Consider the following 144,179-nt stretch of genomic DNA (forward strand, 5'->3'; position numbering starts at 1 on the left):
AATGGTTTGGTGCTATTGGGCTTTGCTATGACGCCGAGCATTTTGAGGCGACGCTTGAGTGTGGCTGGAGGTAATATATTGTACATTCTGATGGCTATGGCATCTTTGCCTCGGGGAATGCAGGCTTCGAAAACGGCATCAAGCTCGGTACGGAGGTCAAGGCACACACCAAGAGCAATATCGGACGTATTCGTTGCACATTGACCCCTATCCCGCAAGGCCGTAAGGAAGCCCAGACTGCCAGCCGAGGCAAGTCACTAGGTTTGCGGATGAAGCTATCCAAATTTCTATTACCATTACGAGGCCCATGCGTCCATACCATCGCAAAAGTAGAATCAGACATTCCTTGTCGTCATAACGAGGACGGTCCGTCTCGAGTTGTTAATCAAGCTGCCGCCGCGCAGTCACCCTCCGCCGATGGATCCGAAATCCACATATATTGATACTTAAAAATGTATCATGCGATGCAGATGACGTGACCTCATATTTCTGGGCTTGCAGTGGATATGGCGGAACGAAGACTAATCGTACGGCCAGTACTGTATTGAACTCCTCTTGATCTCTCCATCCTGGTTTCACCCCCTCACAGTCCTTACTCCTACCTATTTTGCCCCCTTTTGTAACACGGCCTAAATTCATGCCGACGCTTTCTCTCCAGCAGCATCGCTTTAACCAAAGTTTGACATCCACTATCCTTTCCTTGTCGCTTTCGACGGAGACTTGGCAATCTTTGTGCCCCGAGTATGACCTCGGCCCCTCGAGTTCTGAGCACTTGATTAAGAAAAAGATGCCGCATTACGGTGAGGCGAGGCTCCAGAAAGCTTCGTCCAAGAGCCTTGGACCTCGACAGATGGGCCGGCCGAGCTTTGTCTTTTAAGTCTTCGACGGCCTTTTGTTCAAATCTACATGGTGCTGGCCGTGTTAAGTACCTGAACATCATGGTCAACTCGTCTCACGTGGACCGAAACGTGTTGGCCATGCCTCATCGAGAATAAGCCTCCAGTAATTTATACCTCGTGGCCATGTCTGAGTCTGGTCTTGTAAATATGCAGCTGATGTAGGATAAGCCGGGACCCTTTTTGGATCAAGAATCTCGCCTCCTTTGCAACAGACCTCGCGATGGAAGGGAACTATCTCCATGAGATCCGCGCTGGAGTGGCGCAAAGTAATTGCAGAGTCTTCAGACATCGATGTTCCACCTCTTTCGGGCTCGATGCTGACCAAGGCGCTCGTGTAATGCCATTGAGGAATGGACGGTAGAGAGCCTTGAAGCGGGCTTCGTCACCTGGGACCTCCAATACCCAAAGAACAAAGTAGCCAATGTCGTACGTGTAAGAAGCCGTCATGGATCCAGTGCACCCTGGAGGTCGCGGATCTACCTTGATCAGAAAGACGCCGGGCTCTTTCAGGCGGCGAAAGTAGATACACAAGCTCGACCAAGCTACCTTTCAGCTGTGTGTAGTGCATGGAGGAGATTTACACGCGAGCTTCGACATGGAATACGCTAGAAAGGAAGACTATTCCTAAGATTGTATGATGTAGCGAGCTCCGAATAGCGACTTGCTCACGCGATGGGAGCTTGGACGGGAAGGCAAACATGGGTTTCCGAACGTCGTCCTTGATCGTGATGTTTGGCCTTTGGGCCGGGCTTGGAAAATAGTCGAAGATGTCGTCAAACAGCAGCACATCCTCACAATTGACGAGGCTCGTATGGATCTCGCGAAAGGCTCGATCAAGGCCTCGAGGACGATAGGAAGAGTGTCTTGATGTCCCATGACGATTTGGCCGTCCTTTTCGACAGCCGTACCGAGCTCGTCGACGTTGGAGACTTCGGAAACGCACATGATCCTGGTGCCAATGATGGGCTTGGCGATGAGAGGAAACTCAAATGGCGGCGCCGAGAGCCCAAGATGACGCTGAAGATTGTCTAGGCCAGAAACGCGCCGTTGCTCAGCTGCCTCTGGTCCAGGTGTCGGGAGACCCAAGTCACGGCACACCTCGGCCACCAAGTTGGCGTGGGGTTCACTATCGATCATGATCTCGTATGCCCCGGAGTCGATGACGGCTTGCTCGAGCCTGAGCTTGAACTTGGCATCTATGTCCATGTCCATGGTGGTGAAGAGCTTCCGCAGATGAGCGTATAGGCCGTGGTCATCCTCTGCTCATGAACCCTGACCGTCCATCGCAACCAGTTCGGTACCCGTGGCGATGAAGGCTTCAAACGACAAGTGGGCCAGCAGGGGCTTAGCAATGGCGATGCGCTTACGGGAGAGGGGGTTTGTCACAAACCAGGTAACGGAAAGCCTATTTGCCAGTTCATCCTCGAGCTTCTCGGCCGTTTCCAGTAGCCCCAATATCTATGTGATTGACGACTACGACTCCAATGACTGTTTCAAGAGCACGGCGAAGGGAGCAGGCAGGGTCTGCCGAACCATCGGCTTTGAACCTGTGCACTGCTTGCAGCGGCTCCACGACGCTTACCGCTAGATGGACCAGAGGACAGCCTTACAGGCGGAATTGGAGCAGGTCGGACCGGATACTGACGATGGCTTGCCGTTTAACAGTGGCTCGAGCCATAGTGGGCGTACTTGGCTCCTACGTCAGATTCGAATGATATGTGCACCGGGGTCGACATACGCTCTAGATTCTTCCTCTGGAAAACTTGGTCGATTATATCGAGTCTCAAGTCCAATGCATTCGCCGTGATGCACGTGTAGGAATGCAGTGAAGAGACGGCCCAAGGCTTCGATTGGCTCGGCGATGTCCCAAAAGGCCCCATGCGGTAAGGCCCTCCGGATGACTACAAGGTCTCAATGCGATCTAACATGCTCGAAGCGCGAAGGATTTGGCTGGTGTAAGACGGGCGTGAGCGGCGTCGATTCGGAGTCCGTTCGGCCGTCCGATATCTCAGAGCCTGGCCAGGGTATGGGCCTCCCCGGAGTTCCGCCCGGTTTCCTGAACTGATCTTCCATCTTGTTCATCGTACACCTGAAGCGTTTTTGCCAGGGTTCAACGCTGACGCCAGCTACATTTAAACGTCTTGTTACAGATTTCGACGCTCAACTGTCCACGGTTTCAACATGGCCATTACCAGTCGTGACCAAGTCTCATCAATGACAACAGCGCTGCCCGTCACTACCGCCGAGGTCGAGAGTCATCCCGTTCCGGTGTCAAGCAAAGCCGACGAGGCCGGTGCCGACAGGTCGCAGCATGGAACCTTGGTCGTTGCTTTCAACGAGCCCTTCGATGCCTCGAACCCAAAGCAATGGCCTCGAAGGCGCAAATGGGCCGTGACAAACGTCTTGTCGGCCTCGGGCTTCAACCGCATCCTCGTGTCGACTATTATGGCACCCGCGTTGCCCATTATCGCCTCGGAATTCGACATGAGCTCCGCCGAGGCGGCCATGGCACTGTCCATCTATGTGCTTGCCACCGCCTTCGGGCCTCTATTTATCGGCCCATTGACCGAGGTCTACGGCAGACAAGTTGTATTGCACGCTTCCAACATCTGGTTCCTGGTCTGGAATATCACTTGTGGCTTTGCGAATTCCAAGCGATTCTTGATAGCTGCTCGTTTCCTTGCTGGCTTCGGGGCAAGTTCCATTTATGCGCTCGCCGGGGGCGTTTTGGGGGACGTATGGGGGCCCGAGGAGCGTGGGCAATCTTTGGGCTGGTATTTGGCAATCCCCTTGATTGCTGTTGCTGCCGGGCCCATCCTTGGCGGCGTCATAACTGCTCATGCGAGTTGGCGATGGATGTTTTGGTCGACTTCAATCTTTCAGGCGGTTATGATAATCTTTTGCTTTACGACATTCCGCGAGACCTATGTACCAGTCATCCTCAAGCGACGGGCTGAGCACCTTCGTCGACAGGCAGGACGTCCGCATGAAGGGTATCAAACACTCGAAGAGCGTTTGCACCGCCAGAAATCACTCCCGGCGACCCTCTTCCGTGCCCTCTCTCGTCCGCTCCGCTTGCTGGCCACCCATCCGATCATTCAGGTCTGCGCCGTCATCGCTGCCTTTAACTACGGCATCCTCTACATCGTCCTGACCTCCTTTGCCCACCTTTGGGTATCGCAATACCGAATGTCTGTGGAACTGAGCGGCATGCACTATATTGCTTGTGCCCTCGGCGAGCTTGTAGGTGCGCAGATTGGTGGCCCCCTGATTGACTGGTCGTATCGTCGCAAGCTTGCCAGGTCTCCTGAGCATCTACCCGAGTTTCGTGTCCCGCTGATTTTCCCGGGAGCCATCATCTCTTGCCTTGGTCTGTTCGTGTACGGATGGGCCGCGCAATATCATGTCCATTGGCTCGCGGTCGATGTGGGCATCTTCATGTCAATGTTTGGCATGCAGCTCATGGGCTTGCCGCTGAAGGCCTACGTCATGGACTCATATCCCGATCATACCGGCAGTGCTCTCGCCGCCTCGCAATTTCTCGAGAGCTTAACGGCATTTCTCTTCCCGCTCTTTGCCCCAAGCATGTATGACGCTCTCGGATACGGCTGGGGCAACAGCACTCTCGCCTTTGCGGGGCTCGTGTTCGGGGTCCCGACTCCTCTGATCCTGTGGTTCTTTGGCGCCAGGCTGCGAAAGAGGGCCCAATCAAGCTACTAGACGGCCCCCGGTGAACTGGCGAAGCATTGTGCATCTCACCAACAGCATTCGGTGCTACCTGGTACGAAAAGGTTAGGTGGTGTTCACGACCCAGACTTGGGATTAACAGAATCGATTGCATAGTGAAAACATTCTATAGGAAAGATGTTGTTTCAATCACTCCTAGATCAACTCTCTGTATATCCGGTGGAATCACTAATTCTTACCCGAGGCACTTAAAGGGGATAACTATGATACAGAGCTCGTACGAAGCCGAAATCGAACTGGCCTAAATAGAGACGGCCCATCACATATCTCAATACATTCTACCGCAAATCTTTTGAGAGTCCCTATTTTTTCCAAATATCCGCACTTCTAAGCGAAAATGCCCAGGTTCTAGTTCTCTCAGCTCTAGTTTGCCAAGTCCACGTTCGCCCGGCATTGACTAACATCACTACGACTTTTTCTCGACCCCTTATAACGGCTAGATAGAAGGGAGTGTTGCCGCAGTAATCCCGCGCGTTGAACCTTGCGCCTTTTTCAGGCTAGTATTCTGCGATGTCCAGGTGGAAGAATCGTGATGAATCTAGGTAACAAAGGCTCTCCAGACTTTGCATGATCCTCTGGTGGCCGTGTGGGTATACAACTCCGCGGAATGCATAGCCAAGGTGAGCTGCAAGGAAGGTAGATGCCCCTAGAGACGCAAGAAATGACTATAGTCCTGGCCATGATTGTTTGTTTCCGTGTTTCTTTGCTTGTATCTGGTCTTACCGGCTGTCCCTACAGCCCTTGGTGACTCTCACGACAACGGCGTCGATTATGACATTTTTGCTGGCGATCTTGCGAAAGAGCATGCGTTTGCTAGTATATTGGTCGCTGATCTCGTGTCCCTTGTGTTGGCCGCGTTGGGTTTGGCTGTGAGGCGCTGACGCCGTGTCCAAGGCCGATTGAGGCCCAACAGCTTCACCCATGACATTCTAGTCATCTTCGTCACCAGTGTCCAGTGCCGGAACTGTTGAGGCGTCCTAGTGTTCCCTTTGATCCTGGCGTTGCTGTCCCGATCATCAGCGTCGTGTCTGCGGTTGACCCGATAGATGGCACTTGTGGTGGTTGCGAGGGTGCTATGGTCGTTGGTGGCCTGACTTATTATCACTGTTTCCCAGTATATCTTCCTCGCTGTCCGCCGTAACTCACAGGAAAAGGTTTGATATAGGCAAATACCATTTTTCGGAACAGGTGACATAGGAGAATATTGAACGTTTCTCCAAGCGTGCAAAAACAAACATGCTGGGAAACCTCAGATGGCTGAAATGGTTCACTCCAGCATGCAAGGTTAACAGGCGTTGTCGTGATGTTACCTTGATACTATCAAATAGAATAAGCCTCTTTCCAAGAAATTAACGATGAAAGCCTTCATTCTCTGCTCAACGCACATGCACAAGCACAAAGGGCACCTTGCGAAGGGATCCTGGGTTTCGAGACACATATCCCAGAAACGTAGACTTGGATTTCCCACCCCTTGATCTCGTAGAGAGCCTGACACTTTTCCTCAATCATCATCAATTGATCTCTCACTGGGCTGCGGCGAAAGTCCAACATCAGCCACCCTTTCGTGACCTTTCACGCCCGAGTACAGACACAACCCCCCCTCTAATCTCTACGCCGTGCATCTTGGGAATGGCAAAGCCGAGTGCAGCACGGAAATCACCTCTTTTCTCCTCACTCGGCCGACGCCCTAGCCAGCGCTTCATGCAAATGCGGCGGGAATCGGTAGCGCAGCTGGCTCGTGTACGTCGTCAGATCCAGCGTCATCTGCTTCAGCTGCTCCACCATCATCCTCCTCGTCCCCTCGTTGCCACTAAACTGCCCGTTTGTGAGCTGCTCCCTCTGCCGCACGCAGCATATGATGGTCCACATCAGCAGGTTCGGCACGTTGATGGACACAGGCTGCGACAGGCCCGAGAACTTGGACGCGTACGCCCGGATCGTGCTGGCGTCGCCGGCCGCGTCCAGGGGAAGGATTTCGAGGCCACGGATTTTCTGCAGCACTGTCAGCACTTCTCTTCCATACGCCTGGTCGATATTTGCGGGACACCCCCAAGGGAGGGAGAAACTTACATCCAGGCCCTGAGCCCATCGACTCATCTCCACCAGCTTTTTGATGCTGCTCATCTCCAGCAGCACCCGGCAGGCCACCTTGTTCTGGGGCTGGATCCTGCGGTAGAACATGGCGTCCCGCTCGTACATGGCCATCATAGTCCTGGCCAGCTCGACAGGGTCGTCAATAGCTGCCAGGCTGAGGCTACTTCCTTGCTGCACCTCCGCCTCCTGACCGCCCGCCCGCGGCTTAACCGGGACCAAGCGCATCGGGTCCTCGCCAATCTCGAGCGAGATGGCCTCGCTGAGAGCGCGGCTGACTATGGCTACGACTGTATCGTACTCCCCTGCCAAGTGATACAACAGTACTGAGTCGGTGGTCCGGCCGTTCTCGTCAGCGAAGCTGGCGGCCTGCAGCGTCACGGTGTTGACAAAGTCGTCCTCGTCGTCTAGGCCGATCAACGGGCCGCGTTCCTCGATGATGCCGCGGATGCCACGTCCGTCGGGCCGGATGTCTCCGATGAGCTTGCTGAACTCGCGAGTCTCCAGCACCAGGTCCCGCAGCGCCTCATGACACAGGCTGCCCTGGCGCTGCCCTGCCTCGCCACCAAGGTCTCGGTTCAGGCAGATCAGGGCCAGGTAGTCCACGGCAGACACCACGTCGGCTGCGCGAAAGTCCCTCGTGTAGTAGCCAATCATGCGGCCGAAGTTGATTTGTGGGAGGTTCTTGACGCTGTAGCAGCGAAGGTCGTTGGAGGCAGATAGCGGGTCGCTCGGTCGCAGGAGGCCGTAGTACTCGAGCGCCAGGCCGAAGTGGACGGCGTCCACGTATGAAAAGGGGTAGAGGTAGGCCACGGCGTCCTCGAACATGCCCGACAGGATCTGCAGGTAGAAGAACATGCCGAAGCTGCCGTTGCTGGTGTCCTCGGAGTTTGCCTTGGGGAAGTGCTTGAGACCGATTTCCCGGATGCTGGCCTGCAGCTCCGCCAGGCCGTACGACTCGCCGGCCATCTCGACCGTCTTGTCTCCCTCCCTGGCCAGATTGAACTGCAGCCAGATCCAGTCGTTGATGTCCGTGTTGAGACCTTCGAGGTTGCGGTTGCCCAGCTCGATTCGGCCAATGACCTTGTAGCACGCCATCCGGAAGGGGTCGATGGAGTGGTCGGGCGCGTTGCGAGAACGCTGGATGTACTCGTTGGTGCAGCGGTCGAGCAGCTTCCGGTTGGTGATGCGCCGGTCCTCGCTGGCCGCGTAGTTGTTGAGGTACGTCGCAAACGTGCGGTCGATGCCCCTGAACTGGCTGCTGTTGTCGTTGACGTACTGCGCCGCCTCATTGACGTGGCCGGACCGGAGAAGGTAAAAGACGACTGCCCACACGTATTCGCCTTGAATCTGCTGGAGCTCGGTGTTGTCAGGTACCAGATCCTTCCTGGCGGAGCGCAGGCGGATGTAGGCCTTGATCTTGCTCGTGATGTCTGGAAGGCCGCCGAGTTTGGCTTCGTGAGGGTGCTTAGCGATCAGCGATTCCACCTCGCGCAGGAACTGATTCTCCAGGAAGTGGTTGCTTCCGTGCAGAACTCGCTTCCTCATCTCGATAGACTGGGCAGAGTGAGGGTTCTCGTCCAGGTACATCTGGGCGAACTGCCGCTCCCCTGCCGTGGCATTGTTGAGCGACATCTCGGCATCCGGGTCCTCGCCGACAATCTGGATGGTGGCGCGGTAGGCCTCGACCACGTGGGGCGCGTGAGGCTCGTGAGATTTCTGCTCGACCTCTCCCAGCTCGGCCAAGATGGGGTATGGGCGCCTCATCAAGCGCGCCGCATTGAGGGCGCGCACCTTCTCCGCCAGTTTGGCCTGCCTCTCGCGGAGAGCCCGGTCCTCGGTCGCGCCACGGGTCTTGAGGGCGCCGGGCCCGTCGGCAGAGCGGTCGACGTCGGAGAACTCGGGTTGGTGGGCGCCGATGCGACTCGGGGCGCCAATAACGGAGCGCTGCATCATCGAGTTGCCGAGCATGCTGTTGCGGACAGCGCGAGAGGTAGCGCCCTGGCCCTTGCTGCGCCGCGAGCGGCCGAAGCCACTGGCCTGGGCGTCTCGGCCCGCCGCCGTCGAATCGTCTCGGGGTTTGATGCCAAAGTGCTGGTAGATGCGCTTCCGCTGGGCCTCCCATTCCATGGCCACGTTGTCCTCGAGAAAGCTGTCAAAGTCACGTATCGACCGCTCAAGGCCGTCGGCAATCATGCTCAGCGTCGTCTTGGTCTGCAGATTGGACAAGTATGTCTCGACGTCGATCTCGGTCGGGGCGTAGCCGTGGGCGCGCTCGGCCCGGGCGCCCTGTACATCCAGCATGCCCAGGTCTTTGGCAGCGGTGCTGGGGTCGACGCCCGAGGCGGCCAGCAGGTAATGCGCCTTGCCGTCGAGGGGCTTCTCGTTGGACTTGGACTGGAGCTTTCGCAGGCGGTGGCGGAGGTCGCCGAGGCCAAGCTCGAGGCTCGGGAGATCCTCCACGTTGGTCTTGGCGCCCCCTTCTCTCTGTGTCTTGGCGAAGAGGCTGTCAAAGTAGGCGCCAGCCGGCTGCTGCGACTGGGCTTGCTGGGACGGACCATTCTGAGCCGTGGCTCCTAGGAGACTGCCGCCGAGCAGGCTGGCGCCGAGCATCGTGCTGTTGCTTTGTTGCGACGGCGCGGTTGTATTGGTCGTAGCCGTGCTGAAAATGGACGGCCTGGCAGTCGAGGCGACGAGGGTCGATCCGCCGAAGAGGGAGGAGGGCTGTTGCTGTTGCTGTTGCTGTTGCTGTTGTTGTTGCTGTTGTTGCTGGTTCTGGGCTGTCTGTCCAAAGAGCCCGCCACCCATTGTCGTCGCCCCGCTCGGTTGGTTTTGCGCCGGCTGTCCAAATAGTCCGCTCCCAGCTGTCGCAGGTTGCTGAGCCTTGGCCGGCTGCCCAAACAGCCCTCCGCCCAAGGCGCTTTGCGGCGGCTGCTGCTGCTGGTTCTGAGTTGATTGTCCAAATAGTCCACTGCCCATATTTCCGCCCTCGGCCGGCCGCCCAAACACACCGGTGCCCGTGGTTGCGCCCTGCTGATTCTGCGCCGGCTGTCCAAACAGGCCGCCTGTCGCTGCCGGCTTGTTCTGCTGCTGGCCGAACGGCGACGTCCCGCCCGCGGTCGCCGACTGCCCAAAGAGAGACATGGTCGAAGGGGAGGAAGAGAACGAAAAGGTGTCGGCGAGCGAGCGGCTGGAGGAAAGGAGGGACTTTTGCCGCGGCGCGCGTGGGCAGTTTTGCGGTGATGGTGGTGAGATGCGCGTCTGCCCCCAAGAAATTTGGAGTCGACGAGGCTGGCGGTACAAAGCGGTAGCTGAGCTCGGTCGGGCCAATGAGCGCGCCGCGAGGCTGCCATCTGGGCCAACCAGAAGCTCCCAAAAGCATTCAGAAGACCCACATCCACACAGCATCATCACATCGCCAAAAGTCAATTCGCGGCAATTGAATTCACGGAGACTTAGCAGCATTGGGAGCCGCCAGCGCCTCTCTATCAAGCCTCCCGCGTCATCCCGGAGGTACCTAGATCCAATGTGCCTCCCGACGGCCCATTACAATTAGATGCTTGCTTGCGGGCTTATGCTCGTCATCTTAACCGATCTCGAGTCCTGCCTGATGCCTCGTTGAGTCCAGCTCAGAACATCGTCCTCAGCCGTCCGATGCCACCGTCTCCGACAGAGCCCTCACACGTCGCCGCCAAACTCGCCACTCCACTTCTCAACGGCCCTGTTCACCCTTTTGCGGTACGTCTGCTGCGAGCTGCACATCTCGAGGAAAACCTCGTACTTGGCATCCAGCAGCGCCTTCTCGCCCGGGTCGTCGTTGGGCTCAATCAGCCGCCCCCGCTTGCTCATGCGGTCCATGATGCTCCACAGCGTCTCGGGCTCCGCGTCCGGGTCCTCGGTGTTGTGGCTGGCCGCCTTGGCACCCAGCATGGCCGCGCCGTGGACGACGGCGGCGTGGACGTAGCGGGGAATCAGCACGGGCATGCTGCACGTCGTCGCCATCAGGCTCATGAGCACCGGGTTCTGGCACTGAGAGCCCGACATGAAAATAGACGAGAGCTCGTGGCCGGCCTTGTTCATCTGCTCGACAATCTGCCGCGTCTGCATGGCGATGAACTCCATGGTAGCATAGTACCACAGCGCCATGTTATCGGTGCTCTTGTCGCTGTCAATGCCAATCATGGCGCCCTTCATGCTGGGGTCGGCGATTGGGGACCGGTTGCCCCAGAGGTCGCCGTAGAAGAAGAGGTGGCGGGCGAGGTAGGGGATGCCGGGCGCGTGCTGCTTCTCCACCATGTACTGGAGGTGGGCGTTGAGGAAGTCGTAGATGTGCCTGTCTTCGGCCTTGGCCAGCGCGCACGTCTCGTTGTATGCCGGGTGGATATCGAGCATGTGTCGCAGGAGCTCGCCCGTGGCCGACTGGCCGCCCTCGGCAAGCCAGTAGTCGGGCAGCAAGACGTCTCGGTAGGGGCCCCAGACACCGGGTACGAAGACGGGGTCCTTGGACATGGCAAGGTGGCAGGTCGAGGTGCCGGCAACGGCGGCCAGGCGGGTAAAGGCCTGGGACAGGTCGTTGTGGGGGACGCTGTCGTTGAGCTCGTCGCTGCCGAGGTCGACCTTTGCGCCAACGGTGCCTATCCAGCCGGCGTAGGCATCGATAACACCGCTACCGACGGCGATGCCCATGGGGAGACCAAGCTGGTAGGCGGCTTGGCGGCTGAGGGTGCCGACACACTCGCCGGCGCTGTAGTAGGAGCCGTTCTGAAGAGGGGTCAGCACATCGGACAAGGTGGGAGACGAGGAGAGGAACGGAGGACCTACCAGGCCGTTGACGCCACCCATCCTCTCAAAGTTGTTCTTTGAGAGATCGGCAAGGCCAATCGACTCGAAAAAGTCTTGCTGCCAGCCCTTTTCGCTGCCGTCGACGCCAAGGGGCACGTATCCCTGCTTGCAGACGGTGCTGCAGAAGCTGCGCGTCTCGTTTCCCGTGGCCAGGTGAGTGAGGGCATCGGCCAAGTCGTAAAACTTGCAACGAGCAAAGAGGTCGGCGGGCATATTGTTCTTGAGCCAGAGGACCTTGGGGATCTCCATCTCGATGCTCATCTGGCCGCCGACGTACTTGAGCAGCTTGTGCTTGGTGCTGTTGATCTTTTCCGTCTCGGCGACGGGGCGGTGGTCGAGCCAGAGGATGACGTTGCGGTCGTGGCCGTCGTTGGCAAAGTCGGGGCCGGTGACGGGCATGGGCTCGTCGGTGTCGTCAGTGAAGACGGCGAGGGAGCAGGTGGCGTCGAAGCCGATGCCCTTGATCCTCGATGGGTCTACATTGGACTCGCTGACGACGCGGCGGACGCACTCGCAGATGCACTGCCAGATGTCCGTGGTTGATTGTTCCTGAGCTCGCCCGTCAGCTCCCGCTCGCCGGCACCGCCGTGGGGGTCGGCCCGTACATAGTAGCCCGTCTCGGGCTGCCACAGCTTGATGTTCTCCGAGGCCAATGCCTTGATGTCGCCCGTCTCGTCGATGATGCAGGCGCGAGCGGAGCCGGTCCCGACGTCGACTCCGATGTAGTAGTCCTGGGGGGGGCACGGGCGTCAGCTACGGCAGCTCTCCGACGCCTTGGTGACGCGTATCTAACGGAGCGCCGGCTCAGATTCGGGGACGCATTTACCAAGATGTTGGGCGGCCTGCTCGTGGGGGGCAATCCGTCAGTGATGGTTCTGGCGTCGAGAATCTCCATGGTGGGCGCGCGAGACAAGGAGAGACAGTGGATGGAGGAATGGGGGAGGGAGCGACTCACTGCATGGCCTTGATGGGCTTATTGTATGCATACATGACGGCTGACGGGGCCGCGGCTGCACACGCGCAGGGGTCGGGGTCTGGAAGCTTTGGGTGACGGGCCGGTAGCATGCACAGTAAGCTCGACGAAGATGCGTATCGCGGCGTTCCGTGATGGTGTCGACGTCGACCAGTTGGAAGCGAGAGCGGCAGGACGGGGAGGGGGCAAGGCGACGTCAGCAGCACCTTCAAGGCCGGCCGCGCTCTGCACATGCCACACGGTTACGCATATCCTGCCGAGTATTTGTACAAGCCCTTCGCTCCACTAGCCGTGCAATGGTGCCCATCTTTGGGCCGTTCACGGCCAAGCCGGACAGTCTATTGCCTGTTTCGGCGGCTGAGGGGCCGTCGGCCCGGGCGCCAGGGTACCGGTACATGCAGCGCCGGTCCGGTTGCCGCCGGCAGCACATGTCCTCGGCCGCAAGCATCCGCCGCTGTAGTTGGTTAACTAAGTGCCTATCAGGTATCAGGCCCTAAATCGTCACGGGGGGCAAGCCGGTGGCGGCCCCGTAGCAGCAAAGCACGGTGGGTAGCAGCGCTTGATCGGCCGTGAGTGCTATCTGCAATAATAAGATAAGGTAGGTAGCTGCTCTCCATCCCATAGGCCCCATAGGCCACGAGTGACCGGCTTGCTCCTTATTATTATGACTTGGAGGATGCTCCCTGGCCAGCCTAGCTTATAATTCAATACCGCGTGTTCTGCTACCACTTACTCTTAGTTGGTGGCCTTGGGCACGTAGGGAGGAGAAACATGTCTCGTTCTCGTCGCAGCGCCGTAGAGCTGCAGATGGGCACTGCCAACCGCACTCATGCTGTACTCGGGATGACGCAGGTAGGTGTTTTGATATACGAGTACTCCGGCTAAACCTGCCAACGCATCTATCCTGTTGAGCTCTGCTGGCAAATCAAAGAGCGTGGCGTCTGCCATGCCTTGCTCGATCCGCGTCAGTGTCACGCAAGGGGATGCCATAAGTGCCATTTATGTATGTACACGATCCCCGCTCGGCATCCAACTCTCGTCCTTCATCCTCTTTCCCAAGCCACTGGCTAGCAAAAGAAGCCCGCACCATGGGTTCGGGCTGGGAAACAGTAAAGCGAAAGCTTCAATGGTAGTGCCCCCTCGAACCATAGCCATGGTCTAGATGGTCAGCTACCCGAGTATACAGCCCCAAGGACGACGACGCCAGCTATGAAAACACCACGTGGTGCAACCGAGATCTGATCCCCATCCCCCCCGACCGGCGCACCTTTGGGGTATGGTCCTATCTTGGTACGTTGGGGCTTCCAGCCCGCCTCGACTGGCACGACGGCTCAACTGGCAGGCTACTGGACCGTCGCCGGATCGTGCCTCTCGGCATGGTCGACGGGCAGCACGCTTCTCGCCTTCGGCCTCAGCCCCCCACAGGCCATCGGCGCCGTGGTACGTGTCACGTACCGTTGTGTTCGTTGAGGGACGCGGCTGACAGGGCATGGAAACGTCGAGGTCGTTGGCGGCATCATCACTGGCCTGTTGGCCGTCGCTTGTGGGTGGATGGGGGAAAACCACCACATCGGCTTCACCGTATCCAGCCGGTTTTCCTGGGGCATGCGAGGCTCGTACTGTATGGCAGCCTCCTTTCCATCGTCTTGATGAGCCTCTGGTGACCCAGGCCCAAAAGTCCCCGTCATTCTCCGTATATTCACCGGCTCGATATGGTTCGGACTCCAGGCGCTCTGGGGTGGCCAGGCAACACGAGTGGCCATCGGGGCCATCTCTCCCAGTACGGTCTTCCCACCCGGTACCGCCAATGCGACTCTTTCTTTACTAACATAGAGTAGCCTTTGCGCATCTGCCGAACTACTTTAATCCAAGCACTCATCTGCAGACCAATGACTTCATTGGACTGATCGTCTGGTTATGTCTTTTCATACCGGGCGTCCTCATAAAACCAGAGAAATTACAATTCGCCTTTGTTGCCTGCTTCCTGCTCTTTTGCGGCTCTTGCTTCGGACTCCTTATATGGTAAGCCAAGCGTCATAAAGTGTCTATTTCCCCAGACTCTACGAGACGTTCTGCTTAGCCGCCTTTTTTCAACCTAGGAGCGTCTCCCGGGTGTATGGGCCAGGGGAGATGTTCTATCAGCCTGGTACAACAAAAAGTGTGGGTTGGGACTTTCTGTTTGGAATCACGGCCATTCTAGGCGCGTGGGGGGGCGGCACCATAGGACAGTCAGATTGGACGAGATATGCCAGCCGAAAGTACGCACCAACGATATCCCAGGTTCTCGCATCACCTGCTACGATTTCCGCAACCGCCATCATAGGCATCATCGTTACTAGCGCATCGCGAGACGTTCTCAAAGGCGGGATTCAGTGGAATCCAATCTATCTTCTGGCCGACATCCAGGACTACTATCAGTCAAGTCCGGGCTCTCGTGCTGGCGTCTTTTTCGCCAGCCTAGGCCTTATCGCCTCGCAGCTCTCGGTCAGAGACGTTTTCCGTGATGATTGAGTAGGATGACAATGCTAACGCCAAGTCTAGGTCTCGATTGTCATGATTTCTATAAGTACAGGCATGGATATTGCAGGTCTTTAGCCCAAGTATCTAAATATAAGACGCAGCGGATACATCATGGCTGTCGTCGGAATTGCAACACAGTCAGTTCAAATTCTTCTCGGCGAGCTAACTAAGCTAACAAATGCAGGCCATGGCAGATTCTAGCTACGGCTAACAAGTTCCTAGCGGTTATAAGTGGCTTCGGGGTCTTTTTGGCACCAGCAACGTAGGTTGCCTTATTTCCGTAATAGGCAGTTGTGGACTCACCAGACTTGAAACAGAGGGATAATGCTTGCCGACTACCACATTGTCCGAAGACGCCGGCTAAAGCTCAACGATCTATACGTCGGAAATGATACTTCCATATATTGGTTCAATGACGGATTCAACTGGCGAGCCCCTATGGCCTTCATCGCCGGCATGTGGCCACTTATCCGTACGTAATGAGTTTTCTCACAACATGAAGGAAGAATGCTAACTGCGTGACAGCTGGCTTGATTGGCACTGTCAACGGGTATACTTCCCCAAGCTTTACCCACTGGATCCGTCTCTATAACTTGACTTTCCTCGTCGGCCTAGCCATTGGCTGTTTCATCTTCTGGCTTCTCAACTACTTGTTCCCAGTTCCGGGAATAGGACAAGACACTCCATTTCTTGATGAGACCGTCAGTACAACTTCTGACGCTCCCAGCGCGCCAGAGCATCAGATCAAGGGGAGGCAGGGATCAGTAGTCAAGGCCATCTCAACGTCCCGATCCAAGGGTGAGCCGTAAAGCTCATTTGGTCATGCACTTCTATTTTAAAATACTCTTGGTTGCTTCGTACTAGCGTGGTGCAACTCAGAAACGTCGACAGTCCGAGACCGCCGCCAGCAGGAAAACAAGGCCAGACATAGATGACCTGTCCCAAGGCAAGGGAAATCTTGCCGCGGAGCAACCACTCCCATCTCCAGGCCTCACCCTTTCGCTTTGCATGATCTCGGTCACGCTAGAGCTCCAGCTTCATACATGTCCCCTATGCTATGTCTACCCTAAAAATAAGTGGCTGAGTAGCTCTCAAACAGACGTTAGAGAGCACAGTGGAATAGTATAGGGTAGGCACATACATGTAGGAAGAAATATCGCGCCGTCCCCAGCTAGAAAGAGGCGGCTATTAAGGCCTTGTAATGTATAAGTAAAAACAACACTCTTGGTGACTTGATGTGACCCCATTAACGAGCCTATGTACCTGTTGTATAGGTGTTAGAGATTCAATGGGGCTGATGCAGCTGACTCGTTGCGAAAGTTGAATCGAACGACACTAACTCCCGCCGATTCTGGTTGGGGCCGTGGGCAATCGAAGCAGTGTCCTGATATAGAAACCATTCATGATGGACGCCGAGTGCAGAAAGGCATACGAAGCGGTGTTCCGAGACAGTACTCATCGAGAATGCCTCGAGTCCGGGTGCGGAGTCTGTATCCAGACGGGCACCACGTCCATGTCCCGGGCCTGCTGCTGAGCTCGGCCGGGGATCGATATCTCATCGGGGGGGGATTTTAGCAACTCGCAAGTGCGTCTCGAAGCGGCGCCCGTTGCTGGCCGCCAGCAACAAGGTGATTCAGGAGCTGTCCAAGGAATGTCCGGGGCCGTGTCGATAACGGGCCTCGGCGTGGTACCACGGCATGGAGCCGGGGAGCAGCGGTCCGCTCGAAATGCCGCCGGAGTCAACGTGGACCTTTTAGACGGCTCAATTATCCTCGGCTTGACGGCGCTCTGCGACACGCGCGGCGTCCACTTGCCGACCCCATTCGCCCTCCTAGACTTGTACACCAGGAGCGTCACCACTTCTACTACTTCGGCCGGGAAGAGACATGGGCTTGCTGGCACCAATACTTAGCTGGTGCATGGAGAGCGAGCTACCATCGCAACTCGGCCAGCCCCCGCGGGACCTTGAGCCCATCGTTGGCGCCCCTGGCTGGCCCAGCCCTCGACAACGGTCTCTCCATGACGTCCCATTCAGACTAGCCAGTGCGCCGAACAAAGCTGAGTTCCATGGACACCCACGTGCGAGCGCGACTTGTCGACGGCTTCTGGCACGCCACTCCTGCGGCTGCCGCTGAATGGCATATTTCGCGCGACGAGGATGCCGTCGACTCAGTCTGCGCTTTTGACACATTCTCCCATCCACAGGCTCCCAAAGAGGACGCTCTATACGGCGCGAGCGACTACCACCGCTGCGCCGCTGATAAAGGGGACCTCCCGCTGCCCTCTCCTCTCGATTCCTGTTAGGAGAGCCTCTCGGCGGTGACTCCAGCTCAGGGGCGACGTCCGATATGCGGGCTCTCAGGTGCTTCTACGACGGCGTCCGGGCGTCCTCAGCTGCGGCTATCCTCGCTTCGCATTCGTTCTCAGCTCTGCTGCCATTCAAAATATGATTATTATTTCTTTACATAACGCAGAGGCTCGTCGTGAACTACTCAAGCGCGCTAGGATATGCATGATAGGTCTGAGGTGCAGTGTCGACACAGCGGCTCTTTGAAGATGCCCAATCGGATGGCTTCTTCATTGCCCGGGTAGTCACAGCGTCCCGAAAGGTCTTGATGCTATGGGTTTGTGCATTTCCCGTTCGCTTGAAGAGTGCAAGTTCTGTACCGATGGTCGAGTACCGCTGAAAGATTCAGGAGTGGCCTACCACTCTGCAGGTATCATATCAAACGCGTCTTTACAAGCTCGTGCGCCACAGAGTGAGCAGTATCGACGTGTCTGGCCTTTCTCTCCAGTTGACATCTTGTCCAGCCCCCTCCCCGGTATCGTCCGCCATCCGCCCGCGTCGAGGTATCCCCTCGCCCATCACCCGTCTTCCACATCCCGAAGCCGGTCGTCGACCAAGATGACAACCGTCAGCGTCGCGGAATATGCCTCTCTGATGGCACACGCCAAGCTAACCCAACGTCAGTTGAAGGAAAAGAAGAGACAAGGAGCAAGAGCACCTACCAGGTCCTGTCGACATCCGCCACCACGGCGCTCAGCCCCCAATGCGAGCACCACGCCCTCGCCAGCGCCTCATTGTCGCGGACGCCAAACGCCTCCACCACCAGCACCTCTTCGTCGTCCACGTCTTCGTCGTCGGCCGCGCGTGCGTTGCCGTTCGTCCATGGCCCCCGTCCTCCTCCGCGGCCCCAGTCCCGCACGCGCACAACCTCGTCTACGCGGACGGTGCGGAAGACGTAGTCGAAGAAGAGCGGGTGCGGCCCGTGGGAGCACGGCCAGGCCGCGACGAAGTCGACATCGTACATGAGCCGCAGCGGCCACGAGAGGCCGTCGATGGCGAACTGGATCGTGGCGTCGTACGCCGCCACTGCCGAGGATGCCGTTGCCGTCGTATCCATCGTCGTCGTGCTCGTAGTCCCCGTCGCCATCACGGGCTTGAACCCCAGCAGCTCCATGCGCACTGCGTCAACGACAAACCCGCTCTCCGTCTGCGGCTCCGCCAGCTCGTAGTCGCCCACGGGATACGCCTCGGCCTCCGGCCCCAGCGGATCCGACCGCTCCTCCATGCTCTCCACGTCGGCGGCGGCCATCCCCTTGCCCCGGTCCCGCGGCCGCCGGCTCCGGATGCGCACCGTCTGCGTCCGCCCGAGGTCCGCCGTCGGCCGGCCCGGCCCCACCCACCCGGCCACGCCGCGGCACGTCGGCGCCAGCACCTTGCCGACGATGCAGCCCGCCGACCAGTACGTGTGGCTGCTGCGGTACTGGAAGCCGCAGTGCTGGCTCGAAGTCGACGCTGTTGTCGCCGAAAGCCGCGCCAGGTCGTTTGTTGCCCGATCCGGGTCCATGTCGATGAGCGTGTTCATGATGAGAAAGGGGAATGTGGGCTGCAGATGGAGGCTCGAGTCAGCCAGCCATCCTCACTCTCGATCCAATGCATGTATAGACGGCCTACTTACACCAGGTAGCACAAGGCCGCTGAAAAACGCAAACGCATCGGCGCCGAGAGAATCGAGCCGCCCCTCTTCGTCCACCTGGGCGAGCCTGCCGAGCGTCGCACCCAGGTTGGGCCACTTGATCATCTGCGCGAACCGTCTCAGCATCTTGACCTGGCGTCGCTTGAGCTTGTATCTCAATCTGGCTACTCCCCCTCCCCTCTCGTCATTAGCGTTCAAGCAATAAACACAACGACAGAAGACATAGAAGGAAGAGGAACGCACTCTGCTTCGGCGTCGTGCCGTACGCCTCGACCCGCACGTGCTCCCGCCAGCGCCGGGCCAGCGCGAGCCCCCACTGGATCGTCGGCGGTATCTGCCGCAGCAGCTTCTCCTTGGCATAGTCGCCGTGCTGGGGCGCGTTGATGCGCAGCTCGAGCTCGAGGCTGAGGAGCAGCTGGTGCAGGAAGCGGCGGTACGTGCCCTCGTGGTCGGCGAGGAGGAAGCGCGTCGGCACCTGGTTCTCCGGGTCGGTAAAGTCGATCCAGCCGGGCCGCGACAGCACCAAGATCAGGTCCGTCATCTGCCGGTCCAGCGTCCGGTGTGGACTCACATAGCGGTCCGGGTCGCGCAGGATCCGCCGGTACAGGATACGGTAAAGCAAGTCCTCGTCGTCGTCCTCGAGCCCGGCCTCGAGCTCCTGGAGCCGGCCGAGGATACGCGCCAGGTCCATGGTCCGCGGCTCGACGCCCGGGTCGCGCAGCGTCAGCGCCGGCGGCAGCACGCTCGCCATCGACGCCCAGTGGTTCAGCGTCACGGTCCCCGGGCGCTCGCCAAAGTGGAAGCCGTAGCTTGGCTGTTCCAGCGTCTCCCACGGGTGCTCGGCCGGGCCTCGACCCGCCAGCCTCAGAGTCATGAGCTGCGTCATCGAGTCGTGCAGGCCGGCCGCGTCAGTGCCTCCGCCGGCGCAAGACGTCGTGGCGTAGAGGGCGTGGCAGTGGTCTGGTGCGTGCGCGACGGCTTGTCGGCGTCCCCTGTGCGTCGGCGCGCCGCGGCAGATGAGCTCCCGGGCGCGCTGCCGGGATAGATGGCCGTCGCTTGGCATGCCTCGGGGCGGCCACTCATTCCCCTTCCTCGTCAAGGCGGAAGCAGACCCGCCGGCATCGCCGTTGTCGCTTTCCTCAACCGCCTTGCCCTTGCCCTTGCCACTGCTCTTCCTCCCTGTCTTGTGGGCCGGCGACCCGGAACTCGGCCCCGATGCCAGCCCCGGCCCCGGCCCCGGCTCCGGGTGATCGGGGTGTCTGGCCCGGCGACGCGAGCGGGGACGGTCTTTTAGCGCGGGCCCATGCGGGCTTCTGCGCGGAGCGGTGGCGTCGTCGTCGTCGCCGTTTCTTGAACGTGTCCCCTTTGACGAGTCAGCACCATCGCGCGACGTGTCTTCATCGTCGACTGTGGCCCGGGACCCTCGTCGGATTGCCAGGCTGCGGTTGCGCAGCAGCCCTCCCAGGAACCCGCCGCTCTTCTTCTTCTTCCCTTCTTTCTCCTGCATCCTCTGCTTCCGAACGTCTGGCCCGGCGACTGAGGTTAAGAAAAAGTAAAAGTAGGGAAAACGCAAACGACGAGAGGGCGGGTGATTTTGGGCCCGCCAAACCCCCGACCAAGCGGTTTTTTTTTGGTGGCGGGCGTCTCCCCCCAAAACGGTTCCGAATGCTTTCGATGGACGTTGATGATGTATGCGCTCGCTTTCTTTCTCTTGCTGTGCGATGGAGGACAGCAGAGACCAGGATTGGGCGATGGACAAATAAAGAGACGGGACGCGTCGGCTGTGCGACAAAAAAGACCAGCGTAGCCGGGATCAGATGGAATAGTTTGCAAACCCCAATCACAGTGTATCTGTTTAGAGAATTGTCTCTGCTGTTCCGTCCGTGGGCTGGGCAAACAACTCTCCGCACGGCACGAGGGCACTGCATGTACTCGGGCCTGCAAGGAACCGCAGCTACCAACACTACGTGTTCCATCACAATTCAGTTCTTCTGCACCTTCTGTCGTGACAACTGGGGGCCTTACATGGTGATATTACTGTAAAACCCCAATAGTTTCCGACATGATGGCGCGAAAAGACAAGAGACGCGCTCCAACGTGACGAAGATTATAGTAGCAAGAGAAAAGGGGAGCATGGGAAAATCCATCCATCCCATCCAACAGTCCACAGCACGCTTCACCTATGTATAACTTACAATGCTCATGTCAACTCCTCTCCCTCGATGCATATCTCTTCCAACCCATCAAACCCCCCCGGCTCACCTTCATTACAGCTCATCCGACGTCATCAAGCCGCCTCCGTTCCCCTTGCCCGGCTTTGCAAACACCTTTTGGTACTGCCCGCCAGCCTGTTAGCATCAACCAGTTCCACGGTGCCAGTTCTTCTTCGTCGTCGTCACTCACCTGCAGGACAAAGTTGATGACCAGAGCCGCCATCAGCGTCACGCTCATGACAAGCGGCCCAAACATGTTGTCAAAGTGCTTGCCGCTCCGCTCCACAATCATGTTGCGCCGCATGTGCAGCATCAAGTATCCCCAGAGGCCCGCAAACGCCGCAATGGCAACGTACATGATGCCCATGACCTGCGCCGTCGTGTCGTCGCCCGCCGCCGTGTACAGCCCGACGGCCAGGCTCCCCTGCAGGATGCAAATATGCTGCCACTTGAGAAAGGTGCGCTCGTTGGCCAGCCACACCTTGGGCTCAATCTTGAGCTCCCCCATGTTCTTGATCCACTGCGTCGGCTCCACCACGCCCTCGGGCAGCTGCGCCTTTTGCGCCCGCTTGGCCCGCGCGTACTTGGAGAGAGAGAGGCCGGGAAGCACAGAGGACAGGGCGCCATAGCCTCGGCCGTCCGCCGGCTGCTGCTGCGGCTGCTGCTGCGGCTGCTGCTGTTGCCCGCCGCTCGGCTCGCCTTCCTCCTCGCCCGCGACGTGCCTGCTGATGGACCGCGACAGCGACGCTCTCGAGTCAGCCGCCATCCGCTCCGCCAGGTACGACTTGCCCAGTGGCGAGCTCTGGGCCGCCTTGTACGAGCTGGTGCGCGTGCCGCCTATCAGGCTGCCGACGGCATTGACATCGTCGGCCCGCTGGGCCCGCCGCTGCTCCTCCTCCTCAAAGGCCCTCTGCGGGTCCTTGCGGATGTCCGTCTCGAGGTCGCTGAGCCAAAAGGGCAGGTTGTTGACGTAGTCCTCGAACAGGGACGCAATCCCGTGGATAAACTTGGAGAACCGCGGCACTGGATGGACGAGATGCGACGCCATCAGGTCCTCCACCCACGAGGGGCGCTTGCGGATGCCGTCATCCTTGAGCTTAATCTCCAGCACGGCATGGGGGAACTTGGAGACCTCGCTCTGGTTGATGTTCTTGAAGGGGTATGTCATGCTGCTGCTGTCAATGTCTAACCGGTGCCAGTCGCCGGGATCGCGGCACGGCCGGTCGGCGTCGAGCGTGTCTTCGCGGATAAAGGCTAGGTCGGTGTCGATGGAGATGCGGACACGGTCGTCGGCCGGCTTCTGGAAGGCCGTGCGGACGTAGTTTGCCCTCAGAACCGGCGACAGTTTCTTCTGCCGCACGAAGTCCTGAATCCTGACCACGGTGGCCTTGTAGCTGTTGATGTGCTCGGCGGGTACGCCCTGGCGCGCCATCTTCTGCGTGTGCTTTTCCATGGCGCTCTCGCCGTCAAGAAAGGGCTTGATCCACTTGTCCTTGATGGGGAACTTGTGATCTTGGCTGTTGCCCTTGGCGTCGGCAGTCTTTTGCTCGAAAAAGATGTCGGGCCGGCTGCTCAGCTGGCCGTACCAGCGCAGACGGAGAGACGAGGCCTCGGACTGGCGATGGACCTTCTCCGAGTAGAGCTCAAACTTTTTGTTGTCAAAGTAGAGCGACGTGATGGCGGGCGAGTCTTTGCCGTCGAGCTCCTTGGCCGACTGCTCGCTGTAGATGAGGGTGGGGAGCCGGCGGAGGATGAGGGTCTTGACCTCGAGCAGGTTATCGAGATGCACCCAGACTGCGCGTCGCCGCCAATGCGGTCAGCCAAGGCAAGCGGAAAGGCACAGGCGACGGTGGCTTACACTTGTGGGCGGTATACCTCTCGCCATTGTGCGTCTCGCGCTGGCTCTCGAGGTCGAGGGGCACCTGGTCGCCGCCCTCGAGCTGCTGCCGGATGGCAAAGTACATGATGGACAGCTTGTTGAGGAGCGGCGAGTAGCCCTTCTCCGAGTTAAAGGGCCGCTGGGCCAGGCTCAGCTGCATCATGGGGCGGACCCGGTAGCGGTCGCCGCGCTTGCGGTCGTGCTTCTTGACAATCTTGAGGAAGCCCGTGTAGTTGATGCTGCTGTACTTTTTCAGCTCCTTGACCTCGTTTGTAATGTCGTCGAGCTCCTTTTCCAGCCGCCGCAGTCGCGAGTGGACCTGCTGCTGTTCGGCCGAGTCTGGCTTCAGCTTCTTATCGTCGGCCTCTGTCTCGGCCTCTGTCTCGGCGTCGTCGGCCGGGGCGAGCTCCTTGAGCTGATCAAAGGCGGAGTCGACACGCCGCCTCAGGGCGTCGACCCTCTCCTGCTGGAAGCGCGCCACCTTTTCGAGCTGGACATTGAAGATTTCGTCGCAGAAGCGGTTTTCATCGTCCTCGGTCCACGCAACGCCGCCTTCGTCGTCCACCTTGTCTTCGTGCAGCAGGTCCTTGAGCTTGCCGTAGTCGATGTACTGGTCCTTCCACGGCCCGTACACGGCCTCGCGCAGCGTCTTGCCGAAACGCATCTTGGGTCCGGGGGTTTCCGGGGCGGTGCTCGTGGGGAGAGGTCGAGGGCGAAGGCAACGGTGGTGATGAGCGGAGATGCCAGTCGGGAGAGGAAGCGGCCGACGCGCCTGTGTGTCGGTAGAATCAATCAAGTGCGCCTCATCGAGCAGCCAAAGCCAAGCATGTCCAAGGCATGACGGAGACGTTGGAGGGCGAGAGGGGAGAGAACCTCCACCCTCAATGCGACGCGGCCTTTCCACATTAAATCGTCCGGTCCGGCCTTGTGGTGCTTGATCCAACTCTCTCCGGATTGTGGCGTCTGTGGCTGAGCCAGGCCCGTGATTTTGATTTCCAGGCCTCTTCGCCACTCTTCTTTCCAGTGTACAGTGCCCTCCCTACCGTGGCTTGTAACTGGCGCTGCATAATACAGACAACACCAGTTTTTGCACCCGTCCCAAGTGCCTTGAATTTTAATTTTATTTTTCGGGGGGGTTCTTTTTTTTTTTTCAAATTTTCAGCTTCGTCACTTTCTGCAACATCGTCAACCCGAGTGAGTACTCTTCGTCCAGCCACCGCCAACTCAGGCTAGTTGTCCGGAAACGTCGCCGAAAGCCGGCCACCAAAAGACTGCTTGCACCAACATTCAACAAGCACATCTTCCATCCCCATCTCAGCAGACACTAACTTACCTCGTGTGGTGGACAATCACTTCACCGTCAGCGAGTGCCGTATTTAAACACACATCTTCAAAACTCATCTGGTCGTCTACGTAACAAGCCCCTTGCGTCATCACATCAACCATGTTCGTGTCCATCTCGTCTCGAAAAGCCGTCGGAAAATAAACCCCAAGGCGCACGCTGCAATGGTATTCCATTTTCCCGTCCTTCCCAACCTTAACCCCAAAGTCTTGCTTGGTATCTTGGCTGCCTGCCTCCTCTCATCCGCAGGCAAAAGGAAACGGAGGGAGCAAAGAAAAAAGCATCATCACCACCTGACAAAAACGCCTTGGCTTACGAGAGACATGACCTTAACCTACTGAGCCTCGGCGACTTGGCTCAAAATCTCTTGGGCCGTGCGCTTCACAATGCCCCCGGTCACCGGGAGGTTGGAGCATTTCTCCAGGTACAAGTCAACCTCTCGCGCTGCCATCCGTCCTTCGTTGATTCCCCTGAGTCATCGTTAGCAACCGTCGCCATCTATCATGCCCGCGCCAGGCAGTGTAGACTTACCAGACAATGAGAGACTGTCCACGGCGGGCATCACCCGCGGCAAACACGCCGTCCAGGTTGGTGCAGTACTTGCCCGCCGGCGTCTTGACGTTCTTGCGGGCATCCTTCTCAATGTCCTCGCCCAGCACACGCGACTCCGGCCCCAGGAACCCCATGGCCAAGAGGACGAGGTCGGCAGGGAAAAACTGCTGCGAGCCCTCCACCTTCTTCATGTCCCATCCGCCGCTCGGCGACTTGGTCCACTCCACGCGGATCGTGTTGATGCCCTTGACCTTGCCGCTGCCGTCGTCGACAAACTCCTCCGACATGATGCAGTACTCACGAGGGTCCTTGCCCGTGTGTTGTCGCACCTCGGTGTGCCCGTAGTCGACGCGGTAGATGCGGGGCCACTGCGGCCAGGGGTTGTCGCCGGCCCGCTCCGGCGGCGGCTGCGGCAGAAGCTCAAAGTTGGTCACCGACTTGGCGCCGTGGCGGACAGAGGTCCCGATGCAGTCGTTGCCGGTATCGCCGCCGCCAATGACGACAACGTGCTTTTCCTTGGCCGAGATGTACACATTATCCGCCAGCTCAGAGTCGAGCAGAGACTTGGTGTTCTTGTGGAGAAACTCCATGGCAAAGTGGACGCCGTCCAGCTCTCGGCCCTTGATGGGCAGATCACGAGCAACCGTGGCGCCAGTGGCAATCACCACGGCATCGTTGCTGCTCCTGAGATCCTTGAGGCTCTGCTGACCCTCCTCGCCAATCGTGACACCCGTCTTAAAGTTGACGCCCTCGGCCGCCATGAAGTCGGTGCGCCGCTTGACGATGCGCTTGTCCAGCTTCATGTTGGGGATACCGTACATGAGCAGTCCACCAAGACGATCGGCGCGCTCGTACACGGTCACGCTGTGGCCAGCCCGGTTGAGCTGGTCGGCGCAGGCTAGCCCTGCGGGGCCGGACCCGATGATGGCAATCTGCTTGCCCGTCCGGACCTTGGGCGGCTGGGGAACCATCCAGCCCATCTCGAAGCCGCGGTCGATGATGGCGCACTCAATCGACTTGATGCCGACCGGATCCTCGTTGATGCCGAGCACGCAGGCTCCCTCGCACGGGGCAGGACAGACGCGGCCAGTAAACTCGGGAAAGTTGTTCGTCATGAGGAGTCGGTTGAGTGCGTCTTTCCACTGGTTCTGAAAGACGAGCTCGTTCCACTTGGGAATGATGTTGGAGATGGGGCAGCCCGTCTCGGACTGGCAGAACGGCACGCCACAGTCCATGCAACGGGCAGATTGATACTTGAGCTCGTCCTCGTCCAGGCGGGAGCTGAGCTCGGCCCAGTCCTTGACTCTGGTGTTGACGCCGCGATACTTTTCGGAGCGTCGGGCGTACTTCATGAAGCCTCTCGTCTTGTCGAGCACCAGGGCTCGCTTCTTCTCGGCAGCCTTGTCACCGACAGCCTCTTCCATGTCCTGCAGCTTGGCCGCCTTTTCCTCGGTCTTGTGCTTGTGCTTGTTGGCGCCCGAGACAACCGGGAGGCTGTACTCGGCCCGCTTGGCAGCCGCCACCTTGGCAGCCTCCTCCTCCAAGACGCGCTTGTAGTCGACGGGAAGGACCTTGACAAAGCGGGGAAGAGCACGGTTGAAGTCTACCAGGATACGGGCAGCCAGTTCAGACCCGGTGTAGTGGTGGTGATCCTCGACCAGTCCACGGAGGTAGGCAATCTCGGCCGGATCCTCCACCGGTCCGGCCTCGACCATCTCGGTGTTGAGCTTGGAGTGAAAGTCGCGGTGGACGTCGAGCACGTATGCGATTCCACCAGACATACCGGCGGCAAAGTTCCGGCCCGTGTTGCCCAGAATGATGACACGACCACCAGTCATGTACTCGCAGCCGTGGTCGCCGACACCCTCCACGACGGCAGTCGCGCCGGAGTTGCGGACGGCGAAGCGCTCGGCTGCGACGCCGCGGAAGAAGCACGTTCCCTTTGTAGCGCCGTACAAGCAGACATTGCCGATGAGGATGTTCTCCTCGGCCTTAAAGACGGCAGAACGAGGCGGGTAGACAATGAGGCGACCACCAGACAGACCCTTGCCAACGTAGTCGTTGGCATCTCCCTCCAGTTCCAAGGTAACACCGGGGGCCAGGAAGGCACCGAACGATTGACCGGCCGATCCCTTGATATTGACATGGACCGTGTCCAGTGGAAGGCCAGCATCGCCGTACCTCTTTGAAATTTGGTAAGAAAGCGACGTGCCCATGGCTCGGTCCGTGTTGATGATGTCACACTCGATCCGAGACGGGAGACCCTTGTCCAGAGTCAACTCGGCCTCCGAAATCAGCTTGTTGTCAAGACGAATGTAAAGCTTGTGGTCCTGCTTGCGGACGTTGAACGTTGCCACGCCGGGACGCAGCTTGTGTGCAGGCGTGAGAAGCAGAGACAGGTCGATGTTGGCCGTCTTCTTGGTCCGCAGGTCGTCCCGGACCCTAAGGACCTCCACATGGCCAACCATCTCGTTGATGGTGCGGAAACCAAGCTGGGCCATGATTGCACGCAGTTCATTGGCGATGTAGTAGAAGAAATTGATGACGTGCTCGGGCGTTCCCTGGAATTTCTGTCGAAGCTCGGGGTCCTGGGTGGCGATCCCGACGGGACAGGAGTTCAAGTGGCACTTCCTCATGAAGATACAGCCCATGGCGATGAGGGGAGCTGTCGCAAAGCCCCATTCCTCGGCTCCTAGCAGACAGGCAATGGCAATGTCCCTCCCGGTCTTGAGCTGCCCGTCCGTCTGCACCACAACACGGCCACGCAAATCGTTCAAAACCAGCGTCTGGTGGGTCTCGGCAAGGCCCAACTCCCAGGGAAGACCGGCGTACTTGATTCCCGTCCATCGCGAGGCGCCGGTGCCGCCGTCGTGGCCTGAGATGAGGATGTGGTCGGCCTTGGCTTTTGCGACGCCCGAAGCAACGATGCCGACGCCCACCTCGGAGACGAGCTTGACCGAGACGCGCGAGCGAGGGCTGGAGCACTTTAGGTCGTAGATGAGCTGCTTCAGGTCCTCGATGGAGTAAATGTCGTGGTGCGGAGGGGGCGAGATGAGGCCGACACCCGGCGTCGAGTGCCGTGTGCGCGCAATCGACTTTGTCACCTTGTGGCCTGGCAGCTCGCCGCCCTCGCCGGGCTTGGCGCCCTGGGCCATCTTGATCTGCAGCTCGTCCGAGTCGGCGAGGTAGGCAGACGTGACGCCGAAGCGGCCCGACGCGACCTGCTTGATGGCGGAGCGCATCGTGTCGCCGTTGGGCATGCGCTCAGACCGCTCGGGATCCTCACCGCCCTCGCCCGTGTTGGACTTGCCGCCCAGCCGATTCATGGCCACGGCCAGAGTCGAGTGCGATTCCATGGAGATGGAGCCGTACGACATGGCTCCCGTGCAGAAGCGCCGCACGATCTCGGTCCACGGCTCCACCTGGTCGATGGGTACGGGCGTGCAGTCGTCAAACTTAAAGTCGAGGAGGCCGCGGAGGGTACAGTTCTTGATCTGCTCGTACTCGGACCGCGAGTACGCCTCATACGACTTGTCGTTCTTTGTACGCACGGCGTCTTGGATGTTGGCAATTGACGTCGGGTCGTTGACGTGCGCCTCGCCCCCGTCGCGCCAATGGTACTCGCCCGACTCGGGGAGGCCCTTGACGCTGACGGTGTACCGCGAGGGGAAGCCGCGCTCGTGGAAGCGGAACGCATCCTCGGCAATGAGATCAAAGGTGAGGCCCTGGATACGCGAGGCGGTGCCCTTGAAGCATCGATCGACAACGTCCTCGTCCAGGCCGAGGGCCTCGAAGATCTGGGCCCCCTTGTATGAGGCGAGGGTCGAGATTCCCATCTTGCTCATGACCTTGAGGATGCCGCCGTCGCAAGAGTGTTTGTAGTTGCGGATGAGAGCGTCGTCGGAGAGCTTCTTCTTGATCAAGTTCTCCCGGTTGAGCTTCAGAATGCACTCCATGGCGAGGTACGGGTTGACGGCATCGGCGCCGTAGCCGAGCAGCACGCACATGTGGTGGACCTCGCGGGCCTCGGCCGTCTCGACGACGAGGGCGGCCATGGATCGCCACTTGTTGCTGACGAGGTGGTGGTGGACCATGCCCGAGGCGAGCGCGGCGGAGACGGCGACGCGGTCGGCAGACGTCTTGCGGTCCGAGAGAACAATAATGCGGTCCCGGGCCTCGATGGCCGCCGTGGCCTCGTTGCAAATCTCGTCGAGATGGGCCAGGTAGCCCTCGACACCCTGGGATTTGGAAAACGTCAAGTCAATCGTCTTGACCGTCCAATCAGGGTAGACAGAAGCCATGTTGACAATAGCGTTGAACTCGGGGATAGACAGGATAGGACTGGGTAGCATCAGGCGGCCGCACTGAGACGAGTCCATCTCGAGCAGATTGCCCTGGGGGCCGACGTAGCACTCGAGGGACATGACGATGGACTCTCGAATCGGATCGATGGGCGGATTGGTGACCTGGGCAAAGAGCTGTCGAAAGTAGTCGTACAGGAGACGAGGCGCCGGCGTCAAGCACGCAAGAGGAGCGTCGTTGCCCATGGACCCCAAGGCCTCCTTTTCATCGGCAGCCATTGGGCCGAGCAGCAAGCTGACCTGCTCGTGGGTGTAGCCGAAAGAGAGAAGCAGCGGATCCTCCTGGAGAAGCGTGGAGTCGGGCTTGGCCTCAAGGTCCATGGAAGACTCAAGCGTCTCGAGTACCTTGGGCATGGTGATGAGCTCCCGGTCCAGCCAAGCGCGGAAGTCGTGGCGGCTCGACACGGCCTCCTTGAGCTCTTTGTCGTCGATGATGCGACCAGCCTCGGTATCGACCAAGAGCATGCGGCCAGGCTGGAGCCGGCCCTTTTGGACGACAGTCTCGGGCTCAACGGGGATGGTGCCCACCTCGGAGGCACAGATGATGCGATCGTCGTCCATGACGTAGAAGCGGCACGGACGCAGCCCGTTGCGGTCCAGGTTGGCGCCGCAGTAACGGCCGTCGGCAAAGGTGAAGAGAGCCGGGCCGTCCCAAGGCTCCATCTGGCAAGCAGCCCACTCGTAAAAGGCGGCCTTCTTGGGGTCCATGTGGTCGTTGCCCTGCCAAGCCTCGGGAACCATGAGCATGACGGCCTCGGGGAGGGACAGCACGCCGTTGATGGTCAAGAGCTCGAGCACGTTGTCAAAGGCGGCCGAGTCGGAGCCGCCGTCCTCGACAATGGGGTACATCATCTCGAGCTCGTCCTTGAAGATGTCGGAATGCATGACGCCCTCTCGCGCGCGCATCCAGTTCTTGTTGCCGCGCAGCGTGTTGATCTCTCCGTTGTGGGCGGCCCACCGCAGCGGCTGGGCACGATCCCACGAGGGGAACGTGTTGGTCGAAAAGCGGGAGTGGACCAGGGCAAAGTGCGCCTCGTAGTCGGCGTTGACCAGATCGTGGTAGTACGAGTAAACCTGGACGGGGGCGAGCTGGCCCTTGTAGACAATGTTCTTGTTGGAGAGCGAGCACAGGTAGAACCAGTTCTTGAGGCCGATGGTGTAGGTGGCACGCTTCCGCAAGACGTACAGCTGGCGCTCAAACAGCCGATCGTCAAACTTGCCGGCGTCGGTCATTTCCGGGGCGTTGCTGGGACCGTAGGTGGAGGCGAGGACGACAAAAGGCTGGGCAATGATGGGCTCGCGGGACTTTGCCGCCGGGCCCAGGAGGGTCGAGTCGACGGGGGGGCGGCGCCATCCCAAGACGCGCAAGCCCAGCGACTCGGCAACATCTTCCAGCTGCCTCTGGGACTCGATGAGCGTCTCCTCGTCGGGCTTGAAGAACAAGTTCCCCACGGCGTACTGGCCCGGAGGGGGTAGCTTGATGCCCTGCTCCCGCTCAAAGTTCTTGATGAAGAACCAGTGGGGGATGGACGTCATGACGCCGGCGCCGTCGCCGTCTCGGGCATCAGAGCCCACGGCGCCCCGATGGGTCATGTTGCAGAGGAGGTTGCGGGCATCGCTGACGATTTTGTGGCTCGGCTTGCCCTTGATGTGGCTGCGGGCGTCGGCGTCAGCAGCGATCTTGACGAGAAGGACGGATGATTGGCAGACTCACCAAGCAAAGCCCACGCCGCAGGCATCCTTCTCGTACGAGGGGTCATAGAGACCCTGCTTCACCGGCAGGGCTCCAGCCCACGAGCCATTGTTCTCCGTCTGGTACTCATAAGGCTTGTATTGGTGCTTTTCGGCTTCAAAAGAGATTTGTCGGTCGTCAAAATCCTCGAGCAGGCCCATGCTAGGCGAGGATCTCTTCAAGTACCTTGGAGGGCGTTGAGGACGGGCGCTGGGGGATCCGGGAAGAGCAGCGCCGGCGGGTGGTTGGATCGGGGCCGGGGTGAGAGCAGCGCCGGAGGCTGCTCTGGAATGGATCTGTCTGCGGCGAGGGAAAGTAAAGGTCAGCTCGAGAGTGCCAGGACGAGAAGAATGACGGCAGTGAGTGGTGGCGAGAGGAGAAGGGCGAGAAATTCAGAAAAGTCAAGATGAGAGTTTGCGGTGGAGGTGGAGGCAGCAGTCGAGCACAGTGAATGCCGCCCGCACTGTTCCGGGACCGTACGTATTAGGCGCCACGAGTGCCGCCACGAGTGCCGCCACGAGTCCCGATGCGTTCTGGACCCTGGCCGAACAGCGCTGTCGGTCCACTGAGAGCCCGGCGAGGTCCGCTGACCGCCGATGACCCGGCGCCGAGAGATGGATGGAATTTGGTCCCGCAATGCATTGCCCGCATCAACGTTGGCCTCTTCTTTTTTTTTTCCCGCTTCGAATGGGCTGAATTGATTTTTTTCTCGTCATCTTTTGGGGCTGACGGCGAGCGGGAGTCGGTTCCGGGACCGGCCGTGCATTGGCCCCCGTCGAATGGGAGCGGCGCCCTGTTCGCATCTGGCAGTTGGGCGACGCCACGGGCCTGCTGCAGGGCTCTGCGTCTAGGCCTCAGCCAATGGCTGCAGGCCCAAATGCCACCCTTGCTTCTTGCGGGGAGCAAGACGAGGCTCCAGGATCCGGTCTCCCCTTGAGACTTCATTGCGCGCCGACGAGCCGTGTTGCGCCTCGGATCCCCGCATGTGTCTCGCTCGCCTCATTTTGTTTTTCTGCCGAGAATCGCCAGCCATGGATCCCGCTAACCGCCTTTTCTCCTCGTCCCGCGCCTCCGTCCGTTAGGGAATGGCCACGGCCTCAGTCCGTTCACGTAGAAGAAATCGGTATCCGCGTCCAGTCGTCGACGCAGGGGCCTCAATTGTCCAGCACACACACATAGGCACAAAAAAAGACGCTTCCGTGTAGTGTATGTAACTTATGGGCGGGGCAGTTTCGTCGGCGACTTACCAGTGGGTGATGGGGTTGTTTGTTTGGTTCGACAGCACAGTGGGCGTTGGAGACGGCTCGCTATATGGACTCGAGAGCAAGAGAGCAGAGGGTCCAAAGGAGGGAAAGTCGCAGTCAAAAACCCAAGGGGGGAGGCGAGCAGTGTGGCCTTTTATGAACAAGTCCTCCTCCGGCTTCGCCCCATTATCGCGCACCAATCCACTCGTCCCGAATGCCACTCGAGTCAACAGAGATTGAGACCAGGTGGGGGTTGCAGCACCATTCATCATCTGTAACCACCCCTGCACGCCGCCACTGCAGCAGCCCCGGCCCCCTGCACCCTAGCATCCTAGCTCTCGTCCAGTTGGTCGTCGCCCGGGTAAAATAGAGCCCTGCAAAGCCCGGGCGGCACATGGCAATCCGCACGCACATGTCAGAGCACTGCACCTCGACATTTTGACACTTCTGCCACCCATCCATCCATCCATCCTTTCATCCATCCATCAAGTCTCAGCCCGCCGCCGATGCCGCAGCCGCCGCGACGAGCCAGCAATGCATTTGTCGTCGACGCTCTTCGACGTGCCCATCGCCCCTGCAAGCACTGCAAGCAGCCCAGCCCTCGAGGCCGCTGCTGATGGGAAGCTCCAAATCCCTGTGCGAGCTTGGGCAGAAGCTGCTCCGATCTCTCCCGGCCCAAAGATCTCGCCCAGCATCTGCAGGTCCGTGGGCGGCGGCGGTTGTCTCATGGCCTGCTGCATTGGCTTGAGAATCTGATTCCCATTACCCCCAGATTACCCCTACAAAACTCTGCCATTACCCCCACAAAACCCTCATTGGGCCTCCTCCCCCTCTCCTCCTCCCCCTCTCCTCCTCCTCCTCCTCCTCCTCCTCCTCACCGTCCACGGTTGTTAGGTACGACGACGCTGGCGGGTCCTCGACGGCTGTCATCTACGGATGATGCTTGAATCTGGCCTGGCCACGTCGCCATCTGTCCGGCCAGGGGTCGTTTTGCTGGTCGAACCCGCATCGGCTGCTGCGTCTCTTCAGGTCCCTAAAATCATCCGTTTCTGGGCCCAGAGAGAGAGCTATATTGGCCGCCAATATCGACGAGCAGGAGACAGAGAAGCCGAATCTGGGCAGCAGCAGCCACCCACACCGGGCTGCAAGGGTGTCGCCAGCCCGTGACGCCGTGCAACGCGCCAGTCAAAGACAAGGAAGGAAACGTTAAATAGGCCACGCACATGGAGGGCCTGCCGCGCCAATCAGCGCCCTCTGCTTTCCAAAGGCCTCTCTGTTGGCCCGCGTCTGCCTGGACCGTGTCATGGTGTTGCGATGATGTAGCCCGTTTGGCCGAGCTTGTCGGATCTACAGTACGAGCGTCGACCGTTGTCAATCTCCTCGCCTTGTTCCAGCAGCGAGCCGTCCGACTTCCACATCCCCGGTGCAGCCGAGCAGCACGCCTCGTCTTGCTGCCTGACCCGGTGGCTCGAGGTGCTACTCGTGAAACGCCATGTTTGGCCTTGACCGCCCCAGTGTCATGCGCACCAACGCCAGCCATGGCACGAGTCGTGCTCTTCGCGCATGCGTGTATGCATCTACCTGCCTACACACATGCAACCGTGCACCTCACTCCTCTCTGTGCTGTGCAAGGCCGGCCTGCAGCGTAGAGTAAGCCCGGGGCCCGCCGACGAGCCAGGCCGTCGCCGCCGCCCAGCAGAGGAGGACGAGGGAAACTGGCCACACTCTGGGCCAATGGCACGGGCGACAGTCGGCACGAGTCGCCAACGCAACCTCTGATGTCGTCAGGCAGATTATGGCCAAGCCCGCATGTCCGGCCCACGGCATTGCTCCTTGTCAAATCATGGACACGAGAAAACTGACGGGGCTGGCCAATCACCAGGCTGGCCGTGACTTTTAGATGCTTATCTGGCTGGGTGCCGCGCACGCAGGCAAGCAAGATGACGGCCGGCCCGTTTGCTGGATCTCGACGCCGAAAAAGCAACCTTGCTACTACGCTACCGCAGGACCTGCCCTGTTGGAGCCAAATTGCATGCCCACACTGGACTGGCCGCTCACGGATTGCCTACAATCTGCGTACACGATGAGCGGCGGCACGTCGTTGCATGTCATCTCATCCGTGGAGCCGGTAACCCGTGAACCGTCCTTGAGTGCTCGGACGGGAGATTTCCCCAATGCGAAACAGTGGCCCTCCGGAGTCGGCCCCGACTCACCTACACACTCACACAATATTGGTTCTGCCGTCTGGTTTGACGAGTGAGCTGATGGATGTCAGTTCACGTTGCATCCAACGTTCTGACTGTAACCGACGTCTGCCATGGCCATGTCTTGGTCGTGCATTCAACCTGACCATCTTTGGGCGGCGCCTCGGGCGCATCTCCTGGGATCCCCTCCCTCCGGTGATGGATGGTCTCGGTCGACCGCTGACTGATAGGCAACACCAGCAGTCCCCAATGACAATTTCCGAGTCGGTTGGTGTGTGGGCTGATGGAGTCGCGCGCAGCAAATGGAGAGGATTGGATTATCAATTTCTGGGCCTTCGTTTTTTCCCCTGAAGTGCGCCGACACAGACGGTTCGTTGGTCCGGTCGGAGGGGAAACGGACGGGCCAAGGGTTGGCCGAGGTCGGCGCCCAAGAAGCGGAGTTGAAACATCCAAGGGGGTGCAGAAAAGCCGCCGTTCTGTCCTTTCTTTTCCCTTCGGAACATGGCGGCGGCATGAGCAAAACAAGCCCTGGCGGCGCAGAAACGGGCCCAGCAGGCCATGGCAGCACAGATGTCCGTTCATGCATACATGAGGGGAATACGTCGTCGACGAGGGGCTGAAGAGGCCATCATGGTGCGTCCTGTTTCTTGCGGGCCGTGTACGAATAGCCACCACACCCAACAAACTACTTATAGAAAACTCGGACCACGTATACTACGTCATGCTGTCAGTACTCGTTGTGCTTGTTTTTTACATAAGTGTTTGCTCATCGTTCGTCGTCTGCCTTCCAGGGGGAAAATGCTCCCAGTCGCCGAAAAGCCCTCGTGGCAAGGGTGTCGTCCCGGGATATTCCGAAAGGAGACTTGACCATGCATGCTTGGCACGCCGCCCAGCACGTACCAACGTGGAAAGTCTCTGTGCTGTTCTCGGATTGGGCAGTGTAGAGCTTTATAGGCGAGTTGCATTTTGCACATAGAGCCGAACCATGGCTTTATCCCGCGCTTACTGTACGTACAAGGAACCATAGAACTGGTTGAGTTAGACTACGTTGGCCTGGTCACATATGCCGGCGGCAAGTAATAAACAATCAAGGTACAATACAGAGATATTGTCCGCCTGCAGCAAAAGCTATGATCAACCCATGACATAATGGCGCTCGTGTCCTCCACTCACAGCGGAGCACAAAGCTGCACGCCTGTTCACAACGCGCGTTTGATTTGTTGGATCATCACTTCCGTCACCCACCTTGAGATTTTAGAAAGAGGGGTTCGACGGGGCTACAGGGTAGGAGACAGCGTCTGGAAGGGTCTACGCCCAACGCTACCAAACGGGCGCAGATGCGCGACTATTATACAAGCGCATTTAAGTAGAGTATTGCTATTTACACAACAGCATATTAGTATATAGTATATGGCGCGTAATGTCTACGTTTAATTTGGCCGGAGCCGAGAGCCCGAGAAAGGTCCCTAAATCCCATAAAACCCTACCGTACCTACGAGGCTGAGGCGCTTCCTTCGCGGCTATTAGGCGCCGCCGCGCGGCAAGCGTGTGCGCAGGCGCGACCGCCCGGAGGTTCGTTCGTCCTGTTTGGATGAAATGAATGGAGTAGGCGTCGGGTACTGTAGATGTAGTCTGTAAGGTCCCCCAAGACTACTAAATGCTCTTTGCGTTAGCTTTCTTCGCCTCTACAAAGGGCAAATATGTGCCACTGTTAGTGCAGGCTATGCTTGTAGCTCTAATGCCTAGCCAATGCCTAGCTAATGCCTAGCTAACAGGAGGTTTAGCGACGAAAAGAGGCTATCAAAGAAGACGTAATATGCCTGTTCTGGCAGTTGTCTTGGCAGGGCAGCAACTGTGCTTTGTGTCGGGTTGCGTAAAATGCAATCCTGTCAAGCTGGTAAAATACCGCTACACTATGCAAAATGAGGGCACCCCCAATAGAGGCGTTACTAACGCGTATTATAGGCCCTTTCTTGTCCTGACAAATCCTTTGTAGAGTCCCTTTTCCTCTCCCCCCCGGCAGGGCGAAGGGCATTAGAAGGTATGACTATGTGCCAAAGCCACTACAGGATATAGCCGGCTTGGGCCACAGCCTACACTTTGAAGCCTCTGGGTGTTAGCTTCTTCGGCATAGTTACACTCTCTCGAGATCTCACTGTATAGCAGACAAAACACGCATCTACAGAGACAAGTGCCTAGATCGCAGATTGCATTATTCAGCCTCGAAGCCCCTTGTCTGGGCAATTTAACGGCGTCCAAAGTATTTCATACTGAACCATGTCCCATCTCGACTGGACTTGATTGCTTATGAGATGAAATTATTGCGAATAACTTCATTTGCGTATGTAAAAACCTCTACTACTAACAAATGTGGCGTTATCGCTCCGGGGCCATGTTTCCAGGGCTCTCCAATCATTCACTCACTCATCAGTCGCCCTCCAAACTGCTTGACCAATCTGATAGTTTCCTACTATTTTAGGGCGGCAGAGGCATTCCCTCCAACACAACCGTGCCCGTTCAGTCCGACAACATCAGCTGAGCTCACTGGCCGGATGGTACTGCAATTGGGGCACAATGTGTGCTGGCCGAGATATCTGACTCGATACTAGAAGCGCCTGCAGTCGGAGGGTGGGGAAATCAAGAATATCCTGCAGCGTCATGTTGAATCCCGCTTTCACGCATAGACCTTCCAATTCCGTGGCCAAGAGAGAATCCCCCCCTAAATCAAAGAATGATTCATCCGGGCCGATGGAGTGCAGTATTCCAAGCAAGCCCTTCCAAAAAGTTTCAATCTGCGTTAATACCGATTGCCCGGCGTACGCAATTTCAGGCAAGGTGCACGTGGAAGCCCGTTGTTCTGGCGCCAGGCGAGATGGCGATGGGTTGTTTGCTGGGGGCATTACCGAGGCCACGGTGTGTTGAGGCCCATCGTTGATAGCACGCAGAAGGCTTAGATATAGTGCCACAATCGACTCGGCTGCGGCCGGCGAGAGGGTTTGAGGACTGAAGGTGAAGCGAAATGATGAATGTCCGTCCCTGGTCGGCCACGCCAACAACCAACATGCTCCGGCCTGTAAAAGACCGCCACCATATACGGCGCCGCCCTTGATCGTCCAGGCCGTGCCGGCCTCAACAGGATGCTCCTGAGGATCAGGAATATTCTGATACTGGAAGACTGTCCCGAGGCTGGTTGAGGATGCCGGCCACTCGGCCTGCTGGATGATACGGTTGGTTGGGGTAGCTTCTAACGGGATGCATGCAACGTGCTGCTCGTGTATGCCACGAAGAAGCTCCGAGACAGGCTCATTGGGGTCGAAACGCACCCGCACAGGTACAAAGTTAATGCAGGGCCCAACCACGGCTTGTGCTCCTTCGAAGGGGGCGAATCTTCCCGAAACAAGATTCCAAAATGCCACGTCCGTAGACTGGGAGATGGCAGACAGGGCGAGAGCCCATGCAGCCTTCAGAAGAGTGCCGTAATTTGTCGGGCCAGACTTTTTGAATTGGAAAGGGATGGTCCGCATGAAACTTTGGCTCATTACAGGTTGTTGAACCGAGGGCATGTCGGAAACAATAGTCAAGGTAGAGTCCCGTAGCAATTCTCGCCAGAAAGCATCAGTCTTCTCATTCGATAGCTCGAGAGCATGCTGGATGAAGCGATGATAGCCTCGCGATTCTGTGGGCTCGGCAAGGACCCCGAGGTAGGCCGACCGAAGATCGTTCCAAATTGTGGCCAAGGAGAATCCGTCATATTGAGCATGGGATAGCCCCATGGCGAGTGTCCGGATGCCACTTTCAGGATCTATCATCAGCCGGAATCGGGTCAGGACCTGGTCGAATCGAACTGGACGGCCAGTGTCCTGGTCGAGAACCGAACACATCCGATCTGGGAGGTTGTGGCAAAGCATGACTTTGAAGTCAAGCCTGGAGGTGCGCACCGCCTGGAAGCATTGGCCATGTATGAAATGGAAGCTGGTCCTCAGGATGGCATGACGGTCGACGAGGGCACGGCAGGCCTTTTGCACTCGGTCAGCCGCGACACGGTCGTCCAACTCAAAGAAGGTCCACAAGTAATAGGAGCGTGGCCATTTCTGGGCCTCGACAAGGAAGGCCAGCTGGGTGTATGACGCCGGGTAGATTTCTTCAACCTCGGTCGTTCCAACACAGGCTGGGAACCGGTCAACATGCGAGTTCGAGGTCTCATGTGCTTTCCTCAGTCCGTGAAACTGAGCGCAGGCAGCCATGTCGACAAGAGTGGGATGCGTATAAATATCCACAGTGCTTAATAGCAGTTGCTTGCCTCCCCCAAGCCTTGAAAGACGGAGCACTGCGAGATCATGCCCGCCACATTGGAAGAAATCATCATTGTCATTATATGGTCGCGCCGGAAGCCCGGCAATCGATGTCCACATGCTAGAAAGGAGCTCTTTCACGCCCGTATTTGAGTTGTCTAGTGAACGGGCACGCCAAACCTCGCAGGATAAATCCTTGCTATATGTCTTGGAGTCGGCATCAGGGCCTGACGGAGGGCGCTGTGTCCCAAAGGCATGTATCGTGTGCTGGCCCGTCGTGTCTGTGTTCCTACACCGACCGGCCATGCCGCGCAGAGTCTTTTCAGCGAACACTTCATGGGCAGCAATGCAGATTCCTCTCTGCCGCAGGGCCGTAACGAGCATGATGGTCGTCAGCGAGTCGCCGCCCAGTTGGAAGAAGTCGTCATGAGGTCCAACGTCGCAATGCGCGTCTTTGTGCAATACTTGAAGCCAGGCCTCTTTGATGACTTCTTCCCTTTCGCTAAGCTTGACCAACGGCATGCCATGGCCATTGATCGGGGCCGGTCGCTGATATGCAAACACGCGCTTCGAGTCCAGGGCCTCGGCCGAGGCCGCAAGTGACTTGCGGTCTGTCTTACTTGATCTCAGGAGGGGCCACGCGGAGACGGGGAGCCAAAGCCGGGGCACCATGTATTCCGGGAGTTGCTTTCGAAGGCTTTCTTGGGTACTGCCAACAAAGACCAGGAACTGCTCCGACGGTCGACAAAAGATGGACGCCAGGTCCGGTGTGGAGAGGCACTCGTCGGGGGAGAATTGGACAAAGGCAGCCAATAATGGAATGCCGTCTCGAAGGATCTTGGCCACGACAACGCGCTGGATCCGAGACGCCCAGGAAGAGGCGCCAATAGCAGCCTCGATCTCGCCGAGCTCGATCCTCAGCCCCCGCAACTTGACCTGCGTGTCTTCTCGCCTGCCCACGAGCTCCACATGTCCGTTGACGTCGAAGCGGGCAAGGTCGCCGGTCTTATACAACCGCCCTTGGCCCACCTTGGCCAGCCAGGGCACATGCTCCAAGAACGATTGACGGGACTGTTCCTCGTCGTTGAGATAGCCGCGAGCGAGCGTGGAGCCGGTGACAACCAACTCGCCAACAGACCCGACGGGGACGAGGTGGTTGTGGTCGTGCTCGTCGACAATCCAGAGCCCAGTGGCCAGGGGCTTTCCCACATAGCCGATGAGCGAGGTCGCCGTGAGCAGGCCCGCGGCACATGAGATGCCCGCTTCTGTCGGCCCGTAAGCGTTGACGAAAAGTTCCACCGGCGAGTCACGGCTCGTCCATTTGTGCAGCAATGCGCGATTGGCCATCTCGCCTCCGATGGCGAGCGTCTTCAAGGTCGGCGTTCGGACTGGGTCCAGCAGGTTGGCGACAGTAGGGGTCAAATTGGCAAAGTCTATCCTTTTGCTCTGGATGAAGCCCTCGAGATTATCCACGGCTTGAGCCTCAGAAGGGATGCAGACGCACCCGCCGGACGCGAGGACGGCAAAGATGTCAATCACGCTCACATCAAACGCGTAGGAGCTGAACTGCAAGGAGCGGCGCCTCACCCCTTGGCGGTCGTGCTGGAAACGCTTCGCGTGCTCCAGAACGCTCCGACTTGCGGCCTTGTGTTCCATCACCACCCCCTTGGGCGCACCCGAGCTCCCGGAAGTGAAGATGACATAGGCTACGTCGTCCGGACACGATGAATACAGAGTTCGTGGAGGGCCCGGGGCCGACAGATGCTCCCAGTCGAGCACCAGCGTTCGCAGCGGGAACCGTCGGCGTGTCGCCTGCAAAGGGGATACGATAATCACCTGCGGCCGGATCTCGTGGATGATGTGTTGTATACGGGCCTCGGGGTGGTTCGTGTCGAGTGGAACGTAGCCTGCGCCCGCCTTGATAATGCCCAGGATGCCAACGACCATGAGGCGCGACTTTTCGGTGCAAATAGGTACGAGATGGCCGGGTCTCACGCCATGCTCACTTTGAAGGTAGAGCGCTAAAGTGCCCGAGGCGGCGACAAGCTCGGCGTAGGACAGCTGTCCGTCGTGGCAGTCGACGGCAAGTTGCTCGGGGTGATGCCTTGCCGTTTCCTCCACCAGCTCGTGCAGTTGCGGCGGCGGAGACTGATCCCCAGGCAAGTTCCATTCGACAGTCCGCCCAAGATCGGCCCCCTCAGCAAGCTCCCAGAACGCAGATCGGATGGTCGAGTTGTCGCAGGCACGGCGGCTTAGAATGCCAATCATCTGTTGGAACTGCTCCAGGATATGCCTCACTTCAGGTCCCGTTAGCAGCGACGGGTCGTAGGCAGCCGAGATGGAGACATGGTCTTTGGCGCTGTTCTGGCTGCATTCCATGACCAGGCCAAAAAGCTCACGCAGTCCATTGGTAGCCTCGGACATGCGGCGCAAGCCAAGGGGCACCGCGGTGTCTCCAAGCTGAGCCGGCTGGAGAACGAGGAGGTTCACACACGCGCAGGCATCGCGGGCGGACAAGCTAATCTCTCGAATCCGACCGAGCCCGAAGTGCTCAAACGGAAGCATATCCAAGGCTTGATCTTGAACATGCTCGAGAAACTGAGACACAGGGTCGTCCAGTTCGAACTGCGTCCGCACGGGGATGGTCGTGATGGTCGGGCCGACAATGTCCTCGATACCTGCCAGGGGGGCAGTGCGGCCGGAGAGTGTCACGGCGAAGCAGACGTCCTTGGCCACGCCGGAACTGCGACTCCTCATGGCAAGCATGGCCGCCCAAGCGGCGCGAGCAACGGTGGCGAAGGAGAAGGTACTTGCCGAGCTCCAACTCAGCCTACTTTCCAACGTCTGGCTTGTGTTGGAATCGGCTTGTGGAAGATAGTCGGGCGAGGGGAGGGCAGGGAAAGCCTCCGGCTGATGGCCGTCAAGTTGGGCTTGCCAGAAGGAGACAGCTTCTGCTTTATCCGCGCCCTGGACAAAATCGACAAATGTCCGGTATGATGGCCGGGGCTTCGGCGGGACTGAATATGCAAAAGCGTGCTCCAGATCCTGCCAAAGCGCCAGGGAGGAAAAGCCATCAAAGATGGAATGATGCCTCCACATCTCGAAGATGAAAGCTTTACCGGAAGGTCGGATTCTATACCGCACCAAAGGCGTCCCCAGTCCCATGTCAATGGCTGAGTCGACTTCGTTGTCTGCATCGATCCAAAGACTGGGACGGCGCGTGACGACTTGCATCATCTGTACGCCTTGATCGGTCGTGGCGGGACAAAGCCGCGTCCGCAGAATGGCGTTGGCTTGGTGGACAACGTCCCACGAGGTGCGCAATCGTTCGGGGTCGGTTGACGGGGGCACCAGGAACATGCTGTGGTCAATATATGTCTTTGGTTGCCGCACCGTTGCAGCCATCAGTGCCTCTTGAATGGGCGTGCATGGATAAACATCCTCGATGTCGTTTATAGACAGACTGCACTCTTGACATACCTGAGACAGCAGCCTCGGGTCACGCCACGATTTACTCGCAACGGTCGTCTGGATATTTATATATTGTCCGTCAACTTTGGCCCTTTGCTGATTTCTCTCCACGTGGTTGGCCATGTGCTCCAATTGAGGCATTCGTAATATGTCCGCTACCTCAAGCTTGAATCCAACCTCGCGGCATAAAGAAGCCAAGTTGATTGCAGTCAGAGAATCTCCGCCAACGCGTGTGAACTGGGTGTCCAGCCCCAAATGTTTTGGATTAACCTTAAGAACCTGCGCCCATAGCCCTTGCAGGATTCGCTCCGTCACGGTTGACGGCTGTCGAATGACACTTGATGCGGCTTGATACAAAAGAATCTGCTCGGGAGGGAGCTGACCCACGAGAGCCTGCAGCGCCTTCCGATCCATTTTCCCACTGGGGGTGAGTGGAATACGTGACAGTGGGAGATAGACTCGCGGAGCCATCAACTGAGGCAGAAGGCCATCGATGCGGGCCTGAACGCCTTGGATGATTGAGCGTGTATCGGGAGCTGGAGGCAGCAGCAGCTCCCGTCCATGAGGCTGCTCCCGGAGGGCGAGAGTGAGAAAGGCCACAAGCATCTCGGAGCAATCTTCTTGAGACGTGACCTTGTCTGCCACAGCAGAGACCACAGATGGACAGCGTTCAAGACACTGTTCAATCTCACCGAGCTCGATGCGGAAGCCGTTCAATTTGATCTGTTGGTCCCTTCGTCCAATAAAGGTGATAGACCCATTCGGGTTTCTCCGGACGATATCTCCGCTCACGTACAAACGCTCTTCTCCTGGCTGGACCCAAGGAAACTGACTTCCATCGATGAATGCCGCCTGGCTGCGCTGCTGGTCCTTGAGATACCCCCTCGCAAGCGTTGGTCCAGATATCAGCAGCTCTCCTGCAGAGCCTACGGGAGCCAGAGAGCCGTAGTTGCCCAGCTCGACCACCCAAAGATGCGTCCCAATAGCGAACCCGATGTTGTTCGGGTCACCGTCGATGGTCACATGTGGGTTTCGGCATGCATCGAAGCAGGTCTCGGTTGGGCCATAGGAGTTGATCAGCCGGACGCTCGCAGCCCATTCCTGCACAATCGACTTCGTCAACGGCTCGCCGCCAGAACACAGGGTCTTCAGCGAAGGCACCCGCCTGGATGAGTAAAGTATATTCTGGATAGCCGTTGGGGTTAGAAAAGCGAGTTCGATTTGCCTTTCCTCCATGTATGCGCAGAGATCCCCGAGTCGTCGATTCTCGGGCGGGATGTACAGGCAGCCACCGTGCAGGAGAGTCAGAAAAATCTCCATGACGTTGACATCGAATGTATAAGATGCAAAGGAAAGGGTCCGTGTCTTGGCCTGGTAGTTGATATCACGACCATTGATCAACGCTGTTGCTGCGAGAGCTGAGTGCTCGATCATGACTCCTTTTGGCGTTCCTGAGCTGCCAGAGGTAAAGAGTATATAGGCGAGATCTGAGTGCGACCGCAAATCACGGCAGTGGTTGTACTTTACGGCATCATCGTTTCCAACGGGCTCCGGGCACGGCCCTTTGGACAGCTCTTCAATGTCCCAAGTAATGGGCTGGGCCGACAGAGTCCGAATCAGGCTATCTTGGTCGGCCGTAGTAACCACAATCGGGGAGTTAATCTCTCCCATCAGGAAGCATAGCCGCTCTGAGGGAGCATCCGTGGGCAGGGGCACATAGGCTGCTCCCGCTTTCAAGACGGATAGCATGGCGACGATCATTGCGGCCCCTTTGCTCATCAAAAGCGGCACCAGATCCCCTCGACACACTCCGCACTCGAGTTGAAGTCGGGACGCTCCAGCAGACGACAAAGTGTTTAATTGCTCATACGTGAGACTTGCATCGGGAGCTTCCACCGCCGGGAAGTCGGGCCATTGACTTGCTCTGTCGCTGAAAAGCTCATCCACCAGCTGGTGGCAGGCATCAATCCTTATGCTGTTCCACCGGCATTCCTGAACCAGTCTCTCCGACCCGGACATGACCAAATCTCCAATTGTACCCGTTTCGTTGGTGCCCAGCTCCTGTAGCGTGTGAGAAAAATGGTACGCCATCCATCGTGCGTCGTCGCTGGATGTCAGGCGGTCATCATAGCTGATGGAAATTATGACCTGATCGTCACCGGTAGGTTGACATTCTACTATGAGGCAATCTGAATCGACGAAACCTTTTGAAACGTCATTTTGGGGAATAAGAAAGGCTTCCTTGTCTTCGGGTCCCGGATGGACGGCTGGCGGTTGAACAACGAGCATAGAGTTGAACTTGCACGCCTGGAAGGCGTCCTTGTCAATCTTACGAATATTGGAGAGACCGAACTGCTCCCATGGCATCGCCTGGGTGGTTTCAACTTGGACCTGCCGGAGATAAGCTGCCACCTTTTGCTCTCGCACGGCACGCAAGCGCCGCGGGATACTGGCAAGGGTAGGCCCCATGAGCATGTCGATGCCTGAAAGGGGTACCGCTCGTCCGGACCGGACAACACCAAAGGACACATCTTCGCAGTCCAGATACCGGCCCAACAGCACGCCCCATGAAGCCTCTGCAAGTGTTGCTAGCATGTACGCAGGCTCGCTTGGGAGCTGAACGGTGAGCGCGTATTTCTGGTTGGCAGCGAAGGCGGCAGCTTGTCGCACTTGGGGAAGAGAGCCAGACTGGATGTCGGCAAGCCGTGTTTGCCAGTATCGATGCGCGGCGGAATTGTTGCTAATATTCATGGCATGACGAGCAAACAAGGCATAGGGCTGTGTTGGCGGCAGCCCGAGGCCTCTCTCGGCGTACAGAATTTGCATCTCATGTTTGAAGAGGTTCATGGACCAGCCATCAAAAACCGCATGATGCTGTGACAGCACCAGGTAAGTCAGCGATTGCGATGCAACGACTGCGCATCGAGAAAGCTTCGTTCCGTAACCAAATGCTACGAAACTGTCTTGCAACAAGAACTCGTCCAGCTTCTCAGTGGAGATCCGAGACACATGAGCATCTTCTCGGAGAACAACCTGTAAGCCCCGGCATTCATCTTGTAAGATTATCCGGGCCCGTAAAATGTCATGGCGTTGCCACAATGATTGAATGGCACGGATCAGTTTAGGAACCGACAGCCCTGGTGGCAATTGGAAGACCTCTTGATTGAGAAAGGCACCAGGAGCCTTGGCCGATGAAATCATGAGCGATTGTTGCATCGAGGTGCAGGGATATACATCGGTGATGGATGCTATAGGGACCTGGCACTGGTCCGCCGCTTTGGCACAGATGCCCTCTCGATCCAGCCATGTAATCAAGGAGAAGGGCGGCGGCGGAGCAGCGTCCTCGCCGATGCGTGTGGGCAGAGACAAGTCCGGCGTCATGGCCAAATCCTCCAGCGTGCTAGATGGATACGCTCTGCTCACGTCAATATTCAACTTCCGCTGCCGGGAAAGCGCAAGGATGCGAATCATGGTTATCGAGTCCCCGCCCAGCGAGACAACCGAATCGTCCAGGCCAATCTGGTCTTCTGCGATGGACATAGCCTCGGCAATGCTCTCAAACAAAGCCTTCTGCGCCAGGTTGCGGGCCGGCCGCTTCGAACCCCTCGGACGAACCCGGTAGTTGTCGAGAGAGGACTCGACGGAAGCACGCAGTTGACGACGGTCGATCTTGCCCGATGTCGTCGTGGGCCAGCATCCATACGGAACAAAGACATGCGGGACCATGTATTTCGGAAGGGCGCATCGCAGCCGGCTCTGCGTTCGGCTTACGGCTGCTTCGTCGATTTGCCCTGGGGACAATGGGCCGTTGCAAGCTGCCTTGGAGTTGCCACGCTCGCGAGAGAGAACAAAGGCCACCAAAGTTCCGGGAGGAACGATGTCCACTATACAATCTGCGAACTGAGCCGATCGACTGATGTGCCATTCAATCTCGGACAACTCGACACGCTGCCCGTGCATCTTGACTTGCAGGTCTTTTCGGCCCAAGTATGTCAAAGACCCGTCCGATGCATAGCGCGCCAGGTCGCCGGTTCGGTAAAAGCGAACTCGAGAAGTAGCCTCCGTCCAGGGAGCCCACAGAGGGTCGGTTCCGAACTCTTGTTTTGTTTGTTCCGGCTGGTTGAGGTAGCCGTCTGCCACGGTGTTGCCGCAGATAACCAATTCTCCAATAGCTCCCACTGGTGCCAGCTTGGTAGGCTGCTCTGGTACCACCAGGAAAAGGCCACAAGCGGTTGATCGTCCTATATTATGGGGTTCGTCGGGACCAAGTGATGAGTTGGTTGATGAATGCACGCTCGCCTCGGTTGGGCCATAGCCATTCATAATCTGGATATCATGAGGAAGAGACGACGAGGTCCAGTTTACGACGAGTTGCTTCGTAGGGGGCTCTCCTACAAGCATTAGTGACCGTACGGTCGGCAAATGCGCCGGAGAGAGCAGTGCGGCTATAGTTGGCGTAAGAACAAGGTGGCTGACTTGGAGCTGGTTGATGGCCTGGCCAAGGTTGCCGTCCAGACGCTGGCTCCGGGAGGGAATGCAAACGCAGCCGCCAACCATGAGCGTGGCGAAGATCTCCAAAAGGCTCGTGTCAAAGGCACACGTAGCGAACTGCAGCATTCTGGTCTCGGAATTCAATCCCATGGTTGCGCCGATATCCAAGAGCGACAACGCAATGGCGGAATGTCGAACCACAACCCCCTTGGGGGTACCAGAGCTGCCTGAAGTATACAAGACATACGCCGTGTCGGAAGCCTTGTTTGCGTGGCGCACGATGTCATCTGTATCTGGTTTGGACTCCGCCTCTTGCAGCATCGAATCGAGGATAAACACGCTGAAGGGAGCGAAGGTCTGGGCTTCGGACGAATCTGTCAGGACAACGGTATCGTCCCCCAGGTCGGCTAGGATATGCTGGCGCCTGTCGGCGGGTGCGGACGGATCCAAGGTTGCAAATGCCTTGCCGGCCTTCCAGACCGCCAACATGGCTGTCAGAACCAACGAGGGTCTACCATGGCATAGAGCAATTCGTCGGCTATTCGGAGCACACCGCCCGATGGCATATGACAGTGCCGTAGAAGCACCATCCAGCTGCTTGTACGTCATGCGGTGAACAGTGCCGAGCCCTTGGCCGCCGACTATGGCCTCGACGGCAGGAAGGCCGGGACGCTGGAGAGCCATGTCTTGGAATATCTGACAAATGCCGCGAGAGGGAGCGGCGGAGGGTTTGGGGTTCCATGCGGCAATCTCCGCTCTATCGGCAGAGCTGGCCAAGTCCAGTTCGGACAATGGGCGGTGCGGCAGCGAAAGCTCTGTGATGGCTTGCCCTAGTTGCTGGATAAACCGTCGTGCCTGAACATGTGAAACGCAGGCGACATCATGCTCAACTTTCAAGTCCACATGTCCCGTCAAGGAATCGACATGTCCAATAATGACCAATGGATTCTCAACATGCATCGACGACTCGTCGGGCAAGAGCTTTTCGACGACCCCTGGAGGCTGCTCTTCGCTCGAGGACTGCCCCGGCCCCTGCTGCATGACGAGAAGCGTTCGAAACTGGCCGGCGTTCCGAGGGCCCTGGCCTGGCAAACGCAAGATGTTCTTGAGGCCAAAATGCTGGTGCTGGCGCATGTCCAGAAGCGAGCTCTGAAGCCGTTGGAGAAAGGAGAGCACGGATTGCTGGGGGCACATATGGACACGCATGGGAACCGTCGACAGCGTCGGCCCGGCGATTCTCTCGAGCTCAGGACTGTCACGGCCTGAAAGCGTCATCCCAAAGCACACTTGTTCTGCAAAGCTGTACGCTGACAGAAGTAGGGCCACCGCGCCGGCGGCCAGAGTGGCGGCAGAGATTCCACACTGCCGAGGGAGATCCAAGCACACTGTTGTGCTCAGATGGACGTGCTGGATTGCCGCCGTCCGGTTTTCATTTTCACAGACTGGCGGGAAAGGCGTCAGGGGAGCATCGCGAAGGTTCTCCGTCCAGTATTCGCTTGCCGATTCCGAGGCAGTGGAAAGAAGATATTCCACAAACCTGCGATATGGGACAGGAGGGATCCTGATGCCGTCTGGCTCGCCATACCAGAAATTGATATCTTGCAGCAGGAGATGGATTGTAGGTCCATCGTACAAGGCGTGGTGCATCCGCATCACCAATCTGGTCGGATGCTGACACGAGGCCGTTTCAATCTCGTAATGGAAAGGGGCGTCTCTGTCTCTGGGCAGCTTCTTGCGAGCAATCTGCATGAGTCCTCTAGTGGAGGAGACGAGTGTAGTTCGTAAGATGGGATTCTGGGATACGACCTTGTCCATCGCCTGGGCCAGTCGGTCGGCATCTGTCTCCGCCGCCAGCTGAAAGACCAATTTGGCTTGGTAAGTTGCTCCTTCATCTACCCCATTCGGCGTGACGCCATGCAACGACGCTGCCATAAGTCCTTCTTGGAATGGAGATGCGGGATAGACGTCTTCCATCTCGTCCAAGGCAAATCCTGTCACGTCCCGAACTTCGCGCCAGACTTCGTCTGGGACCCTGACGGACCAAGATGCATTCCGTCCTTCATCTTGGCCGGCACCATCGATACTTGCCTCTGTCTTGTACCGGGCGACGGCCGCCAGGTCCTTCAGTCGGGGATATCGATAGACTTGCTGAACGGTAATCTCTAGACTATGCTCCCTGGCAACGCTCGCAAGCTTGATGGCTGCAAACGAGTCGCCGCCCAGTCGGAAGAAGTCAGCCGCCACGCCCAGCCGCCCTTGCACGTGAAAGACATTGCGAAAGACGCCTTCCATTGCCCGCTCCGTTGGTGTAGCAGGGTCCGCGTCTGCCATTGGATCATGGTCTGTCTCTCCATCCGAGGCAATCAGAAAAGGTGCTAGAGGGAACTTCTGCAATTCAGCCCTCAGTCGCTTGTAGTCAATCTTGTCAGACGCCGTCCGAGGGACGTGGCTGATGGGGACGAAGAGGCTGGGGACGTATGAAATCGGAAGATGCTCCAACAGACGGCGGCGGGCGTCCCGGCACAGCTCATAGAAGGTGGTGCGTGCGTCGAGAATGAGGGCTCTGCTGGCCGTGCTGTCGCTGTTGTGCCCGTCGACGGTAACGAAAGCAACTAGCCGGCAGACGTTGGCCTTGTCGAGAGTGCACTGGACCACCACGGAAGCAAAAGGGCCCCCCAGCCGCCGTAGCCGGTCTTCCGCCTCCCCCGGGTCGACGCGAATGCCATTGATCTTCATCATCCGATCCCGACGGCCGAGAATGCGCATCGACCCATCCGATTCGTATCGGCCAATGTCTCCCGTGAGGTAAACACGAGACGGGAGTTGCGACTTGTGTAAGTGCGGAAAAGTCACAAAGTGCTTGTTCGTGAGCTCTATGTTATGGAGATATCCTCTCGCAAGGCTGTGGCCGGCAATGGCGATCTCACCCGTACAGCCGAACGGGGCCTCGTAGAGCTCTCCGTGGTTGTTGCGCCGAAGAATCAGGTGCCATCCGGTAACGTTGCGGCCAATGATGCCGGGATCTGAATCCACCTTCAGGGGGTCGGTGACTGTCGTGGTGATGGAAGCCTCAGTTGGGCCGTAGGCGTTGAGAAGTCGCACGAGCGGCGCCCAGGTCCGGATGAGTGCTCGGCTGGTCATCTCCCCACCCGTCATGATTGTTTTGAGTGTAGAGGCGTCTTGGGGCGCAACCAGTCCCGTCATGGATGGCGTCAGAATGGCCGAGTTGATTTCCATTCTTCGTATTGTTGCGGAAAGTCTGTTGAGGCGATCGTCTTCAGTCGGCACACATATGCAGGCCCCAGATAGCAAGGGAATAAAGATGTCGGCAATGCTGACGTCGTAGACAAAAGACGAGAACTGCAAGTGATGGTAACCCGGCTGAAGAGCGAAAGCCCGTGCTAGATGCATCAGACTGGTGCTCAAAGCCCCATGTTCGAGCATGACGCCCTTGGGAACCCCTGTACTGCCGGATGTGTACATCAAGACTGCCAGATCCGACGGACTTCCCCTGGGAGCCCATTCGGCCGAAGCAAGGACTTGGAGCTCCTGATCTTTCCAGTGGGAGTCGTGGAGTGGAATAAGCTGCTGCCGGAGACTTGTGTATCCGTCAGCGATGGCGGGTGAGCATACGATGGCAGCGGCACCCGCATCGTCGACGATGCGCCGCACGCGCTCGAGAGGCCAGCTTGGGTCAAGGGGTAGATAGGCAGAGCCAGTTTTAAGGATGGCAAAGATGGTAACGACGGCGAGAGCACACTTGTCCATGGCCATGGCAACGATTGTCTGTTCCGACACGAGGCACGATTCGGCCAGGAATATTGCCAGTCTGCTGGAAAAGACATCTAGCTCTCGAAAGGTCAGCCGCCGCTCTGTCGCACTCTCGCGTATGGCAGTGCGGTCGGCAAACTTCTCAACCGAGGTCTGCAACAGAGTGTGCAAACAGGCATTGACTGCAGATCCATAGGATTCGGCCCATTGCAGCATGCGTGAATGCTGGTGCTCATGTGTCAGCTGGATGTGTCCCACCGTCTCCTGGGAACTCAGGCTCGACAAGCTCTGAAGAGCCTGGCTCAGATGATCGATAACCGTCTGAGCATGGTGAGGGGATACTAGGGCTGGATCTGAGTTGCAGTTGACCAAGATACTCTGGTCCGCCAATATCAACTCGAGGGAGAAGGGAACACTATCTGCCAATCCAGATGATTGGCCATGAACCTCGTCCCACAATCCGCTGCCGGCCGATCGCTCATCTTCGGGTTGGACGACGACGAGTGTCTTCAATTGGCAAGCAGCTGCCGCTCCAGGGCCGCACTTGTTGATGCGCTCCAAGCCATATTGCTGATGGGGAGCGATGGCAAGGATCTGGCTTTGTATATGCTGAAAAAACGGATACAGGGGCACATGGTGATCGATCTGAGTCCTGAAGGGGACACATGCAAAGGCGGGTCCCAGCATGTGGAAGAGACCATCGAGCGATGCATCACGTCCGGCCAAGATCAAGCCCATGACAATGTCCGGCGTGTCACTGTGGGTGGCGAGGATGAGTGCAGTGATGCCGTAGAGAATAACGGCCGGGGTGACGCCAAAGCATGAAGCGAGGCCCTGCATATCGATCGGCACTGCCAGGGACCGGTGATGCGTGGCATGGACCTCGTGGTGGGCGTCCTGTGGAGTAGGGGGAAACTCGCCGTGGCTGCAGTCTTTCAGATAGTCGGTCCAGAACTGCTCTGATGCAGATCGGATGCTTTGTTGTCCGTCCAAGTGATGGCGCACGAAATGCGCGAAAGGAGCCGCGTCCAGTGTGTTTACCACTTCACCGAAGTAGATCTTCTTGAGCTGGTTGAGCATCAACTGCAGAGACCATCCGTCAATGATGCTGTGGTGGATCTTGAGGTGAAAGGTCCATCGCTGCCGTTCCTCTTGCCAGCGGACGAGGCCTCGACACAGATCGGAGCCCAGTGACATGGCTGCCTCGTGAAGAGACTCGCTCCATCTGGCTGGGCGATGCCGGATCTGGACTTGTATAAAGCTGTGCATTGTAGCATCCCAGACGAGACGGTTGCGAAGCACGGGTTGAGAAGCCAACAAGCCGTCCCAGGCGCCCTGCAAGCGGTCGACGTCAGCATCATGACGCAGGGTCCAGCTGAAAGCACAGATGTACGAGCCGGGGCACTTGATATCCAGGGCCATGAGGGCTGCCTGATATGGGGTGCAGGGATAGATGTCCTCGACGGCGGCCACAGAAACCCGACAGGCCTTGGCCACGTCGTCCATCAACGGCGCCAAGGGCCTGGTCGGGGACAGCAAGCTGAACGGGCGGTATGTGGGCGATGGCGACGGCTGCACCCGCGGGGTCTTGTTCGCGAGGGACTGGCAATGCCGGACAAGCTCCTGGATCGTCTTCGCAGTGAAGATGTCAGCGGCACTGACGTTGATGCCGACGTTTCGCGCTCGGGCGGCCATCCGAATGACGTCGAGTGAGTCGGCCCCCAACTCGGCGAGGGAGGCCGTGGATGCGATGGACGAGGCCGGGCGCAGCAGCACTTCTGCCCAGGCGGACTGCAAGAGCCGTTCCCCGGGCCCGGCCACGACGGCCCGGTCCGCGGTTTCGGCGCCGAACCTGTCTACGAGTTCCCGGAAGGTCGCTTCTTCCAGCTCCTCCAGCCAGGACTGGAGACAAAATCGATCCACCTTGGCGCTTGCCGTCAGGGGGATTTCCCCAACGGGCCACCACGTTTTCGGCATGGCCGAGGCGGGCAGGCGGCTCGATGCCGCCCCCTTGGCTTCGTGGAGCATGCGTCGAATCTCCACCGACGGCTCGGCGAGCGGAAGCCGTGTTTCGGGACCGGTGCCGGCTTGGACATGAGGCAGAACAACGAAGCTGCAGAGGCTACCAGAGGAGCTCCCGCGGCGTGGCAGGACAACGACGCACGCCGTCACATACGGACCCTTCAAGATGCAACGCTCGACGTCGGCCAGGTCGAGGCGGATGCCGCGGAGCTTGACCTCGGCATCCCGGCGGCCGATGAGTCTGATTGTGCCGAGCCCTGCCGGCGAAAGCTCCGAGCGCCCCAGATCGCCGGTCCTATAGAACCTCACGCCGTCCATGTGGCATTCCGGCGGCCGGACTGCGCCTTCAGGGGACAGGTATCCCCGCAAGAGCTGAGGGCCGGCCACGCAAATCTCGCCCACTTCACCGGCCCGGACCGCCTGGCCACCGCCGTCGTCCAGGAGGCGCACATCGAGTCCCGGCACCGGGCGGCCTATACATGCCGCGTCGACGCCCTCGTCCTCGCCGAGGTCTTGCACCGTGCACACGGCCGTCTCGGTCGGCCCGTAGGCGTTAAACATGCGCACCCTGCGGCGCCAACGGCTGGCCAACTGCGATGGCAGGACCTCGCCGGAGCTGGCCAGGACGCGGAGGCTCGGCACGCCCTCCGGGTCGATTGTCTGTATCACCGTTGGGGTCAGCTGCGCATAGGTGATGTGCGTTTTGCGCAGGAAAGCCGTCATGTCCTCCATCATAACCTCTCGCGGCGCCAGGACGATGCATCCCCCGCAAGCAAACGTCATGAACAGGTCGAGGCCAAAGACGTCAAACGTGGGGGCCGCAAATTGCAAGGTCCGGGTGTGCGAGTCGAGGTTGAACATTTTGGTCAGCTCCACGGCGTTGTGCCGCACAGCACCATGTTCCATCATGACCCCCTTGGGAGTCCCGGTCGAGCCAGACGTGAACAGAATATGGCAGAGGTCCTTGCCATGTTGGGAAACATGGTCCAGGTTTGTCGAGGCGTAAGGCGGGCGTTTGCCGCCCTGGAACATGTCATCCAGAGCAATGAAGGCCAGGTCAGTCCTCACACCTGGTCTGCTCGGGCCCGAGCCTAGCACGAGGCCGGCGCGGGAACATTGCAGGATATACTGCATCTGATCCGCAGTTGCACCCGTGGGAAGCGGCATCCAGACCATGCCGGCCTTCAGAACAGCCAGGACGGCGATGATGAGCAGCGGCGATTTGTCCGGACAGAGTGCAACCACTTCTCGTCCGGGGACTTGGGTCTCACACAGAAACCGTGCCAGGGAGTTGGACCGTTCGTTGAGCTCTTGATAGCTGAGACGCTCGTGAGGGTAGAAGTCCAATGCATGATTTGCAGGGTGCTTGCGGACTTGGTCCTCGAAGACCTGATGCAACAACTGCCGTGGCCTGTCCATTGTGTGGGCTTCCTGGCTCTCCATTTGTTGCGAATACAGCGTTCAGGGACATAAAAATGGCTATAAAACCTTAAGTGTTGGCCTTGATCAGATGGTTCAGTGATATCAGAAGTGTGCAGTGTCAATCCCTCTGCATCTCTCTTTCCTACGCGGTTCAAGTACCTTTTTCATATCCCTCGTTTTCCCGGGCCACTCAATCTAGATCCTCCTCGACCCTGATCATCCGTATTATTACCTCAATCATGCTGTCGGCTATGGGGCCCTTCTGGGAAGTCTTAGAGGTTCACATCAGCTTCCATACTAGTCTCTGAGACTTCTCTTTGACAGGCGGTCACCCCGAATGCAGGTCTACTTCAGGTCTCTCCCTCTGCATCAGACCGCATCGGCAAGCAAGGGAACAAACAACAGCCTCAGAGGCTGTGGCTCTTCGAGTTTGTTCTTCGTGACACCATGGCGGAGCTGGCTTTTTTGTTGACGGGTGCTCTATGTTTGTTGGGATCGAAAGAAAAGGGGCGGATGGGATAAAGGGAAGAAATAGCCGTAGGGAGAGCGAGAGAATAAACCTCTACCTACTTCGGAAGCATGCCGCTAGAGTCTGAGGTCCCCGGATCCGTCGTCCGTCGTTGGTGCCACGGCAGCTTCGCAAGGCATGCTCTAGATATTTGAGGTCAGCCCGCATGCATGATGGTAGGGATCTACGAAATAATGCGACTGGGGTGCCAACCGACTACATTGCCTATAGTACAGGGGCGGGATTAGAAGTCGTTTTTGAGGCCCCTAGTACCACCGAGCAGAGTCCTATACAGATTAATGCCTCTCTAAATGGGCTCCAAGGGTCACCAGAGTACATATAAAGATGTCAGCTGGACCCTGGCCCCAACAGTTTCCCTCCAACCTTTCGGCGCCCGGCTCTACCTGACCCCTGATACCTTGACTGGGAAAGCACACTCTCCATAGTTCCTTGACTTGCTACGTTGTGGTAGCTTCACGACTTTTGCCATGTTGGAGCATCTGTCCTGTCTTCACATATCACTGAGCCTTGGGCTCATTGTGCTGCTATTCCTCGTCCGGCGCCTCTACTGGCACCCTTTAAGCCAATTCCCAGGTCCCGTGCTGCCGGCGTTGACCAGCTTCTACCAATTCTACATGTTCTGGACCGGCCAGGAAGGCGAGTGGTATAGCAAGCTCCATGAGCAATACGGTAGCGCAGTGCATCCTATCCGGTTGGCCTGTGGCCAGGAGGCCGCTAAACTTGGTGCCGTCATATAGGTCCGGTGGTACGATGCGGCCCAAACCACCTCTGCTTTAACGAGCCTTCCATGATCACCACTGTCTATCATAGACACGCCGACAAGACGGATTTTCACCAGGAGTTTTCCTGTTCGACCGCGGTCTTCAACAAAAAGTCCCACACCGACCACGCCTCAGCCAAGCGTCGCTTTGGCCATGCGGTACGTGACCAGACCGTGTCCGCCGTTGGTGACGAGGTCTACTAAGCTTGGTTGTCTTTCCACAGTACTCTCTGCCATGCGTTCAGCTCTCGGAGCACGCCCTCGACGACCAAGTCACCCAGTTGATGTCGAGTCTCCGAGCCGAGTCGCAGAAAGCTCCGCGAGTCGATCTTGGGGCGTGGATCAGGTAACGTAATAGTCCGTGGAGATTGACGCCACGCCGCCAACTGTGGTTGTTTAGATACTTTTCGTTCGACGTCATCGCCGCCATGTCCCTGGGGATTCAGTTGGGATTCATGGATGCGAAGGGGGATGTCCGCGGCCTCATTCGCAACATGGGGCAAACAACGGCCTTGCAGCAGCGGCTGTCGCTGTATCCGCCCATCGCAGCCTTCGCGCGAAACAACCCGCTGGGCCGGCGCCTCTTTGTTTCCCGCCCAACCGATCGCCGGGGCTTGGGCCTGTTCATGGCGGTAAGCCCCTGTCACTCCTGTTCGTGGCATCATTGGTTGATCGCATCGGGTTCCCATGTAGGAAATCCGTCAAGTGGCTCAGCAGCGACGGGCGTGCGCCGGCAAGCCCCGGTATGAGCACTCTATGTTGGACCAATGGCTTGCCTCTCCTTCGCCGCCCAACGACCGAGAGATCCCGCTGCAAGAAATCGAGGACCAGCTTCTCATGGACATGTGAGTGTGCGGTGGCCGAGACAACACCTGAAACCCCTCTGACCACACGTACAGGATGGCCGGCCCCGATTCCATTGCCCTCATGGTCACCAACCTGGTCTTTCTCATTGCCCATGACCCCTCCATCTTTCATCGAGCTCAGGCGGAAGTCGATGCGGCCTTCGTGCAGGGCCGTCTCTCCGGCAAGGTCCCCGCGTACGAGGCCTCCCGGCGTCTCCCATTCATCACCGCCTGCGTCAACGAGGGGCTTCGTTACATCGCATCCACCTTCCCTCGCCGCCGCTGCTCGCCGCCGGGGCAACCCTTCTCCCTGGCTGGCAAGTACGTCCCCCCCGGCACGTCGGTGTCCTCCAGCGGCGCCACCATTGGCCGGCATCCGGATCTCTACGGCGACCAGGCAGACCAATTCCTGCCTGACCGGTGGCTGAGTGCCTCGGCAGAGCAGCTGCAGGAATGGGGCCGCATGGATGTGCACTGGGGAGTGGGGGTTCGAAAGTGTCTCGGGAAACACATCGGGTTGATGGCTCTTTACAAAGCAATTGTCATGGTGGGTTCAATGCCCGTCCAGGGTTGGCGCCTAATCGTGGATGGTCTGCTGACAGGCTTGCCATCATCCTTCCAGCTCGTTCGGACCTTTGATCTGCAACTCGAAGAGACGACCTCGATCAACAAGTGGAGCTACCCATCCTCCGAGTACATGCTGATGAGACCGCGGGCTCTGTAAAGGAAGCTCCAGGTCAAGTGAGTTACAGCTAGTAATTAGGCTGAGGCGAAGTTGGAGTCAAGGTGACGCGAGTACTCCGTAAGCTGAAAGACTTTGCTGGGTTCTAACTACGGAGTAAGCTGGTATTATGACAATCAGACGAGGATGCGGGCTGATGATGATCGGATGCAGGCAGGGGTACAGAGAAAGGTGTCAGGAACCCTGCCGTACTGGCCGGTACTAGCGGTCTCGAATTAGGAGCTTATCCCGCCCGAATTTTGTTCATTGGGTGAGACCGGAGACATGTATGTCTTGCATCCGGGTCTATGTATAACGTACCCCACTGCGTCATGCAACGCACTAGGTCATGCAACAATTTTCAACACCTGACGCGTCTTCTTCAAATTGACGCGATATGGATCACAACCCTCGTATTGCAGAGGCAATTATAGAACTGCAATCCCAAGATCGCCCTAAATATGCAGAGACCGCGAGGAGATACAATATCGACAAATCCACGCTGTGGCGCCGCTTCAAAGGCAAAACAGCCTCAAATCACGACGCGAACTCTTACTCGCGACAGAAACTCACCAGCGCGCAGGAGGAGATTCTTATTGGGCACGTCAATAAGCTGACCGACCGTGGTATCCCGCCTACCCTCAGATGTTGAAGAATATCGCCGAGGAAATCGCAGGGACAGAGCTTGGTGTCAACTGGGTGAGCCGCTTCCGCAAGCGACACCATGACCGTCTTTCGAGCTTGTATTTGCGCACCATAGATCATCAGCGGAAGGCTGCTGATAATTCAGGCATTTCCAAACTTCTTCAATCTAGTAAGACTGCTTTTTATCGTCATTTCAAGGGGTATACTGCCGACAATACTCGGTCAAATGCCGTAAAGTCGCCATTTCTGACCGAATCCAACTAGCTCCGCGAAAAGATCGAAAAGTACAACATCAGTCCCTCAAATGTTTATAATTTTGACGAGAAGGGATTCCAAATTGGTCTCTCTCGCTCCACCAAGCGAGTTGTCCCCCGAGAAGCCCTCAGGCGCGGAAAACTGGTCAGGGCAAGCCAAGACGGGAACCGGGAGTTCATCACGCTGATCGCTGCCATATGTGCAGATTATTCGTACCGCCACCGGCCCTCATTTACAAAGGGAGTCAAAAGACTTTCAAGATACTTGGCTTGAGGATTTTGACCATTCCAGCAAGTAGCCTTCTTCGCCAGTACGGAAAACGGCTGGAGCTGTGATGCACTGGGTTTACACTGGCTTCAGCGCATATTTGACTGCCATACGAAGCAAAGGCTGGTCGTGCCTACCGTCTCTTAATTTTAGACGGTCACAATAGTCACATTAACCTGAAATTCATTGACTATGCCGATCGGAATCGAATTCTCATTGCTGTGTTGCCATCGCACTCAACTCATCGGCTTCAACCACTCGATGTTGGCCTGTTTTCCGCACTCTCCACCTATTATGCTCAAGGTTCCGACCAGCTGATGTCCATTGGATGGGGTTAATTCGCCTTACCAAACGGAATTTTGGCCACTCTTTCGTGATGCGTGGAACCAGGCATTTACGGCCAAAAATATCGAGGCTGGTTGGCGGGCCACAGGAATCCATCCACTCGACCCCGGCAAAGTATTGTCCAAGATTAGCCACAGCAGTGATGTGACACCCCCACAAACTGCATCTGAGGAAAGGGCGATGAAGACTCCAGGCTCTCTTCGGGCTATTCGGCGCATTACCCGCCGTCTCCGCAAGGAAGGGCTGATGGACTCCCGAGTCACAGCGCTCTCCCGAGCATCAGAGAAACTGGCGACACAATATGAGCTCGTACAACACGAAAATCGAGATCTACAGGAAGCGCTCAAACTTGCACATAAAAAAGGGAAACGCAGAAAGGCCTTGGGCCTTTTCAATCCGGAAGAAAGTGGTGGCCAGCCGGTCTTTTTCAGTCCAGCCAAGGTGGAACTGGCGCGGCGACGTCAGACGGACAAGGCACAGGCCGACGAGCAGCGCAAGCAAGCCATTGAAGATCGTCGACTCCAGGTAGCCATATCACGTGAAGAAAAGGCTCGAGAATCTGCCGAGAAGAAAAAACAGCGGGCTGCAATGCGTCAGGCCTTGCGAGAGCAGCGTTCTCGAGAGAAGACAGAGCGTGCTGCGGAGCGCGAGGCAAAGCGAGCTGAGAAACGGGAGGCCGCAGCAAAATTAAAAGCAGAGAGGTCTGCACGCGAGGCTGAACGCCAGGCTATTCGGGAAGTCAAGTTTGAGGTAGCTGCTACGTCAAAGCCTGGTGTAAGAGGGCACAAAAGACATGGTAGCGGTGAGAAAAACGAGGGGCGTTGGAAGCGGGTTTGCGCGACGGGCATTCAACCACGCAACAACTCGGAGGAAGAAAGGGTAAAGATTGGTTCTGAAGCTTCAGTGGCTCGAGACCACAGTCCCGGAGCTTTAGGGGTAAAGACATACCTCCCGTTCGACGGAAGCGCAGGAAGTATGGAGGCCGGTTTCTCAGTCTCTCAGGTCTGGGCGGACCACAAGACCGCCTGCTCATATTTCCTAAGAAAACCATCATATAGATAGACTCTGTATGAAGTGTTTCACATATTGTAATGTTTAATAGTATTTTAAATGGTTTGTGTCGGTTGCAGGATTAATTTTCGCTCTGGCTTGCCGGTCGGGCAATTTGTTGCATGACGTGGTGCGTTGCATGACTCAGTGAGGTACGTTATGTACGTATGTGATGTGATGAAAGGCACGACAGACCGGAAAAGGCGGAACGTGAAGGACGGATGGATTCTAGGGCGCCTCCCCATGCGAGGTGCTATTGCGCAGTTGCGACATTTCCAACAGGGCGAAGCTGGACAAGGCGGTAGGTAAGTTGCGCGACAGGAGGCCAGTCAGTCCGAGGCGTAGTTCAGGCAGCCGTCGCCTTGCACGACGCAATGCTGGATACCATGACCTGGGAACAGTGGAAGGGCGCTCTGGGTCCCAAGGTGCAAGACACCAAGAACCTAGACGACCTGTTTGCAGGGCCTGATGTCGACCTTTTCATTGTCCTGTCTTCGGTGACTAGTGTCGTCGGAAACATGGGCCAGAGCAACTACACGGCGGGAGGGACCCAAAGTGAGGCTGCGGTGGTGGAGGCGCTGCGGGAGAGATTGGCTGACAGTCTCGCCCTCGTTCCTTTGGGAATCGAAACGGGCGTGCCGCTGTCGACGTACGGCGTGGATTCACTAGTGGCCGTCGAGCTGCGCAACTGGCTTGGGACCAATGTCACGCCTGGCGTCAGCTTGTTCGACGTGACGCAGAGTGCGTCTCTCGAAGCTTCTCAAGAGCGACCAGGCGTGAATATGAATATATGGGCAGACAGCAGGCCACGGGGAATGCAGCTTGTGTGTTGGAATAGTGCACATGCAGGCCACAGAGTCTTAAAAAGGGGTCGGTCCGTCTTCATCTTTATCATAGTCCTCGATGACTGGTGGGGTTTTCTTTCATATAGTCACAAGCTTCTACAGTACATTCACCCCATCTTCATATTGGGCCCAACCACAGGGTCGTCGAGGGCAGGGTCCCTATGATCTCAACATCGCTACGGAGTAGATTGCCACTGCATGTTGTATGTATATAACTATTAGTCCATTACATATATAATGCCGACCTTATGAGTACATACCTCACTTCCATCGTCTTGGCACTTGTACTCCTGAGGAAGAAGTAGGACTATGAGAAGGGACCATCAGGGGCAAAGAGGGGTACAAAAGGCCCATCTGTTGGGGCGACGAGACAGAGAGAGACCTAGACCTTATCAATTTCTTGGTCTGATCACGTATTTTCTACTCCGTACATACGTAACGTAGCGTGTCTCGTCAGTTCGTGGCGGGGGAGGGGGATTTGACGTCAGACTGCATGACGGCATGCGACGAAAGTTGGCAGAATGACCCCGTCCGCTGCGTCATAGCTTTATGTATGTCATGTCAGCGTGAGTTTGGGGACCCCAGATCAAATAAAAGGGATAGCTTTACGCGTTTTCGACCAACTACTCCATACGCAAAGGCCGAACGAAATCTTGGTCCGCTCTACAATACCTCGACGCGAAAGTCTCCCTTGGATTGATCCATCGTAGCTGGTTAGCGCGATTCAGAGTAAGCGCCCCTTGAGAAAATAACCCTCCTTATTATCTCACAGGCGTCTGGCGTCATGATCCGCGATTGCTCAACTTACTAGTCTGTTAGACTAAGCCCTCGCCATGCCTGATCTCTACGACCGTGTTAGGGCCGACATCAAGACTCAAGAAAATGCTCTCTGGGCAGGGCTCTCGTCTGCACACCCCGGTGAAGCCATTCTCCCCCTCCTCGCGTCCGACTGCGTCCTCCACTTTCCAAACTGTCCGCCACTCTCGTCGGACACTAAACCCACCCTAGAAGAAAGGGTCTTGGATCCCAAGGCTTTCAAGAGGTGGACAAGATACGATGTCACGGAAATGAGGGTGACTCCAGTTGGCCTGATGGCAGCATTCGTGTGCTATCACGTTCGTGCCGACCGAGGAGGCAAAGATTACGAAGCTCTATGTGCCACCACATCAGACTTGCAAATAGATAAATCAAATCAAATCCGGGGTCCAATTTGATTTGATTTGGATAGCAAAATCATGGATCTGATTTGATTTGATTTGATTTGAATCGATTTGGATCTCATTTGGATATCTGGATAGCCCCACTTTTTTCCCACGACAAAATACATTGAGCCGCTCCTATAAGGTCCGCTTTGATAAGGTCCGCTTTGAGGCGGCCTCTCTGAGCTGCGGCCATCTGTCCGGCAAGGCTAAATATTCTCTCCGGCTCTGAAGACATCGCCGGAATGGAAAAGAGGTCGATTGCCATTCGCGACAGGCGTGGATATTGGCGTCTGCGGAGAAGCCAGTACTGGATGGGATTGTCCACAAGACAATCGCCCGGATCGGTACTGCCCACCCATTCTGCGTACTCGTCACGCATGGAGGACGGTGAGGCGCAGGTTGGGCGCCAAGTTTCCTAATTGAGGTCATGAAGTCATCTAGGTCCGTTGTCTTCCTTGCAGCTGTGGGCTCCTCGGGTATCGTATCTTGCTCGACCGCGAGGTTCGGTACTCCTCCCATATGCGCCATTGCAGCAGTCAAGTGCAGAGCTGTCCCATTTTGGCCATCGGCTACAAATATCTCCCCGTAATATGGCAGATGCACCCAAAGATATATTTCACGATCAAACGTGTCAGGTAAAACACAAAAGAAAGCTTGGTGACACGGCCTGGAAAAGCAACTGCCCGTAATTAGCGACCACTCTAGGCCAGGCAGGGCTGGCTCCCCAAAACTATTGGCCCAGGTCGCCATTGTGGGGCGTATCAAATAATCAGATATCCAAATAAATTTGGGTGTTGCGATTTGATTTGATTTGATTCAGCGCAGGGGCAATTTGATTTGATTTGATTTGGATTAATTTGATTTAATTTGATTTGATTTGATTATGATTTATCTATTTGCAAGTCTGCACCACATGGAGGCAAGACGCCGATGGGGAGTGGAGGGCTGTCTGCCATGCTGAGACCCCGAGCCCCCATAAGTACGACTAGGGATTTTTTTCTGTATTTTTTCTGTCAAATTTTATCAGCTGGGGCTTCAGCTTGAGTTACCTCGTCACTACCGAGCTTCTAGTACTACATCTATATGAACAGCGTGCCTTCGCACTTCAGCTTTTTAGCCAATATTGAATACAAACTCATGTTTCACGATGCTACCTGTGTGTTTACCAACTATTATGGTAATATTGCTCGAAAGTGGTGTCAATCCTTAGTGGACCGGGGCCCCCTTTCTTGGCGTCATATGCTTTGAATTGAACTCGCTCGGGGTCCTGATGGTCTCCCTTGGACCACTCACTCGCCACCTTCATTCGCAACTCTCCCCTGATCCGCAATTCTGCTGCGCTCGACATTCCCTACTTGATGGTTCTCGAAGACTACAAGCAGTCCTATATCATAGCTTGCTTTTAGAATGTCGGCGGATACTAATGACACGAAATAAGCCATGGTTGGTAAGAAACCTGGTTATTAGCGGACCGAAATTCTGAGCCGTCGTCTTGACTACGATGATTAGACTCATGACAGCCGTCCGCTCCTGTGCCGGCACGATTGCCACTAGAAAGAGAGAGTGTAGCACTACGTCCACGAACTGGGGTTAAGACTAAGCTCTAGAAGAAGCCAGGGATGAGGGAAATGTACCCGGTTGAGGGCAAGGAAGATTGCGGAGGGAAGGTGAGTGAATACCATTGTCTGGTAGCGGCCGGTAAGCTCCCTGTCATTCCTTATGATTAGAAGAGGTGATTAGGAGTCTTACGCGAACGTTCCCAAAGCGCTTGGCAAGTGAAGAAGCCCAGGGTCGAAAGCCACTCGACTCAATCCACTGGCTGCCCGAGTGGAATAGGTAGACCATAATCCACTAAATATCTCAGTATAGTGGCTATTCATGATGCCCTTGCCTATCAACGTTCCTTGCCCCTCCTAAATAAGGCTTATCTCTAACTGGCTTCCATCCCCTCTTAACCGCTTACTACCTAAGTAAGCTACTTTATTTCCTACCCTCTAAGCTGTTGATCCGATATCTAAGCTAATTCGAGCTTGACTTTTTCTTCGCCTAGCGAGATAAAGAAGGGATCTAAATTACTAATAATGCCCGCCCTTAGTTATAAACGCAATACCTAATATACCCCGATAACCTAGGCTCTATATTAGTAGTACTAGGGGTTTCTAAGATAGAACTTATTTACTTTAGTAAGCGAAGGCAGCTTATCTTAAAGGGTATAATAGTAGGAGGCCTATTCTTTAAAGTAAAGCCCTTAATATAGTAGCTAGGGGTCTTCTTTAATTCTAGGCTCTTATTTAAATAATATATCGAAAAGAAGGTAGCTTCTATATAAGCTACCTTTAAAGGGCTATCCTACTTAGTTTCTATATAAAAGGGCCTATTATTTAAAGCGTCTAGGTAGCTCTACTAGGCCTATATAACCTTTATAGTAAACTATAGGGCCTAGCTTTAATATAAGGGGCCTAAGACCCTTAAGAGCCTTATAAAGCCTTTTTAAAGGCTTTAAAACTAGGCTCTTTTAAAGGTCCTAAGGGCCTTTAAAGGATCCCTTATTAAGGCTATAAGAGCTAAAGTAGCCCTCCTACTATTAAAGGTATAATTTAAAAAAGCTTGCCTTTTTTATACCCTTTATATAAAAGTCTTTAACTATTATAAGCTATAAGCTTAAGCTATAGCCTAAGCTATATAGTTATATATAGAGGGCTAGATCCTATATATATATATATATATAAGCTAGCCGTATATAAAAGAGCTTTATATAGCTTATTAATATTATCTTATAAATAGTACTTATATATACCTTTACTTACTTTATAATAGTATAAGCTATTAATTAATAGATTTAATAGATATCTCTCTAAAAAAGGTACTACTTCCTTAAGGGAGTACTTTACCCCTTACTAAGTAAATAGGAAGTATTATAACTATCTTAAAAGCGGTTAAAAGTATAATAGCTAGCGAGAAAGATAAGGTTCTTACTATACTAAGGGAGCTATCTACGAGACTAGCGTTACCCTTATAACCTTTTTAACGCTAGTTATAGTAGCGATATTATTAATATAAAGCCTACTCCCTTAGCTAACTTAAGATAATAAGCTAGAGTCGTTTTATTTCTTCCTTAGCTAACTATAGATAAAGTTTATAACTAATAAAAAATAGGGCCTAAATAGCTATTATAGTATAGTATAGTATTTACTCCTTTATATACTACTAAAGCCTTAAATATAATAGATCTTAAGATTTTAGGATAAAGGTAGCCTTAAAGGTAAACGCGACTTATAGGACTTTTTTTAATACCTTATATATATATTTAGTAATATATAGGAGTAAGAGAAGGTATAAGATAGGCTATAGACCTTAAAGTAAAGGGATAGGTAGACCTTTAGTAAATTCCTCTTTAATTTTAAAGAAACGCTCTTATAAATAATAAGAGCTATAGTATAAAAAGATAGTATAAAGATTATATAACTATAGAATTTAATTACGCTAGCCTTATAAAAGCTACCTATCCTTATAATTATACTTACTAACTATAGTAAGTATATAAGCTAGTTAATAAAGGTAGTATAGGGCTATAAGTAAATACTTTATTTTTAAAAGCTTTATAAGTATATACTTTATAATAGTAATAAGATTACCGCTTTTTTATAAAAGAAATAGCTAGCTATTAATATTAATAAAGATACCTTAATATCTATTATAAAGTAAGTAAAGGTATATATATAGGTGTTATTTATAAGATAATATTAATAAGCTATACTAAGCTCTTCTATATACGGCTAGCTTATATATATATATATAGGATCCGGCCCTTTATATATAACTATATAGCTTAGGCTATAGCCTAAGCTTATAACTTATAATAGTTAAAGACTCTTATATAATGCCCTTTCTTTAGTATAGCGCGGCGCTGCCCTATTAATAGCTTCTATATAATTAAGCTTCGGGCTCCTTATACCGCTAGCTCCTCCTTACTCTTTCCCGTTAATCGTACTAGCCCTACTAGCCTTATTATCCCCGCGCCTATTAACCTAGGTAGCTAGGACCTAGCTCTATACCTATCGGCCGGCCGGCTATTTAAATAAGGGCGTAACCTATTATATACGCCCCTAGGCGGCTAGCGGCCGGCCTAGACCTATATAAGCCTTAGGTTACCCGTCCCCTCGGCCTTAGGTAGCCTCCTCTACTAAGGGGTATATAAAGCGGTATCCCCCCTTTCCTCCTTCCCTTCCTTCTCCTCTTTCTTTAACTATAGTAATAGTAATAATAAGTAAGTTCTACTTTACTTAAGGCATTAGTTCGTCCCTAGCTATATATACTACCCTATTAATAAGTACTTATAGGAATAGCTATAGTAATAATAGTAATAATAGTAATAATAATAACTTTAATTAATAAGTCCTTTATCCTATAAAGTAAAAGGCTGCGTTTTATTATACTAACTTCCGCGGTAGATATATTTACTTCCCCTTTTTCTTTTTCCTCCTTCTTAGAGCGTATAGAGTCGTTTATCGACGCTATACTAAGCGCGGCTAATAACGACTCCGCCGCTACCGCCGCTCCTACCTACGCCCTCGCGACCGCGCCTACCGCCGCCGCCTCTACCTCCGCTACGCTAGCCGCTCTTACGTTGCCCTTTAAGGTAATAACGCCGTCCCCGCTACTACCTATAACGCCTAGCCTATCTACCCCTGCTTCTACCTCTACTACCCTTATAAGTCCGCTACTTAGTAAGTATAATAGCTATTTTCCGTTAACTTCTTAAAGTATAAGCGCTAAATATAAGCTAGAGCCGCCCGCGCGGCCCCCTATATATAGTATATATTATAGGAGCTCCCTTACGCTAACTAGGTTAGGCGCCGCCGCGGCGGTAGTTATTACTAATACGCGCGTACTAGCTACGCTTATAAGGCGGCGCCTCCTATCTTACTCGCTATAGCGTTAGCTTAAAAGGCCGGCGTATATAGGTAGGTATAGGGGGCTACTAAGAAACGCCTTACCGCTACTATAGCTACTTACTATAATCTCCGCGCCCTTAAGCGCTAGGGCCTTATCCTTAAGTAAGTTCCTCTCCTCTTACTCTTTTACTTTTACTATTAACTCCCTTAGTACTAAAGATACTACCTCCGTCGCCTTATCGGCGGTTCCTTAGCTATACCCGCTACTAACCCCGCCGCTACTACTAGCCGCCTCCCCCCTACTTCTACCGCTCTTAGAGCCGCTACTACCGCCGACTAGCTCGCGGGCTTAGAGGGCCGCTTAAGCGCCTTAGAGAGCGCCGCCGCCGCTAATAAGGAGGAGGAGGCTAATAAGGATAATAATAACGATAAAGGTAAGGATAAGGGTAAGGATAAGGAATAAGTCTAAGTAGTTTAAGGGCTTTACGTTAAAATAAATACTATTTTTATCTTTACTTATACTATTACGCTTATATTACTATAACTAGCTACTTTACTTTATTTACTTTATAGTCCTAACTTAGGATATTATTAATAGTCTATTAGTTTATTATTCTTATTTACTAGCCTAAATAAGGCCTTAAACTTATTAAGGGCTATAGCCCTTATAAACTTATATATAGGTTCCTATATAGGGTTAAGATACCCGCGCTACTTAATAAGGACCTTTTAGCGTTTCCTTTTATTAACCTTTTTTTTTAGCGCGCGGCCTATATCTCTTTAACCTTAAACTTATCCTTCCCTTTTACTTTAATTATAAGCGGTTAAGCGTTTATTACTTCTTATTTAAGTAGTAGGTTAAAAGAAGCTCGGTAAAAAAGGTCTATATTAATCTTATTATAAACCCTTATTAAAAGACTATTAAGCTTTATAACTTATAGATTAATAACTCTTTATACTATAAACTTTATATATAGCTAGTTAAGCTTCTTTTTTAGCTATACTAGCCTATAGTTATAGAGGTCTAGCTATACCTTATCCCTTACTATAAACCTATCTACTAAAGCCCTAGTCTTATTAACGTGCCGCTCTTAATCTTATACTATAGTAGCTATCGCGGATTAATAATAATCTATAGTCTTTTATAACTTTTATATAAACGCGAAGGCCTAGGGCTAAGGGCCTAGGTAAGTATAATACGTTTATTTAAAAGACCCCCCGCCTAGCCCTTAGCCTAGAAAAGGACCTTATAGGGAGGCCTAGGCCGACCCTCTTAGCCTTTTACTAGCTCCTCTTTAAGGCTAGCTTCTTATTTTCCTTCTTAAAAAGGACTAATAAGGTAGACCGAGACGACTACCGCTACGGCTAAGGAAGGTATATAGCTAGGCACCTTATCCTAAGGTGCCTAAACTATAGGAGGGAAAAAGAGGTCCTTTACTAGACCTTTAAGAGATAAAAGGGGGCCCTTAGCCTACTTATTCTCTATAGCTCTAAGGAAGGAAGGGAAGCCCTTCTAACCTTATTAGCTAAAATAGAGATAGGGATAGCTAAGTAGCTCGAAAAGGAGTAACCTAAGGGCCCTAGGGCCCTTAAGGGGGAAAAACACTATATAGGAGGAACTAAACTAACCTTTTCTTTATTATTGCCTTTATAGCTACCCTTTCCTTAATTAGTTATAAGCCCCTAAGCTCTATAGCTAGCTAGGACTACTAATAGGGGCCTAGGCTCCTACTAGCCTCGCTATAGCCTTAAAAGCTATATATAAGTAATAATATAAAATTCTTTTTAAACGTAAAGGCGCGGCCTTTTAATAATAAATTACTATACTACTCTATTACTATATCTATAGTAAAAGGAACTAATAAGGGCGGTTAAAAGCTATATATTATAAAGAAAGGGGCTATCTTAATAAAGGTATATAGTTTACTATTTAATATAAGTTAAGCCGTAGGGAGCTACTAGTTTTAGTCTACTTAGTTATAGGCTACGATAGCCTATAAGTAAGCCTATACCTCTTAATTAACCCTCTTAAGCTTTCTATTAGTCTATAAGTAATATACTATACTAAGTAGCTATATAATTTAAAGTAGCTAGTATAGGTACTACTAAAAGTAGCTAGTTTAGTTCGATCCCTTATCGATTATAATAAAGGCTAGCTAGCTATATAAGCGGGCCTAGTATTATAAAAAGCGCTTTATATTAGCCTTTATATATATAAATAATATTAGCTTTAATACTATAGACTTATTAAGTCGGTCTTTAATTACCTATATATAGCGGTTACCGCCTTCTATAAGTAAGAGGTCTATTATAAAGCCTATATATATATATATATAGAACTAGTTAGGTACTAAAAGCTACTTAAGTAGCCCTTTAAGCTACGCCCTTTAGATCTTAGTATAGCTATAGATATTATAGTTATAGAGGAAGCGATAAACGTAATACTATAAGAGGGGCTAGTAAAAGTCCTTTATAAGGCCTACCGCTATACCTTACCGGCCTAGGTAACCTATAATACTAAAGTTATAAATAAGCTAAACTAGCCTCCCTTAAAGCTCGTTTTATTTATCTAGCTTTAGCGGTCTATCCTTCTCCTTAGCCTCTATAGTATATAGTATACCTAGTACTTATAGTCTCCCCCGCTAATATAAGTACCCTTATAGGTCGATATAATAGTTAGCTACCTATACCTTTAGCTTTAGCTTTAGATCTAAGTATTATATACCGGACTTAATAGCGCGGCGTATACTCTTATAAGTATAGTCTAGAAATAATATCCTATCTTATAGGCGTTAAAGGACTTTATCTTAAAATACCCTCGCTACGCGCGCCTTAAGGCCGGTCTATCCCTCCTTTTTAGACTAAGGTAAGGGTATAAGGAAGTGCTTATCTATTAGCCCTACGCCTTCCTCTATTAAGGAAGCTCTTATATAGGTCTATAGCGCTTTTTATATAATAAGCTATAGGTCTCGCGCTTTAATATCTACTCTTATTAGCTAGTCTTAATCTCTTTAAGAAAGCGCGTTTAGTATTATAAAGTCCTACCTTAGCTAGTACTTAATTATAAAGTTAAAGTATAAGAGGTACTTTACTTAGCGGGCTTACCGCTCTAAGAGGTACTAATAGGTTATAAAGTACTTAAGGTTCCTATAGTTTATAAGAACTTTAAAGCTCTTATAGCTTTAGAGCTTTACTTACTATTACTTAAGGTAGCTAATAATCGCTAATATCTCCTTATTATAAATAGCGTAATTCCGCTTTACTAAGGTTAGCTTATAAGAGTAAAACGCTATTAGTTACTTTTACTTATCTACTTTTTAAGAGAGTATCCCTTTAAGCGCCTAGCTATTATAGTTTACTTTAACTAATATAGACCGGTTAAAGTCTTATTAAAGTAGTACTAAGGCTTATAAGAATAGGTCCTTAAGTGTATAAAACGCTCCCTCCTATATAGGCCCTTAATAAAAGGTAGTCCTTTTCTTAGTAATCTCGTTTAAGGGTATTATAATATAAGAGAAGCCCTTAATAAATATCTTATAATAGTTCGCAAACCCTAGGAAGCTCTATATACCTATTTATATAGTTAGGGCTACTTAGTCTTAGATCGCTTAGATTTTTACGGGGTCTACTTATATACTTACGCTAGCGTAGATAATAAAGCTAAGGTACTTTACTTTCTTAACCTTAAATTTATACTTATCTAGGTTAAAGTAAAGCTTATAAAGCTAGAGGCACTCTAGGACCCTTTATACCTTTAATATATAGTCCTTATAAGAGCCGCTTATATAAATAAGGATATTATTTATATATATAAAAGTAAACTTATTAAGGAAGTCTTAAAGTATATTATTAATATAATACTAGAAGGTAGCGGGTACTTTAAAAAAGCTAAAGGGCGATATAAGCTACTTAAATAAGCTATAGTATATATAGAACGCTATCTTTTACTTATCTCTCTTTACGATCTATACCTTATAAAACGCTTACTTTATATCTAGCTTTATAAACTACTTTACTTTTAAGAGGTTATAGAGCGTATTTAAGATTAAGGGTAAGGGGTAGCGGTCTAGCCTCGTAATTATATTTAAGGCCCTATAATCGCAATAAAACTATATCCCGCCTCCTAGCTTATATATAAATAGGATAAGCGCCCTTACTTTAGAGCTACTTACTTAAATAAAACCCTTATTTAATAGGTCCCTTAGTATCTTCTTTAGTATTAATAGCTCTACGTATAATATACTATAAAGCGGCTTAAATAGTATAAGTAGCTCCTACCCCTTCTTATTAATATAGAGTATAACCCTATAGTCTACCCCTAGCTTATATAGGTTAAGCTTATTTACTTCCTAGGACTTAAATAGTAGTAGAAGGTTATAGAAGCGCTTTAGAATCTACTACTATAGTTTAAAAGGTAACTTTAGCTTCTTTATTTAAAGGGCCTTATCGATATCCGCTAAGCTAACTATATAGACCGCTATATTAGCCGCTACTTAGCTATCCTCCTACTTTACTTATTATATAGTTCTTATAAAAATAAAAGTAAGGACTTCTTAGGCTAAGTATAACGCTTATACGCTTAGTCTTATACTTATAGAACTATTATTATAGTAAACCTATTATTATATAGGCTTAAACTATAGCTTCTTTTAATATAAAATTAAGTATAACTCTATATATAATAACTAAGGTTTCCTAAGGATTAAGGGAAACTCTAGCTAAGGGATTATATAAGCTACGATAAGCTTATAGTACCTATCGACCTTTATAGCTAGCTATATAATACCCTTAATCTCTATACCTTCTATTATACTTAAGGCGCCCTTTACTTACCTTAGGGCGATCTTTTCTACTAGTACTTATATCTCTTATATAAACGCCTTATTAACTATAGTATAGTACTAGTAGCCTTTATTTATAAGGGTAGCGATAGGTAAAGAGTTATTAACTATAACTTATATTAAAGTAAGCTCCTTTTTTATATAGGCGGATAATTCCTCTTTCTCTTTTATTAGTACTAGCGATTAAGGCTTTAAGGCCTATCTTTACTTTAAAGCTACTCTTTTTTCTTTATACTTAAGGGAGTAAAGTCCTCCTTATTATTTAAGGTAATAAGCGGTTTTATTTTCGCTACCTATACTACTATAGGCCGCTTAGCTAAAAAGAAAGGGCATTTTAATATAAAGTATATAAACGCGCCGTAATATAGGTAGCGGCTATTAGCCTTCTTTTTTCCGATCTCCTCGCTTATTACTTACTTTGCCCGCTACTTAAAGTATAGGGCGGTATAAAGGGTAGTCGACGGCGTCTTCCTACCGCGTTTAGCCTAGTCTAAGTAAGTAGCTAATATTAAGGTATCTTTATTAGTATTAATAGCTAGCTATTTATCTTATAAAAGGGCGGTAATCCTATCGCTACTATATAGCGTATGCTTATAAAGCTTTTAAAAACATAGCGTTTACTTATAGCCTTATACTACCTTTATTAACTAGCTTATATACTTACTATAGTTAATAGGTATAATTATAAGGATAAGTAGCTCTTATAAGGCTAGCGTAATTAAATTCTATAGCTATATAAGCTTTACGCTATCTTCTTATATTATAGTCCTTAGTACTTATAAGAGCGTCTCTTTAAAATTAAAGAGGAATTCGCTAAAGGTCTATCTATCTCTTTACTTAAGGGTCTATAGCCTATCTTATGCTTTCTCCCGCTCCTATATATTACCGAATATATATATAAGGTATTAAAAGAAGTTTTATAAGTCGCGTTTACCTTTAAGGCCGCCCTTATCTTAGAATCTAAAGATCCGCTATATTTAAGGCTCTAATAGCGTATAGAGGAGCGAATACTACGCTATATTATAATAGCTATTTAAGCCTTATTTCTTAGTTATAAACTTCGTTTAAAGCTAGCTAAGGAAGAAGTAAAAGGACTCTAGCGTACTATCCTAAGTCGGCTAAGAGAGTAGCTTCTACGCTAGTAATATTGCTACTATAACTAGCGTTATAGAGGTTATAGGGGTTAACGCTAGTCTTATAAACGGCTCCCTTAATATAGCGAGAACCTTATCCTTCTTACTAGCTATTACGCTTTTAATTGCTTTTAGGATAGCTATAATACTTCCTATCTATTTAAAGGGGGGTAGAGTACTCCTTTAAAAAGGTAGTACCCTTTTTAAAGAGATATTTATTAAATCTATTAATTAATAGCTTATACTATTATAAAGTAAGTAAAGGTATATATATAGGTACCGTTTATAAGATAATATTAATAAGCTATACCGAGCTCTTTTATATATAGCTAGCCTATATATATATATAGGATCTAGCCCTTTATATATAACTATATAGCTTAGGCTATAGCTTAAGCCTATAACCTATAATAGTTAAAGACTCTTATAATATCTACTACTTATATAAACTAAGCTAAATATAGTAAGAAGATATTATTAACTACCCCTTATATTATCTTATACTTTAAGTAGTAAGTAAAGTAAGTAATAAGTAAGGAAATAAAAAAAAATAGCTAATAGCTACTAACTATATTATAGCGCGTTTATATATTTTATATTAAAGTACCTTTTCTTTTTAGCTAAGCGGCCTATAATAGTTTAAGTAGTAAAGATAAAACTACTCCTTACCTTAAATAATAAAAAGAACTCCGCTCCTTTAAGCTTAAAAGAAAAAGAATAGCTTTAAAGTAAAGATAAGCTTTAAAGCTTTAATCGCTAGTATTAATAAAAGAAAAAGAGGAATTATCCGCTTATATAAAAAAAGAGCTTACTTTAATATAAGTTATAATTAATAACTCTTTACTTATTACCGCTCTTATAAATAAAGTATTACGACTACGGCTACTAAGCCGCTAACGGTCGACCGTATTAAGCACGTAATACGGTCTAATAGATAAATAGTCGGCACGACTATCTAATAGATATAGGATCGAGGGGATCGTAGAGATTTAAGTAATCTAAGATTAACGAGATTACTACGCTCTATACGATCTAACGTTAGGGATTATAGCTAGGCCTATAATCTAAGGATAGTCTCTATAGGTATATATAGCTACCTACTTTTACTCCTTTAGATAGATAGCTCGATAGCTTTTAATATAATTATTATAATCTCTATTATAATCTTATCCTTAATTTTAATTACTTAATTACCTAGTTATAGTCTACGGTCTATAACCTCTAACTTATTACTAACGTAATATACTTATTACTACTTAGACTACGCCCTATTATATCTACTAATATAAACCCCTTAATAGGTTTATCCCTTAAGAATAATACCGGTCGTTATATATTAAAAGCTCTTATTTAGTATAATACCGCGTTACTCTAAGCAATATCGTAACTATTAATATACCTATATAGTAAGCTAGATTAACTAACTCTAAAGCTACTATATCGCCTTAGGATATAATATATAAGATTATTACCTTTCGATATAAGGTATAGTTACTTAGGAATAAAGGAGGTAATAGATAAGTTAGGGACCTTAGAGAAATAGTTAAACTAAAATAGCTAAGACTATTCGATAGTACTTATAGTACGCTTCGAGACTTTCTTACTTAACTTAAGGCCTACTACCGGTTTTACCTTACTAAACTCTTAGACCTAGTTAAAAAGGTACTCTACGTAGGAAATTATTTATCTAAAACGGTACTTACTTAGTTTAGACCTATTATAAGGGATTTTCTCGATAACTAACTAGCGCGATAAGATAACGAGATAGATAAAGTCTTTACTAGTTTCTAAGGATTTAAAGAAGCTATTATAAAAGTATTTAGAATAACTAATAAAGAACGAGAAGCTAAATAGAAACTTTAAGAACTTTAATAAAGGATCTTAGTATCGGATTATACTACGAAGTTCCGTTAAGTTACCTTAAAACTTAATTAAGATAACGAACCTTTTATATTAAGATTCTATAATAAGCTTAAAGAAGAAGTTAAGGACGAGCTTTATAAGGAAAATCGACCTAATAACCTCTTAGACTATATTACTATAGTAGTATAAATCGATAATAGATAGTATATACGACGCTAAAAAAAGAAATAAGGAAGAGGAAACTAAAACCTTTTTTATAGAAATAACTTTAACTAATACGCTAACTATAAAAAAAAGCGCGAAACTCTTATTACCTATACCTATATAACTAACCTAGGTAGGATAGATCTAGATATAATATAGAAAAGTAAAAGAAAGTATTATAACTATAGGAAACTTAAATATTACTTTAAAGAATATAGATAACCTTATAAGGAGAAGAAAACCTACTAAGTACTAGCCCTAGAAGGTAATTTAACGGTAGCTATGGTATATACCTAAAGATATACCTACGCTAACGGCAATAGCAGTAGCTAGATACCGAAGGACGAGGGGGGGTCTAAGGGGAACGAAGGAAAAGAGAAAGCACTAGGCAGGGCAAGGTAAAGGTAAAGAGGGCTAAAAAGGTATCTTAGTAAAAGAGAAGAAAAAGAAGATAAAAAAGATAATAATAGAAGAAGATAATAAAAGAAGATACTAATAAAAGAAGATACTGTCTGCTAGCTAAGGAGGAAAAGAGACCTCTTTTATAGACCGAATTTTCCCTCCTTCTTTCCTAGACGAATAAGGGCTAAGGGATTATTTAATTAAGAAGAGGGCTAGCTAGAGACTCTACTAAGGACCCTACTAAAGACTCTACTACGCGGGCTATATATATTCCTTAGGGTATAGATGCCCTTATTAAAGTAAGAAATACCTAAACGCTACTAATAGATAGGAACTAAAGTATAAACTCCTTAGTTAGACTATATACTACGATAACGACTATATAGTATACTTAAGCGATAAGAATAGTACTAGATAGTTCTTAAAGCTATTAAAGAAGACCCTTATAATAATATAATAAAGGGATCCTAAAATATAGAAATAAGTTAAATTTATAGAACTAGAATACCCTTATCTTAAAGGAGTCTCTTAAAACTAGATTAAGAAGAACGGTAAATAATTCTAGGAAGATATATAAAATAAAAATCAATAATAATTATAAGTAGTCTATAAATAATATAATAAAGAAAATATAAATATAGCCCTTATACTTATAAAACTTAAATAATAACCTAAGGAGGAATAATAAAGTATCGACGATATAAGCTTTAAAGAATAAAAAACACTTAAAGAAATAAAAGATAAGAATAAACTTATATTACTACCCTTACTACTAAGGGAAAATACTATAATTAGAGAATACGCTCTATACTTTAAAGAATTTAAAGAAATACTTAAAATTAAAACCTAATAAATACCTTAAATTCTTATAGAAAACTAATAAGCTATATTAATTCGGTATTAACTAGCACTATATAAAGGAGACTATACTATAGCTATCGCTATAGTCGATACCTTTATAGCTCTATAATAAGAATAGTAACTATAAGGAGAATTTAAAAACGATCTATAAATACTACTTACTTATAAGCACTATAAGTATATTTTATAGATATTATATATCTACCTAGATTATATAATATACTTTTAGATAAAGGTATAATATAACGCCTTCTTAGTTAGGTTTAAGGGATAAGTACTTTTAAAACCCTCCCTAAGTATAAAACTAGATTACTAGAAAATCGATTAACGCTACCTAAACGACTAAGTTATATTATTAGAACCTAATTATAGTATACTAGTTAAATACCGCGATAATTATAGTTTATTAACGAGATATCTTTCGGAGATATATAAAATCTATAAATACGCTAAAATAAAGGAATAGTATAATACTACTTACTTTAAGGTATTTAAACCCTTAATCTTTTAAAGACTTATATAACGAGTTAAATATAATAATTATTATTATTATTAAGATTATACTAGTAACCTATCTAGAGGTATCTAGAACTTCGACGTTAAATAGGAGGGAAAAACTAGAGTGCTTAGAGGAAAACCCTCCCCTCTTTTATAGCTAGTCCGCCCTTATACTAGGTCGCGGTTATAATATATAGGAATCTTACGCCGGCTATCTTAGGTATCGTTATAGTTAGTCGGAATCGTATTAGCCCCGCTATAAAGTAACCTTAGAAAGTAACTCCTTTACGTACGCGGGGTATATAGCGTTAATCGGTAGTACGAGGGTTTTTTTTTTTTTTTTTTAGTTAACGGTTAATAGTTAATTATATAATTATCTCCGACCTTATCCTATAACGATATCTTCCTAGGCTCTGCCTTATTTTTCCGCTATAAAGCTTAGCGGGCTATTTTTTATTAATGCCGGCCTTTAGCCGGGCCGGTAGTCGGGTTATCGCACCGGCTTCGCGCTATACTTATCGAGTTACTAGTATCGGCCCTAGGTTTTTGTTTTCCCGGTCGGGGGGCCCGGACCGGGGTTAGGGGGAGGTCCTAACGAATTCGTCGCTAGGTCTAGGTAGGCGAGGTCCGGGCCGGCCTACTTATAGCGGGGCTAGACTGCTAGTATATTTATAAGCGCTTTTAGAAGCGCTAATTAGCTAATTAATAAGTAGGTTAGCGTAGTCTGCTAGTCCGACTAAAAATTAATCGTGCCCCCGGCCGGATTTAAACTAACTTTAGCGTTATAGCTAGTAAGCTTCCTAGGTATATAACTACTATACTACGAGGGTAAGTTAAATATAATAAAGAAGATTATAACGAATATATATACCTAAACTATAGAGTTTATAAATATAAAAAAGTATAAGTATAGTATAAATAATATAATAGTATATTAAAAGATTATTAGTAATATATATAAAGGCTATAAGCTATATTTAACTAAGGAAGAATTAATATAGAAATACTATATAAAAAATAAAAAGACGCTAAACGAAAACTTAACCTTTAGTATAAAAACAAATAAAATTACGAAGTATAGTATATAATTAACCACGAAGTAGTATAATATAAATAATATAGCGTTAAGAAATAAGAAATCTTTAATTAGCTATAAGAAATTAGTCTCTTAAGCCCCGATATAATACTATACGATAAAAATATAAAGAAATAATATTAATAATAAATCGAAGAAGAATACCTAAATAAAATAAATAAAGACTAAGTAAAAAATAAGGTACGCTATCTATAAAAGGGCTATAGACTAGCATAATATAATAAGATCTAAGGACCTTATATATAGTAATAGTAAGCTATAGTAACTAAATAGTATTAGATATCTAAATTACAGGATATTACGCGCGTATACTTTTAGACTATAGCGCGATAAGTAATTACGTTTTACCTAGAGTCGTTAATCGTTACTAACTTATATAGAGATATAAGAAAGATCTATATAAACTTATAAATATCGAAGGAAAGGCCTTTAACTATAATAACGGAATTATTAATATAGAGATTAATTACCTTAATATTAATATCTAGGGCTACGACGAATAAGTTAACTTTAATATTATAGATATTAAAGAATATAACCTTATATTAAGACTTCTATAGCTATAAGAGAGTAACCTACTAATTAACTAGAAACCTAGCTAGCTATATTAAAACAAAGACGTAAGTTTTTAGGACTAGTAGATTTAAAAGAAAGTAAAATTTTACGATAATTTAGCTACTAAATAAGATAAAAGGGATAACCGTTTAAGTAAATTATTATAGGCTTTAGCGATATAAACGAAAATAGTACCTAGACTAGTAGATATAATAAAATTAACTAATAAGACCTATATATTAACTAATATAGCTATATAACCTAGTATCTAATATAAATAAAATAAAGGATATAATATAAAGATCTAAAGAGTTATTACTACTTTAAGGAAAGACCTTAAATAAATTAATAAAGAGCTTAAGTTAAGAGAAACTAGCTCTTAAAAGAAAGAATAAAGCCTATAAGATAGAATAAAGAATATCCCCTAAGAATACTAGAAATATAATAAACTCTTTAAAGAAGAACTTAAGATAGGGTTACCTAAATATAGCTAATAAATACTTAGATATCTTTATAGTAGTATACCTAGATAATATCTTAATCTTCTTAGATACCCTAGAAGAATATAAAGAATACGTTTATAAGGTACTCTACGTACTTTAGAATATAAAGTTACTAGTTAAACTAAAGAAAAGTAAGTTTTATATATAAGAAGTAGACTTCCTTAAATATACGATCTTACTAAGAAAGATATAAATATAATAAGATAAGATTAACTTAGTTAAAGAATAGCTAACGCTAAAGAACGTTAAGGATATATAAAGTTTCCTAGGATTTATAAATTACTACTAACGATTTATTAAAGATTTCGGAAAGATTATAGTACTACTATACGACTTAATAAAGAAGGAAAAAGAATTTATATAGGACGATAAAGCTAACGAAGCTTTTAAATATATTAAAACTATAATTATATAAGAACTAGTCTTAACTACCTTTAATCTAAAACGATAAATCGAACTTAAAACCAATATATTAGACTTTACTCTAGGAGTATAAATCGGATAAAAAGATAATAAAAGAAGACTATAACTAATTATATTTTATTCGAAGAAGCTATATAGTATAGAACTTAATTACCCTATCTATAATAAAGAATTCCTTATAATTATTTAAGCTTTTAAGGAATTTCGATATTACCTTCTTAAAAGTAAGTATAAAGTTAAGGTTTATATAGATTATAAAAATATCTTATACTTTATAATAATATAATAGTTAAACGGACGATAGATTTAATAGGCCGAATACTTATTAGAGTTTAACTATAAAATAATCTATAAAAAAGGAATAGAAAACGGTTAAGCTAATACCTTTAGTTAATAAAGTAACTATAATATAGGGGCACCTATAATAAAAGGATAGCTCCTAGAAATTAATAAAAATAGGAACTACTAATAATAATAGCTAAATATAATATTTAAAGTATAACCTAATAACTTAATATACTAAAAGATCCTAAAATAGATAAAAGAATATAAAGTACTAAACGGATATAATATAGAATATTTAGAAGTTTTAATATATAAAAATAAAATCTAGATACTACTAAAATTATAAGATAAAGTTATATAAGATATATATAAATATTTAATATATAAATACTAAGGAATCTAAAAATAATAAAACGGATTAAATAATAATATAACTTCCTATAGCTTAAAGTAGTATAATAAGTTATTAAAGAATATAAACTTTATATATAAAGTAAAGCTAAATAATATAAACTATATAGAGAATTATAACCGCTACTAGTACTAAAGAAACTATAGGATTTAATAGCTTTCGACTATATTATAAAGCTATTATTATTAAAAGAACTTATAACTAACGTTAAGTACGATAGTATATTCGTTATTACTAATAGATTAACGAAGTATAGATACTTTTTACTATATAAAGAAGTAAGTAATATAAAAGAGCTAGTATATATATTCCTATAAATAATTATTAGTAATTATAGAATACTAAATAAGATTATCTTTAATAAAAGAAGTATATTTATAGCTAAATTTTAGTAAGCTCTTATAGTATAATTAAGAACGAAATATAAGCTTAGTATAGCTTATTACCTATAAATAGATAGATAAATAGAACGACTTAACTAAACGCTTAAATAATATTTACGATACTATATTAGCTATAAATAAAACAATTAAGTTAAATAGCTATTAATAGCGTAACTAGCTTATAATAGCTTAGTTATAGAAATAACTAAGCTCTTACTAGTATACGCTAATTATAGATATAACCTAGAAGTATTTAAGGTTACTTAATAAGGACTATAAGCGGAATAAGCGATACTATAAGTAGATTAGCTATAAAAATTATATAAAGAAATATAATAAGAACTTTAATTTATTAGAGAACGAATATCTACTTACTATAATCGGAAAAGATTATAGGGACTAATCTTTTAAGAGAGAGATATAGTCTACCTTATATAACGAAATATTAAAATAAAACGACTAAGTAATAAATTAGATTTTAAGAAACTTAAACCGTTTAAAGTTAAGAAAACTATTTTAAAAGTTAACTATAAACTTTCGCTACTAATAATAATATAGATATACCTAATATTTTATATCTTATTATTAGAACTAGCGCTATAAAACGCTAAACTATAGGAAAAAATTAAAGTTAACGACGATTAAGAATATAAAGTAGAATAAATACTAGATATAAGAAAATAAGGTTAGTAATAAGAATACCTTATTAAGTAAAAGGGATATAGACTAAAGGAAAATACCTAGGAACTACTTAAGTACTTAACCTACTATAGCTCTCTACTTCGATAATTTTCCTAGAAGGTTTAAGAAGGATTAAAGGACTAAGATCTATAAACTCCTCGCTAATACTAAATAAAAACTAATTCGCTTTATTAAGAATATATAACGATTATAAGTTATTTACTACTTAATACTTATATATATTAAGCGTAGGTAAAACGCTATCTTTAGTATCTACTTCTTAGATACTATAATAAAATAACTTAGAACTCTTTTCCTTTATATAATTCTAAATCTTCTAGATATAAGCTAAACGATTAACGGCGATAGATATTTACGACTAAAGGTTCGTAAGCTATACCTAAAGCTTTAATAAGGCTTCCTTAGCTTCCTCCTCTTTAGAATATAGCTTATACTACTCCGCTAATAATTTAGTTACTAAAAGAAATACGTTAGCTACTATATATAGAAAGAATTAAAAGACACCTAGAAGAAGAGGCTACTAAAATACTATTATAATAAGGACGACTACTAGTAATATAATTATTATAGCGCGAAGAATTTTCGGCTATTTAATAATTTATCTTCTTTACCTTAAAGTATTAAGTATATAGTATATCGGTAGGATCTCTACTTAAGTCGATATATTTAGTAAGAGTAGCGCGCTTAGAGGCTTTTTAGGAACGATTTTTTAGTATACGACTAGATATACTATTAGTAGTATATCCTAAAAGGATAAAGAAATAAGGAACGATATACTTATATACGATACGATAAGGGTATATTTATATATAGCGGCTAAGGTAGCTATAGTAGGTCTTATAGATAAGACTAAAAGGAGGGGAGATATTATATTACGACTACGGCTACTAGGCCGCTAACGGTCGACCGCGTTAAGTATATAATACGGTCTAATAGATAAATAGTTAGCACGACTATTTAATAGATATAAGATAAAGGGGATCGTAGAGATCTAAGTAATCTAGGATTAATAAGATTACTACGCTTTATATAATCTAACGTTAGGGATTATAGCTAGGCCTATAATCTAAGGATAGTCTCTATAGGTATATATAGCTACCTACTTTTACTCCTTTAAATAGATAGCTTAATAGCTTTTAATATAATTATTACGATCTTTATTATAATCTTATTTTTAATTCTAATTACTTAATTACCTAGTTATAGTTTATAGTCTATAACCTCCGACTTATTACTAACATAATATACTTATTATTACTTAGACCACGCCTTATTATATTTATTAATATAAACCCCTTAATAGGTTTATCCCTTAAGAATAATACTAGTCGTTATATAAAGGCTATTAAAACTATACTATAGTTAATAAGGCGCTTATATAAGATATATAAGTATTAGTAAAAAGGATCGCTTTATTATAAAGTAAGTAGAGGCGTATATATAGGTACTATTTATAAGATAATATTAATAAGCTATATAGAGCTCTTTTATACGCGGCTAACTTATATATATATATATAGGATCTAGCTCTTTATATATAACTATATAGCTTAGGCTATAGCTTAACCCTATAACTTATAATAGTTAAAGACTCTTATATAATACCTTCCCTTTAGTATAGCGCGGCGTTACCTTATTAATAGCTTTTATATAATTAGGCCTTAAGCTCCTTATACCGCTAGCTCTACCTTACCCTTTCTTATTAATTATACTAGCCTTACTAGCCCTATTATCCCTATGCCTATTAACCTAGGTAGCCGGAACCTAGATCTATACTTATTAGCTAGCCGGCCGTTTAAATAAGGGCGTAACTTATTATATATACCTTTAAGCGGCTAGTAGCTAGCCTAGACCTATATAAGCCTTAGGTTACCTATCCCCTTAGCCTTAAGTAGCCTCCTTTACTAAGGGGTATATAAGGTAGTATCCCTTTTTTCTTCTTTCCTTTCTTTCTTTTTCTTCTTTAACTATAGTAATAATAGTAATAAGTAAGTTTTACTTTACTTAAGGCGTTAGTTTATTCCTAGCTATATATACTACCTTATTAATAAGTACTTATAAGAATAGCTATAATAATAATAGTAATAATAGTAGTAATAATAACTTTAATTAATAAGTCCTTTATCTTATAAAGTAAAAGGCCGCGTTCTACTATATTAACTTTTATAATAGATATATTTACTTCCCTTTCTTCTTTTTCTTCTTTCTTAGAGTATATAAAGTCGTTTATTAACGCTATACTAAGCGCGGCCGACGATAACTCTACTACTACCGCCGCTCTTACCTACGCCCTTACGACCGCGCCTACCGCCGCTACCTCTACCTCCGCTACGCTAGCCGCTCTTATATTACCTTTTAAGGTAATAACGCTATCCTTACTACCGCCTATAACGCTTAGCCTTTCTACCCCTACCTTTACTTTTATTACCCTTATAAGTTTACTACCTAGTAAGTATAATAGCTATTTTCCGCTAACTTCTTAAAGTATAAGCGCTAAGTATAAGCCGGAGCCGCTTACGCGGCCCCCTATATATAGTATATATTATAAGAGCTTCTTTACGCTAACTAAGTTAAGCGCCGCCGCGGCGGTAGTTATTACTAGTATATATATACTAGCCGCGCTTATAAGGCAGCGCCTCCTATCTTATTTACTATAGCGTTAGCTTAAAAGGCTAGTATATATAAGTAAGTATAAGGGGCTACTAAAAAGCGCCTTACCGCTACTATAGCCGCTTACTATAATCTCTACGCCCTTAAGCGCTAGGGCCTTATCCTTAAGTAAGTTCCTCTCTTCTTACTCTTTTACTTCTACTATTATTATACCTAAAATATTATTATATCTTCTTAGCTAACTTTTTAAAACTAAGCCTAAAATATAAAAAAGGTATATATATAGAACTATCGTAAATAGCGTATTACGCCCCCCTAAGTATAGCCTTATATAGCTATTAGCGGGTATATAATATACTACTAAAGATTATAAATTAAGCGAGGTTCTCTTTTATATAGGAAGAAAACTCTTCCCTACCCTTACTAACTAAGGGTATATACCCCCTACTAATAGGACCTAGCCCGGACCTAACCTAGGACCCCGGCTTAGACCTAAGGAGGGCCCCTTTAACTTTAACCCCCCCCCCCCCTTAACCTAAGAGCTAAAATAAGCACCCTAGAAGCTAGGGCCTACTTAAAAGAAGCTCTAAAAGGCTAACGCCTTTTAAAGACCCTAGAAGAAAGGCCTAGGACCCGAGACTAAGACCTAGAGGATATTAAGATAGAAGATAATACTTAGCTTATACTAAAGACTAGCCTCTTTAGGCCTAGCCTAGCCCTACCTTAAGCTAGCTACTTCTAGCCTAACTAGCCCTTAAAGTAAGTAAAGGGGTAAAAGAGAGCTACCCTTAGTAGCCCTATTAGCCCTATACTTATCTAACCTATATTTTAATACTTATAGTAAACCTAGCCCTAGCCCTAGCACTCTTTCCCTAGGGACTAGGCCTAGGGCTTCCTTTAGTAGGCCCTCTAAGCCCTTAAGGAAGCTTAAAAAATCGAACCCTTTTATAAGACCCTTATAGAAGGGCTCGAAAAGGCAGCTATAAGGACCCTAGACCGCTAACAGCCCCCGTAATAGCCCCTATACTAGCCTAAGGCCGCCTAGTAGCTTAAGGCTACCTAAGGAAACCTTAAAGCGAGCTTATAGGCTAAGGTTACTATAAAGAAAGCGCCTAAGGCCCTAGCTAAGGCCCTAGCTAAGGCTCCGGCTAAGGCCCTAGCTAAGGCCCTAACTAAGGCCCTAGCTAAGAGGAACGTAAAAGAAGACTTTTAACTTATCTTAAAGCTAAAAAAGGGATCGCTAACGCTAACTATTAGCCCTATTACTCTTTATAACGAGCTTAATAAGGCTATAAGGGAACTAGCTAGACTAAGCTAGTAGCCCGGAGCGTCCCTAACCTCTTAAAGACCCCTATCCTTAATATCTTTACTATAAAAGCTAAAACCTTTAGCGGGATCGATATCCTAAGGCAGCCTAGGTAGCTAAGCACCTTAGGCCTAACGTAGAAAGTAAGATCTATTATCTTCGTAGTCCCTTTAAAGGCTATAAGGGCCGAATACTAGAAAAAAGGCCTTTATATAGTAGGTCTATAGATTTAAGTTATATAAGGAACGGTGTTCCTACTATAAATAAAGCAGCTATAATATACTCTCCCGATTATATAAGCTAATAAGTAGTATATTAATTATAGATAAAATCCTATCCTATAGAGCAAGAATCGCTCGTTATTTTATATGTTATTATGCATTAAACGGGTTGCCGGTTATCGTACAATCGGGAATCGAAGGAATAGAGCTAGCTTAGAATGCTAGCTAAGACCTCTTAAGACCTCTTAAGAACACCGGCACGACCAACCTCCTTTAAACACAAATATTAATAGAACTAAGACACTTCTAGATACACTCGAGGTATCACGGAATTCCTTAGTCTTAGGGCTATACGGCAGTCTAAATCTAGTCCCGAAAGGTTCTTCCGTTTAGCTATAATTGTCTATATAAGACAGCATGTCCGCTAGTAGATAGAGAGTAAATCATTAACTTTAACACCTCTTCTATATACTAATATACTACTAATAAATTCTATTGAAAATCCTACTTTATACTCCTTCTTCCCCTCTATTACGTAGTCTTATATAATTCCTTAATTTCCTAAAATTCCGCTTTTGCTTATATACCTTAAGAGGTTATAAGCCCGGCTTACTCCTTTTAAGCCGGGAAATTAACTTATACCTTTGAAATTCCTTGTCGAAATACCCGATTAAAATTCCTTTCGAAAATCCCCCTAACGACTTCTTTTACCTTCCTACGCTCTTAAACTCCCGTCTAGACTTCTCGATCCCTACGAATAAAATAATACTAAATTTATATAAAATAGGTAGATAGAAAGAATATAAATTCTCTAGACTTAAGGGAAATTTAAATTATACTCTTTAGACTATAGGGATAAGAGCTATCCTTACTAAGGAAAAGCTTATCGCTACCTTAGAGTAAGAAAATTATATAAAGACTATAGAAGCTTTATCTTAGATTTTTCTTTAAGTCGAAGATAGCCCTTTAATATAAATTAAGCATTTAATAAATGCTAAAGCTACTTAGGATAAGCTTATAAAGCTATATAATCCGTCGAATTTCTCGTCGAATTATTTGCTTATAAAGCAGCTCTTTAATCTTAGTCCCTTAGGCTTTAATTTAGAGAAATACCTTTATAAGGTAAAGGAAATCTATAAGGATTTAAAATCCTATAATATAGAAATTCTAGAAGTTATCCTTATAGCATAGATTCTTAATTGCCTTAATAAGGAATTTAGAAGCTATATTATAAATATTACGTAGAGCCTTAGGCATAATTCTATGGCGTTTACCCTTAAATCCCTAATAGCTAGTCTTTTAGACGAAGCTAGAAGAATAGAGGATATAGATAAATCTTCGGAGAAAGCCTTCTTAATATAAAGGAAGCCTTAGAAATCCTATAGAAATTCTATAGATACTCCTTATTATAAGGAATATAAAAAGACTAGGGCATTTTATAGTAAATTGCTATAAATTATACCTAAATAAGGCTCCTGCTTATTAGGTTTTAAATAGAGGAAAAAGGGATAATGGGACTTAAATTTCTAAGAAGAGAAAATCTTCTTCTTTATCTTCTTCTTCTAGGAAGAAATCCCCTTCTAATAGTATTTCTACTACTAATAAAAGAAGGAAGGCTCGAATTATAAAGCTAGAGTCCGATTCGGATAATAGTAATAAGGTCTTAAATATAGCTTCGTAAGAAAATATAGACCTAGATATCGACCTTATAGACCTTTCTAGGGCTCCGACCCCTATATAAACGTCTAAGGATTTAGAGGTAATTTTAACCTCTATAAATACCCCTATAGTAGAAGCTAATAAAGACTCTCTTTTAGGACCTTTAAAAGCCTCGATTCCTAGAATAAAGGAATTAGTTTTAAAGGTAAGAGAAGGAGGATTTCCTAGTTATAAGAATAAAAGGATCTTTAATTTTATTTATAATACCGGAGCTACTAGGCATATAGTATCGAATAAGAATTTCCTTATTAACTATAAAGAAATTAAGTCTAAAGTTTACTAGGGAAAAGCTTCCTTTATATTAGTAAAAGGAAAGAGGGACTTAGTTTTTAAGTTCCTATATAGTAGTAAAAGGTATATCCTTTAAGACTGCTTTTATATACCTAAATTAAGGGTAAATATACTATCCTAATCTTATTTTAATAATACCTATGCCTTAATAGGAGGAAATAAAGTCCTTTTATTAGATAATAAGGCTAAGGTCCTTACTAAAGGATTTCTTAGAAATAAATTATATTATATACCTATAGAACCTTTATTAGAAAGCTAATTAATCCTTATTACGTCTTTAAAGGCAAAGGATATAGATTTTTATACTTAGTACTTATACTTAGGGCATATAAATAGTAGGGCTATTTTAGAAATATTAAAAAGATATAATAAGGATATAAAAATGCCTCTAAAAGAGGAAAATAAAATAAGATAATGCGAAATATATATTAGAGCTAAAGCAACGAATAAGGTTAATAAATAACCTTTATATAAGTCTTATACCTATTTAGAAAAAATAGTATTAGATATTTAGGGGCTAATTAAAGTACCTACTTATAATAAATATTACTATTATATTTCTTTCCTAAACGTAGGAACCTAATATCTAGAAATATACCTTCTTTAAAAAAAGGGGGAAGCTCTAGATAGGTTCCTAGAATTTAAAAATAAGGTAGAAAATAACCCTAAAAATACTAGGATTAGAGAAGCATTTTCTAATAATGCTAAACAATTTATATATAAAATAAAGCTCTACTACGAAAAAGAAGGAATTACCTTTAATTCTAGTCCTCCTAGGACGCCGGAATCTAACGGTAGAATAAAAAGAATAAATCGTACTATATTAGAAAAAGTACGAGCTCTTTTATTTACTACTAAGCTTCCTAAATATCTTTAGGGAGAAGCTGTTTTAATAGCTACCTATTTATATAATAGATCACCGTATTCTATAATAGGATTTAAAAGTCCTATAGAAAAGAGGGATAATATAATACTACCCTTCGAGACCTTAAATAAAATTAAGACCTTTAGAAGCCTTATATATTATAAGAATAAAGACCTTAAAGATAAGCTAGATAATAGAGCTTTTAAGGGAATAATAGTAAGCTATTTAGAAAATATATATAAAATCTAGGATTTTTCTAAGAGAAAGATTACTATCTCTAGAGATATTACTATACTAGAAAAGAAATTTATAAAAAATCTAGAAATTTCTAGTAGTAATAATACCTTCGATTTTAATTCTATTTTAAATAAAGATAAGCTAGAAAGCTATATCCCTATAGAGGAAGCTACTAAAGAACCTAGAGATAAAAGTCCCTCGCCCTTTATAGAAGAAGAGTCTCTAAATAACGATCCTATTCCTACTACTAGTAAAATAGTAGTAGAATTACCTAAGAAGCTAGAAGGGTTCGATTCTAACTATATCGAATACCCTAACGTTAATTTATTTCTAAACTATAATTTTATAGAGTTAATTCTAGCTAGTATAGAAAATTAGGATCTAAAAATTCTAAAGACCTATAAATAGGCAATAAATAGCCCCGAAGTAGCATTTTAGAAAGAAGCTATAATTAAGGAAATTATCTAGCTAATTAAATATAAAACTTAGGAATTTTCCTACCTCCTTAGGGATAGGGAGGCTATAGGAGGCCGCTAGGTCTATACTATTAAGAAGGATAGTTAAAATAATATAATAAAATATAAAGCCCGTTTCGTAATATAAGGATTTAAGTAGATCTATAGCTTAGATTTCCTAGATACCTTCTCGACTATAGCTAGACCCGAATCTATTAGAATTCTACTTATTTTAGCTATTATCTACGAATTCGAAGCTTTATAAATAGATATAATAAATACCTTCGTATATACCGATATAGATAGTAAAGTATATATCGATCTTCCTATAGGCTACGAAGAATACGCTATTAAAGAATATTATTTAAAATATAGATTAGCTTATAGAGCTAAAGGAATTAAATTAACTAAATTCCTAGACCTATATAAAACCGGTTTAATTAAAGCAAAGCTAAAGAAAGCATTATATAGCCTAAAATAAAGTCCTAAGCTCTAGTATAATTATTTAAAAATTATACTAAATAAACTCGGATTTCTTCCTCTTTTAATAGATAAAGGAGTATTTATAAATAAGGACTATAGTATAGCCTTAGCAATTTACGTTAACGACTTTCTTATAGTAAGGCCCTCTAAATCTATAATAAAAGAAGGATTATTTAAAGAATTATCTAAATTTCTAGATTTTACTATCTTAAGAGATATAAAAGACTTCTTAGGTCTAAATATTATAATAAACCGAGAAAATAAAGAGCTATATATATCCTAAGAAAATTATACCTTAAATAAATTAAAGGAGTTTAATAAAGAAGGTTTAGGAACTTTAAATTTACCCGCTATAGTAGGCTTTAAGCTTATAAAAGCAAAGGAATTACCTTCTAAGGAAGATATATTATAATTTTAGAAAGAAATAGGATATCTATTATACTTAGCCTTATTTACTAAGCTAGATATTTTATATTCTATAATTTCCTATGCTAGATTCGCGGCTAAGCCTAACTAGACGTATTTTAAGGCTTTAAATATAATTTAGAAATATTTAAATAAATTCCCTAGCCTAAAGATTAAATATAATTGCAATATCCCTTTTACCTATCTATATATAAAGGGTTTTACCGACTCTAGCTAAGCGTCGGATTTAACGGACGGAAAATCCTTTTCTAGTTACTATTTTTATATATATAATAATATAATAAGCTAGGCTTGCTCTAAGTAGAAAGCTATTGCCCTTTCTACTTATAAAGTAAAGTATAGTAGCCTTAAGGAGGTAAATAAAGAAGCTGTTTATTTAAATATGCTTTTTAAATATATTACTAAGGATCTATTTATTAAGATTCCTAATACTATACCTCTTATTTTAACGGATAATACTACTACTATTAAATTAGTAGAAAATCCGGAATTTTATAAAAGGTCTAGGTATATAAGATTAGCTTATTACTATACTAGAACTAGTATAAGAGAAGGGGAAATTAGAGTTTTTTATATTAAATTAGAAGATAATATAGCTAATATTTTTATAAAGGAATTAAGACCTAGATTACTTTATAAATTTAAAGACGGTCTATCCTTAATATAAGTTCCTAAGTAATTAAAAGGGGTTTTTAGATATTTCTTATGCTTTCTATATCTTTCCCCTACTAGGTTTTTCCTTTTTAGGTTTCCTAGAGAAATATTTACTAGGTTTTTATCTATTAAGATTTTCCTAGTAATAATAGGGTTTACCTTATATAAGGTTATCCTATAAATAATTATTATAACTATAGATTTTTCCTACTATAGGTTTTTCTATTAGTATATACCTAAGGAATTTTTTTTCCTAAGAAAGAATAGGTTTTTATATATCCTATTAAGGTATAAAAATAGTTTTCCTAAATTAGGTTTTTACCCTATATATATACTACTATAAATAAATTAGTAAAGAGTATATAAATCTACTCTTTAAGGGAGGCTAGAAGGAAAGGTGTTTTCCTACTATAAATAAAGCAGCTATAATATACTCTCCCGATTATATAAGCTAATAAGTAGTATATTAATTATAAACAGAATCCTATCTTATAGAGTAAGAATCGCTCGTTATTTTATATGTTATTATATATTAAACGGGTTACCGGTTATCGTATAATCGGGAATCGAAGGAATAGAGCTAGCTTAGAATACTAGCTAAGACCTCTTAAGACCTCTTAAGAACACCGGTATAACTAACCTCCTTTAAACACGAATATTAATAGAACTAAGACACTTCTAGATATACTCGAGGTATTACGGAATTCCTTAGTCTTAGGGCTATACGGCAGCTATATCTAGTCCTAAAAGGTTCTTCCGTTTAGCTATAATTATCTATATAAGACAGTATGTCCGCTAGTAGATAGAGAGTAAATTATTAACTTTAATACCTCTTCTATATACTAATATACTACTAATAAATTCTATTAAAAATCCTACCTTATACTCCTTCTTTCCCTCTATTATATAGTCCTACGTAATTCCTTAATTTCCTAAAATTCCGCTTTTACCTTTATACCTTAAGAAGTTAAGGCTTATAAGGAATATACTATATATATATAGTACTATAGGTACCTTTCCTTTAGCTATAACCCCTAGACCTACTAGTAGCTTATTAGGTATACCTTTTACCTAGAAAAGCACCTAACTAAGGACTATAACTACCCTAGCTATAAGGCTAGCTAAGGCTACTCTTACTTTAAGGTCTAATACTATAGCTAAAAGGGAGAGCACCTTATAACTAATAAGATATAATATAGAGTCTATAAGGGAATAACTAATACTTAATAGCCTTAGCCCCCTTATACTTATAGGGCCCCTAAGGCCTCTTAGGCCCCCTAGGCCTAACTATAACCTTATTAGTATTATATAGTATAATACTAATAAGTAGGAAATAACTAACCTATCGATCTTAGAGTAAGCCCTAGAAATAAAAGTAGACCTTATCTTATTATAAGAGCCCTACCTTTATAAGATCGATAATAGCTATATCCCTATATAGTATCCGGCTAATAATATTATAACCCCTATCCCTTTTACTAACTTTCCTAAGCTCGCTAAGAAGCCTAGGGTTATAGCTTATAAAAGAAAGGAAGCTCGAATAAAAGCTAGTCCTAGCTTTAACCTCTTTTATAACCTTAATATATAAGCTATAAGGGTAGAAGGCACTAAGCTATTTACCCTTATTAACCTATATAATAAAAAAGAGGTTAAAGGGGCCTTAGCTAGCTAAGGCTAGTAAGGGCCCCTTACGATAAAAAGGTTACTATTAATAGCCTAACCCCTATAATAGCCCTTCCTACTAGTAGGGGACTTTAACCTATACTACCCTTATTAAAACCTTTTTATAAAACCTTTTAAGGCCTATAAGGTAGAAGCCCTTATTAGCTAGCTTAACTACTATAAAGCTACCTTATTAATAGACCTTAAGGTAGCTATAAAAGGTACCTATTAAAAGAAAGGCTTAAAAGGGGCCTTAGTTATAGACCTTACTTTTTATAGCCCTTTTAAGGAGCTAACCTAGGCTAACTTCCGCTTCTTAGAGGCTATAAGCTTAGACTATAAGCCTATAGCCTTTAAAGCTAGCTTAAGGGGCCTTAATAGGCCCTTACTAGCTAGACCTACTACCTATAACTATAGGAAAGTAAACTAAAAGGCCTTTTTAAAATACTTAGCTAAGAAGGAATAGGACTTCCTTATAGCTATAAAGAGGGCTATAAAAAGAAATAACTTAAAAGGGATAGCTTCCCTTTTAATAAGAACCTTTATAAAGGCCTTAAATATAGTAATACCGAAAAAGAGGCCCTATAAGGAATTAAAGCCCTAGTAAACTAACGAGCTAACCGTCCTTTAGAAAGCTCTAAGCTTAGCCTAATAGGCCTATATACTAGCCTAGGATAAGGAGAGCTAAAAGAGCTTTATAGAGGCCCGAAATAGCTTTAAGTATACTATTAAGGCTACTAAGAAGTAATACTAAGAGAGCTTCTTAATAAAAGTAGTAAGAAAGGATATCTTTACGGCCTTTTCTTATACTAAGGCTAAAGCTAACCCTACCCTTCTTAGTATCTTTTATATAAAAGAAGGGATAAAGGTAAAAGCTAATACCTTTATAGAAAAGTTCGAGGCTTTCTTAATAACCCTTTTTTTAATCCTAGACCCTAGCCCTAGTACCCCTCTTAGCCCCCCTTAGAGCCTAGAAAAAGAAGAGCCTCCGGGCTATATAGGTAGTAAGGGTATAGTAAAGTAAGACTAGCTAGAGCTTAAGGACCCTAAGATTAAGAGGGCTATTTTTAGCTCTTTTAATAAGAAAGCCCTTAGCCCGGACTCCCTTAGCTTCCTCCCTATTTAATACGCCTATAAGGCTATCCCTATAGTCTTTAATAGGGCCTATAAACCCCTATTTAAGTAAGGATACTACCTTAAGGCATAGAAAGAAGCTATAAGAATTATACTTCCTAAGTAAAATAAGCTAGACTATACTATCCCTAAAGCTTATAAGGTTATAAGTCTACTTAACTACTTAGGTAAGGTCCTTAAAAAGCTATATACTACCTAGCTAAGCTATCTAGCTAATATAGCTAGGCTTTTAAACCCTATATAGCTAAGGGGACGAAAATAGTAGTTAGCTATAAATACGGCCTTCCTCCTTCTATACTATATCTAAAAGAAGCAGGAATCTAATAAGAAGGCTATTACTAGTACCCTCTTATTAAATATAAAGGGCGCCTTTAACTTTATATTAAAGGAATAGCTTATAAAGGTCTTAAGGGACTTAAACCTCCTTAAGGCCTTTATAAGCTAGGTAGACTACTTCCTTACTAAAAGGAAGATCTAACTAGCCTTTAAGGGGTAGGTCTAGCCCCTTATAAACCTAGTAATAAAGGTACTTTAAGGGTCTCTTATTAGCCCTATTTTATTCCTCTTATATATAAGGGGGATACTAGCGACTAAGAGGTACTAGATATCCTATATAAATAACTTTAGTATCTTTATAACGTCGACCTTAGCTAAGAAGAATGTCTAGTAGCTAGAAGCTATAGCTACTAACTTATTTAAATAAGCTAAGGAGTAAGGGGTCTATTTTAACCCCTCTAAGATAAAGCTTATTTACTTTAGTAGGTAAAAGCAGCTTATTTTAAAGGGTATAATAATAAGAGGCCTATTTTTTAAAGCGAAGCCCTTAGTATAGTAGCTAGGAGTCTTCTTTAACTTTAAGCTACTATTTAAAAAATATATTAAGAAGAAGGTAGCTTTTATATAAGCTACCTTTAAAAGACTATCCCGCTTAGTCTTTATATAAAGAAGCTTATCTTTTAAAGCTTTTAAGTAAATCTATTAAGCCTATATAACCTCTATAGTAAACTATAGGGCCTAGCTTTAGTATAAGGGGCCTAAGACCCTTAGGAGCCTTATAAAGCCCTTTTAAAGGCGTTAAAACTAAGATCTTTTAAAGGTCTTAAGGGCCTTTAAAGGATCCCTTATTAAGGCCTTAGAAGCTAAAGCGGTACTACCGCTACTAAAGGTACGATTTAAAAGGGCATGCCTTTCTTATACCCTTTAGACCTTATACCTCTTACTTAGTTACCCTATAAAGTAAGCGTACTACCTAGCTATATAAGATAACCTCGCTAACTTAGGCTTTAACCTAGGAGCCTTAAGCTATATTAAGCCCTATATATAGCTCTTTTACCTTCTTAAAGGCCTAGTAGCTATTATTAGACCTAATTATAACTTAAAAAGAAGGAAAGCTAGCTAAGAGCCCTTATAGGCCCTAGAGCCTAAGGCCTTTATTATAATAATAAAGGCCCTTAAGCCCTTAGCTAAGAAGCAGTACTAATACTTTTTAGCTAGCCTAGCTAGCTTAGAAGACTTCGGACTATAGCCCTTAGCCTTTTATACTAATAGCTATAAAAGGTACTTTAAAGGGTCCCTTATAAAGACTAACGCTTACTCTTTCTATAAAATAGGCCTAGAAAATAAGCTTATTAAAGCATATTATAAGAACCTAGGACCCTCGATTAAAGTAGCTAACGTAGAGCTATTTATAATACTAAGGGTTTTAAAGGACCTAGCTAAGAGGCTTCTACCCTTAAGGCCTAGCCCCCTTAACCCCTTTATAAAAGCCTATATCTTTATAAATAGCTAAGCCGCTATAAAGAAGGTTATAAGCTTCTTAGACCTAGCTATATATATTAAAAAGCTCTTAACTAGCTTAGAAGCTTTTTATAATATATAGCTATACTAGTGCCCTAGCTACCTAAGGATCTTTAGTAATAAGCTAGCCGACTAGCTAGCTAAGAAAGGCTTAAAGGCCCTTACCTAAGGGACCCCTTTAGTTTTTATTAGCTACTTATAAAGAAAGGTCTAGTAGGCTATTAAAGACTATTAAAAGGGCCTCTAAGCTACTAAGGCAGCTAAAGGCCCTAAGGCTAAGGGCCTAAGTAAGTACTATATATTTATTTAAAAGACCCCCCGCTTAGCCCTTAGCCTAGAAAAGGACCTTATAAGGAGGCTTAAGCTAACCTTCTTAGCTTTTTACTAGCTCCTCTTTAAGGCTAGCTTCTTATTTTCCTTCTTAAAAAGGACTAATAAAATAGACTAAGACGATTACCGCTATAGCTAAGAAAGGTATATAGCTAGGCACCTTATCTTAAGGTGCCCGAACTATAAGAGGGAAAGAGAGGTCCTTTACTAAACCTTTAAGAGATAAAAGAGGGCCCTTAGCCTACCTCTTCTCTATAGCTCTATAAAAGGAAGGGAAGCCCTTTTAACCTTCTTAGCTAAGATAGAGATAGGGATAGCTAAGTAGCTTAAAAAGGAGTAACCTAAGGGCCCTAGGGCCCTTAGGGGGGAAAAGCACCGTATAGGAAGAACTAAATTAACCTTTCCTTTATCTTTACCTTTATAGCTACCCTTTCCTTAATTAGTTATAAGCCCCTAGGCTCTATAGCTAGCTAGGACTACTAATAAGGGCCTAGGCCCTTATTAGCCTTACTATAGCCCTAAAGGCTATATATAAGTAATAATAATAAAAAAAAAACTTTTACTATTAACTCCTTTAGTACTAAGGATACTACCTTTATTACCTTATTTGCGGTTTACTTAGCTATACTTACCGCTACCCCCGCCGCTACTACTAGCCGCTTCCTTTTTACCTTTACTACCCTTAAAGCCGCCGCTACCGCTAACTAACTTATAGGCTTAAAGGGTCGCCTAAGCGCCTTAAAGAGCGCTACCGCTACTAATAAGGAGGAGAAGGAGGCTAATAAGGATAACGATAATAATAAGGGTAAGGATAAAAGTAAGGATTAAGAATAGGTCTAGGTAGTTTAAGGGCTTTACTTTAAATTAACGCTATTTTTATCTTTATTTATACTATTTATTATAAAGTAAGTAAAGGTATATATATAGGTACTATTTATAAGATAATATTAATAAGCTATATAGAGCTCTTTTATATATAGCTAGCTTATATATATATATATAGGATCTAGCCTTTTATATATAACTATATAGCTTAGGCTATAGCTTAAGTATATAACCTATAATAGTTAAAGACTTTTATATAATACCCTCCCTTTAACGCGGCGTAGCGCTACCTTATTAATAGCTTCTATATAATTAGGCCTTAGGCTCCTTATACCGCTAGCTCTACCTTACCCTTTCCTATTAATTATACTAGCCCTACTAGCCTTATTATCCCTATACCTATTAACCTAGGTAGCTAGAACCTAGCTTTATACTTATTAGCTAGTAAGCTATATAAATAAGGGCGTAACCTATTATATACGCCCTTAGGCGGCCGGCGGCTAGCTTAGACCTACGTAAGCCTTAGGTTACTTATCCCCTTAGCCTTAGGTAGCCTCTTCTATTAAAGGGTATATAAGGGAGCATCCCTTTTTTTCTTTTTTTTCCTTTTCCTTCTTCTTTAACTATAGTAATAGTAGTAATAAGTAAGTTTTACTTTACTTAAAGTATTAGTTTATTCTTAGCTATATAGGCAACCTTATTAATAAGTACTTATAAGAATAGCTATAGTAATAATAATAATAATAGTAATAATAATAACTTTAACTAATAAGTCTCTTATCCTATAAAGTAAAAGGCCGTAATTTACTATACTAACTTTTATAGTAGATATATTTACCTCTCCCTCTCCCTTTTCCTCCTTCTTAAAGCGTATAAAGTCGTTTATCGACGCTATACTAAGCGCGGCCGACGATAACTCCGCCGCTACTACCGCTCCTACCCGCGCCCTTATAACCGCGCCTACCGCCGCCGCCTTTACCTCCGCTATACTAGCCGCTCTTATATCGCCCTTTAAGGTAACGACGCCGTCCCTACCGCTACCTATAACGCCCGGCCCCTCTACCCCTACCTCTACCTCTACTACCCTTATAAGTCCGCTACCTAGCGAGCGTAGTAGCTACTTTCCGCTAACTTCTTAAAGTATAAGCGCTAAGTATAAGCTAGAGCCGCTTACGCGGCCCCTTATATATAGTATACGTTATAAGAGCTCCCTTATACTAATTAAGTTAAGCGCTACTATAGCGGTAGTTATTACTAATATACGCGTACTAGCTACGCCTATAAAGCGGCGCTTCCTATCTTACTTACTACGGCGTTAGCTTAGAAGGCTAGCGCGTATAAGTAGGTATAAGGGGCTATTAAGAAGCGCCTTACTACCGCCGCTACTACCTACTATAATCTCCGCGCCCTTAAGTACTAGGGCCTTATCCTTAAGTAAGTTCCTCCCCTTTAGCTCCTTTACTTCCGCTACTAACTCCCTTAGTACTAGGGATACTACCTCTATCGCCTTATCGGCGGTCCCCCTAGCTATGCCCGCCGCTACCCCCGCCGCTACTACTAGCCGCCTCCCCCCCGCCTCTACCGCCCTTAGAGCCGCCGCTACCGCTAACTAGCTCGCGGGCCTAGAGGGCCGCTTAAGTGCCTTAAAGAGCGCCGCCGCCGCTAATAAAGAGGAGGAGGATAATAAAGATAACGATAACGATAACGATAAAGGTAAGGATAAAAAATAGGTCTAAGTAGTCTAAAGGCTTTACCTTAAAATAAACGCTATTTTTATCTCTACTTATACTATCGCGCTTACGTTATCGTAACTACTTACTTTACTTTATCTACTTTATAGTCTTAGCTTAAGCTACTACTAGTAGTTTACTTATCTATTATTCTTATCTACTAGCTTAAATAAGGCCTTAAACTTATCGAGGGCTATAGCTCCTATAAACTTATATATAGGTTCTTATATAAGGTCGATATACCCGCGCTATTTAATAAGGACCTCCTAGCGTTTCCTCTTACTAACCTTTTTCTAGCGCGCGGCTTATATCTCTTTAACCTTAAACTTATCCTCTCCTTCTACCTTAATTATAAGCGGTTAAGCGTCCACTATTTCTTATCTAAGTAGTAGGTTAAAGGAGGCTTAGTAAAGGAGGTCTATATTAATCTTATTATAAACCCTTATTAAGAGACTATTAAGCTCTATAACCTATAGGCTAATAACTCCCTATACTATAAACTTTATATATAGCTAGTTAAGCTTCTTTTTTAGCTATACTAACCTATAGTTATAAAGGTCTAGCTATACCTTATCCCTTACTATAAACTTATCTATTAAAGCCTTAGTCTTATTAGCGTACTACTCTTAATCTTATACTATAGTAGCTATCGCGGATTAGTAATAATCTATAGTCTCTTATAGCTTTTATATAAATATAAAGGCGCGGCCTTTTAATAATAAATTACTATACTACTTTACTACTATATTTATAGTAAAGGGAACTAGTAAGGGCGGTTTAAAGCTATATATTATAAAGAAAAGAGCTATCTTAATAGAGGTATATAGTTTACTATTTAATATAAGTTAGGCCGCGGGGAGCTACTAGTCTTAGTAAACTTAGTTATAGGCTATAATAGCCTATAAGTAAGCCTACGCCTCTTAGTTAACCCTTTTAGGCCCTTTATTAGTCTATAAGTAATATACTATACTAAGTAGCTATATAATCTAAAGTAGCTAGTATAGGTACTACTAAAAGTAGCTAGTTTAATTCGATCCTTTATCGCTTATAATAAAGGCTAGCTAGCTATATAAGTAAGCTTAGTACTATAAGAAGCGATCTATATAGGCCTTTATATCTATAAACGGTATTAGCTTTAATACTATAGACTTACTAAGTTAGTCCTTAATTACCTATATATAGTAGTTACCGCCTTTTATAGGTAAGAGGTCTATTATAAAGTCTATTTATATATATATATAAAACTAGTTAGGTACTAAAAGCTACTTAAGTAGCCCTTTAAGCTATGCCTTTTAAATCTTAGTATAGCTATAAATATTATAGTTATAAAGGAAATAATAAACGTAGTACTATAAGAAAGGCTAGTAAAAGTCCCTCGTAAGGCCTACTACTATACCCTACTAGCCTAGGTAACCTATAATACTAGAGTTATATATAAGCTAAACTAGCCTCCTTTAAAGCTTATTCTATTTATTTAGCTCTAGCAGTCTATCCTTCTCCTTAGCTTCTATAGTATATAGTATACCTAGCACCTATAGTCTCCCCTACTAACGTAGGTGCCCTTATAGGTCGATATAATAGTCGGCTACCTATACCTTTAGCTTTAGCTTTAGATCTAGGCGTTGTATACCGGACTTAATAGCGCGGCGCACGCTCTTATTAGTATAGTCTAGAAATAATATCCTATCTTATAGGCGTTAAAGGACTTTATCCTAGAACACCCTCGCTACGCGCGCCCAAGGGCTAGTCTATCCCTCCTCCTTAGACTAAGGTAGGGGTATAGGGAGGCGCTTATCTATTAGCCCTATACCTTCCTTTATTAAGGAAGCTCTTATATAGGTCCGTAGCGCTTCTTATAGGATAAGCTATAGGTCTCGCGCTTTAATATCCGCTCCTATTAGCCGGTCTTAATCTCTCTAAGAAAGCGCGTTTAGTACTATAAAGTCCCGCCCTAGCTAGTACTTAATCGCGAAGTTAAAGCGTAAGAGGTACTCTACTTAATAGGCCTACCGCTCTAAGAGGTACTAGTAGGTTATAAAGTACTTAAGGTTTCTATAATTTATAAGAACTTTAAAGCTCTTATAGCTTTAAAGCTTTACTTACTACTACTTAAGGTAGCTAATAATCGCTAGTATCTCCTTATTATAAATAGCGTAATTCCGCTCTACTAGGGTTAGCTTATAGGAGTAGAACGCTACTAGTTACTTTTACCTATCTACCTCTTAAGAGAGCGTCCCTCTAAGTACCTAGCCGCTATAGTCTACTTCGACTAACGTAGATAGGTTAAAGTCCTACTAAAGTAGTACTAGGGCTTACGAGAATAGGTTCTTAAGTATATAGAACGCTCCTTCCTATATAAGCCCTTAACGAAAGGCGGTCTTTTTTCTAGTAATCTTATTTAAGGGCATTATAATATAAGAGAAGCCCTTAATAAATATCCTATAATAGTTCGCGAACCTAAGGAAGCTTTATACGCCTATTTATATAGTTAGGGCCGCTTAGTCTTAGATCGCTTAGATCTTTATAGGATCTACCTATATACCTATACTTATATAAATAATAAAGCCTAAGTACTTAACCCTTTTAACCTTAAATTTATACTTATTTAGGTTAAAGTAAAGCCTATAAAGTTAAAGGCGCTTTAAGACCTTCTATACTTTCTATATATAGTCCTTATAAGAGCCGCTTATATAGATAAGGATATTATCTATATATATAGAGGCGAACTTATTAAGGAAGTCTTAAAGTATATTATTAATATAACGCTAAAAGGTAGCGGGCGCTCTTAAAAGGCTAAAGGGCGTTATAAGCTACTTAAATAAGCCGTAGTATATATAGAACGCTATCTTTTACTTATTACCTTTTAAGATCTATACCTTATATAACGCTTACTTTATATCTAGCTTTATAAACTACTTTACCTTTAAAATATTATAGAGTATATTTAAGATTAAGGGTAAAAGGTAGCGGTCTAGCCTTATAATTACGTTTAAAGCCTTATAGTTATAATAGAACTATATCCCGCCCCTTAGTTTATATATAAATAAGACTAGCGCTCTTACTTTAGAGCTACTTACTTAAATAAAACCTTTATTTAAAAGGTCCTTTAACGTCTTCTTTAGTACTAATAGCTCTATATATAATATACTATATAGCGGTCTAAATAGTATAGGTAGTTCCTACCCCTTCTTATTAGTATAAAGTACGATCTTATAGTCTACCCCTAGCTTATATAAGTTTAGCTTATCTACTTCCTAGGACTTAAATAGTAGTAGAAGGTCGTAGAATCGCTTTAGTATTTACTACTATAGCTTAAAAGGCGACTTTAGCTTCTTTATCTAAAGGGCCTTATTAATATCCGCTAAGCTAACTATATAGACCGCTACGTTAGCTACTACTTAGCCTTCCTCCTACTTTACCTATTATATAGTTCTTATAAAGATAGAGGTAAGGACTTCTTAGGCTAAGTATAAAGCTCGTACGCTTAATCCTATACTTATAAAACCGTTATTATAATAGACCTACTATTATATAGGCTTAAACTATAGCTTCTTTTAGTATAAAACTAAGTATAACTTTATATATAATAACTAGGGTTTCCTAAGGATTAAGGGAAACTTTAGTTAAGGGATTATATAGGCTACGATAAGCTTATAGTAGCTATTAACCTCTATAGCTAGCTATATAATACCCTTAATTTCTATACTTTCTATTACGCCTAAGGCGCCCTTTACTTACCTTAGGGCGATCCTTTCTACTAGTACTTATATCTCTTATATAAGCGCCTCGTTAACTATAGCATAGTATTAGTAGCCCTTATCTATAAAGGCAGCGATAGGTAAAAAGTTATTAATTATAACCTATATTAAAGTAGGCTCCTTTTTTATATAGGTAGATAATTCCTCCTTCTCTTTTACTAGTACTAGTAATTAAGGCTTTAAAGCCTATCTTTACTCTAGAGCTACTTTTTTTCCTTTAAGCCTAAGGGAGCGAAGTCTTCTTTATCGTTTAAAGTAAAGAGTAGTTCTATCTTCGCTACTTAAACTACTATTAGCCGCTTAGCTAAAAAGAAAGGGCACTTTAATATAAAGTATATAAACGCGCTATAATATAAGTAGTAGCTATTAGCCTTTCTTTTCCCGATTTCCTTACTTATTACTTACTTTACCTACTACTTAAAGTATAAGATAGTATAAAGGGTATTTAGTAATAACTTCCTACTACGTTTAGCTTAGTTTATATAAGTAGCTAATATTAAGGTATCCCTATTAGTATTAATAGTTAGCTATTCCTTTTATAAAGGGGCAGTAATCCTATTACTACTATATAGCGTATACTTATAAAGCTTTTAGAAACGCAGCGTTTACTTATAGCCCTATACTACCTTTATTAACCGGCTTACGTACTCGCTATAGTTAGTAGGTATAATTATAAGGATAAGTAGCTCTTATAGGGCTAGCGTAATTAAGTTCTATAACTATATAAGCTTCGCGCTATCTTCTTATACTATAGTTCCCGCTACTTATAAGAGCGTCTCTTTAAAGTTAGGGAGGAATTCGCTAAAGGTCTAACCGTCCCTCTACCTAAGGGTCTATAGCTTATCCTACGCCTTCTCCCGCTCTTATACGTTGCCGAACGTATATATAAGGTATTAAAAGAAGTCCTATAAGTCGCGTTTACCCTTAAGGCCGCCCTTATCTTAGAATCTAGAGATCCGCTATATCTAAGGCTCTAGTAGTATATAAAGGAGCGAATACTATACTATATTACGATAGCCGTTTAAGCCTTATTTCTTATTTATTATAAACTTTATTTATAGCTAGCTAAGAAAGAAGTAAAAGGACTTAAGCTTACTATCTTAAGTCGGCTAAAAAAGTAGCTTCTACGTTAGTAGTGCCGCCGCTATAACTAATATTATAGAGGTCGTAGGGGTTAACGCTAGTCTTATAGATAGCTCTCTTAGTATAGTAAGAACCTTATTCTTCTCGCTAGCTATTGCGCTTTTAATCGCTTTTAAGATAGCTATAATACTTCCTATCCGCTTAAGGGGTAGCGGGTTACTCCTTTAAGAAAGCAGTACCCTTTTTAAGGAGATATCTATTAGATCTATTAGTTAATAGCTTATACTATTATAGAGTAAGTAGAGGCGTATATATAGGTGCTATCTATAGGATAATATTAATAAGCTATATAGAGCTCTTTTATATATAGCTAGCCTATATATATATATATAGGATCCGGCCCTTTATATATAACTATATAGCTTAGGCTATAGCTTAAGCCTATAACCTATAATAGTTAAAGACTCTTATACTATCGCGCTTATATTACTATAATTACATACTTTATTTTATTTACTTTATAGTCTTAGCTTAAGCTACTACTAATAGTTTATTAGTTTATTATTCTTATTTATTAGCTTAAATAAGGCCTTAAACTTATTAAGGGCTATAGCTCTTATAAACTTATATATAGGTTCTTATATAAGGTCGAGATACCTATATTACTTAATAAGGACCTTTTAGCGTTTCCCCTTACTAAACCTTTTCTAGTATATAGCTTATATTTCTTTAACCTTAAACTCGTTCTTTCTTTTTACCTTAATTATAAGCGGTTAAGCGTCCGCTACTTTTTATTTAAATAGTAAGTTAAAAAAGGCTTAGTAAAAGAGGTCTATATTAATTTTATTATAGACCCTTATTAAAAAACTATTAAGCTTTATAACTTATAAACTAATAACTCTTTATACTATAAACTTTATATATAGCTAGTTAAGCTTCTTTTTTAGCTATACCGACCTATAGTTATAAAGGTCTAGCTATACCTTATTCCTTACTATAAACTTATTTACTAGAGCCTTAGTCTTATTAACGTACTACTTTTAATCTTATACTATAGTAGCTATCGCGGATTAATAATAATCTATAGTCTCTTATAGCTTTTATATAAATATAGAGGCGCGGCCTTTTAATAATAAATTACTATACTACTCTACTATTATATTTATAGTAAAAGGAACTAATAAGAGCGGTTTAAAGCTATACGTTATAAAGAAAGGGGCTATCTTAATAAAGGTATATAGTTTACTATTTAATATAAGTTAAGTTATAAAGAGCTACTAGTCTTAGTCTACTTAGTTATAATCTATAATAGCTTATAAGTAAGCTTATACCTCTTAGTTAACCTTCTTAAGCCCTTTATTAGTTTATAAGTAATATACTATACTAAGTAGCTATATAATTTAAAGTAGCTAATATAAGTACTATTAAAAGCGGCTAGTTTAATTTAATCCCTTATTACTTATAATAAAAGCTAGCTAGCTATATAAGCGGGCTTAGTATTATAAAAAGCGCTCTATATAAGCCTTTATATCTATAAATAGTATTAGCTTTAATACTATAAACTTACTAAGTTAGTCCTTAATTACTTATATATAGCGGTTACCGCTTTTTATAAGTAAGAGGTTTATTATAAAGTCTATATATATATATATATAAAACTAGTTAGGTACTAAAAGCTACTTAAGTAGCCCCTTAAGCTATACCTTTTAAATCTTAATATAGCTATAAATATCGTAGTTATAAAGGAAGTAATAAATATAGTACTATAAAAAGGGCTAGTAAAAGTCCCTTATAAGGCCTACTACTATACCTTACTAGCCTAGGTAACCTATAATACTAAAGTTATAGATAAGCTAAACTAGCTTTCCTTAAAGCTCATTTTATTTATCTAGCTTTAGCGGTCTATCTTTCTCCTTAGCTTCTATAGTATATAGTATACCTAGTACCTATAATCTCCCCTACTAATATAAGTATCCTTATAAGTTAATATAATAGTTAGCTACTTATACTTTTAGCTTTAGCTTTAGATCTAAGCGTTATATACTAAACTTAATAGCGCGGTATACGCTCTTATAAGTATAGTCTAGAAATAATATCTTATCCTATAAGCGTTAAAGGACTTTATCTTAGAATACCCTTACTACGCGCGCCTTAAGGCCGGTCTATCCCTCCTCTTTAAACTAAGGTAAGGGTATAAGAAGGTACTTATCTATTAGCCCTATACCTTCCTTTATAAAGGAAGCTCTTATATAGGTCTATAGCGCTTCTTATAGGATAAGCTATAGGTCTTACGCTTTAATATCCGCTCTTATTAGCTAGTCTTAATCTCTTTAAGAAAGCGCGTTTAGTACTATAGAGTCCTACCTTAGCTAGTACTTAATCGCGAAGTTAAAGTATAAAAGGTACTCCGCTTAGCGGGCTTACTACTTTAAGAGGTAATAATAGGTTATAAAGTACTTAAGGTTCTTATAATCTATAAGAACTTTAAAGCTCTTATAGCTTTAAAGCTCTACTTACTATTACTTAAGGTAGCTAATAATTACTAGTATCTCTTTATTATAAATAATATAATTCCGCTTTACTAAGGTTAGCTTATAAGAGTAGAACGCTATTAATTACTTCTACTTATTTACTTTTTAAAAGAGCGTCCCTTTAAGCGCTTAGCTACTATAGTTTACTTTAACTAATATAGACTAAGTAAAGTCCTACTAAAGTAGTACTAAGGCTTATAAGAATAGGTCCTTAAGTATATAGAACGCTCCCTCTTATATAGGCCCTTAATAAAAGGTAGACCTTTTCTTAGTAATCTTATTTAAAGGTATTATAATATAAGAAAAGCCCTTAATAAATATCCTATAATAGTTTATAAACCTTAAAAAGCTTTATATACTTATTTATATAGTTAGGGCTACTTAGTATTAAGGGCTAGCGTATACTTAGTATAGTAGTATAAGGCTAAATAGTTATTTATTTAAAGCTAAGAAGAAAGGAGGAAAACTTTATTTTAGTCGCGCTAGTTATCTATCTTCCTTAGTCCTTAGCTCGACCTATATTTAAGTACTATTTAGCTTAAGTTTAGGTCGAGCTCTACTTATATATAGGTTTACTTTAGCTTAACTTTAGTATAGTCGCTATAGTATAACCTTAGCCTTTTATAAGTATAGCTTATAATACTACCCTTACCTTCCTTCTTTTCTTAGTAGTATTCTTATTCCTCTTTTATTACCTTTTTATTATTACCCTTTTTTATTTCTTAAGTATACGCGGTTACTTCCTTTTACTTTACGCTTACCTTATCCCTTTATATACCGCCCTTTTATATACTTATTCCGCTTTATTCCTCCCTCTTCTATATATATACCCTTATACTTTACTAACTATACGTATACCCTACTATATATAAATACCCCTTTTCTTTCCCCTCTCCTTTTTCTTTTCTTTTTCTTCTTTTAAGCTTTACTTCCTCTATGCGCGCGCCCTTACTTTACTTAATTTCTATCTCCGCTCCGTGCTATATTATAACTACTATAGGCCCTTATATACCCGCTAGCTTCTTTACTCCGCGTAGCGGTACCCCGCTTCTTAGTACGCTAAGCGACTATACCCTACTACCCTCGCGCTAGTTAATACGTCTACTTACGTTTCCTAGTAAGTATAGTATAACTTATAGTACTATTATATAGCGGCTACCCTATCTTACTTATATAAGCTAAATAACGTCGCTAAATATTAAGATATAATATAGTACCTATTAAAACTAAGTATCGCTATATACTTATAACTACTTTACTTATACCTATACTAAATTATACTACCTCCTTATCTATTACTCTCCCTTAACTTTATATAATAGGATACTAATACGATAGTAGTATACTAAAAATATAATCGCCGCTACTAATACCTTTTAAGACTATACGTTTTAAAAGATATTTAATAACTATTAAAGCGACCTTTATATATATACTTTATTCTCCCTTTAACCTTATCCTACTACTTATCTTTAACTATTATTTTAGTATACTAAGCTTACCTACGTTACTATATTTATACGCTAGGCCTAAATATATCTTAATATCTTAAAGTAATTAGGTAGTAGTTAAGGGGCGTTTATAGTTAGTTAAAATTAAGTTAGTATCCTTAGTACGTCCTATTATATCTATATCTTATTTTATTATATCTTACTTTTATCCTTATCCTTATCTATCCTTTATCGCTATTTATCTTATATTTATCCTTTATTTATTCTTTATTATTTCCCTTTAATACTATAGTTTTTCTTTATCCTTTCTTTATTCTTTAGTAAGCGTCCTTTAACTCTTACCTTTTTTTCTTTCTCCCTTTTTTATCCTTTACTTCCCCTTCCTTATCTTCCGCCCTCCTTTTATTCCTTTTCTCTTACCCCTCTTTTATTATTCTCCCTTATATTTCCCTACTATCTCTTAAATCTCTTTAAGGCTTCTATATCCTAGAAGTCGTTTAATAAGTACTACGATATATTTACGTACCCTTACTACTTTATAAGCACCTATCGCTATCTACCCTTCCCTTTTTACTTCTACCGCGCTTATTAAATCTCTTTAATAATATACTTAGGCTTATTATCCTCCTTAATTACTAATAGCGGTTAGTAGTTATCGACTACCTATCTAAGTAAAAGGTTATTTACCGCTTAGTAGAGAAATTCTATATAAAGCCTCTTATATACCCTCCTTAATATATCGAGCTTAACTATATATAAGCTTACTACCTTTATTATAGTATACTTTTAGTATAGCTAGTTAAGCTTCTTATATAGCCGGTTAGTTATATATTTAGCTATATCTACTTATACTTTATCGCTTACTTTAAACCTCTTTATAAGGGCTCTCTTTTAATTTATTATTTCCTTTTATCTTACCTATACCGCGATAATAGCGGTTTATAAGAAGTTAGTTACCTCTCTTATCCTTTAAGCGAGCTCCCTTACCCCCCTTACTTTTAGCGCTAGCGGCCCTTTTACCCTTACTATTTAGACTAGCTTAATATTATATCTATATATTATAAAGAATAAGCTTACGCTTATTATCGACGCTATATAATTATTTAGTATAGCCTATATATATAGTAGCTATACTCCTTAGTTATCCTAGCTATAGTAAACGTATACCTAAAGGTATACTTATACCTCTTAGTTCGCGCGCTTAGTTAACCTATCTATTTATAGGTAGTACGCTAAACTTAACTTCCTTTATACTTTTATTTATCTATAAAACTCCCTTTAAAAGTTTCCTATTTAGTTCGTTCCTTTATTTAATATAATCGACCTTAGTATCCTATAAAAGTAAAAGTAAGCTTAAAGGAACCTTATTATATATACTACTACCCTTATTATTAATATAGCTTTAAGCGTTACTACCTTTATTAGCTAGTCTATAATTACCTAAAGGTACCTTATACCTTCTATCTTAGTTAGCGGTAGTTTAACTATAAAGTCTATTAATAGGTATATAAACGGTTAGGATAGCAATAATAAGGGCTTTAGGAGTCCTTTTTAAAGCTACCTCTATATATACCCCTTCTTATATAGTTTATAGTTAGTAACGAGCTACCTTACCGTCGCTAACTAGCTAGGTTAAAAGAACTCTTAGGCTAGTATCGCTAAGGTCCCTTCTCTCCTTAAGTATCCTACTACTATTAAGTTATATATCTACTAAGCTATCTATATATAAAGTATATCTTATTCCTTAGCTTCCTTTCCTTTATAGTACTTTAGCCTCCTTAATACTTATAGCTTATTATAAAAGTATAACTATCTCTTAACGTTAATTATATATTTACTTAGCTATACCTTTAATTACTATTTTAATACTAGCGATCGCTCCCCTTGATATATTACTTAAAATACCGCTTAGTACTCTTTATCTATTCCTAGCGCCTTTATTTACTTCTCTTATAGCTCTTAGTCGTTAAATATTAATATAAGGTTAGCCTATTCCTAGGGTATATTTCGGCCTAAGTTTAAGTTAAGTTTTAGTCGGTTATTGCCCTTATTTACCTCTTCCTTAGGTTATCTAATAAGCCCCCTTACTCCGCTAATATATACTACCGCGCTTACCCCTCCTCTACCTACTTATAAAGCCGCTACTACCGCTATATCTTAAGTTAAGCGTCTTAGTAAGTTAGCGTATTAGCCCTTAATAGGAACTAAGCGGCCTTATAAGTATATAGTCTCTAAAATTATCTAGACTACCCGCCCTATCTCCCTTTTATCTATTTCGCCTACCGGCCGATCCTACTTATAGCGGGATAGCGCGTTAGGTACTACCGCTAGCCTCCTTAGCTAGAACTTTAATATAAAGTTATAGGATATAAGCTCTATTACTTATTAGCTCTATCTCTCGTTTAACTTTTTCTTTATTATAAAGTACCTTAAGTTATTATAGTTAGTTAGTACTATAAAAGTAGTTATATTTTAAAGTCTTACTCCTTAAAAGTCTAAGTACTATATAATTATAAGTATCTCTTTATTATAGATTAAGTAGTTATACTCTACTAGGTTTAGTCTCTTTAAAAAGAATCTTACTAGGTATTATATACCGTTTAGCCTTACTTATATAAGCGCCCTTCTTATTATATATCTAAAATAGTCTACTTTTAAGTATATATCTCTCTCTAGGTTATAGAGTTATAGTACTAAAGCGTTATAAAAGGCGTTTTAAATAAACTTAAACGCTACTTAGTACTTATCTATCTACTTAAAGATTATACCTTTTTTATAAAGGCCGTCTAGGTATACTAATACCTTTACGTAAAGTAATATAAAGGCTTAGTAGTAGTTCGTAAAGCTAAGGAAGCTCTAGACTCCTCTTACGTTCTAAGGTGCCTACTAAGTCTATATTACTTAGATCTTCTCTAGGTTATATCGAACCTTACCCCTTACCTATATAATAAAGCTTAGGTACTTAACCTCCTTTATCGTAAAGTTGTACTTCCTTAGGTCTAGCGTTAAGCCCGCTTCTTATAGCTTTTAAAGTACCCTCGCTACTTTTTTTTAATAGTCTTAGAAATACCTTAATAAGTAAATTAAGATATTATCTAGATATACTATAACGAAATTATATAGGTACTCCCTTAGTACCTTATTAATATATTATTAAAAGGTAGCTAGCGTCCTTATTAAGCTAAATAAGTATACCTACTATTTAAATAATTTAAACCTTATCTAGAAAGCTATCTTAAACTTATAGCTCTTTACTATTTAGATCTTATAAAACGCCGCTATAGTATTAAGCTTTATAAACTACTTTACCTTTATAAGTATTTATAGTATCTTTATATTTAAGGGTAGCGCGTACCTATCCCTCTTTATAATTACGTTTAAGGCTTAGTAGTTATAGTAAAATTATAAGTAACTATTTAACTTTTAAGTAAATAGTACTAAGGCCGCGGCTAAGGAGCTACTTAGGTAGATTAGGTTTACTTTTATTAGCTCGCTTAAGGTCTTTCTTAGTACTAAGAGTTCGTCCCTTAATATATTATAAAGGGGTCCTTATAATAGTAAGGGCTCTACCCCGTTCTTATTTAATACTAGGTTAATCTTATAGTCTACCTTTAGCCTATATAGGGGTATCTTTAAAGCCTTTTTAAGTATAAAGAGGTTTAGGTATATATCTAGCGCTTACTTTAAAACGTAGTCTACTAGGTCTACCGCTATCTTTAGCTAGAGCGATTTCTCTATATCCTTTATTATAATTACCTAGATATTAACTATTTTCTATCTCTCTTTATTATCCCTTACTACCTTCTTCCTTTAATATTCCGCTATAAATACTACCGCGCTAATAATCCTTACCTCTTAAATCTATTTTACCCTCTTTATTACTTCTAATCCCTATAAGCCTATTTAGATCTTAGCCTTACTATACTAAATCTAATCTCTTACTATATTATATATAACCTAGTTCTTTTTTATTTATAGCCTCCTTAAGAATATATCGAAGCTTAGCTTAAGGACTATATATATAAAAGTCTACTTTATATAGCTATTAATATTTATCTTAAATACTACGATTATTTTTATTTATAGGGCTAGAGTATCGTTTAAGAATAGCCTTAGTTATCTTTTCTTTTTATTAGTAAGAGGTATCTATAACTTTATTACTACCCTCTTACTTACTATAATATAGTATTTATAGCTAGTATTTATAAATATATTAAGCTTTTTCTTCTTATTAATACTTACCCTTTATATTACTAGGCCTAGTATAAAGTAGTCCCTTATTAACTTTTAAGCTTCTTACTATTTCTCTTTTACCCTTAGCGCCTAACTTTATACTAAGGTTCCTTTTTTTCTAAGTTATTATTATTCTTAGCGCCCTTCTCTTTCTTTATTATACCCGCCTTTTAAGGTTCTTACCTCCTCCTCTTATAATAAAGCGCGATATATCCTTTAACTCTATAGTTAAAGTATATTTAACTCTTTAGCTAGCTCTACCCTTCCCTTTATTTATCTAAGGCGTTAATACTAGTTATTAAGGTATCCTTATCTTTATCTTTCCTTTCTTAAAGGTATATATCTACTAGTTTCTTTTAGTTTAAAAGGGGTTATCTTATTTACTAGACCCTCTTTAGCTTAGCTATTATTTACGCTACCTAATTAATATAAGCGGCGAAGCTTAATATAAGGAGGTCGACTATAGCTAATACCTTATAAATATTACGGAGTAGGTAGAAGCGTAGGCTTAGGTGCGGTCTATTAAAAGAAGGTTAATAATCTATAAAGGGGAAAAGGAAGAGAAGTACGGGCCTAGCCTATATAAGCGTAAAGGCCGCTTATATATAGACTTAGCCTAGACCCTAGTCTAGGCCTATATAAGGCAAAAGCCCTTAAATTATACCCCTACTTAGCTTTTAAAGAGGCGCGCCTTTAAATAATACCTAATACTACGCCTAGGGGGACGGAACCCTCGCGCGGACTATATACGCCTAGTCGCGGAAAAAACGTTAGTAAATAACGTATAATACCCTCCTAAGCGAGCTTCTTAGATAGACTATATTATTAGTAAGGGCCGCGCCCTAAGAGTCGGGCTTTAGTACTTATAGCTAGGGAGCAAAGGTATATAGAATAGTAGGTAGCTAGCTTTAGTAAGCTTATAGTATCCCGCCCCCCCTATATCGGCGCACGGTAGTAGCTCCTAGTACTATAATATAAGGGACGGTACTTTAGTATATAAGGCTCCGCTCCCTCTTATATAGGGCTATACGGGCACTCCCTTTCGCTATAGTTATATTATATTAACGGCCTTCTTATATCTTAGCTGCCCTTTCGGTCGCTATAGGCATACGTCCCGTCTATATAGCAGCTACTACCGTATACGAGGGAACGCCGACGAAGCCCATAGAGGCGTTACTAAGATTACTCGTTACTAGAGTCGCTATCGTCGAACCTAACCTCCTTTCCGTCCTAGCGCGTATGCCCCTCTACTACTTAGAGTACGTTTACCTACGCCTTTCGGCGCGGGTACTTTAAAAACTAGTAGGATTTACTACCGTAGCTTATATAGCGACCTTTCTATCGCTACCTCTTTCTATCCTTAGTCCTTAAAGCGAAGATAGAGATATTTATAGTATTATTAGTATTATCCTCTTTTTATACTATAAAAAAAGATAAAAAAAGAAACTTATTACTACTAAGCTTATAAAGAAGGTAGACGAGATTAGTATATATATTTAATAGTATAGACCTTTTACTTAAATAGGTATACTAATCTATATTTAAGCTTATAACGAGGTAATTATACTTTACCGCGTTAGGCTAGCTATATACTTTTACTTAATAAAGTACCTTTTTAAACTATATAAGGTAGGCTAGAATAGCTTTACTCCGCTTTTAATAGAGCGTTATAAGCTCCTAGCCTACCGACTTAGCTATATTAGGTTCGCCGTAATTAATATAGAGCTTTATAAGGAGGTCGGCTAGTCTATTTATACTAGTACGCGTAAACGGTAAGAGATACCTTTATAGGCGTAGGGATAGGCTCGCGTAAAGATAGTTAAATTAAGCGCGGATATCCCTTATTATAGCGCTATTAGTATAGAGCTTCGCTTTTATATAAAGTAGCTATAGCTCGAGCTCTATAAAGGAGCCGTTAAACTTACTAAGGTATAGTAGTACCGCTCTTAGTCGTATAGAGCCCTACTATTATAAGAGGCTCTTAATTGCCTAAGCGAACTAAGTATTACGTTCGCCTTAATTTTATAACTATAAAAGTATAGATATTTTACGTAGATATATACTAGTATAAGCGGTTTAACTAAACTAAGTAATTAAACGTTGGCTTTAAAAGCAGCTAAAAACAGCTATTCTATATATAGGGATATAAAGAGGGTAAAATAAAGGGTAGATTATACTATTATAAAGTAAGTAAAGGCATAGGCTTAGGTATAGTCTATTAAAAGAAGGTTAATAATCTATAAGAGGGAAAAGGAAGAAAAGTATAGGCCTAGCCTATATAAGCGCGGAGGCCGCTTATATATAGACTTAGCCTAGACCTTAGTCTAGGCCTATATAAGGTAAAAGCCCTTATAATAAAGCCGGATTCTTAGAGCCCCTTTTAAGAAGACGATTTAAACGTTATATAGCTAGGACCCCCCTTTAGCCTTAAAGAGTCTTTACTCGAACTTTAGGAGGAACGCTATAAACGTTTAACTCTCCCTTTATTTTATTATCTAGATCGCCGCTACCGCGCGTAACTAAATATTTAACGTTAAGGTAGATTAAGTCGAGGTACTTTAAGAATTCCTTTTAATTATAACCCCTCTCTACCCTTATCTTATAGTATATAACGACCGTTTATTATAGCCCGGCGTTTAAGTAGTTATAGATAAGGTAAAAGATTTCCCTTAAGCTTAAGAAGAATTCTTTAGTAATCTTATACTTCTCCTATATATATTATACCTATAAGGTATAATACTATTATTACCTATTAAATTTTCCTAGGCTTAAGAGGGGCTTCCTATAAGTATTCTTCTTTACTATTCCCTTCTTAGTTATTAGCGTCGCTACCTCCCCTATTACCCTTAAGGGCGGTATTAAACTACTTATCTCGCTATTAGCCCCCTCCTACGTACCTATCCTTATTAATTTATCTATCCTTTAGTATATCCTCTTAATCTAGCCGATTAGTTCCTATATTTATAGTTAGCTCTATATTACTTAATACCTTATCTCTACCTCTTTTACTTATAGCGAGAGTATCGCTTACTTTATTATTAGCTAGGCGTTAGGCCCTCCTATCGCTACTCCTAGCTATCCTTAAGCCTATTCTCCCCCCTCTAAGTTATTAGGATATCTATATTATATCCTTTAGGTCTAATCTCTCTCTAGGCTTTATAGCCTTATTTAAAAGGAGCTTTAAATATATTAAGGGCTAGCGTATACTTAGCGTAGTAGTATAAGGCTAAATAATTATTTATCTAAAGCTAAGGAGAAAGGAGGAAAACTCTATTTTAGTCGCGCTAGTTATTTATCTTCTTTAGTCCCTAGCTAGACCTATATTTAAGTACTATTTAGCCTAAGTTTAGGTCGAGCTCTACTTATACGTAGGTCTACTTTAGCTTAACTTTAATACGGTCGCTATAATATAACCTTAGCCCTTTATAGGCGTAGCTTAAAATACTTAGTCTTAGATCGCTTAGATTTTTATAGGGTCTGCCTATATACCTATGCTAGCATAGAAAATAATGTCGCGAAGCGTAGCTTAATTTCGTAGTTCTCGGAGATATCCCTTAGCACGAGGGACCTAGGAAGCTAAAAAACAGGTTTTAAAGAAGGAGCTAAAAAGAGGTGTAGAAAGGAGGGTAGGGGTAAGAGGGGAAGCAGAAGTAGCGATGGCTTCCTATAGAGGTAGCGAGAGATAAGACGGATGTATCGGCAACGGCTAGAAAGGAGGGGAAAAACCGGTAAAAAGCTCGGTAGTTAAAAGGACATTAGTAGCTTCTTTAAGCAGGATCTTCTTTATTAATTAAGATGCTAGACGGGTATAAAGAGGGGCGTTAGATAGAGGAAAGAAGGAGAATTAAGGAAATATAATAATTACTCCCCTACCGTAATTGCCGCTCCCGTAAGAATTAAATCTCTCTGCCCTACCTATCCGACCCCTTACTTCTAATTTCACCTTCGTGCATTTTTATGCACTTCTCGTATCTCTCTTCGCGAGAAATAAAGCTAAGGTACTTTACCTTCTTAACTTTAAACTCGTACTTATTTAAGTTAAGGTAGAGCCTATAAAGCTAAAGGCACTTTAAGACCCTTTATACCTTCTATATATAGTCCTTATAAGAGCCGCTTATATAAATAAGGATATTATCTATATATATAAAGGCGAACTTATTAAGAAAGTTCTTAAGTACGTTATTAATATAATACTAAAAGGTAGCGGGTACTTTAAAGAGGCCGAAGGGCGTTATAAGCTACTTAAATAAGCTATAGCGTATATAGAACGCTATCTTTTACTTATCTCCCTCCGCGATCTATACCTTATAGAACGCTTACTTTATATCTAGCTTTATAAACAACTTTACCTTTAAGAGGTTATAAAGTATATTTAAGATTAAGGGTAAGGGGTAGCGGTCTAGCCTTATAATTACGTTTAAGGCCTTATAGTTATAATAAAACTATATCCTACTTTTTAGCTTATATATAAATAGGACTAGCGCCCTTACTTTAAAGCTACTTACTTAAATAAAACCCTTATTTAAAAAGTCCCTTAGCGTCTTCTTTAGTACTAATAGCTCTATAGATAATATACTATAAAGCGGCCTAAATAATATAAGTAGCTCCTACTCTTTTTTATTAGTATAAAGTATAACCTTATAGTCTACCCTTAGCTTATATAGGTTAAGCTTATTTACTTCCTAGGACTTAAATAGTAGTAGAAGGTTATAGAAGCGCTTTAAAATCTACTACTATAGTTTAAAGGGCGACTTTAGCTTCTTTATTTAAAGGGCCTTATTAATATTTACTAAGCTAACTATATATTTATAAGTAGTTAAGCTTAATAGTCTCTTAATAAGGGTTTATAATAAGATTAATATAGACCTCCTTTACTAAGCTTCCTTTAACCTATTACTAAGATAAAAAGTAGTAAACGCTTAACCGCTTATAATTAAGGTAAAAAAGAACGATAAATTTAAGGTTAAGGAGATATAGGCTATATACTAAAAGAAGGTTAGCTAAGGGAAACGTTAAGAGGTCCTTATTAAGTAGTATAGGTACCTTAACCCTATATAGGAACCTAAGAAATTAGCTACTAAAATCTTCCTTTATTAAAGCGATTCGTCCTTTATAAATAATTCCTTAGATAGAAAGAGCTTATAAGGGTATATTATATCCCTTTTTAAAGGATCTATTACTTAGAGAGCTTTAAAGTAAGCTACTATTATAACTTTAAGTATAAAGGTAGAGCTACTAGCTCTTTTAAAAGCTTTTAAGGAAGCTATTTTCCTTAGCTAGCTACTTATATCTTTATAACTATAAATTCTATTCTTATTAGCTATAAAATATAATAATATATAGACTATATAAATTCTTATAGAAAATATAAAGCTATTAACCTAGCTATAGTATATCGATATCTATTAGTATTAGCTACGCTAAGAGGTTTAAAGGGGACTTATTTCTATCTATTAAGTTTTAATAGTATTAATAAAAGTATATAGTCTTACGAAGCCCTTACTAAAGTAAAAGCTAGCTATCTTTTTATAGTAAATAAGGCTAAAAGACGTCTAAGAGAAGCTATCTTTAAAGGCCCGCCTTAAGAGTTTATAAGAGGAGCTAATAGTATATATAAGAAGGTAACGTTTATAGCTAAAGATAAGGAGTAGGCTTTTCCTTTAAATAGCCCCCTATTTTAATTAGGTTTTTCCCTTTTAAGAAGGCCCCCTTTCTTATAGGATTTTCCCTTTTTTAGGCCCCTATTCCTTAAGTAGGTCTAAAAGAGCCTAGGGACCTAAAAGGGCCCTTACTTTCCTTAAGTAAAGGGATAAGTATAGAACTAAGAACCTCTTTTATACGCTTACTAGCCTAAAGCTATATTAGCTATACCCTTACTATAAGGTTAGGCTATAGCCAAAGTAGTATATCGCGAAGCGTAGCTTAATTTTATAGGTCTTAGAGATATCCCTTAGTAAGAGGGACCTAAAAAGCTTTAAAAAAAACCGGTATAAAAGAAGGAGCTAAAAGGAGGTATAGAAAGAAAGGTAAGGGCGAGAGGGGAAGTAAAAGTAGCGATAGCTTCCTATAAAGGTAGCGAGAGATAAGATAGATATACTAGTAACGGCTAGAATAAAAGGGGAAAACCGGTAAAAAGCTTAGTAGTTAAGAGGATATTAATAGCTTTTTTAAGTAGGATCTTCTTTATTAATTAAGATATTAAAGGGATATAAAAAGGGGTATTAATTAAAAGAAAGAAAAAGAAAGAAAGTAATAAAATAATTATACCCTTACTATAATTACTACTCTTATAAGAATTAAATAACTTTAACTTACTTATCCAACCCCTTACTTTCTTTTTTACCTTTATATATTTTTATATACTTTTTATATCTCTTTTTATTAGACTTATAGCTTTAAAGCTTTACTTACTATTACTTAAAGTAGCTAATAATTATTAATATTTTTATTATAAATAATATAATTTTATACTATTAATATTAGCTTATAAGTCTTATAAAGAGAGATATAAGTAGTATATATAAAATATATAAAGGGAAAAGTAAAAGTAAGGGGTCGGATAGGTAGGGTAGAGATATTTAATTCTTATAAGGTATTATAGAGTATATAGAGGCGTATACGTAGGTGCCGTTTATAGGATAATATTAATAAGCTATATAAAGCTCTTCTATACGCGGCTAGCCCGCCCTTATACTTATAGGATCTAGCCCTCTATATATAACTATACGGCTTAGGCCGCGGCCTAAGCCTATTACCTATAATAGTTAAAGACTCTTATATAATACCCTCCCTTAAGCGCGGCGTAGCGCTACCCTATTAATAGCTCCTATATAATTAGGCCTATGCCGCGGGCTCTTCCCTACCCTTTCCCGTTAATAGGGCCGGCCCTACTAGCCCTATTATCCCCGCGCCTATTAGCCTAGGTAGCTAGGACCTAGCTCTATACTCGTTAGCCGGCTAGCCGTTTAAATAAAGGCGTAACTTATTATATACGCCCTTAGGTAGCCGGCGGCTAAACTAGACCTACGTAAGCCTTAGGTTACCCGTCCCCTTTACCTTAAGTAGTATTATCTACTAAGGGGTATATAAGGCGGCATCCCCCCCTTCCCCCTTCCCTTCTTTCTCTCCCTTCTTTAACTATAGTAGTAGTATTAATAAGTAAGTTCTACTTTACCTAAGGCGTTAGTCTATTCCTAGCTATATAGGCCGCTTTATTAACGTATACTTATAGTAGTAGCGGTAGTAGTAATAATAGCCTTAATAATAATAATAACTTTAACTAATAAGTTCCGCGCTTTATAGAGCGGGAGGCCGTATTCTATCGTACTAACTTCCGCGATAGATATATCCGCCTCTCCCTCTCCTACCTCCTCCTTCTTAGAGCGTATAGAGTCGTTCGTCGACGCCGTACTAGCCGCGGCCGACGACGACTCCGCCGCTACCGCCGCTCTTACCCGCGCCGCTACCACCGCTCCTACCGCCGCCGCCGCCGCCTCTACTACCCTATTCGCTCTTACGTCGCCCCTTAGGATAACGACGCCGTCCCCGCCGCTACCTATAACGCCCGGCCCCTTAGCCCCTACCTCTATCTCCGCTACCCCCGTAAGTCTATAGTTAGGTAAGCGTAATAAACGTTATCCGCTAACCTCTTATAGTATAAGCGCTAAGTATAGGCCGGCGCCGCTTACTCGGCCCCTTATATACGTTATACGTCGTAGGAGCTCGACTACTCCGACTAGGCCGGGCGCCGCCGCGGCGGTAGCTACTACTAGTACGCGCGAGCCGGCCGCGCTTATAAGGCGGCGCCTCCTATCTTACTCGCTACGGCGTTAGCTTAGAAGGCCGGCTTATATAGGCAGGCGCGGGGGGCTACTAAGAAGCGCCTTACCGCCGCCGCCGCTACCTACCGTAACCTCTGCGCCCTCGAGCGATAGGGCCTTATACCTAAGTAAGTCCTACTCCTCCGCTCCCTTATTTCCGCCTCTAACGTACCCGGCGCTAGGGATACTACCTCTATCGCCCTATTAGCGGTCCCCTTAGCTATACCCGCCTCCGCTACCGCCGCTACCCCTGCCGCCGCCGTTAGCCGCCGCCCCTTTACCCTTAGAGCTACCGCCGCCGCCGACTAGCTTATAGGCTTAGAGGGCCGCCTTAGCGCCTTAGAGACCGCCGCTACCGCTAATAAGAAGGAGGAGGCCGATAAAGATAACGATAATAAAGATAATAATAATAATAACGATAAAGAATAGGCCTAGGTAGTCTAAGGGCTCTGCCTTATAATAAACGCTATTTTTATCTCTACTTATACTATTATACTTATATTACTTATATTACCGTAACTACCCCCTCCGCTATACTTACTTCGTAGTCCTAGCCTAGGCTACTATTAGTAGTTTATTAGTTTATTATTCTCGTTTACTATTCTAAATAAGGCTTTAAACTTATTAAGGGCTATAGTTCCTATAAACTTATATATAGGTTCCTATATAAGGTCGAGATACCCGCGCTACTTAACGAGGACCTCCCGGCGTTTCCCCCTACTAACCTTTTTCTAGCGCGCGGCCTATATCTCTTTAACCTTAAACTTATCCTCTCCCTTTACCTCGATTATAGGCGGTTAAGCGTCCGCTACTTCTTATCTAAGTAGTAGGTTAAAGGAGGCTCTATAAAGGAGGTCTATATTAATCTTATTATAGACCCTTATTAAGAGACTATCAAGCTCTATAACCTATAGGCTAATAACCCTCTATACTATAAACTTTACGTATAGCTAGTTAAGCTTCTTCTTTAGCCGTGCTAACCTATAGTTACGGAGGTCTAGCTATACCTTATCTTCTACTATAAACCTATCTATTAGGGCCCTAGTCTTATTAGCGTGCTACTCTTAATCTTACGCTACGGCGGCTATCGCGGATTAATAATAATCCGTGGTCTCTTATAGCTTTTATATAAACGTAAAAGCGCGGCCCTTTAATAACGAATTACTATACTACTCCGCTACTATATCTATAGTAAAGGGAACTAGTAAGGGTAGTTTAAAGCTATATATTATAAAGAAAGGGGCTATCTTAATAAAGGTATATAGTTTACTATTTAATATAAGTTAGGCCGCGGGGAGCTAATAGTCTTAGTTTACTTAGTTATAGGCTATAACGGCTTATAGGTAAGCTTATACCTCTTAGTTAACCCTCTTAAGCTCTCTATCGGTCTATAGGTAATATACTATATTAAGTAGCTATATAATCTAAAGTAGCTAGTATAGGTACTACTAAAAGCAGCTAGTTTAATTCGATCCCTTATTACTTATAATAGAGGCTAGCTAGCTATATAAGCGGGCCTAGTACTATAAGAAGCGCTCTATATAAGACTTTATATTTATAGACGGTATTAGCTTTAATACTATAGACTTACTAAGTCGGTCCTTAATTACCTATATATAATAGTTACCGCCCTCTATAAGTAAGAGGTCCGTTATAAAGTCTATCTATATATATATATAGAACCGGTCGGGTACCGGAAGCTACTTAAGTAGCCCCTTAAGCTACGCCCTCTAAATCTTAGTACGGCCGTAGATATCGTAGTTATAGAAGAAGCGGCGAACGTAGTACTATAAGAGGGGCTAGTAAAAATCCCTCGCGAGGCCTACTACTATACCTTGCCTACCTAGGTAGCCTACGATACTAGAGTTATAAACGAGCTAAACTAGCTTCCCTTAGAGCTCGTTCTATTTATCTAGCTCTAGCGGTCTATCCTTCTCCCTAGCTTTTATAGTATATAGCGCGCCCGGTACCTATAGTCTCCCCCGCTAACGTAGGTGCCCCTATAGGTCGATATAATAGTCGGCTACTTATACCTTTAGCTTTAGCTTTAAATCGAGGCGTCGAGCGCCGGACTTAACGGCGTAGCGCATACTCTTATAGGTATAGTCTAGAGACGATATCCTATCCTATAAGCGCTAGAGGACCTTATCTTAGAACACCCGCGCTATACGCGCCCTTAGGCCGGTCTATCCCTCCTCGCTAAGCTAAGGCAAAGGTATAGGGGAAGGCTTATCTATTAGCGCCGCGCCTTCCTCTACTAAGGAAGCTCCTATATAAGTCTATAGCGCTTCTTACGGGATAAGCTATAGATCCCGGGCCTCGATATCCGCTCCCGTTAGCTAGTCCTAATCCCTCTAAGAAAGCGTATCTAAGACTATAGAGTCCTGCCCTAGCCGGTACTTAATCGAGAAGTTAAAGCGTAAGAGATACTCCGCTTAGCGGGCTTACCGCTCTAAGAGGTACTAGCGAGTTATAAAGTACTCGAGGTTCCTATAGTCTATAAGAACCCTAAAGCTCTTATAGCTCTAGAGCTCTACTTACTATTACTTAAGGTAGCTAATAATCGCTAGTATCTCCTTATTATAAATAGCGTAATTCCGCTCTACTAAGGTTAGCTTATAAGAGTAGAACGCTACTAGTTACTTCTACTTATTTACCTCCTAAGAGAGCGTTCCTTTAAGTACCTAGCACCTATAGTCTGCTTTAACTAACGTAGACCGGTTAAAGTCCTACTAAAGTAATACTAAGGCTTAAGAGAATAGGTCCTTAAGCGTATAGAACGCTCCTTCCTATATAGGCCCTTAGCGAAAGGCGGTCCGCTTCCTAGTAATCTCGTTTAAGGGTATTATAATATAGGAGAAGCCCTTAATAAATATCCTATAATAGTTCGCGAACTTAAGGAAGCTCTATACGCCTATCTATATAGTTAGGGCAGCCTAGTCCCGAATCGCTTAGATCTTTACGGGATCCGCCTATATACCTACGCCGGCGTAGATAATAAAGCTTAGGTACTTAACCCTCTTAACCTTAAATTTATACTTATCTAGGTTAAGGTAAAGCCTATAAAGTTAGAGGCGCTCTAAGACCCTTTATACTTTCTATATATAGTCCTTATAAGAGCCGCTTATATAAATAAGGATATTATCTATATATATAGAGGCGAACTTATTAAAGAAGTCCTAAAGCACGTTATTAATATAACGCTAGAAGGTAGCGGGCGCTCTTAAGAGGCTAAAGGGCGTTATAAGCTACTTAAATAAGCTATAGTATATATAGAACGCTGTCTTTTACTTATTACCCTCTAAGATCTATACCTTATAAAACGCCTATTTTATATCTAGCTTTATAAACTACTTTACCTTTAAAAGGTTATAGAGCGTATCTAAGATTAAAGGTAAGGGGTAGCGGTCCGGCCTTATAATTACGTTTAGAGCCCTATAGTTATAATAAAACCGTATCCCGCCCCTTAGTTTACGTATAAATAAGACCGGCGCTCCTACTTTAGAGCTACTTACTTAAATAAAACCCTTATCTAGGAGGTCCCTTAGCGTCTTCTTTAGTATTAGTAGTTCCGCGTATAATATACTATATAGCGGTTTAAACGGTATAGGTAGTTCCTGCCCCTTCTTATTAGTACGGAGTACGATCTTATAGTTTATCCTTAGCTTATATAAGTTAAGCTTATCCGCTTCCTAGGACTTAAATAGTAGTAGGAGGTTATAAAAGCGCTCTAGTATCTACTACTATAGCTTAGAGGGCGACTTTAGCTTCTTTACCTAGAGGGCCTTATCGATATCTACTAAGCTAACTATATAGACCGCTACGTTAGCCGCTGCCTAGCCTTCCTCCCGCTTTAACCGTTATATAGTTCTTATAAAAATAGAGGTAAGGACTTCTTATACTAAGTATAAAGCTCGTACGCCTAGTCCTACGCCTATAGAACCGTCGTTATAGCGGACCTACTATTATATAGGCCTAAACTATAGCTTCTTTTAATATAGAACTAAGTATAACTCTATATATAATAACTAGGGTTTCCTAAGGATTAAGGGAAACTCTAGTTAGGGGATTATATAGGCTATAATAAGCTTATAGTAACCGTTAACCTTTATAGCTAGCTACGTAATGCCCTTAATTACTATACCCTCTATCGCGCCTAAGGCGCCCTTTACTCGCCTTAGGGCGATCTTTTCTACTAGTACTTATATCTCTTATATAAGCGCCTCGTTAACTATAGCGTAGTACTAGTAGCCCTTATCTATAAGGGCGGCGATAGGTAAGGAGTTATTAACTATAACCTATATTAAAGTAGGCTCCTCTTTTATATAGGCGGATAATTCCTCCTTCTCCTTTACTAGTACTAGTAATTAGGGCTCCGGAGCCCGTCTTTGCTTTAGAGCTACTCTTTTTCCTCTAGGCCTAAGGGAGCGGAGTCCTCTTTATCGTTTAAGGTAAGGAGCGGTTCTATCTTCGCTACTTAAACTACTATAAGCCGCTTAGCTAAAAGGAAAGGGCATTTTAATATAAAGTATATAGACGCGCTATAATATAGGCAGCGGCCGTTAGCCTTTCTTTTCCTAATTTCCTCGCTTATTACCTACTTCGCCCGCTACTTAGAGAGCGGGATAGTATAGGGGATATTTAAAGACGACTTCCTACTACGTTTAGCTCGGTCTATACGGGTAGCCGATATTAAGGTATCTCCGTTAGTATCGATAGTCGGCTATTCCTCTTATAAAGGGGCGGTAATCCTATTACCGCTATACTACGTGCGCTTATAAAGCTTCTAGAAACGCGGCGTCTACTTATAGCCCTATACTACCTTTATTAACTAGCTTATATACTCGCTATAGTTAGTAGGTATAATTACGGGGATAAGTAGCTCTTATAGGGCTAGCGTAATCGAGTTCTATAACTATATAAGCTTCGCGCTATCTTCCTATACTATAGTTCCTACTACTTGTAAGAGCGTCTCTTTAAAGTTAGGGAGGAATTCGCTAAAGGTCTACCTATCCCTTTACTTAAGGGTCTATAGCCTATCCTACGCCTTCTCCCGCTCCTATACGTTGCCGAACGTATATATAAGGTATTAAAAGAAGTCCTATAGGTCGCGTTTGCCTCTAGGGCCGCCCTTATCTTAGAATCCGGAGATCCGCTATATCTAGGGCTCCGGTAGCGTATAGAAAAGCGAATACTACGCTATATTACGATAGCCGTTTAGGCCCTATTTCTTATCTATTATAAACTTCGTCTATAGCTAGCTAAGGAAGAAGTAGAAGGACTTAGGCTTACCGTCCTAAGTCGGCTAAGGAAGCGGCTTCTATATCGGTAGTGCCGCCGCTATAACCGGTATTACTAAGGTCGTAGGGGTTAACGCTAGTCTCGTAAACGGCTCCCTTAGTATAGCGAGAACCTCGTTCTTCTTACTAGCCGTCGCGCTTTTAATCGCTTCTAGGATAGCTATAATACTTCCTATCCGCCTAAGGGGTAGCGGGGTGCTCCCTTAGGGAAGCGGCACCCTTTCCGGGGAGATATCTATTAGATCTATTAGTTAATAGCTTATACTATTACGGAGTAGGTAGAGGCGTATACGTAGGTGCCGTCTATAGGATAATATTAATAAGCTATATAAAGCTCTTCCATATACGGCTAGCCCGCTCTTATACTTATAGGATCCGGCCCTCTATACGTAACTATATAGCTTAGGCCGCGGCCTAAGCCTATTACCTATAATAGTTAAAGACTCTTATATAAGGGCAGTAATTATAGTAAGGGAGTAATTATTATATTACCTTAATTATCCTTCTTTCCTTTATTTAACGCCCCTCTTTATACCTATCTAGTATCTTAATTAATAAAGAAGATCCTACTTAAAGAAGCTACTAATATCCTTTTAACTACTAACCTTTTTACTAGTTTTTCCCCTCTTTTCTAGCCGTTGCCGGTATATCTGTCTTATCTCTTGCTACCTTTATAGGAAGCTATCGCTACTTCTACTTCCCCTCTTACCCCTACCCTCTTTTCTATACCTCTTTTTAGCTCCTTCTTCTTTCTTTTATACTAGGTGTTTTTAGCTTCCTTAGTCCCTCTTACTAAGGGATATCTCTGAGAACTACGAAATCAGGCTACGCTTCGCGATAATAAGAGTAAAATATAATTAGTTACTTTTACTTATTTATCTTTTAAGAAAGTATCCTTTTAAGCGCCTATTTACTATAGTTTACTTTAACTATTATAAACTAGTTAAAGTCTTATTAAAGTAGTATTAAGGCTTATAAAAATAAGTCCTTAAGTATATAAAACGCTCCTTCTTATATAAGCCCTTAATAAGAAGTAGTCTTATTCTTAATTTAAGGGTATTATAATAAAAAAAAGCTATTAATAAATATCTTATAATAGTTTATAAATCTTAAGAAGCTCTATATACCTATCTATATAGTTAGGGCTACTAAGTCTTAGATCGCTTAGAATTTTATAAGGTTTACTTATATACCTATATTAATATAAATAATAAAGCTATCGTACTTTACCTTCTTAACTTTAAATTTATACTTATTTAAGTTAAGGTAAAGCTTATAAAGCTAGAGGTACTTTAAGGCTCTTTATACTTTTTATATATAGTTCTTATAAGAGCTACTTATATAAATAAAGATACTATATATATATATAAAGGCGAACTTATTAAGGAAGTCTTATAGTATATTATTAATATAATACTAAAAGGTAGTAAGCGCTCTTAAAAGGCTAAAGGGCGTTATAAGTAACTTAAATAAGCTATAGTATATAATAAACGCTATCTTTTACTTATCTCTTTTTATAATCTATACCTTATAAAACACTTACTTTATATTTAGCTTTATAAACTACTTTACCTTAAAAATATTATATAGTATATCTAAGATAAAAGGTAAGGGGTAGTAATTATTATAGAGTAAGTAAAGGTATAAGCTTAGGTATAGTCTATTAAAAGAAGGTTAATAATCTATAAAGGGGAAAAGGAAGAGAAGTATAAGCTTAGCCTATATAAGCGTAGAGGCCGCTTATATATAGACTTAGCCTAGACCTTAGTCTAGGCCTATATAAGGTAAAAGCCCTTATATTATACCCCTACCTAGCTTTTAAAGAAGCGCGACTTTAAATAATACCTAATACTACGCTTAAAGGGATAGAACCCTTACGCGGACTATATATACTTAGTCGCGGAAAAAAAACATTAGTAAATAATATATAATACCCTTTTAAAAGAGCTTCTTAAATAGACTATATTATTAGTAAGGGCTATACCTTAAGAGTTAGACTTTAGTACTTATAGTTAAGGAGTAAAGGTATAAGAGCGCTACTAAGAGGTACGGGCTAATAAAGCACTTAGGTATATAGTACTAATATATTAGTAGGGTATTAGTAGGGAATCGTGCCTACCCCGCTCGTAAGTTATAGACTACTTACTACTTTAACTAAAGAGGAAAAACCCTTCTTCTCTTAAGCTTTAGTCTTATAACGAGGAGAATATAATATATATAGCGTAGTACCTCTAGCTATCTCTACTACCTAACTAATCGTACTATAATATATATTCCCTTATAATTTCTAAAGCTTCCCTTTTTAGTTACTTAGTAGAGATAGCTACTTAAAGAAGACTATATAATGCTCCTATAGCACGACGTAGTAGTTAACTAGTCGAGGCGTCTTTATTATATATATCTGTGACGACCGGTGATATTCCCAAGGGATAAACCTGTCGTGGGGTTTATGTTGGCAGATACAACAGGGCGTGGTCTGAGCAATGATAAGTATGTCACGTTGGTGATGAGTCGGAGGTCGTAGACCGTAGACTGTAACCAGGTAATCAAGTGATCGGAATCAGAGATGAGATCGTGATAGGGATCGTAATGATTGTGTTGAAAGCTAAAGAGCTATCTAGTCTAAAGGAGTGGAATTGGGTGTCCTTATATACCCAGTGGTCCTTCGTGGATCATTCAGCGAACGTGATGATCCTGTTCACGGATCGTTGGATCATTGAGACGATCCAATGATCCTGTACATCGTCGTTGGATCATCGAGATGATCCAATGAGCCGGATCGTTGGGATCACCAAGTGATCCAAATGATCCATCACGTGACTTCGCGGGATCCTGTACCCCTCCGTCACGTGTCGGCCTTGTTGAGGGCTGCTTGTGACCAACCGTTGGTCGGGTCGTAACAATATCGAGTATCTACTTAGGAGATAAAGAATAGGAAGATATATCCTTAAAATAGACCCTTACTATAAATAGCGTTATAACTATATCGAAGATATCGCTACTTATAGGCGTAAGATAACTATCTTATAAGGAAAAGCTTATAGCTCTATAAGCGCGCGTTAAAGAGCTAGAGATAAAACGCCTATAAGATCGCGTTATATAATTAAAGGAGGAAATTACTAAACGCGCTAGTACTATCGCTATCCGTTTAAGGAAGTATCGGCGGTCTTACTCCCTTAAATTAGATAGTAGCCGCGGTAGCGAGGTTAAGATTAAAAATATCGCTTAATTATCTTAACTTACTAATATATAGAAACGTTTAGACTAGACTTACGATTTAGAGGATACCTTTAAGGCAGCGTCTAAATGTTTTCGTCGCGATAAAATAAAGATCCTCTACGTAGTAGATTATATATATAGCGATTATAAAGCGAGATAGCGCTAATACCTTAAAGAATAAACGCTAATCGACTAAACTAAATATAGTATAGATTAGGTATACTTTAAAGAATAGATATTTATTTTAATTAAGGATATTATAAATAGGGAAATACTATTAGCGACGTAATTAAAAGAGGCTTGTTAACGAGAAAGCTAGTCCCTTTTAGAGTTTAGCTTATACCTTAACTCCTTAAAGAGGTATTTCGAACGCCTATTAAAAAAGGCGCGTACTCTTATATTTTTCGCTAAGCTAGAGCTATAACTTTAAGACTAAATTAACCTCTATTTAATACCTATTTATACTTATTAATAGGAAAAGCTTATATAAGTCGCTTAATAATATTAAGATATTACTATTAATAAGAGGCGACGTACTAATACTACTTCTACCCTTAGAGGAACTAGGAATAGAAATAGTACTATACCCTAAGGTAGTACGTATAAAAGGAGGAATTAAAGAGGCCGATAAGCTAAGCTAAATCGTTAAGGAAATACTACCGATTCGACCGATAACTAGTAAGCTAGCGATATACCTACTAAGGGCTAAACTAAGGGACGTTATCGAGGAAGAGGATCTTTTACTTAATCGGGAATTATATATTTCTAATATAATAAGCCGGGATACCTATCTATAGAATATACTAATTCTCTAAAAGTAGAAACCTTAATAAAGACTCTTAGACTTAATACTATAAAATAGGGAAAAGGTAAGATATTAAGGTAAACGCTTCTCCTTTAGTAAACTTAATACTTATAAGATAGTTACTTAAAACTCCTATAATAATATTAAGGCGAAACCCTACTAAAGTCCCTATATACTTAGATACTTATAGTACTATTAACCTCGTAAACGTATACTTTACCTAATAGTAAGGATTACTATAAGTAGCGCTATTATACCTTAAGTTATTAGGGCTAAGTAATAGTAGGGTAAAGGAGTATAAAGTATAGTTAGTACCGCTCTAAATAATAGATATAAGAGGCACCGAAAAGATAATTACTTATTTCTATATTAGTACTAATAAGTTAACGCTAAACGATCGGGTATTAATCCTTTTATTAGTTACTATCTTAAAGGATAAACGTATTTATATTATCCTATAGAAACGATAGTAGTAGTTTAAGTATTAACTAAGTAGCGAAACCTTATAAACTCCTTATAGATTCCTTTAGGAATATAAGAATAAGGTAAGGGTATATATAATAGCGCTTAATCCTAAGCTAATCCTACTACTAGATAAAGATAAAGATAAAGGGATTTTATAGGAAGAATAGGCTAAAATCCTACTAACTCTTTATTAGTTTAAAGATACTTTCTCGGCTAATAGATCCGACTTACTATTACCTAGAAAGGGAATAGATTACTTAATTAATTTAATCCTTAATATAAAACCCCTTTATAGACCGATTTACCCTCTTTTATAAAGGGAACTTTAAGTATTACGCGACTAGATCTAAGACGCGATAAGAAGGAAAATAATCTAGGAGTTAAAGAGCCTAGCTAGGGCGCCTATCCTTTTTATTTTAAAAAGGGATAGTACCTTATAACTATATATAGACTACCGAGGACTTAACTAGGTTACGTAAAAGAATTAGTACCCTTTACCCCTTATTTTAGAGATTATTAACTGCTATTAAGGAGCTAAGTAATTTTCTAAAATTAATATATAGAATATATATTAACGTATTTAAATTTAAGAAAGAGATAAATAAAAGACCGCTTTCTAAACGTATTATAGATATTTCGAATACCTAGTAATGCCCTTTAGACTTACTAACGTACTAGCTATATTTTAGAGCTATATCTATTAGGCGCTTAAGGGGCTTATAAATATAATCTATATAGTCTACCTTAATAATATCCTTATATACTTTAAGATAAGAGAATAATATACTAAATACTTAAAATAAGTAATAGAAAGGTTAAGGGCTATAGAGCTCTATATAAAACTATTAAAGTATATCTTCTATTAATAGTTAGTTAAGTTCCTTAGGTTTATTTTATCTATTAATAGGGTATCGATAGACCCTTAATAGGTAAAGGTAATAGCCTAATAGCCTTAACCTATAACTTACTATAATATTTAGGTTTTCCTTAGGTTCTATAATTTTTACCGATAATTTATATATAGGTACTTAGGAGTTATAGCGCCCTTAACTATATTACTAAAAGGGAGTAAGAATAAAAAGAAGCTAAGGAGTATAGAGCTAAACCTTACTAAAAGGGTAGCGTTTTAGGCTCTTAAAGATACCTTGTAAGGAGCCTTACTTTTTTAATATTATAATCTAGAAAGATATATTTATATCGAAATAAATATATCGTAATTTACGATAGTAAGGATTATATCTTAACTTAATAATAAAGGTCGTTATTATCCGATCGTATTTTAGTTAAGGAAGTTTACTAAAGCTAAACTTAATTATAGTATTTTAAACTAAGAACTATTTATTATTATTAAGTTATTTAAATACTAGTAATATTATATTAAAGGGGTAGTATATAAAGTAGAGGTATTATTAAACTACTATAACCTTTAAACGTTTATATACTAGACCTCCTTAAATAAGAAGTAAGTAAGATAGTATATATATTTAGTACTATTTAACTTTACGATTAAGTATTATATAGGTAAATTAAACCTAGTAGACGCGGTATTAAGAATGCCTAGATATAAGGGCGAAAAGCCCTTATTTATAGAACTATTACCAGAGCTATAAGTAAAGCTAGCTACTATTAATACTATATTTATATAGAGAAATAATAAGGCGTTTTTATAGGTAAAGAGATACTTAACCTTAAGTTAATATAAGCGTAGTAAAGTGCCTTTATATAAGGAAAATATATAAGCTTATCTATAGCGAAATAATAATAATTTAGGCGTAAGACTTAAATAATTAACCGATTAAGCTAAAAAGAAAGCTAGTTATAAATAGTTACTTTTAAGGAAGACCGCTAAAGAAGTAGCTTACTATATAAAGGTTTATATAGTAGAAGTTTTAGAACCGCTACTAGAGTTACTAAAACGTACTTAGTCGGTTAACGTAGCGATTAGTAGGCTAAAGGAGACTAAAGACTTCTTAAAAACAAAGGGTTTCTAGTTAATACGCTTAGATAGACTACTACTATAGAAGGGTCGTATTATAGTACCTTTAAAGGCAGCCTTATAGTAAGAGCTAATATAGCTCTTCTATAACGATCTATTAATAAGATACTTTAGCTCTTAATATATTAGCGAACTACTAGTAAGGAACTTCTACTAAGATAAAATAATAAAAGACGTAAATAAATACGTTTAGTTATACCTAGTATATTAAGGTATAGTATCTAAGAGGCATCGCCCTTATAGTACTATATAATCGTTACTATATCCTATATAACTATAGGAAGAATTATTAATAGACTTTACTATAGGTCTACCTAAAGTATAGTATAATAAATAAAACGTTAATACGATCTTAGTAATTATAGACTAATATACTAAGTATTACCTTTTCTTTCCTATCTCTAAGATAATAATAGCTCTAGAGCTAGTAGAATTATTCTATTACTAAGTTAAATTAGTATATAGACCTCTAAAAGGCATTATCTTAAATAAAGGGTCCTTATTTATAAGTAAGTTTTAGTTAGATCTTTATTTTATCTTATAAGTAAAACGTAGGCTATCGATAGTATTTTACCTATAAACTAATAAGTAAATAGAACGAATAAACTAAGCTATATAGTACTACTTAAGATACTTTATTAACTTAGAATAAACTAACTAAGCGTTACTCTTATATATTACTTAATTTATATATAATAATATAAAGAACGCGATAACTAGGTTATTACTTAATAAAGCGTTAATAGGTTACTAACTAAACTTCTATATTAATATTAAGGACGATATTATTTAAAGGGGGGTACCTAAAGTAAGAGTAAGAGTTACTAGGCTATAAGAGCTATAAAAGAGGCTTAAGGAATACTAAGGAAAGGCTATTAAATTATAAGCGAAATACTATAATTTAAAGTACTAACCGCTTATACTAAAAGTAAGAGACCTTATAGTATTATTAATAAAGAACTTATACTTTAAGGACGAAAAAAGAAAACTCTTACTTAAGTATATTAGACTATTTTAGGTCTTATAAGCTATTAGAAAGTAAGTATATTATCTTATACTCCCTAAGAAGTACTTATACCTCTATAACGTTTTCTATATTAGTCTCTTAGAGCTATAGAAGGAGCGTAAAGGCACCCGTAAAGATAGCGAAACCCTACCGATACTAAACTTAGAGGACGATAAAGGTAAATAGGAAGTCTAAGAGATTAAAGACCGAAAGAGATCTAAGGGCGATACCTTTTTCCTTATTAAATAAAAAGGATAGCTAGCTAAGTATAACTAATAGGTCGATACTAAAGATATAGTAAATAGCTAAGACCTTATTAAAGAATATACTACTTACCTAACTAGGAAAAAGAGGTATAAGACTAAGTAAGGTAAGGAAACCTACTAGTATAAAAAGGCGCTATTAAATTAGTAATAAATCCCTATTAAATCGCTATTAACTTATTAACGTATTAGTACGCTTAAACGTCCTATAACTATATATAAAATAGTAAAATAGGAGAATAAGGGAAAACTATCTATACTACCTATTAAATATTATTAAGGAAAATAAAACTAAACTATAACTCTATTAAGACCCTAACGATAAAGGAGAGAAGGATAGTTATAACTAAATAAAAGAAAGATAAGACCTATTTATTACTTCCGACTACCCCTCTTCTTTACTAGCGTAGCGGGAACTAACTAAGGCGCCCCCTCCGCTATATTAAATACCTCTAAAAATACTAGAACTACCCTATCCTCTACTCCTTTCTTATCCTCTACGTTAAGACCTATCTTTATTAGTATAGTACTTACCTCGGCCTTAGTAAATAGTAAGGTATATTACTAAGAAGTATAGCCTATATTACTATCGATAAAGTAGAGTTTTAACTAAGATTCCTAGGCCTAGTACTTTAGGCTTATATAGGCGATATTAAATAAGGGCGCGGGGTTAAGGCGAATAATAAGCTCGCGGCGCTTATTAATTAGCGTATAGTAGTTAGTACGCTCGACCTAGTATATTATTAGGCAGTCGCTAATAAAGATATCGGATAAAACTTATAACTATAGACTTTTATATACCTATAGTCTTAAAGGACTTATAATAAGCTATCTTAGCGGCGTCGAAAGCCTTAGCTAAATACTATACCGTAATAGCGAGATAGCGCTAATTACCCTCCTTAAAAATAAGTACGCCTACGTTCGAGCTATTATCCTTAGTATCCTTATTACCGGTCTTTAGCTTATTAAGCTCGCGTAGGTGCTCTATAATAGCGACTATATTAGCCCGGTTACTAAATATAAGAGTAGCGGCCTTAAGAAGGATTAGCTTATTAATCGTAATATTTAAAGTTAAAGGGAAACTTACTTAGTTATAGGTCGCGGTACGCCTATAGTACTACTTATAGCGTATTAAGGAAACCCCTAAGAAAATATAGCCGATTAAGAGCACCTCGATAAGCTTAGGCTCGGTTATACTATAATCCTTAATAACTATCTTAAAATAATATATATACTAAAGCTTATAAGGGATAACCCCCTAGGCCCTAACTAAGCGGGCTTTAGCCTTAGATCGGCTACGCTTCTTTATAAGAGCGCGACTACCTTATACTACCGCTTAGGTGCCCTTACCTTTAGCGCCGCTATTCTTAGGTTTATCGATAGGAGGAGTTAGATCGCGGCCGTCTTTATTATTACTATTATTATTATCGTCGTCGTCTTAGCCCTCGTTCGGCTAGGTATTATTAGCGTTTTAGCCCTTATTTAGCTAGGCCTCGTCGTTAATCTCGCCCTACTTATTTTAAGGAGCGGCCTAGGCGATAATCTCCTATTAACTAGAGCCACCTTATTAAGATAAAGTAGCTAGGTTATCGGTACTTACTTAGGAGCGCCTAAGCACGGTCTCCTCGCTAGTATTAGTATCGCTAATAGAGGTAATAGACTTATAAGTTTCCTAGCTTATAGAGGTAAGCTTATTAGTAGTCGGAGTTAAGGTATTTAGCGGGGTAATAGGGGCACGACCCTTACTAATATTAGGTCCTAAACTAAGAGTCTCCTAAGACTAGGATTCCCCTATACCTTTCTTAGCTTTTTTTACTAAAGGGGAACTAGGGTTATTACGAGACTTTTAAGCTAATCGCTTATATTTCGAGGGCAAACCTACTACTACCTACTCCTATATATAGTATAGGAAATTAGCGTTATAGTTCTTTATCTTCTTTAGCGTAAAAGGTATTATTATTAATAAATCGTAGATAAAAAGTAATATAAAAAGGTATAAGGGATTAATAAAAAAAAGGTATAAAACTTTATAGTAATCGTAAGCGGAAGAGTTAAAGAAGAAAAGAAAATAGAAAAAGTAAGAGATATATATATATACTCTTTATATTATAGTTACGCGGCTAATATATAAGCGATACTATAATAGTTACTTAGTAGTAACCGCTAGTATAATAACTATTAACGTTATAGAGCGTAAACTAATATATACTTATATAGGCGTATACGCATAATATATAACCGAAACTACCTCTCTTCTTAACTAAATATATATAATATAGCGAAAGTAATATATATTAAAGATATAGCTAAGACGTTTATATAAGAGGGGAGATAATTATAAGAGCGCTACTAAGAGGTACGGGCTAATAAAGTACTTAGGTATATAGTACTAATATATTAGTAAGGTATTAGTAGGGAATCGTGCCTACCCTACTTATAAGTTATAGACTACTCGCTACTTTAACTAAAGAGGAAAAACCCCTCTTCTTATAAGCTTTAGTCTTACGATAAGGAGAATATAATATATATAGCGTAGTACCTCTAGCTATCTCTACTACCTAACTAATCGTACTATAATATATATTCCCTTATAAAAGGTATATAAAATAGCGCGTAGCTAGCTTTAGTAAGCTTATAGTATCCCGCCCCCCTTATATCGGCGTATAGTAGTAGCTCTTAGTACTATAATATAAAGGATAGTACTTTAGTATATAAGGCTCCGCTCCCTCTTATATAAAGCTATATAGGCACTCCCTTTCGCTATTGTTATATTATATTAACGGCCTTCTTATATCTTAGCCGCCCTTTTAGTCGCTATAAGTATACGTCCTATCTATATAGTAGCTACTACTATATATAAGGGAACGCCGATAAAGCTTATAGAGGTATTACTAAGATTACGTATTACTTAAGTTACTATTATTAAACTTAACCTCCTTTCTATCTTAGTATATACGCCCCTTTACTACTTAGAGTACGTTTACCCATGCTTCTTAGTATAGGTACTTTAAAAACTAATAGGATTTACTACTATAGCCTATATAGCGACCCTCCTATCGCTACCTCTTTTTATCCTTAGTCCTTAAAGTAAAGATAGAGATATCTAAAGTATTATTAGCGTTATCTTCTTCTTATACTATAGAAGAAGATAAAAAAAGAAACTTATTACTACTAAGCTTATAAAAGAGGTAAATAAGATCGGTATATATATTTAATAGTATAGATCTTTCGCTTAAACGGGTACGCTAATCTATATTTAAGCTTATAATAAGGTAATTATACTTTACTATATTAAGCTAGCTATATATATTTACTTAATATAGTACCTCTTTAAACTATATAAAGTAAGCTAGAATTACTTTACTTTACTTTTAATAAAGCATTATAAGCTCTTAGCCTATTAACTTAGCTATATTAAGTTCGCTATAATTAATATAGAGCTTTATAAAAAGGTTAGTTAGTCTATTAATACTAATATACGTAAATAGTAAGAGATACTTTTATAAGTATAAGGATAAGCTTATATAAAGATAGTTAAATTAAGCGCGGATATCCCTTATTATAGCGCTATTAGTATAAAGTTTTACTTTTATATAAAGTAGCTATAGCTTAAGCTTTATAAAGGAGCCGTTAAACTTACTAAGGTATAGTAGTACCGCTCTTAGTTATATAGAGCTCTATTATTATAAGAGGATCTTAATTACCTAAGTAAACTAAGTATTACGTTTACTTTAATTTTACGATTATAAGAGTATAGATATTTTATATATATATATACTAGCGCGGGCGGTTTTACTAGACTAAGTAATTAAACGTTAGTATTAAAGGCAGCTAAAAATAGCTATTCTATATATAGGGATATAAGGAGGATAAAATAAAGCGTAAATTATACTATTATAAAGTAGGTAGAGGCATAAGCTTAAGTATAGTTTATTAAAAGAAGGTTAATAATTTATAAAGGGGAAAAGGAAGAGAAGTATAGGCTTAGCCTATATAGGTATAGAGGCCGCTTATATATAGACTTAGCCTAGACCTTAGTCTAGGCCTATATAAGGTAAAAGCCCTTATAGTAATTTAGCCTTATAATTATATTTAAGGCTTTATAGTTATAATAAAACTATATCCTACCTCTTAGCTTATATATAAATAAGACTAGCGCCTTTACTTTAAAACTACTTACTTAAATAAAACCCTTATTTAAGAGGTCCTTTAATATCTTCTTTAATACTAATAACTTTATATATAATATATTATATAGCGGCTTAAATAGTATAAGTAGCTCTTACCCTTTCTTATTAATATAAAGTATAACTTTATAGTTTACTTTTAGCTTATATAAGTTAAGCTTATTTACTTTTTAAGACTTAAATAGTAGTAGGAGGTTATAAAAGCGCTTTAATATCTCTTATTATAGCTTAAAAGGTAACTTTAGCCTTTTTATTTAAAGGGCCTTATTAATATTTACTAAGCTAACTATATAAACCGTTATATTAGCTACTGCTTAATCTTCCTTTTACTTTACTTATTATATAGTCCTTATAAATATAAAGGTAAGGACTTTTTAAGCTAAGTATAAAGCTTAAACGCTTAGTCTTATACTTATAAAACTATTATTATAGTAGACCTATTAGTATTTAAGCTTAAACTATAGCTTCTTTTAATATAAAATTAAGTATAACTTTATATATAATAACTAAGGTTCCTTAAAGATTAAGGGAAACTCTAGTTAAGGGATTATATAAGCTATAATAAGCTTATAATTCTCGTAAAGAGAGATATAAGAAGTATATAAAAATATATAAAGGTAAAATTAAAAGTAAGGGGTTAGATAGGTAGGGCAAAGATATTTAATTCTTATAAGGGCAGTAATTATAGTAGGGGAGTAATTATTATATTTCCTTAGTTATCCTTCTTTCCTTTATCTAACGCTCCTCTTTATACCCGTTTAGTATCTTAATTAATAAAGAAGATCTTACTTAAAGAAGCTACTAATATCCTCTTAACTACTAAGCCTTTTACTAGTTTTTCCCCTTTATTCTAGCCGTTACCGGTATATCTATCTTATCTCTTGCTACCTTTATAAGAAGCTATTACTACTTTTACTTCCCCTCTTACCCTTACCCTCCTCTCTATACCTCTTTTTAGCTCTTTCTCTTAAACCGGTTTTTTAGCTTCCTAGGTCCCTCTTACTAAGGGATATCTCTAAGAACTACGAAATTAAGCTACGCTTCGCGATAATAATAGCTATTAACCTTTATAGCTAGCTATATAATTATTATAAAGTATAGCTTAATTTATATTCTTAGAGATATCCCTTAGTAAGAGGGACCTAGGAAGCTAAAAAATACTAGTATAAAAGAAGGAAGAAGGAGCTAAAAGGAGGTATAAAAAAAAGGTAAGGGTAAAAGGGAAAGTAAAAGTAGTAATAGCTTCTTATAGAGGTAGCGAGAGATAAAATAAAAATACCGGTAATAGCTAGAATAAAGAGGAAAAACTAGTAAAAAGCTTAGGAGTTAAGAAGATATTACTAGCTTCTTTAAGTAGGATCTTCTTAATTAATTAAGATACTAAAAGAATATAAAAAAGGGCGTTAAATAAAGGAAAGAAGGATAATTAAGGTAATATAATAATTACTCCCTTACTATAATTACTACCCTTATAAGAATTAAATAACTTTGCCTTACCTATCTAACCCCTTACTTCCCCTTTTACCTTTATATATTTTAAATATACTTCTTATATCTCTCTTTATAAGAGTTATAAGCCTAAGAAGAATAGAATTCCTTTACCTTCTAGCTACTATAAAAGGTACCTTTCTTATATCTCTTATAGCTCCCTTTTACCCCTCCTACTATAAAAGCTAATTTTTAACTAACTTTTCTACCTTTTATTATAATAATATTAAAAGTTAATTCCTTTACTACCCTTATAGTCTATAAGACGATTTTAGTAGAGCCCTAAGATTAAAATAAGTAGGTAAAGGAGCTATAGGCTTAAGTAGATAAGACTATTTATAATTTAGTTTTCTTTAATAAGTAGGACCCTTTTAAGCCCCCTCTTTATCCTAAGGTAACGGAATTTATAAAGGGAGCTACCCTCTTTTCTAAGCTAACCTTAGTATAGTAAAGAGCTTTTTTTACTACCGTAAGTAACTATAAGTATTAGGGGCCGGCGTATACTTAGTATAGTAGTATAAGGCCGAATAATTATTTATTTAAAGCTAAGGAGAAAGAAGGAAAACTCTATCTTAGTCGCGACGGTTATCTATCTTCCTTAGTCCCTAGCTTAACCCGTGTTTAGGTGCTATTCGGCCTAAGTTCGGGTCGAGCTCTACTTATATATAGGTCTACTTTAGCCTAACTTCGGTGCGGTCGCTATAGTATAACCTTAGCCTTCTATGGGCGTAGCCCGTAATACTACCCCCGCTCTCCCCCTCTTATTAGTAGTACTCTCGTTCCTCTCTTACCGCCTTTCTATTATCGCTATCCCCTTTTTCTCGGCGCGCGCGGTCGCTTCCTTCTACCTTACGCTCGCCCTATCCCTTTATACCCCGCCCTTTTATACGCCCGTTCCGCCCTCTCCTTCCCTCCTCTACGTATATACCCCTATACCTTACTAACTATACGCGTGCCCTACCGCGTATAAATACCCCTCTTTTATCCCCTTTCCCTCTTCCTTTCTTTTTCCTCCTTTAAGCTTTACTCCCTCTACGCGCGCGCCCTTACTCTACCTAACTTCTATCGCCGCGCCGCGCTATATTATAACTACTATAGGCCTTCGCACGCCCGCTAGCTTCTCTACTCCGCGTAGCGGCACCCCGCCTCCTAGTACGCTAGGCGACTATACTCTACCGCCTTTACGCTAGTTAACGCGTCCGCCTATATCTCTTAGTAAGCATAGCGCGACCTATAGTACTACTATACGGCGGCTACCCTATCTCGCCTATATAAGCTAAATAACGTCGCCGAGCGTTAAGATATAGTATAGTACTTACTAGAATTAGGCGTCGCCGCGTACTTATAATTACTTTACTTATACTCGCGCTAGATTACGCTACCTTCCTATCTATTACTCTCCCTTAACTTTATTTAATAGGACGCTAATATAATAGTAGTATACTAAGGATATAATCGCCGCTACTAACGCCCTTTAGGACTATATATCTTAAAGGACGTTTAACGACTATTAAAGCGACCCTTATATATATACTTTATTTCTCCTTTAACTTTATCCTACTATTTATCTTTAACTATCGTTTTAATATACTAAGCTTACCTACGCCGCTATATCTACGCGCTAGGCTTAAATATACCTTAATATCTTAAAGTAATTAAGCGGTAGTTAAAGGGCGTTTATAGTTAGTTAAAATTAAGTCGGTATCCTTAGTACGTCTTACTATATCTATATCTTATCTTATTATATCCTACCCTTATCCCTATCCTTATCTATCCTTTATTACTATCTATTTTATATCTATCCCTTATCTATCCTTTATCGTTTCCCTTTAGTACTATAGTTCTTCTTTATCCTTTCCTTATTTTTTAACGAGCGTCCCTTATCTTTAACCTTTTTCTCTTTCTCCCCCTTTTATCCTTTATTTCCCCTTCCTTATCTTCCGCCCTCCTTTTTATCCCTTTCTCTCGCCCCTCCTCTATCGTTCTCCTTTACGTTTCCCTACTATCTCTTAAATCCCTCTAAGGCTTCCGTCTCCTAGAAGTTATCTAGCGGGTACTATAATAGGTTTATATACCCTTACTATTTTATAAGTACCTATTACTATCTGCCCCTCCCCCTCTACTTCTACCGCGCTTACTAGATCTCTTTAACGATATACTTAGGCTTATCGTCCTCCCCGATTACCGGTAGCGGTTAGTAGTTATCGACTACCTATCTGTGTAGTAGGTTCTCTACCGCCTAGCGGAGAAATTCTACGTAGAGCCTCTTATATACCTTCCTTAGTATATTAAGCTCTACTATATATAGGCTTACTACCTTTATTATAGTATACTTTTAGTATAGCTAGTTAAGCTTCCTATATAGCCGGTTAGTTATATATTTAGCTATATCTACTTATACCTTATTGCTTATTTTAAACCTCTTTACTAAGGCTCTCCTTTAATTCGCTATCTCCTTTTATCTTACTTACGCCGCGATAATAGCGGTTTATAGGAAGTCGGTTACCTCTCTTATCTTTTAGGCGAGCTCCCTCGCCCCCTTTACTTTTAGCGCTAGTAGCCCCTCCTCCCTTACTATTTAGACTAGCTTAATATCGTATCTATATATCGCGAAGAACGGGCTTACGCCCGTTATCGACGCTACGCGGTTATTTAGTATAGCTTATACGCACGGTAGCTACGCTCCTTAGTCGTCCTAGCCGTAATAAACGTACGCTTAAAGGTATACCTATACTTCTTAGTTCGCGCGCTTAGTCGACTTATCTATCTATAGGTAGTATACTAAACTTAACTTCCTTTATACTCCCGTTTATTTATAGAACTCCCTTTAAAAGCTTCCTATTTAGTTTATCCCTTTATCCGATATAATTAACCTTAGTATCTTATAGAAGCGGAAGTAAGCCTAGAGGAACCTTATCGCGTATATTACTACCCTTATTATCGGTATCGCTTTAAGTATTACCGCTTTTATTAGCTGGTCTATAATTACTTAAAGGTACTTTATACCTTTTATCTTAGTTAGCGGTAGTTCGACTATAAAGTCTATCGATAAGTATATAAACGGTTAGGATAGCGGTAGTAAGGGCTTTAAGAGTCCCTTTTAAAGTTACCTCTATATATACCCCCTCTTATATAGTCCGTAGTTTACGACGAGCCGCTTTACCGTCGCTAACTAGCTAGGCTAAAAGAATTCTTAGGCTAGTATTACTAAGGTCCCCTCTCTCCCTAAGTATCCTACCGCTATTAAGTCGTACGTCTATTAAGCTATCTATACCTAAAGTATATCTTATTCCTTAGCCCCCTTTTCTTTATTATACTTTAGTTTCCTTAGTACTTATAGCCTCTCTTAAAAGTATAACTATCTCTTAACGTTAATCGTATATTTACTTAGCTATACCTTTAGTTACTATTTCGGTGCTAGCGATCTCTCTCCTTTATATACTACTTAAAATACCGCTTAGTATTCCTTATCTTTCCTTAACGCCTCTATCTATTTCTTCTATAGCTCTTAGTCGTTAAATACTAGTATAAGGTTAGCTTATTCTTAGGGTATATTTTAGCCTAAGTTTAGGTCGAGATTTAGTCGGTTATCGCCCTTATTCGCCTCCTCCTTAGGTCGTCTAACGGGCCCCCTTACTCCGCCGATATACGCTATCGCGCCTACCCCTCTTTTACCTACCTATAGCGCCGCTACTACCGCCCTATCTCGGGCTAAGCGTCCCGGTAAGTTAGCGTATCGGCCCTTAGCGGGGACTAGGCGGCCTCGCGGGTATACGGTCTCCGGAATTATCTAGACTACCCGCCCTATCTCCTTTTCGTCTATTTCGCCCGCCGGCCGATCCTACTCTTAGTAGGATAGCGCGTCGGGCACCGCCGCTAGCCTCCTTAGCCGGAACTCTAGTATAAAGTTATAGGATATAAGCTCTATCGCCTATTAGCTTTATCTCTCGTTTAACTTCTTTTTTATTATAAAGTACCTTAGGTTATCGTAGTTAGTTAATACTATAAAAGTAAGTATATTCTAGAGTTCTATTCCCTAGAAGTCTAAGTACTATATAATTATAAGTATCTCCTTATCGTAGATTAGGTAGTTATACTCCGCTAGGTTTAGTCTCTTTAAGAAGAATCCTACTAGGTATTATATACCGTCTAGCCCTACCTATATTAGCGCCTCCCTTATCGCGTATCTAAAATAGTCTGCTTCTAGGTATATTTCTCTCTCTAAGTTATAGAGTTATAGTACTAGGGTATTATAGAAGGCGTTCTAAATAAACTTAAACGCTACTTAGTACTTATCCGTTTGCTTAAAGATCGCGCCCTTCTTATAAAGGCCGTCTAAGTATACTAATGCCTTTACGTAGAGTAATATAAAAGCCTAGTAGTAGTTCGCGAAGCTAAGGAAGCTCCGGACTCCTCTTATATTCTAGGGTACCTACTATATTTATATTGCCTAGATCTTCTCTAGGTTATATCGAACCTTGCCCCCTACCTATATAATAAAGCCTAGGTACTTAACCTCCTTTATTATAAAGTTATACTTCCTTAGGTCTAATATTAAGCTTACTTTTTATAGCTTTTAAAGTACCCTTACTACCTTCTCTTAATAGTCTTAGAGAGACCTTAATAAGTAGATTAAGACGTTATCTATATACGCTATAACGAACTTATATAGGCACCCCTTTAATACCTTATTAATATATTATTAGAAGGTAGCTAGCGTCCCTATTAAGCTAAATAGGTATACTTATTACTTAAATAATCTAAACCTTATCCGAAAGGCTATCTTAAACTTATAGCCCTTTACTATCTAGATCTTATAAAACGCCGCTACGACGTCGAGCTTTATAAACTACTTTACCTTTATAAGTATTTATAGTATCTCTATAATTAAAGGTAGCGCGTACCTATCCCTCTTTATAATTACGTTTAGGGCCCGGTAATCGTAGTAAAATCGTAAGCGACTATCTAACTTTTAAGTAAAGAGTACTAAGGCTATAGCCGAGGAGCTACTTAGGCAGATTAGGTTTACCTTTATTAGCTCGCTTAGGGTCTTCCTTAGTACTAAGAGTTCCTCCCTCGATATATCGTAGAGGGGTCCCTATAGTAAGGGGGGCTCTACCCTATCTTTATTTAATATTAGGTTAATCTTATAGTTTACCCTTAGCCTATATAGGGGTATCTTTAAAGCCTTCTTTAGTATAAAGAGGTCTAGGTATATATCTAGCGCCTACTTTAGAACGTAGTCCGCTAGGTCTACCGCCGTCTTTAGCTAGAGTACTCTCTTTACGTTCTTTATTATAATTGCCTAGATATTAACTATCCTTTACCTTCCCTTATTATCCCTTACCGCCCTCTCCCTTTAATATTCCGCTACGAATACTACCGCGCTAACGATCTTTGCCCCTTAGATCTATTCTACCCTCCTTATTACTTTCGATCCTTATAGGCTAATCTAGATCTTAGCCTTACCGTGCTAAATCTAATCCCCTACTACGTTATATATTACTTAGTTTTTCTTTATCTATAGCCTTCTTAGGAATATATTATAGCTTAGCCTAAGGACTATATATATAAAGGTCTACTTTATATAGCCGTTAATATCTATCTTAAATACTACGATTCCTTTTATTTATAGGGCTAAAGTATCTTTTAAGAACGGCCTTAATTATCTTTTCCTTTTATTAGCGAGAGGTATCTATAGCTTCTTTACTACCCTCTCGCTTATTATAGTATAGTAATTATAGCTAGTATCTACGAGCGCGTTAAGTCCTTTCTTCCTATTAATACTTACCCTTAGCGTTACTAAGCCTAGCGTAAGATAGTCCCTCGTTAACTTCTAAGCTTCTTACTATTTCTCTTTTACCCTTAGCGCCTAACTTTATACTAGGGTTCCCCTTTTTCTAAGTCGTTATTATCCTTAGCGTCCCTCTCTTCCTTTATAGCGCCCGCCCTTTAGGGTTCCTATCTCTTCTTTTTATAATAGAGCGCGATATATCCTTTAACTCTATAGTTAAAGTATATCTAGTTCTCCGGCTAGCTCTACCCCTCCTTTTATTTATCTAAAGCGTTAATACCGGTTATTAGGGTATCCCTATCTTTATCCTTCCTTTCTTAGGGGTATATATCCGCTAGTCTCCTTTAGTTTAGGGGGGGTTATCTTATTTACTAGACCCTCTTTAGCTTAGCCGCTATTTATACTACCCGATTAGTATAAGCGGCGAAGCTTAATATAGGGAGGTCGACTATAACTAACGCCTCGCGGAGCTAGATTCCTAGAGCCCCCTCTAGGAAGACGATCTAAACGTCGTATAGCTAAGACCCGCCCCTAGCCTTAAAGAGTCTCTACTTAAACTTCGGGAGGAACGCTATAAACGTCTAACTTTCCCTTTATTTTATTATCTAGATCGCCGCCGCCGCGTATAACTAGATATCTATATTAAGGTAGATCGAGTTAAGGTACTTTAGGAATTCCTTTTAATTATAGCCCTTCTCTACCCCTATTCTATAGTATATAGCGACCGTTTATTATAGCCCGGCGTCTAGGTAGTTATAGATAAGGTAGAAGATTTCCCTTAAGCTTAAGAAGAATTCTTCGTTAATCTCGTACTTCTCCTATATATATCGTGCCTATAGGGTATAGTACTGTCGTTATCTATCGAATTTTCCTAGGCTTAGGAGAGGCTTCCTATAGCTATTCTTCCTTACTGCCTTCCCCTCGGTTATAGGCGTCGCTGCCCCCCCCATCGCCCTTAAGGGCGGTATTAAACCACCTACTCCGCCCCTAGCCCCCTCCTATATACCCGTCTATATTAGTTTATCTATCCTTTAGTATATCCTCTTAATCTAGCTAATTAGTTCCTATATCTATAGTTAGCTCTATATTACTTAATACCTTATCTCTACCTCTCTTACCTATAGCGAGAGTATCGCTTACTCTATTATTAGCCGGGCGTTTAGCCCTCCCGTTACTGCTCCCTACCGTCCTTAGGCCTATTCTCCCTCCTTTAGGTCGTCGGGATATCTATATTATATCCTTTTAGTCCGATCTCTCTCTAGGATTTATAGCCTTATCTAAAAGGAGCTTTAGATATATTAGGGGCCGGCGTATACTTAGTATAGTAGTACGGGGCCGAATAATTATTTATCTAAAGCTAAGGAGAAAGGAGGAAAATTCTATCCTAGTCGCGATAGTTATCCGTCTTCCTTAGTCCCTAGCTCGACCTATATTCGGGTGCTATTCGGCCTAAGTTTAGGTCGAGCT

General features: G+C 43.9%; 12 protein-coding genes across 12 annotated transcripts; 5 read left to right on the forward strand and 7 right to left on the reverse strand.

Moving 5' to 3' along the window:
• Positions 1–1,342: 1,342 nt before the first annotated feature.
• HRG_01859 (uncharacterized protein) lies at positions 1,343–2,111 on the reverse strand (the record flags this gene model as incomplete). The annotated part of the gene is made up of 2 exons (XM_044860330.1): positions 1,343–1,375; positions 1,695–2,111. The coding sequence occupies 2 exons, from the start codon at positions 2,109–2,111 to the stop codon at positions 1,343–1,345; spliced, it is 450 nt and encodes a 149-aa protein (XP_044723963.1).
• A 969-nt stretch (positions 2,112–3,080) lies between these two features.
• Positions 3,081–4,619, forward strand: HRG_01860 (major facilitator superfamily domain-containing protein; the record flags this gene model as incomplete). Its single annotated transcript, XM_044860331.1, has 3 exons — positions 3,081–3,470; positions 3,555–3,635; positions 4,002–4,619. The coding sequence occupies 3 exons, from the start codon at positions 3,081–3,083 to the stop codon at positions 4,617–4,619; spliced, it is 1,089 nt and encodes a 362-aa protein (XP_044723964.1).
• Positions 4,620–6,317: 1,698 nt separating this feature from the next.
• On the reverse strand, positions 6,318–9,881 carry HRG_01861 (nup93/Nic96 domain-containing protein; the record flags this gene model as incomplete). The annotated part of the gene is made up of 3 exons (XM_044860332.1): positions 6,318–6,638; positions 6,717–9,601; positions 9,749–9,881. The coding sequence occupies 3 exons, from the start codon at positions 9,879–9,881 to the stop codon at positions 6,318–6,320; spliced, it is 3,339 nt and encodes a 1,112-aa protein (XP_044723965.1).
• Positions 9,882–10,415: 534 nt separating this feature from the next.
• On the reverse strand, positions 10,416–12,474 carry HRG_01862 (putative sugar kinase; the record flags this gene model as incomplete). Its single annotated transcript, XM_044860333.1, has 4 exons — positions 10,416–11,498; positions 11,559–12,128; positions 12,185–12,310; positions 12,406–12,474. 4 exons carry the CDS (start codon positions 12,472–12,474, stop codon positions 10,416–10,418), a joined length of 1,848 nt encoding a protein of 615 aa, XP_044723966.1.
• Positions 12,475–13,640: 1,166 nt separating this feature from the next.
• On the forward strand, positions 13,641–15,147 carry HRG_01863 (permease for cytosine/purines, uracil, thiamine, allantoin; the record flags this gene model as incomplete). Its single annotated transcript, XM_044860334.1, has 8 exons — positions 13,641–13,681; positions 13,739–13,842; positions 13,895–13,992; positions 14,056–14,173; positions 14,231–14,332; positions 14,391–14,574; positions 14,652–15,036; positions 15,094–15,147. 8 exons carry the CDS (start codon positions 13,641–13,643, stop codon positions 15,145–15,147), a joined length of 1,086 nt encoding a protein of 361 aa, XP_044723967.1.
• Positions 15,148–15,183: 36 nt separating this feature from the next.
• HRG_01864 (permease for cytosine/purines, uracil, thiamine, allantoin) lies at positions 15,184–15,881 on the forward strand (the record flags this gene model as incomplete). The annotated part of the gene is made up of 4 exons (XM_044860335.1): positions 15,184–15,209; positions 15,257–15,334; positions 15,390–15,544; positions 15,598–15,881. 4 exons carry the CDS (start codon positions 15,184–15,186, stop codon positions 15,879–15,881), a joined length of 543 nt encoding a protein of 180 aa, XP_044723968.1.
• A 2,056-nt stretch (positions 15,882–17,937) lies between these two features.
• On the reverse strand, positions 17,938–20,559 carry HRG_01865 (VTC domain-containing protein; the record flags this gene model as incomplete). Its single annotated transcript, XM_044860336.1, has 4 exons — positions 17,938–18,028; positions 18,082–18,962; positions 19,035–19,216; positions 19,296–20,559. 4 exons carry the CDS (start codon positions 20,557–20,559, stop codon positions 17,938–17,940), a joined length of 2,418 nt encoding a protein of 805 aa, XP_044723969.1.
• A 760-nt stretch (positions 20,560–21,319) lies between these two features.
• On the reverse strand, positions 21,320–23,808 carry HRG_01866 (VTC domain-containing protein; the record flags this gene model as incomplete). Its single annotated transcript, XM_044860337.1, has 5 exons — positions 21,320–21,400; positions 21,456–21,987; positions 22,048–23,059; positions 23,124–23,559; positions 23,602–23,808. 5 exons carry the CDS (start codon positions 23,806–23,808, stop codon positions 21,320–21,322), a joined length of 2,268 nt encoding a protein of 755 aa, XP_044723970.1.
• Positions 23,809–24,820: 1,012 nt separating this feature from the next.
• Positions 24,821–31,292, reverse strand: HRG_01867 (glutamine amidotransferases class-II domain-containing protein; the record flags this gene model as incomplete). The annotated part of the gene is made up of 3 exons (XM_044860338.1): positions 24,821–24,956; positions 25,018–31,053; positions 31,114–31,292. 3 exons carry the CDS (start codon positions 31,290–31,292, stop codon positions 24,821–24,823), a joined length of 6,351 nt encoding a protein of 2,116 aa, XP_044723971.1.
• Positions 31,293–38,402: 7,110 nt separating this feature from the next.
• Positions 38,403–54,045, reverse strand: HRG_01868 (AMP-binding enzyme domain-containing protein; the record flags this gene model as incomplete). Its single annotated transcript, XM_044860339.1, has 6 exons — positions 38,403–38,465; positions 38,518–38,747; positions 39,171–45,216; positions 45,259–46,133; positions 46,182–46,539; positions 46,708–54,045. The coding sequence occupies 6 exons, from the start codon at positions 54,043–54,045 to the stop codon at positions 38,403–38,405; spliced, it is 14,910 nt and encodes a 4,969-aa protein (XP_044723972.1).
• A 999-nt stretch (positions 54,046–55,044) lies between these two features.
• Positions 55,045–56,906, forward strand: HRG_01869 (cytochrome p450 domain-containing protein; the record flags this gene model as incomplete). Its single annotated transcript, XM_044860340.1, has 7 exons — positions 55,045–55,246; positions 55,315–55,496; positions 55,562–55,683; positions 55,738–55,969; positions 56,031–56,182; positions 56,237–56,729; positions 56,805–56,906. 7 exons carry the CDS (start codon positions 55,045–55,047, stop codon positions 56,904–56,906), a joined length of 1,485 nt encoding a protein of 494 aa, XP_044723973.1.
• A 2,933-nt stretch (positions 56,907–59,839) lies between these two features.
• Positions 59,840–60,245, forward strand: HRG_01870 (KR domain-containing protein; the record flags this gene model as incomplete). The annotated part of the gene is made up of 2 exons (XM_044860341.1): positions 59,840–60,169; positions 60,222–60,245. The coding sequence occupies 2 exons, from the start codon at positions 59,840–59,842 to the stop codon at positions 60,243–60,245; spliced, it is 354 nt and encodes a 117-aa protein (XP_044723974.1).
• Positions 60,246–144,179: the final 83,934 nt, after the last annotated feature.

The sequence above is a fragment of the Hirsutella rhossiliensis genome, assembly GCF_020360975.1.
Source record: "Hirsutella rhossiliensis strain HR02 chromosome Unknown scaffold00002, whole genome shotgun sequence".
In the NCBI taxonomy this organism is placed as follows: Eukaryota; Fungi; Ascomycota; class Sordariomycetes; order Hypocreales; family Ophiocordycipitaceae; genus Hirsutella; species Hirsutella rhossiliensis.